General features: G+C 47.3%; 2 protein-coding genes across 4 annotated transcripts; both read left to right on the top strand.

The window, feature by feature from the left end:
• The first annotated feature begins 34,890 nt into the window (after window positions 1-34,890).
• Window positions 34,891-140,058, top strand: LOC141049015 (presenilin-2-like). Of its 3 annotated transcripts, none has more exons than XM_073545111.1 (11): window positions 34,891-35,130; window positions 36,366-36,527; window positions 51,218-51,447; window positions 60,401-60,542; window positions 62,878-62,945; window positions 72,625-72,845; window positions 74,053-74,151; window positions 109,899-109,970; window positions 112,334-112,441; window positions 139,487-139,605; window positions 139,716-140,058. In XM_073545111.1, exons 2-11 carry the CDS (start codon window positions 36,387-36,389, stop codon window positions 139,869-139,871), a joined length of 1,356 nt encoding a protein of 451 aa, XP_073401212.1. In that variant the 5' UTR covers window positions 34,891-35,130; window positions 36,366-36,386; the 3' UTR covers window positions 139,872-140,058. The 3 variants fall into 3 exon arrangements, with proteins under 3 accessions (XP_073401212.1, XP_073401211.1, XP_073401209.1); XM_073545110.1 differs by having other exon boundaries at window positions 34,892-35,095; XM_073545108.1 differs by having other exon boundaries at window positions 34,892-35,099.
• On the top strand, window positions 115,705-117,789 carry LOC141049016 (uncharacterized). Its single transcript, XM_073545112.1, has 2 exons — window positions 115,705-116,231; window positions 116,342-117,789. Exon 2 carries the CDS (start codon window positions 116,577-116,579, stop codon window positions 117,639-117,641), a length of 1,065 nt encoding a protein of 354 aa, XP_073401213.1. The 5' UTR covers window positions 115,705-116,231; window positions 116,342-116,576; the 3' UTR covers window positions 117,642-117,789.
• Window positions 140,059-144,179: the final 4,121 nt, after the last annotated feature.

Here is a 144,179-nt window from a genome sequence, read left to right as displayed (position 1 = left end):
GCTTCAGTTACGGCCGCGCTGCAGTAGCAGCAGCTTTTGGTGTTCGCGGCTGCGACGCAACACGCCGGCTGTCCTGTGCAGCTAACAGGTTCAGCCTTCACGTCTATTTCTTATTTAGACGTCTCTGTGACTCAACAGAGTCCGCCCTCAGGCTCTTGGGTGACGTTAACCCGAGCGCTGTTTCGCACTCCCAGCGTATCTGCCATTGTCCAGCAGCGGTCTTGTCATCTACCGCACGGTGGACCCCGGGCGGCGAACGCGCCTCCTATTATTTATATCTGGTGCGTTCCGCCGACCCTAACATCCCTTTTCTGTCTTTCCCTGCTGTTACCTTATTGTCATTGCCAATCTTCGTCTGCAGTGCACAAATCGTCCCCTCCTACTTCCAGTCAGGTCTGTCCGTCAAGTCACCTTCCCCACACCACCATGACACGGTAACTCTGTTCGGGATAGTCCTACACTGTCTAATATTAAAAACTTTGCCTTGTGTCAAAGTTGACCTCAATGTGTGAACAAGGACAGACAAAAGGACTGGGTCCCAAACAGTTGACACCAGTATAGGGAAGCCTTATATACAATTTCCAGCTCAGGAGAGGGAGGCCACACCCCAGCTTGCACAGAATGCAAAAATACAAAGAAAAAACACAAAAATTGAGCTTGGTTTAAGTTGATACACATGCAGCACATAAATGCATGTTGACATTGGCCATAAAACATAAAACTTACAAAAGACAAAGTGAGCAAAAACCCTGCTGTAACTAAATAAGTAAAAGCAAAAGTGCATCTAAATAATACAAAGTTTTTATTGATACTGCTTTTGATCAAAAATAGCACTTTTGCTTTTACTTATTTAGTTACAGCAGGGTTTTTGCTCACTTTGTCTTTTGTAGGTTTTATGTTTTAAGGCCAATGTCAACATGCATTTATGTGCTGCATGTGTATCAACTTAAACCAAGCTCAATTTTTGTGTTTTTTCTTTGTATTTTTGCATTCTGTGCAAGCTGGGGTGTGGCCTCCCTCTCCTGAGCTGGAAATTGTATATAAGGCTTCCCCAGACTGGTGTCTACTGTTTGGGACCCAGTCCTTTTGTCTGCCTGTTATTATTATTATGCATTTATATAGCGCCATTTATTCCATGGCGCTTTACATGTGAAAAGGGGAAATATAGACAAGTATAATAAACATGTGTAAGACAAGGGACACACAAGTACATAAGGAGAGGGGGACCCTGCCCGCGAGGGCTCACAGTCTACAGGGATGGGTGAGGATACAGTAGGAGAGGGTAGAGCAGGTCGTGCGGTGGTTCAGTAGACCGAGGATCATTGCAGGCTGTAGGATTGTCGGAACAGGTGGGTCTTCAGGTTCTTCTTGAAGGTTTCCGTTGATGGTGAGAGTCTGATGTTTTGCGGCAGAGAGTTCCAGAGTATGGGGGAAGCACGGGAGAAGTCTTGTATGCGGTTGTGGGAAGAAGAGATAAGGGGGGAGTAGAGAAGGAGATCTTGAGATGATCGAAGGTTGCGTGCGGGTAGGTACCTAGAGACCATGACACAGATGTATGGAGGAGACAGGTTGTGGATGGCTTTGTATGTCATGGTTAGGGCTTTGAATTGGAGCCTCTGGGCAATAGGAAGCCAGTGAAGGGCCTGGCATAGGGGGGAGGCTGGGGAATAGCGGGGATACACACATTGAGGTCAACTTTGACACAAGGCAAGGTTTTTAATATTAGACAGTGTAGGACTATCCCGAATAGAGTTACCGTGTCGTGGTGGGATAGCTTTTATGCTATCTTTTATCAAAAACAGTATTACTAAAAACTCTGTATTATTTAGATGCACTTTTGCTTTTACTTATTTAGTTGCAGCAGGGTTTTTGCTCACTTTGTCTTTTGTAGGTTTTATACTTATGAACACCTCTGTGGGGTTTGGCTCATCTTCCCAGGATTCTCTTATCAACCCAAGGGGTCTCCGGACTCGCCTGCCATACAGGAGCTCGAAGGGGGAGAACCCGGTCCAGGCCTGCGGAACTTCTCTGTATGTGAACAGCAGGTGTGGGTGGTACGGTCCCAGTCGCGCCCTTTGGTCTCAACCAGCATGCGGAGCATCTGTTTGAGGGTACCGTTGAAGCGTTCACACAAACAATTGGTCTGTGGGTGATACGCACTCGATACCAGGCGCTTCACCTGCATTTTCTTGCAGAGAGCCTCCATTAGGCGAGACATGAATTGGGTTCCTTGATCGGTAAGCATCTCCCTGGGAAATCCTACCCATGAAAAGATGGTCACCAGTGCATCAGCAACCTTATCAGTCCTGGCTGAAGACTGAGGTACTGCCTCTGGGTACCGGGTAGCGTAGTCTACCACAGTGAGAATGTATTGCTTTCCAGAGCTGCTGGGGACGGCCAGCAGGCCTACAATGTCCACCGCGATTCTCTGGAAAGGCTCCACTATCACTGACAAAGGGATAAGGGGAGTCTTAAGAGCAGGCCCCACCTTACGCACTCTTTGACAGGTGGTACAGGTGCGGCAGTAGGTTGTGACGTCTGTCCCCATCTTGGGCCAATAAAAGTGTTGAGACAGCCGTGCCTTAGTTTTGCTGACACCCAAGTGTCCAGTGAGTGGAATCTCATGGGCAATCCGCAACAACTCAGTTCTGAACTGATAGGGGACGACCAGCTGTCTTTCCCTCAACCACTCCTTTTGGGATTATCCGGGTACTGTCTCCCGGTACAACCTTCCTCGTTCCTAGAACACCCTCTCCTTATCAGACTCGGAGGTGGGCGTCTTGGCGAGGTCTCTCAATTTCTCCAGGCTCGCATCTGAGTTCACAAACCCACCACTGACACGGGTATGTCAGCGGACGGAGGGATGCGACACACTGCCGACACACGGCTATCACAGGCACAGTGGGGGCTTATCTAAGTTATCCCACCGCTGGCACCATGTGACAAAAAAACCCAGCAAGCTAGTCTTGCCCTAACAATTTATCACAGGGGGGTTATTTTGGATGCCCCACCACTGCTAACAACCTTCCACGAACTGCAGGGATTTATGTATATCCCACTTTCTCAGTTCCACTTTGGAACTCGCAGCTCTCCGGCGCCCCCCTTATCCTCAGGTCAGTCAGGGAACTACACCTAGGATAATTAGCCGCCGGACGGGCTGCTAATTATCCTAAGCATCAGAAGCTAAGCGTCAAGAAAACTGCAGTTATCCATGACAGTTATTCAGGGCAGGAATCAGGTAACCCACACTTTGCTTTCCCCTTTAACTGTGTGCTTTATTTCTATCCTCCTGTGCTCCCTTGCCATCCACATTCACCGCCCAATCCCTCCTCCATCACGACTCATACACATCAGCCCCTCTATACTTCCTTCCCCCATGTACAGCTCCCATGCACTTCTCACCTTCCTGAAAAACCTCAGCCCATCTTGCCCAAACACATCGCAGAAAAAAACTACTTACAATTTGTCATGTCCGTCATGTCTGCCATGTCTGTTTTGTCTCAAGAACTCCTGGAGCGATGTGCATGCGCATATCTTGTCTGCTATCCTGCATGTTCCCTAGAGCAGTGTGCACACTCACCTCATGTCTGCTGAGCTGCAAGATGCCTGCGTTTCTGCTTTGCCTTCTGTGATCTTCTCATCATGTCTAGAATCCCTGATCATGTGACGTTTCCTAGGATCCTGCACTGTCTGGTTCTGCAATCATCTCGTCATGTCTGAAACCTTGATCATGTGACGTTTCCTAAAGATCCTGCACTGTCTGGTTCGGCAATCATCTCGTCATGTCTAGAACTCTGATCATGTGACCTGTCTAGGTTTCAGCACTGGATCTGCAGTCGTCTCGTCATGTCTGGAACTCTGATCATGTGACTGCGCTCTGTTATCCTGTGGATCTGAACCCGGAAGTGCTCCCCTGGTCCTGACCTGGAAGAGGAGGTGCTAGGCCCTATATCAGGCCGCCCCTTCCTAAGCTCAGGGCCTGAGTATTGTGTTGTGTCCCTGCATGGCTGCTTGGTCTGTGGGGTGCTCCCTCTATTCTGTGCCCTTGCACTCTGCTCTGTCGTGCGTCTCTGCACACGCTCCGTGTTCGTATTCCGTCTCTAGTCTCGTGTCTTGTCTAGTGTTTGTCCTTCGTGCCATGTTTTGTCCCTGCTCTGCTTTGCCTTGTAGTCCTTGTTTGCTCTGATTCTGTTTCGTGTTTCTGTCCTTGTTTCATGTCTCGCTCTGCTTTGTGGCTTCAGGTACCATGCCTCTGTACCATGTCCCTGACGTGTCTCCTCACACGTGCAGGCCTCCGCTCTGAACCTCTCCCTGACATGTCTCCTTACATGTGCAGGCCTCCGTCTCTGTACCCTGCCCTGACGTGTTTCCCTACACGTGCAGGCCTCTGTCTCTGTCCCTGGCGTGTCTCAACACGTGCAGGCCTCGCTCTGTACCTTGTCTAGTCCCAAGGCCCTGCCTTGGCCCGGCTCTGGGCTTCGGCCTACGCTCCGCTGCTAGGCTGTCCCTCTCCCTGGCGTGTCTCTACACATGCAGGCCTCCTCTCTGAATCTCTCCCTGGCGTGTCTCTACATGTGCAGGCCTCGCTCTGTACCTTGTCTAGTCCCAAGGCCCTGCCTTGGCCCGGCTCTGGGCTTCGCCCTACGCTCCGCTGCTAGGCTGTCCCTGTCCCTGGCGTGTCTCTATGGCCTCTGCTCTGAATCTCTCCCTGGCGTGTCTCTACACGTGCAGGCCTCGCTCTGTACCTTGTCTAGTCCCAAGGCCCTGCCTTGGCCTGGCTCTGGGCTTCGGCCTACGCTCCATTGCTAGACCGTCCCTGGCATGCCCTCTGCATGCGCTGGTCTCTGCCTCGTTCTTTGTCTTGTCCCTGTTGTTTCGTGCGCTCTTGCACATTTCGTACTAGGCTTTGCCGTGCGGTATCGCACGCGTCTCTGTCCTGTACCCTTGCCTAGCCCTGCCTTGTGGCTCCGTGCCTCCGTGCACGTGCCTGTTCACCTGTGCCTGCCTGGTGTGCCTCAGCCGTGCCGCCTCTAGCCGTGCTCGCCTGTGTGCCCCAGCCGTGCCCCATCCAGTGCTATAGTGGTCTGGCTGCGTGGCCCCACAGCGGTGCCATCTCTAGTCGTGCCTGCTTGCAACTGCCATCGTCGGTACCACCTGCTGGTGCTCCCAGCCGTGGTCTCTGTGCTCCCTTGCACTCACGCTGGTTCTCGCACTGTGCCTTTTCGTGCTACTCTTGCACAAAGCCTTTGTCTCTTTTGCTCTTCTCTGACCCTAGTTTGCCTGCCGGATTCCATAACCTGCCGACCGCTGCCAGAGGTCCGGACCTAGATGACTGCGGCCTGATTTCCGGAGCTGATGTCCGTAGCCAGATACCTGGACCCTGTCGGTCGATGCCAGCATTTGGATTCCGATGCCACCGTACCTTGTGTCTCTCCCTGGCATGCCCCTTGGCATGCGCAGGCCACCGTCCTGTGCACCTGACCCGTCCCTGGCATGCCCCTTGGCATGCGCAGGCCACCGTCCTGTGAACCTGACCCGTCCCTGGCATGCCCCTTGGCATGCGCAGGCCACCGTCCTGTGAACCTGACCCGTGCATGGCATGCCCCTTGGCATGTGCAAACCTCTGTCCTGTGAACCTGATCCTGGCGTGTCCGTTGACACGCACCATGTCACTAACTCTATCTTGTTTCCTGGCATGGAACCCTGGGTGGCTTCTGGATGTCCGGATCCTGCCGATCACCCTCTGAGCTACAGACCCTGATGCCCTGGTTGGTCGTGGACTGTTGTCCGGAGTCCGAAGTCCGCGTACCATCTGCACGTTCCATGCCTGGACCTCGGCGTGCCATTGCACGCACCCTGTTCCACGAACTCTGTGTGTTCACGTTTGCTCCTGTTGCACCCTGAAGAGTTCCTCAAGTCTTGGACCTCGGTGTGCTCTTGCACGCACCTTGCCTTATGATCTGTGTGTCCACGTTTTGCACCTGTTGTACCTGAAGTCTTCCTTAATGAAGTTTCTTTGAATTAACGACTCGTCTTGCCTTGTCTTGTTTCCCTGAGACGGCCGTCTGGTCCAGCTGCCGTGGTGGCTCACCCCCTTGGTCTTGCCCCTGACACTCCCTGTAAAGGGGGTGGTTCTCATTAGGTCAGCTCGCCCTAGGTGGGTGGGTGCCACGGCCCAGAGGGTCCACTCTTTCAAAGAAGAACGACTCAGCGTAAGCTGACACTCGTCACACAATTCCAACAACTATTTGCTCTTTATCTTCCTACTCCTACTGATTTCAGGTGACATCTCCCCCAACCCTGGTCCAACATCCCCAACCTCAACCCCTACCCTACCTCATATCAAAACCATAATAATTTTTTTAATATTACTTGCACTCCCTCATCTCCATTTTTTTAATTGTGCCCTCTGGAATCCACGGTCTGTATGTAACAAGCTTCCTTTCCTGCACAACTACTTTCTGAACAACTCTTAATCTGTTGGCCCTCACTGAAACCTGGATTCAGGATTCTGGCACTGTCTCTCCTGCTGCCATTTCCTATGGTGGCTTACAATTCTCTCATTCCCCGAGACCCACAAACAGACATGTGGCGGAGTCGGCATATGTCTGTCCCCACAATGCACTTTCCAGGTCATCCCCCCAGTTCCATCACTCTCATTCCCTGCTTTTGAGGTCCTCACCATCAGGCTCTTCTGTCCCCTCTCCCTCAGAGTAGCGGTCATATACCAGCCGCCAGGCTCAGGTACCCACTTCCTTGACCACTTTTCAGCCTGGCTGCGCACTTCATGTCCTCAGAACTACCAACTCTTATCCTACAGGAACAGAAAAGCGCAATAGGGTCTTATCCAGGTTAGTATTGAAATAATAAAAGAAATCCACTCACCTATTTTAGGAGAGATTGGGCATATATGATCAGTGTCAGCTGCTGCACGTCCAATGGTCATACAAGTAACCACTGCTATATCAACTCTTACGGAATTAATTTTTGGTCTTTCTGTGCGCTGCTCGACAAAATACACGGTTCCAATCAGGATTAAAGATTTACTCCCAACGCGTTTCGAAGTGAACACCACTTCTTCCTCAGGGGATGACATGATATTTGTCATCCCCTGAGGAAGAAGTGGTGTTCACTTCGAAACGCGTTGGGAATAATATTTAATCCTGATTGGAACCGTGTATTTTGTCCAGCAGCGCACAGAAAGTCCAAAAATTAATTCCGTAAGAGTTGAACTCTTATCCTGGGAGACTTCAACATCCCCATTAACAGCCCTACTTCCACATCTGTATCCCAGCTTCTATCACTAACCACCTCTCTAGGCCTCTCACAGCTTTCAACCTCTGAGACACACAAGGGCGGGAATACCCTTGATCTGGTCTTTGTCCGGGTCTGTCCAATCTCCCACCTAAATAACTCACCGCTTCCACTCTCTGACCACAACATTCTCTCCTTCATGCTCATAGATCCTCGCCCACCCCAGCTCACTCCTACCTACCACACAGTCAGAAATCTACAAGCCATTAACCTTCAGACACTTTCAGACTCCTTACACTCATCACTGTCCTCAATCTCCTCTTTTCCCTGTCCTGATCTGGCTGTTCGTCACTACAACGACACTCTTAGAAGCACCCTTGACGAAGTAGCTCCCCTCACCCTCAGAACCTCCAAGCACAGAGTAAAACAGCCCTGGCTCACATCGCAAACTCAACTTCTCCAGTGATGCTCTAGGAGTGCTGAAAGCCTATGGAGAAAAACCCGCACACCAGAAGACTTCATCCACTTCAAATTTATGTTAAGAACCTATAACGCTGCCCTTCACCTCGCCAAACAGACCTACTTCACTACTCTGATCTCCTCACTAGCCAACAACCCCAAGAAACTTTTTGACACTTTTCACTCCCTCCTCAGGCCAAAAGCACAAGTCCCTATCACAGACATTTGTGCTGACAACCTGGCCTCCCACTTTACAGAAAAAATAGATAATATCCATCAGGAAATCGGCTCCCAACCACCAAGTGCTGCGACTCCCATGCCTTCCTGCATCTCCCCTGGCTCACTTTCCACATTTGATCCCATCACAGAAGAAGTCGTCTCCAGACTCCTCTCTTCCGACCACATGCACTACCGACCCCATTCCCTCACATCTCCTCCTGTCTTTCTCTCCAGTCGTCACAACTCACCTAACTGCAATCTTTAATCTCTCCCTCTCCTCGAGCATTTTCCCATCCTCCTTCAAACACGCCATTGTTACTCCATTACTAAAGAAACCCGCTCTCGACCCATCCTTCACAAACAACTACAGACCAGTCTCCAATCTCCCCTTCATCTCTAAACTTTTGGAGCGCCTAGTTTACTCCCGCCTTACCCATTACCTCTCCACTCACTCCCTCCTAGACCCTTCACAGTCCAGCTTCCGCCCCCTACATTTGACTGAAACTGCACTCATCAAAGTGACCAATGACCTTCTGACAGCAAAACGTAATGGTGACCACTCTCTGCTCATTCTTCTTGACATATCTGCAGCTTTTGACACTATTGACCACCATCTTCTACTCTCTAGGCTCCATTCACTAGGCATTAAGGACACTGCTCTCTCCTGGTTCTCCTCTTATCTTTCTGACCGCTCCTTCAGTGTTTTGTTCTCTGGCTCCACGTCATCTCCTCTTCCTCTCGCTGTCGGGGTACCTCAGGGCTCAGTCCTTGGCCCCCTTCTCTCTCTACACGGCCCCAATTGGACAGACCATCTGCAGATTTGGCTTTCAGTACCATCTTTATGCAGATGACACACAACTATATACGTCATTCCCTGACCTTACCCCCGCTGTACTAAAGAACGCCAGTGACTGTCTGTCCGCAGTCTCCAACATCATGTCCGCTCTCTCTCTGAAATTCAACCTCTCCAAAACTGAACTTCTTCTGCTCCCACCGTCTACTAACCTCCCTAAATCTGACATTTCCCTCTCTGTGGGTGGCACCACAATAACACCCCAGCAGCAGGCGCGCTGTCTGGGTGTTATGTTTGACACCAATCTCTCCTTCACATCCCATATACAATCTTTTGCCCGCTCTTGCCGCTTACACCTAAAGAACATCTCTAGAATCCGCCCGTTTCTCACCATGGAAACAACAAAAACCCTCACTGTAGCATTGATCCACTCCCGCCTGGATTATTGCAACACTCTATTAATTGGCCTCCCCGTTACTCGACTAACCCCTCTCCAGTCCATACTTAATGCAGCGGCCAGTGTTATGATTGAGTCACCGTAGGAGGCAAAAATAGGAATGCTAGCTAAGTCCAGAAAACCAGAGAAGTTGGCAGCTATCGGATTGCAGACCCCTGAACCTATCAACACAACTAGCAGTAGCCGTGGGGGGCTCCTACGATGCCCTAGGCCCCTCGATCACAGCCGGAGGACTACATAGCCTAAAGACAGAAAGGGAAATCTAAACTGCCCCAGAGCAGACCCCAAAGCAAAAGGCAGCCCCCCACATATAATGACGGTGAAGCAAGAAGAAAGAACAAAACACAGACAGAAAGATAGACTGAGCAAAGATGGGGCCCACGCAAGCTTAGATAGGAAAGGACAGGAAGGCTGCTGTCTGCAATCCGTGAAAAACCCTATGAAAATAAGAGCCAACCAACTGACAGTAAAAAAGGCCCTGAAGACGCTAGGCTTCAAAAAGCTATGTCAGTACTCAGGAATATTCTGAAGACAGAGCAACAGGCAAAAGGAGATTCAGCTCACCCCAGAAGGGAATGGCAGAATCCAGAAAAGCAAGGAAAACAAAACACTAATGTAAAAAGGCAAAGCAGAAATCTTAGCTTTAGATGAGCAGGAATCAGACTGGTTTCCTAGAAGTCCACAGAGAAATCACCAGCAGGCCAGAAGGGCGTCGGCAGCCTTATATCCAGTCATTAACTCCACTCAGCCAGTCATCATCATCAGCCCCAGGTGTTTGACAATCAGGCTCACTACCTTTCTTCACCAGAAGAGGGAGTTCCTTGGGCCTCAGTAGTGAAGGGGAAAATGAACTCACAACAGGCCAGGATCGTCCATCTGGCTAATCGGTACTCGGACACGTCCGCTCTTCGCCAGTCCTTACATTGGCTGCCCATTCATTATAGGATCCAATTCAAAGTATTTGTTCTCACCCACAAAACTCTCCACACCACAATGCAGCACCCCCTACATCTTCTCCCTCATTTCTGTCTATCGGCCTAACCGACCGTTGCGCTCTGCAAAGTCTGCACTAATCTGTATCTCCCACTCCAGACTCCAAGACTTCTCCCGTGCTGCGCGAATCCTCTGGAATGCTCTACCCCAAGAAATTAGGACTATCCACAATTTGCATAGTTTCAGGCGCTCCCTCAAAACACATTTGTTCAGAGCAGTCTATCACGTTCACTAATCAAAGTTATTCTATGTGTAAGTGTGCATGTCCATGTAGCCCATTCACTATCTCCATCCATCCCTCACTCCCTCAAGATGGCTGGACCATCATTGTAAATACATCATTGTACATACACACCTGTACTTTGTATCTCCCCCACCTCATTGTCGACTGTAAGCTCTCACGAGCAGGGTCATCTTATTTTGCTTTAATTATTGTATTGTTAATGTTGTTACTTCTGACATATGTTTGGAACTGTTAAACTGTAAAGCGCTGCGGAATATGTTGGCGCTATATAAATAAAGATTGTTATTATTATACTTAATTATATCGGTATACAGAGCGCAGCGATAATGCGACAAAGCAGGGAGAGATTTCCAGAACGGAGAGACACAATGACGTCATGACGTCATGCACTGGATATCAGAGTCCTGACTTCATTGCTTTGGGCTGCCCAAGACCTGCCGCTGTCTGCTGGATTCACCTAGATTAGGTAAGTATATGTTTTTTTGTTTTTTTTTTTTACAACCTTGGATGCATCCAGTACCCAGATTGGGAATGACTTCACGACCGTGGACACACAGGAGCTGTGCGTGTGCAATCGCTGCTGAGTGTTCATTAGTATCATAGCTGACACCCAAATCACACAGTTTAACCACCAAAATGCTGCAATCAATATCGATTGTAGCATTTAGAAGGCAGGGAGATGGAGGGGGCTCCCTCTGATCGGTGCGCTGGCGACGTCATTGTGGGGGCTCGATGGTTGCCATGGTGATCCGACAGCGTCGTCACAACATCCAGATCACCAGGCTTCAACAACTTGATAGACCATGCTGAGAACATGATCTAACAAGTTCGTGTGAGAGAAGACTGACACATGGTGATGCATTATAAGGCCAGGATCACACATGCGAGAAATACGGCCGAGTCTTGCATACTAATACCCGACACTGCCGCCAGCACTAGGGAGCGGAGCGTGCGGCTGTATGTATTGCTATGTGGCCGAACGCTCCGCTCCCTAGTCTCGGCGGCAGTGCCGGGTATTAACATGGCCGTATTTCTCGCATGTGTGATCCCGGCATTGCAGTGATCAGACTGCTGAAAGTGAAAGTCACATAGAGGGACTAAGTAAAAAAAAAAGTAAAAATATTTTTCAATATTAAAATATTACAGAAAAATAACATCTTTAAAATAGTTGCATGGCAGCAAACCTCAGAAATCTTTTTGTTGTACAACTATTCAGAGAACTGCTGTCAGGCAAGACATGGCCTAATAGTCTAGAAGTAATTTTTTTCAGGGAAACTTTATACGACCTACTCCTTTTTGAAGTGAATTTGAGAGGCTTATATATGATAAAATTCTCAAATATGGTAATATATTTTAAAAATTGCCCACCTGTAACATGGTGTCACTCACATATGAGTCAGGGAACTCAAGGAGTCCGAGGTCAAGAGCCAGGAGGACATGGGAAGACATACCGCATGTGCAGCCTGTGCGGCTGCACTGGGGCCTGGAGGTGGAGGGAGGGCCCCTGCAGGGTGGCTAATAATGAGGGCAATCTGGCCTGTTTATCTGGCCCCAGGGGGTCCCTGACCAGATTGCCCTCATATGCAGCGGGCAGGGAGTGATCCCTGCAGCTCCACTGCCTACAAGAGAAAATGGCAGCGGAGCAGAGCTGCAGGGATCCATCCTGCTTCCTGCCTGCGCTTCCTGTCTCTGACACAGTGCGGCTAGATGACGTCATCATTCAGCGCGGCTGTGCAAGAGAGAGGAAGCTACCAGGACAATGATGCTTCAGCTGCGGGAGAGCGTGCGGAGAGGTGAGCGGTGCTGTGTGTGTGTGTGTTTTGTTGTATGTATGTGTGTTGTGTGTGTGTGTAGAGATGAGTGGTGATGTCTGTGTGCATGCATGCATAGCGTTGTGGGGGAGTGTGCAGAGAGGTGAATGGTGCTGTGTGTGTCTGTGTAGGTGGAGGAGAGGGCAATGATGGGGATGGTGGGGGAGGAGGACAATGAGGGGTGTGGGGGATTGGGATGGGAGGAAGGGGGACTTATAATGGACTTAGGAACAGGAGGAGGTGGAGGAAGACATTATCGCTTATTATGTCTAACACAGTCCCTTAGTATATAGTGTATGTACTTATTATGTATAACACAGTCCCTTAGTATATAAGGTACTCACTAATTCTGTATAACACTATCCTTAGTTACATAGTTTCCTCTTTTATTATGTATAACATTGTCCCTTATTACGTACCATCCTCTGTAGTTATATATGGTGTCGTCCCTTATTATATAGCTTCCTCTGCTGTTATGTACATTGCTGACTCTTACATGTACAGTGTATTCTTGTTAATTTTGTTATTCACAGTGTCCTCTTTTATCACATAGTCCCCTCTCTGTTTAGATGTAAAATGATTGCTGATGGAGGAGCCGGTGACCAGGTGACCAGTCCATCAGCTCCTCCATTAGAAAAGAAGCTTTCCCATGCTCCATCAGCCATCATTGCATTATACACGTAACAAGACAGGACGGTATGTAATAAAAAGAGGGTTCCATATAATTCAATATGTATAATAGAATTATTTATATATATATATATATATATATATAAAACTTTGTCGCCATAAAAGGGGCCCAGACACATTTCTTGCACAGGGGCACCAAGCTGTCAGTGTCCACCCCTTCATGAGGGTATGTCATAAACAGAGGAAAGATACAAAGACATAGGTCACAGTCCGGGGTCAGAATTCCAAGGTCAGAGGTCATAAAAGGAAAAGGTAGTCAAAATGGAAATCCTGAGTCCAGCAGCAAGGCTCATAATGCCAGCGTTCAGAGCACAGAGAAACATACCACTGAGCTGCGTGCTATGACTGGCAGAGTCCTGGCCTGACAGCTTAGCTAAATAGCTGGGTAATCACTAGAACAGGGAACACCTGAAAAAAGATCAGCACCTCCCAGTCTCAGATTGGGTGGCTGAGCTGTCTATCAAAATACAGACAGTTCAGCACACTCCTGCACTAAATTGGACAACTGAGCTGTCACTCGCCAAACTGACAGCACGACCCTGATTCCATAGGGCAATTAAACTGTCACTCGTCCAAGATACACTGAGCGGAGGAACCGTGACAACAACTCAAAGTATTCAAAACTGCTGTCAGGAGGTTTGTTAGCCCCTCAGGTGCGTCACAGGAATTAACAGAGTAGAATTAATGGAATTTTTACACTAAAATGTTAATTTAGTATCATGTTTTCCTTAAGAAGTAATGGGAGAAAATGGATCCAATAGTTTGTTACACAATTTATCATAAGCATAGCAATTCAATACGTGTGGTTGGAAAATTACTGTTTGGGCACATGGCAAGGCTTGGAGGGGAAGGAATCTGAAAAAGAGATCTCTTCAATTAAAACTAAAAAAAGCACATGTGGGATATGCATATTTGGAAACTGATCGCTTCTGTCATTGGAAACTAAAGAGGTCATCTTTTCGGAAATAGTCCCCTTCAATAACCTCTCTATTCAGCCAATACACAATCTACTATATCCAGTGAGCAAAATAGTCGATACTCACCCAGAAGGTAAGTAAGATGGTAAGAAGAGGGGCGGAATCAGTAAGGATGGCACTCCATCTACAGCCCTATTGAAGGAAATTAATCTCTTTAATGTTTCACTTTCTGCAGATAAAATTGAGGTTCTTAGGCTGCGTTCACACGTTGCGTTTTTTCGCGGCGGTTCTTAACGCGCGATTTTGCCGCAAAAGCGCAAAAAAACAGCATCCCATGCAATCCTATGGGATTCCGCAATGCTGTGCTAATGCTGCGGATTTTCCCACGGCGGAATTGCATCGCGGAAAAATGCGCAGCATGCTCACTAATTTTGCGGAATCGCGGCGATTCCGCCCACATAGGAATGCATTGTTCTGCTTACTTTCCGCATGTGGCTATGACCACCATACGAAAAGTAAGCAGAACATTTGCGGATGGTACCCAGGGGGTGAAGGAGAGGAGACTCTCCTCCAGGCTGTGGGTACCATATCCCTGTAAAAAATAGAATTAAAATAAAAAATCGGCTTATATTCACCTTCCGAAGTCCCACGCAGCCTTACCGATGCTCCCGCCATCTCCCGTTCCCAGTAATGCCTTGCGGCAAGGACCTGTGATGACGTAGCGGTCTCGCGAGACCGCTACAGTATCGCGAGACCGCTACAGTATCGCGAGACCGCTACAGTATCGCGAGACCGCTACGTCATCAAAGGTCTCGCAAGGCATTACTGGGAACGGGAGCATCGCGATGATCGGGAACGCTGCGCAGGACGTCGGAAGGTGAGAAAAACACGATTTTTAATTTTTTTTTATTATTTTAAACTTTATATCTTTTTACTACTGATGCTGCATAGGCAGCCTCAATAGTAAAAAGTTGGTCACACTCGTCAAACAGTATGTTTGACGAGTGTGACCAACCTATCAATCAGTTCTCCAAGCGATGCTACAGATCGCTTGGGAAACGCTAGCATTCTGCAAGCTAATTATGTTTGCAAATCGCTAGTTTTTCCACGGGAAAATTGCGGGAATTTAAAATGCGGTTTTCCCGCGGAATGTTATTCCGGAATTCCCGTGGTAACTTCCGTGGGAGTTCCGCAACATGTGCACATAGCCTAAGTCTAGGATTATCTTTTTCACTAGCATGTAAATATTACTGTTTTTCTACAGTAAAAGACTTCCACCTATTTGCTCTAAAACTGGCATTTAAGATTTTTAACTGAGTCAGGATGGCCAAGAGAAATATCTCTCTAAGGGTATGTGCACACGCTGCAGATTCCGCTGCATTTCCGAAGCGTTTTTGGCCGCTGCGGACCCGCAGCAGTTTTAGCTGCGGTGTACAGTACCATTCAAATTAATGGTAAAAAAAAAACGCTGTGTAGACGTCGCGGAAAAATCCACGCGGATTTGCTGCGTTTTTGAAACCGCAGAAAGAAGTGACATGTCAATTCTTTCTGCGGAATCCGCAGCGGGTTCCTATCTCCACCATTGTGGAGATGGTGAATCCGCAGGACCAAACCGCAGTCAAAACCGCAGATAATCCGCAGATCTTTTGACCTGCGGTTTATCTGCGGTTTTTGCAAAATCCGTGCGGATTAATCCGCAGCGGATTCCGCAGCGTCTGCACACACCCTAAAGGAACAGGATGCTATTATGATCCTTTAACCCCTTAGCGACAGAGCCAGTTTGCAGCTTAATGACCAGGCCAATTTTTACAATTCTGACCACTGTCCCTTTATGAGGTTATAACTCTGGAACGCTTTAATGGATCCCGCTGATTCTAAGATTGTTTTTTCGTGACATATTGTACTTCATGTTAGTGGTAACATTTCTTCGATAAGTCTTGTGTTTATTTATGAAAAAAACAGAAATATGGCAAAAAATTTTGCAATTTTAAAACTTTAAATTTTTATGCCCTTAAATCAGAGAGATGTGTCACATAAATTTCTTAATAAATAACATTTCCCACATGTCTACTTTACATCAGCACAATTTTGGATGCAATATTTTTTTTTGTTAGGAAGTTATAAGGGTTAAAAGTTGACCAGCGATTTCTCATTTTTACAACAAAATTTACAAAGCCATTTTTTTTAGGGACCACATCATATTTAAAGTCATTTTGAGCGGTGTACATGACAGAAAATACCCAAAAGTGGCACCATTCTAAAAACTAGACCCCTCAAGGTGCTCAAAACCACATTCAAGAAGTTTATTAACCCTTTAAGTGCTTCACAGGAACGAAAGCAATGTGGATGGAAAAAATTAACATTTAACTTTTTTTTGGAAAAAAATTACTTCAGAACCAATTTTTTTTATTTTCACAAGTGTTAAAAGAGAAAATCAACCACAAAATTTGTTGTACAATTTCTCCTGAATACGCCGATACCCCATATGTGGGGGTAAACCCCTTTTTCAGCACACGGCAGAGCTCGCAAGGGATGGAGCACCGTTTGACTTTTTCAACGCAGAATTGGCTGAAATTAAGATCGGATGCCATGTTGCGTTCGGAGAGCCCTTAATGTGCCTAAACAGTGGAAAACTCCAACAAGTGACCCCATTTTGGAAACTAGACCCATTAAGGAACTTATCTAGATGTGTGGTGAGCACTTTGAACCTTCAAGTGCTTCACAGAAGTTTATAACGTAGAGCCATGAAAATAAGAAATCCATTTTTTTTTCCACAAAAATGATCTTTTCGCCCCCAAATTTTTATTTTTACAAGGGTAACAAGAGAAATCATACCCCCACAGTTATTATGCGATTTGTCCTGAGTACGCTGATACCCCATATGTGGGGAGAAACCACTGTTTGGGTGCATGGGAGAGCTTGGAAGGGAAGGAGTGCCATTTTGGAATGCAGACTTTGATGGAATGGTCTGCGAGCATCATGTTGCGTTTGCAGAGCCCCTGATGGGCCTAAACAGTGGAAACCCCCAACAAGTGACTCCATTTTGGAAACTAGACCCATGAAGGAGCTTATCTAGATGTGTGGTGAGCACTTTGAACCTTCAAGTGCTTCACAGAAGTTTATAACGTAGAGCCGTGAAAATAAGAAATCCATTTTTTTTTCCACAAAAATTATCTTTTCACCCCCATATTTTTATTTTTACAAGGGTAACAGGAGAAATCATACCCCCACAGTTATTATGCGATTTGTCCTGAGTACGCTGATACCCCATATGTGGGGAGGAACCACTGTTTGGGCGCATGGGAGAGCTCGGAAGGGAAGGAGTGCCATTTTGGAATGCAGACTTTGATGGAATGGTCTGCGGGCATCATGTTGCGTTTGCAGAGCCCCTGATGGGCCTAAACAGTGGAAACCCCCAACAAGTGACTCCATTTTGGAAACTAGACCCATGAAGGAACTTATCTAGATGTGTGGTGAGCACTTTGAACCTTCAAGTGCTTCACAGAAGTTTATAACGTAGAGCCATGAAAATAAGAAATCCATTTTTTTTCCACAAAAATGATCTTTTCGCGCCCAAATTTTTATTTTTACAAGGGTAACAGGAGAAATCATACCCCCACAGTTATTATGCGATTTGTCCTGAGTACACTGATACCCCATATGTGGGGGGGAACCACTGTTTGGGCGCATGGGAGAGCTCGGAAGGGAAGGAGTGCCATTTTGGAATGCAGACTTTGATGGAATGGTCTGCAGGTATCATGTTGCGTTTGCAGAGCCCCTGATGGGCCTAAACAGTGGAAACCCCCCACAAGTGACCCCATTTTGGAAATTAGACCCCCTAAGGAACTTATCTAGATGTGTGGTGAGCACTTTGAACCCCCAAGCGCGTCACAGAAGTTTATAAACGCAGAGCCGTGAAAATAAAAAGTCTTTTTTATTTCCACAAAAGTGATTTTTTTAGACCCCAATTTTTAGACCCCCAAAGTTGGTAAATAGTGGAAACCCCTCAATTCTTGCTCCAACCCTAACCCCAACACACCCCTAACCCTAATCCCAACCCTAATCCCTAATCCTAACCCTAATCCTAGTTCGCCCTAACCCTAGCCCAACCCTAGCCCAACCCTAGCCCTAACCCTAGCCCAACCCTAACCCTTAACCCTAGCCCAACCCTAACCCTTAACCCTAGCCCAACCCTAACCCTTAACCCTAGCCCAACCCTAACCCTAGCCCTAACCCTAGCCTAGCCCTAACCCTAGCCTAACCCTAACCCTAGCCTAACCCTAACCTAACCCTAACCCTAACCCTAGCCTAACCCTAACCCTAGCCTAACCCTAACCCTAGCCTAACCCTAACCCTAGCCTAACCCTAGCCTAACCCTAACCCTAGCCTAACCCTAACCCTAACCCTAGCCTAACCCTAACCCTAGCCTAACCCTAACCCTAGCCTAACCCTAACCCTAACCCTAGCCTAACCCTAACCCTAACACTAGCCTAACCCTAACCCTAGCCTAACCCTAACCATAACCCTAGCCTAACCCTAACCCTAACCCTTATGGAAAACTGAAAAAAAAAATATTTTTTTTATTTCATTATGTGTGCCTATATAAGGGGGTGATAAACGGGGGGGTTATGTACTATTTTTATTATTTTGTGATCAAAATAATGAATGGAATCTGCCAGCCGGAGCCAGCAGATTCCCGGCGGGCGCACTGCGCATGCGCCCGCCATTTTCAAGATGGCGGCGCCCATCGGATGACGCGGGCGGGCGCGGGACCACCGGGAGGGGACGGAGGACAAGGGAGAGGTACCGGGAGGGGACCGGGGGGATCGGGGACCCTATTTCTCTATCCTCTGATGTGCGATCACATCAGAGGAAAGAGAAATTAAATGTAAAATAGCGGCTTTTTTTTTTTTTTGCCGTCGCCGTTATAGGGTTGATAACGGCGATTGCAAAAGCGGGGGTCGGTAAAAACCGACCGATTCATGTTCTCTGGGGTCTCGGCTACCCCTGGCAGCCGAGACCCCGGAGAAAATCCGACACTGGGGGGCGCTATTCACTTAAATCACAGCGCCGTGAATTAACGGCGCTGTGGTTTAAGTACCCTTAATTACCGCCGTTAAAAGGCGTATCGGCGGTCGTTAAGGGGTTAAGAATAGTGCAAAGTCTAATGAATACTATAAATAATCCTTTATTAATAGAAAATTATAAAAGGAGGCTTAATATAGGGGAACACAAATAGGGCGATATGCTCAGCAAAATGAGTACAAGTAAAAATAGTCTTAATAAATTAGATGATGAAGGCTCGCACTAAAACAGTCATTGGGTCTGGTGCCATTCCAGTAGGAGGTGTAATTTCAAGGTAAGATAGAGCATCACTCATTGTTTGAGGACAAGTTACATGATACCAGGGACAAATCGTGATTTTCATCCCTGACATCCTATGTTTTAAAAGTCAGACCAAAGGATAATCATGGAAACTAAGATAGGTAAAAGTGGTTGTCCACTTCTAGGACAACCCCCTTTAAAAATAATTGTTCTGCCCCGATAACATAATAAAGCCTATACTCATCTCCCGTGCAAGCTACATTCCTGAGGTTTCAGCACTAGCGGTCCCGGGGCTGTGATGTTGTGGAATGACATGTGACACCCCGCAACCAATCAGCACTGACGTCGCTATCTCCGCCTTTGCATGAACTGAACATGAAGAGGAAGCCAGGGCTACAGCTGAACCCGGACTTCCTATTCATGTTCAGTTTGTCCGAAGGCCAGTGTTGATTGGTCACCGGGCGTCATGTCATTCCACCGCATCACAGCCCCGGGGCTGGAAAAGTTGCAGGCTCATTACCGGAGCCCACCTCAAACAGGGAGAGGCAACCTACGTCATAAAGGGGTTAATACGTCACTAAAACCCCTCATATAATATGATGTTACTTCATGGATTCTCGTATATGTCCTCAACAGCCACTATATCCTCCACAGCCCCTCATATATGATGACACCACAACTCCTAATATTCTATGTCCCCCCCACTGCCCCTCATATACTATGAGGTCCTCCAAAGCCCCTGGTACACTATCATGTCCCCCACAGACCCTCATGTGATGTTGTGGGGAGGTTGAGCTGGGTACGTTTCTGTCTGCAGAGGGAGACAGAGAGATTGACATTAGGTGTCATTTGGCAGTTCGCCATCAGAGGTCACTGGAGAGCACCGATGGCTATGGTTATGTAACTGTCAGATAAGGGTTACATAACTGCCAGAAGTCAAGGTGACTCTGATTGGGCGAAAGTGACTGTCAGGTGACAGAGGGTGGAGCTACCTGGACTGGCTGAATAAATACTGAGGTAAGCTTCTAGAAGCTTCAGTCAGCCATGGGAGCTCACAAGAAAGGAGGGGCTGTCACACAGAGGAGACCCGTCAGAGACTTTGGACAGTGGAAACGGTCACGGGGGGTGACCCTATAGGAAATTGGTCACAGGTAGAGACGGCCTGTGAGGACCTGGTGTACGGTGGACTTTGTAGGGTGAAACGCCGTGGTGGATTGGCCTAGGGCAGCCACGGTGGAAAGAGCCACAAAGTACGCCTGACGGAGAAAGGAAACAAGTGAAGGTACCCGGGCCTGTCTGCAGGAGGAGCACAGTGTAAAACAACTGTCTTGTATTGTGCTGGTCGTCGTAAGGGCGGCCAATAAAAGTGAACCTGTTGAATACATTTCCTGCCTCTGTCTCGTGCCTGTCGACGTCAAGAAGTGGGTCACCCCCCATTCCTGTGAGTACAGCACACCTCCGCCGCCTACCAGCCACATCTCCTAAATACCCACAGCACACTACTCTCTGCCCCAGCCTGCCACCCGGACCCCTACAATGTCCCCCACCGACCCTCATGTGAAGTCCAGCACAGCCTCTCATGTGATGTCTCCCACAGCCCATCATGAGATCTGATGTCTTCCACAGTCCCCATTCAGTGGCCAAATACTATGTTAAATAAAAAAGGCTTATACTTACCAAATCCTTGTTCACAGTAGTCGCTTTCTCCACTGATGTCTTGCAGAGCAGTAGGCGATAGATTGCGCGATTCAGTGATGTCATCACGCCAGACGTCCTCTGCGTGGCACCATACTTGTCACAATTCATTTTTGGATTCGTGGCAGCTCTGTTTCTGCTATGATGTAAATGTGGCCTATTTTCTTTTTGGGCAAGCAAGGGTTAAGGCCCCGTCACACATAGCGATCTCGCTAGCGAGATCGCTGCTGGGTCACAAGTTTTGTGACACAACAGCGATCTCACCAGCGAGATCACTGTGTGTGACAGCGATCAGCGACCGCCCCCCCTGCCGGTATCGCTGATCGCTCTTGGAAACCTCTGGACATTTCTTCCATCGCTGGTCTCCCGCTGGCCAGCACGCATCGCTGCGTGTGACAGGCGGGAGACCAGCGATCAGCTGGTAACTAACGTACACATCGGGTATCCAAGGGACGTGCGTCCCTTAGAAACCTGATGTGTACGTTAGTTACCAGCGCGCTGATGCAGGGAGCTGGTAACTAAGGTACACATCGGGTATCTAAGGGACGCACGTCCCTTAGATACCCGATGTGTACCTTAGTCACCAGCTCCCTGCATCAGCGCGCGGGTAACTAACGTACACAGCGTCGCCGCGCGCTCGGCATCGCTGTGCTGATCGCTGGTGAAGCTGTCTGTTTGACAGCTCACCAACGATCATGTAGCGACTCACCAGCGATCATGACACGTTGATATCGTTGTCGGGATCGCTGGTGAGTCCGCTATGTGTGACTCCAGCTTAACTGTCAGTTTCCTGGCTGGCAGATGCTTTGCTGCTGGTCAGCTGATGTGGGTGGTGACCACTCCCACCATCCTTTAATTAATCACATGACGCATCAGCTGACTGTTGGTAATAGAGTTTGTCTATGTAGACCATCCTAGGAGTTTGCAGCTCTCTGGTGTCAGCACTGTATCTGCTAATATCAAAAGACTGACCGTCACATCCAAACAAAAATTAGGTCTGAACAGGTGCTTACTCAGAGTAGCCAACTCATATACAAACAAATAAAGCAGCACTCTGTAGTGCTATAGCATGCAGTCTAAGAGAGGATTGGCACTAGATCCTAGCAACCAGAATCGCCTTATTGCGACTGTCGGGTACACATGAATTAGCCAATTTATGCACTAAGCATTCTCTTTTCATATTTCTAGTGCAGTAATGCAATTCAATTTTCATATATGTCATGTTTGCATGCTATAGTGCTTCTGTTACGGGGCTGACGGAACGCACCAAATAATAAAGATGAAATAATATATAAGGTGCGTTCGCAGCACAGGGACCACCGTGCAGAGGTGACCATCTGCTGCTAAACAATGAGGGAAAGGCGTGTAGGCGTAAAGCCAGACAACGATGCGTAACCACTGAGCCGGTGCTAACAGACACGTGCGCCGTTACTTCACGTAACACATGCCTGCCGGCGAACAACCGCAACCTGTTGACGTCACAGGTCACGGGGTGTGAACCACTGCTGCAATGTGTGCAGTATCCGCCGTAATGGATGCCACTAACCTGCCTAATAACCGGGCTGGAAAGCGCTACTAAAGCGCACGGCGTAGCTAGCGGAGGCTGCGATAGCAGTGGCCAAGGAGGCCTATACTGGCCGACACCCTAGGCGCTAGCGGTGGATGTGGAGCAACACTGTGGCACTATGCAGTGCTGACTCTAATCCCTCACCCTATCACATACGTAATATCAAAGGAGGGGGGAATTATAATGCGTCAGTCCCCAGGCTCATTCATGCATCATCACACATACACTAAAAGCATTTGCCTCAGAGTTTATCATAGCGCATGGCGGGGCGGCCATGCGTGCCTTTTATAGCCGTGCCCTTCCGGGACCTTCCTGATCCTCCAGATGGACCAATCGGAACTGGAGAAGGACCTGAGCATGTGACTCCCGATCCCCAATGAGAGACCGTCTCATGAGCATGCTCAGTGGAGCGAAGGGAGAACTTAGACTCTGGAGTCTTTTGCTGCTGGACAGGCTGCATTGCCATAACTGGACCAGAGGTGGTAGCAGCAACCGAACCCACGATGCTGGTGTGGGCAGAACGCCGGGATTGTGGAGTCTGCTGAGCAGGCTCCACTGCGGCCAGAGGGGAATGGGAGAACACAGATGGCAAAGCTCAGGATTCCTGCTGTGCAGCGCCCGGAACCTGATGCCTAACAGCTTCAGAGTGCTGCTTTATTTGATTGAGAACTGTATCTGTTACTTCTATGGAGTTCGGGGACCTGTTTCCGTATCCTCTGCTATGTGGAGCTTGGCAGCTGAGCCTGAAGCTAAGTTTCTTGTTTTCTTAGGTTGTCTATCTCGCGCTTGTCATTACCCCGTGTTTATACCATCATCAGTGTTGAGGCTAGCGTTATTGCCGGCCAGTGCACTAGCCAGGGCATTGCGAGGTAACAGCTAGGGACAAGGCAGGGGAAAAGGACCCGCATAGGGCGTTAGGGGAGATTAGGGATAGGCACAGGTTCTGGTTATTAGGTGCCCCATCCTCGGCTCCCTGTTTAGGCCTTCCTCTCCCTTTTTCCATCCTGTTGTGTGTGTTGCGCTGTCCACCAGTCTTATCCATCCTGAGCGTGACATTACTCCAACAGGTTGCAAGCCAGAAGTAGCCTCTGTCACTGCCATGTTGGTTTTCCTATGTAGTCCAACCACAGGCTGTGCGTCGTAGGAGGCTGATTTTTATTAAGGATCGATTAGCAGGACTCCGGTCTACTGGCCAGGTCAGTAGTTTCTGGAAGCTAAACTGGAGGCTCTCAAATTTCCTTTTTGGGATCCCTGCCTCGGCATTTGATTACTCAAGCTGGCGTGCCATCATTTGTGAGTCACATTGCAATGGTGAGCTTGCACCACCTTGGCTAATCAAAATCTCGCTGGGGATCCCAGAAGGTAAGAAATGTGCGAGCCTTCTTTCCAGTGGACAAAGACTACTGTCCTGAGAATGGACCAGATTCCCATGAATTGGTCTGACCATCCCTAATTTTTACTATATACTGCAATACTGTGATACAATACAAGTGATAAACCGATTATTTTAAGGCTATGTAATGAAAAACAAAGTGAAATGTAAAAAGAAGTTTTTAAAAGTATTAAAAAAAGCAAAAATTTCAATCCAATTTTCCAGTTAGAAATCACTGTAAGAAATTAATATAGGAAAAAAATGAAAATGCTAAAATTGCCATTTGCTAGATGAAGGTTAAACGTCATACCTCCCAACTTTTGAAGAAAGGAAATAGGGAGAAAGGTTGCGTTGCGCGCAGCAAATTTTAGGCCATGCCCAAACCACACTCATTTCACAACTAGTCACACCCATGTCCACGCCCAACCGCACCCATTTAGCACTGCTGATCACACTGACTGGTACTGAGGGCACAGTGACTGGCATTATGGGCACAGTGGCTGGTACTGTGGGCATACTGAGGAAAAGGAAGAAAGAAAACAGAGAGAGAGAGAAAAAAGAAAACAGAAAGAGAAAGAAAGGAGAGCGAGAGAGAAAGCAAGAACAGAGAGAGGAAGAACAGAGAGAGAAGAAAGCTCAGAGAGAGAGAACAGAGAGAGAGAAAGAAAGAACAGAGAGCGAAAGAAATAACAGAGAGAGAAAGAAAGGGGAAAGAAAGAACAGAGAGAAAGAAAGAGGGGATAGAAAGAAAGAACAGAGAGAGAGAAAGAGAGAGAGAAAGAAAGAAAGAGAAAGAAAGAAGAGAGAGAAAGAAAGAGGGGACATAAAAAAAAGAACAGAGAGAGAAAGAACAGAGAGAGAAAGAAAGAGGGGAAAGAAAAAAAGAACAGAGGGAGAGCGAAAGAAAGAAAGAGGGGAAACAAAGAAAGAACAGAGAGAGAAAGAAAGAGGGGAAAGAAAGAAAGAAAGAAAGAAGAAAGAGACAGAAAGAAGTAAAGAAAGAAAGAGAAAGAACAGAGAGAAAGAAAGAGGGGAAAGAAATAGAAAGAAAGAACAGAGAGAGAGAAAGAAAGAACAGAGATAGAGAAAGACAGAGAGGGAAATAAAGAACAAAGGGAAAGAAAGAAAGAACAGAGCGACAGAGAGAAAGAGGGGAAAGAAAGAACAGAGAGAAAAAGAAAGAGAAAAAAGAAAGAAAGAATAGAGAGAGAAAGAAAGAAAGAAATAAAGAAAGAGGGGAAATAAAGAAAGAACAGAGAGATAGAGCGAAAGAAAGAAAAAGAACAGAGAGAGACAGAGGAAGAACAAACAGAGAGTAAGAAAGATAGAAAGAGAAAGAAAAAGAGGGGAAAAAGAAAGAAAGAAAGAAAGAAAGAGGAGAGAGAAAGAACAGAGAGAGAAAGAAACAGAGAAGGAAACAGAGAGAGAAAGAAATAAATAAAGAAAGATTCTATAAAGATACTATAGCAGCCCGGCTCCCATTGTAATGCCCACCTGAGCCCCACGGTGCAGGACATATCATGATCCGCTCACATCCCCGATTCCAAGGCGATCCCGCTGTCCGCGCTGTCGGAGGAAGACATGGTGATGGATCTGAAGCATTCCCTGAAGTGCCTCCATGGTTCCGTCACAATCTCCTCATGAAATTGCCTCATTTCCGGTCAGCTTCCAGCACATCACTTCGGGTGGAACGTCATGTGCGAGTTTTAAAGTGCTCCTCAGGGCTCCACCGTGTACTCCTGTGTCCGCGGGAAAAGCCTGCTTTCTATGCCTCGTACACACTTGGCTCCGCTCTGTACATCCCATACACACATGGCTCCACTCCGTACACACACGACTCCGCTCCACACATCCCATACACACACAGCTCTGCTCCGCATACCCCATACACACGCAGCTCCGCTCTGTACACCAAGTACACACATGACTCCGCTGCGCACAGCTCGTACACACACGGCTCCGCTCCGTACACCTCAAACACACGTGGCTCCGTACACCTCATACACATGCGGCTCCGGTCCGTACACCTCGTACATGCGCAGCTCCACTCCATACACTTCGTACACGCGTGGCTCCGCTCCATACACCTCGTACACGCAAAAGCGAAAGACAGCAAAATGTGCCCCCTGAGGAAGGCACAATTGCCGAAACGCGCGTTGGGGTACGGCCGTGGTCCCTTTTGCTGCTCCTTCATTGTGTAAGTGTTCCCCAGATTACTGTTTTTACGCTTCTGTTTGACATTATTTTGTTAGGGACTTTTCCCTTTATTACATGGTCACGTCCATGGGTGAACACTACCTATGTCTAGATAATGAGGCACTTTACAATGATGATGTATTTTTCATGATTATTTATTTGGAGCAGCCATTGTCACCCGGCCTGTCGTTTCTTGCCAATGTCACTTTTTAGCCATGTTCTGCTTTTTTCACCCTTCAATAAAACCTATTTTGCACTTTACCATGCGATATTAGAATTCTTTCACTGCTTTTCGTTTAGTTGTTACCTCGTACACGCGCGGCTCCGTACACCTCATACACAAACGGCTCCGCTCCGTACACCTCGTACACACATGGCTCCGTACACCTCGTACATGCGCGGCCCCGTACACCTCGTACAAAAACACGGCTCTGCTCCGTACACCTCATACACACACACGGCTCTGCTCCGTACACCTCATACACACGTGGCTCCGTACACCTCGCACACGCGCGGCTCTGCTCCGTACACCTCATACACACGCATGGCTCCGCTCCGTACACCTCATACACACACGGCTCTGCTTTGTACACCTCATACACACACGGCTCCGCTCCGTACACCTCGTACACACGTGGCTTCTTTCACCTCGTACACACGTGGCTCCGTACACCTCGTACACGCGTGGCTCCGTACACCTCGTACACACTCGGCTCCGCTCCGTACACCTCGTACACACTAGGCTCTGCTCTGTACACCTCGTACACACGGCTCCACTCACCTCGTACACACACGGCTCCACTCAGTACACCTTGTACACACACACGGCTCTGCTCCGTACACCTCATACACACACGGCTCCGCTCAGTACACCTCGTACACACACACGGCTCCGCTCCGTACACCTCATATACACACGGCTCCGCTCCGTACACCTCGTACACACAGCTCTGCTCCATACACCTCATACACACGTGGCTCCTCTCCGTACACCTCGTACACACACGGCTCTGCTCCGTACACCTCGTACACACACGGCTCTGCTCCGTACACCTCGTACACACACGGCTCTGCTCCGTACACCTCGTACACACACGGCTCTGCTCCGTACACCTCGTACACATACGGCTCTGCTTCGTACACCTCGTACACACACGACTCTGCTCCGTACACCTCATACACACACGGCACTGCTACGTACACCTCATACACACAAGGCTCTGCTCCGTACACCTCATACACACAAGGCTCCGCTCCGTACACCTCATACACCTCGTAAACACACAGCTCCGCTCCATATACATCGTACGCACAGCTCTGCTCCATACACCTCATACACACGTGGCTCCTCTCCGTACACCTCGTACACACACAGCTCCATTCCGTACACCTCGTACACACATGGCTCCGCTCCGTACACCTCGTACACACACGGCTCCGCTCCGTACACCTCGTACACACAGCTCTGCTCCATACACCTCATACACACGTGGCTCCTCTCCGTACACCTCGTACACACACGGCTCCACTCTGTACACCTCGTACACACATGGCTCCACTCCGTACACCTCGTACACACATGGCTCCGCTCCGTACACCTCGTACACACACGGCTCTGCTCCGTACATCTCATACACACACGGCTCCGCTCCATATACCTCATACACCTCGTACACACATGGCTCCGCTCTGTACACCTCGTACACGCTCGGCTCCGCTCCATACACCTCGTACACACACGGCTCTGCTCCGTACACATTGTACACACATGACTCTGGTCCGTACACCTCGTACACACACAGCTCTGCAATATCCACACTGTAAACCCCTCCTGACCCCACACAGAAACTTCACTTCGAGCACCATGACAACCAGCACAGCAGAGTCCTGCAGAGTGCAGACACGGAGGCCCCTGAATATGTGACCCCTGACTCCTCCCCTGCTGTGACCTCATCCCAGGACCTGTGCGCACAGCCACAGACAGAACAGCCTAGGATGTCATTGCAGGCTGCGGTGGGTCTCTGGGAGGGCGAGGATGGGGTCAGTGCATGGGGGGGCGTGGCGGCTCAGTGCAGTGTGGAAAAAATAGAGTCCTGGGTGGGATGTGGGTGGGGGGGGTCAAAAACGGGACTGTCCCGCGAGAATCGGGATGGTTGGGAGCTAGGTTAAACTTTTGTTGTGCTTGTAGGTATCTGCATACCGTGTGTTTCCCTATGTAGAAAAGCACAGCAGACTGCTGTCTCCCATACAGGGGCCTACTGCAAGAAACGTGTACCATGCCTCCACAGTCACACTGCCTGGGCCACAGACGCAGTGTGCACAGAGACCAACACATTTTCTTTCAAAAGTTACACAAACATTTCCATCAATGTGCCTGTGGTAAAATGTTTGACTCTAGAAGACATCAAAGTGAAGTACCAGTGTAAGGCTACTTTCACATTTCCGGATTTTAAATCCAGCGGGCTGCGGCGAAAAGTTGTCAAACCTGATCCGGTAGAAGCCGCAGCCCGCCGGATCATCTGTTTTTGCCAGATACGGTGCAGGAGAGGGAGAGGGAAAGAGAGTCTTCGCGCATGCGTTCTGCAAAAAAGCGGACCGGCGCTGTCAAAAAACGTTGCATGGAACGTTTTTTTGCAGACGCCGGACAGGCATTTTTTGCCGTTTCTGGCTAAAGCCGGACACACCGCATGGCCATCAGGCGCAATGCGGCAATAATGTAAGTCTATGGGAAAAAAGCCAGATCCGGTGGCAGCAGGCGCCGGATCCGGTTTTTACATTTTTCGCCGCATCGCGCCTGATGCTTCAAAACGGAAATGTGAAAGTAGCCTTAGGGGGTGAGATAGTTACCTCCTTGCTCCCCTTCCTCTAATTGTTCTTGATGTTTACATGTGCTAATGTTTGTAATGTCTATGTTAATATTTTGTGGTACTGCTACATAGCAATATGTATTACCGCTCACATTTATGGTACTGCCGCATTCATACATGTGTTACCATTCTCTGTATTACTATGTGTTAGGCGTCAGGTTTCTGCGTCTGCTCTGCAGGAATCCAGAGCCTCACATTCTGCGGTCTCCTGCTGTCTTTCTACTGCAGAGGAGATTGCTTTGCAGCAGACCGCTCCAGAGACTAAGTCCCTCTGTGCTCCTACTGGGCATGCTCACGAGACGATCTCCCATTGGAGATCGGGAGTCATGTGCCCAAGTCCTGTTCCTGATCTCATTGGTCCATCTCGGAGATCTGGAAGGTCCCGCACGGCTATAAAAAGCGCGCATGGCCGTTCCGCCTTTCGCTAATATAGACTATACTTGCTATGTGAGAATGGTGACGGATGCATGATTCTGGTGATTGACTCATTTGAAATCCCTTGCCTCTGATAATACGCATGTGGATAGGGAATTAGTTTTGCAGTCAGCGCCAGTCAGTGGCAAGCCTTAAAAAGCCACTGTGCTCACCGCACCGCTACACTAGTGGGTCGCCCTCACACCCAGGGCAGCGGGGTACTCGGTACCGGGCCGGTGTCAGGGGGAAAGGTGTCACAGCAGCAGTGACCTGGTCCATGGCCCTGGGCGCCCAATATCAATGGCGGTGATGTTAATGGTGCAATAGTTTATTTGGATAGTTCATGACGCCACCTTTGGTGCTCGGCAAGTGTGATGTTAGGCCGACGCTGCAGGCAGATCCTATGGGACTGATGGTATGCGCAGCTTAGATGGTAAAGCTCCCCACAGGCGGAGCTGTAGTCCCAGGGCAGTGTAGATGAAGTAATGGCGGGGGAGGCGCAGTTGGTGTAGGTGCAGGTACCCAGGTGTAGCGGTGCTGGAATAACCAGAGTATGCGATTCCAAAGCTTTACTCACTGTTTGCAGTTCACACACACAGCTGCCTGCCTCCACACTGTGTTCTTCAGGTCAGGGCCCCAGCCAACCTCCAGGCAGGATAGGATTCTCCCCTCCACACTCCACCAATATGTACCTTACTGACCGACTCCTCCAATGTGCCTTTAGGTGCGAAGCACTCCAGTACTTAGTTACCCTGGAATGCCTCTCTCTAGGTGTTCCTAGTCTCTACTTGTATGACAGACAGCTGTAGCCTGCTTCGGGGACTCCTCTCTGCGTCCCGGCTCACTATTCAAGTGCTGTTGTGTCCCAAGTCTATGATGGGAGTAAGGCGTTAGTGGCTCACTACTCCTCCGGTGTCTGTTGCCGGACATAAAGAACCCATCAACCTCGGGGATCGGGCCCCGGCCTTTGCGCTCTGGACTGGAAGGGTTATCTCTCTTTCTCAACCTGCTTCCCACCGTCCTTCTAGTCTCCTTCGTTCCCATCTGTTCTATCTCTCTCTTATGGAATCTGTAGTCTCCAGTCTACGTCTCTTTCTCCTTCTCTTCCTTCCCGTGCCAGCTGGCTCAGGTCACTGAGGCAGCTGCAGCACTCCTTCCTCCATCCCTCTTCCAGGGATCCTCACTCCTGTCCGAGTGACTTCCTACTCCTCTGACCTTCTGTCAGACTGCCCCTTCTCTGGGACTCACCCCAGACTGACTTGAAATCCTACACCTTCCCTCTCTTTTATATCTAACTCCACCCGCCTCCCCAGCACCTCCCGTGTTACGAAGCCAGGGACCACAAAAGGCATCCTATGACCTTTCCAGCATAAAGCATGGGTGGGTCCCTGCTGAACTATCCTGTGTGTGGGATGCAGGTGTTGGAATGTGAAAGGGAGTTCCCACCCTACCTGGATGGTGGGGTACCACACCTTAGGAGAAGATGCAGTACCTCTGTAGCGACTGAAGCCTCAGGGGCGCCACACTAGCGTCCGACATAGCGCTTGCCTTCTGCTTTGTCGTCGAGCAGCAGTGTCCTACGCCCGCTGCAGTTGCAGCCCTCCTTGGCGTCCGCATAAGCGACGCCACACACACAGTAGGTCTAGAGGGACGCAGCTCCTCTGTCTTGGGTCCTGCTCCTGTGACCAGATACCATTTGTGCATCTACCTGAAGCCTGTGTCACTAACAGGTTCAGCGTTTTTTGTTTTTTGTTGCGGCACCTCTGTGTGTGAACAGAGGCCGCTCTGCGCACTCCGGGTGAAGTTTAACCCGTGTGCTTCATACCGCCATATTGCTTGTCTGCCACCACTTAGTAGCAGTTATACCACCTACTGCACAGTGGACCCCAAGCGGCGAACGCACTTTATTATTATTTTATTTAGTGCGTTCCGCCATTCCTAACATTATACTAGCGCCAGGGTCTGGCTAGTGATGGCAGATCAGCAGCAACTCCTTCAGTGCATTCGCCAGCTAGAGGGCCGGTTGGCTACTCTTGAGAGTGTCATCGCAGCTGCGAAGTCTTCGGAGGCTGCTGTACAGGCAATCGCCGAAGCGGTTTCCCGTATGTCCACGTCCTCCCATGCGCCGACTGTTACCCGCCTCCCGTTGCCCGATAAATTTTCTGGCGAAGGCGCCTCCTGTAGGGGTTTCGTCAGTCAGTGCTCTATCCAGCTGGAGTTACTGGCTGCGCGATTCCCTATGGAATGGGCCAAGGTGGGGTTTATTGTTTCCCTTCTGTCGGGCAAGGCGTTGGAGTGGGCTACGCCACTATGGGAGCGTGGTGACCCAGAGGATCGGACCGCTGCTCAGTTTTTAACAGCTATTAAGCAGGTCTTCCTGGGACCACGGGTCATGCACGACACCTCTCTACAGCTACTGGCTTTGACTCAGGGATCACTCTCAGTTAGTCAGCATGCCGTTCGTTTTCAGACACTGGCTTCTGAGCTGGAGTGGTCTGACAAAGCCCTCATCCCTGTGTTTTGGAGAGGTTTAGCTGAGCATGTTAAGGATGCTCTTTCTACCAGAGAGGTTCCTGCAAATCTGGAGGAGCTGATTGCCATTACCACCCGTATTGATCTCCGTTTTTCGGAGCGCGGGCTGGAGCATGCTCAATCCAGACGGAAGGTTACTCCGGCTCGCAACCTCTTTGAACCTCTGGAATCACCCGAGCCAGAGTGTTCACTACCAGAGCCCATGGAGGTGTCTCGCGCCAGTCTCGAGGCGCGTCCTACACTAAGCTCTACTTGCGGTTGCCACTGTCAGCACTCTGTTCACCAGGATAGCGGGGCCCCGCAATGGCCAAACTCTGTGCCACCGGGCAAGACCTTTGTCCCCTCTCGCCTTTGGCCGAAGGTTCTCGCGTGGGCACACGCGTCCAGGGCGGATGGTCACTGTGGCTACATGCAGACCACAAAACTCCTGGCAGGGTCGTATTGGTGGCCGCACAGGGCTCGGGACATTAAGAAATATATTCAGGCATGCGCCTCGTGTGCTCGGGTAAGCTTCCTTAAACAGAGAGTGGAGACGTCCGCCGACACACCGCGGCGTCCCACTTCAACTTATGCTCCGGGCGGTTTTGCCGGTCCTGTTGTCTCCCACGTGTCCCTTCTTAAACCTGGCAATCTTGCCACCTCTGATACCTTCCATGTGTCCCGGTTTTCCGTGTCACCTACCGGGACATCAGACTTGCCTTCGGACGAGTCTGAGGCCTATGCCTCTGATGGGCACAGGGTGGTGGATTGGAAGGCTCAGACAGGAGGGGGCCCTAGGAGGGGGGGATAATGTTAGGCGTCAGGTTTCTGTATCTGCTCTGCAGGAATCCAGAGCCTCACATTCTGCGGTCTCCTGCTGTCTTTCTACTGCAGAGGAGATTGCTTTGCAGCAGACCGCTCCAGAGACTAAGTCCCTCTGTGCTCCTACTGGGCATGCTCACGAGACGATCTCCCATTGGAGATCGGGAGTCATGTGCCCAGGTCCTGTTCCAGATCTCATTGGTCCATCTCGGAGATCTGGAAGGTCCCGCCCGGCTATAAAAAGTGCGTATGGCCGTTCCGCCATGTGCTAGTATAGACTATACTTGCTATGTGTGAATGGTGACGGATGTATGTTTCTGGTGATTGACTCATTTGAAACCCCTTCCCTCTGATATTACGCATGTGGATAGGGAATTAGTTTTGCAGTCAGCGCCAGTCAGTGGCAAGCCTTAAGCCACTGTGCTCACCGCACCGCTACGCTAGTGTCCGACATCGCGCTTGTTTTCTGCTTTGTCGCCGAGCGGCAGTGTCCTACGCCGTGCTGCAGTTGCACCCCTCCTTGGCGTCCGCAGAAGCGACACCGCACACATGGTAGGTCTAGAGGGACGCAGCTCCTCTGTCTTGGGTCCTGCTCCTGTGACCAGATACCGTGTGCATCTACCTGAAGCCTGTGTGACTAACAGGTTCAGCGTTTTTTATGTTTTTTGTTGTGGCACCTCTGTGTGTGAAAAGAGACCGCTCTGCACACTCCGGGTGAAGTTTAACCCGCGTGCTTCATACCGCCATATTGCTTGTCTGCCACCACTTAGCAGCAGTTATACCACCTACTGCACGGTGGACCCCGAGCGACGAACGCACTTTATTATTTTATTTAGTGCGTTCCGCCGTTCCTAACACTATGTATATTATGTTGTGTTCCTTTAATGTAATCTAGTAATGTGTTGTCGTGTTCTTCACTGTATATAATGTAATAATGTTTACTATGGCTCATGTACAGTTTAGGGAAAGTGAAGTGCACCCTTCGGACATTAGAGGAGGTCACCTTAGTTTTATAGTTCTCATAGATAGGGTAAGTGTAGTTTCTTTGTGGGCCACTAGATGGGGGCATACTAGTGTGCACAGTTAGAATAGGTTATAGTGTATGAAGGGTTAAGGATAGGGAAAGGAGGTTAGTTCAGACGGGGCCAGGGTGCCCGAAGTGTCCACATGGGCTATGGGCCCAGGATGGCTCGGCAGCCACGCAAAGTTAGGTAGCTGCAGCCGAGGTTATCCACGGCCACTGGGCATCATAGCAGTGGGCCAGTATAGGAGAAGGATGTGGAGACTCATCACCTGGGCGGAGGCCTTTAGGGCAAGAGTCGGTTGGAGTGAGGAGATGAAGGAAGTTGGAGCTTCGACGAGAAGGTACAGATGGGCAGGATGCTTTACCAGAGGCAACCAAACAGGGTGACTGATGATTTTGAGCCTGGGGCGAAAGAGGCAGAAGGAATTGTCTTCATGGCGAAGTCAGGCCAGGAAGGAACTGGGGAGCAGTCTAGGAAGGTCCATGTGCCGCACAGAAGCGTCAGCGAAGTAGGGAAAGATGAGGAAACAAGTGAATTTCATGATATGCCAACTGTGGGTGTAACGCGTGAAGTATTAAGTAAAGAGAATGTTCAAGTTATCCTGGATTATGTCTCCATTATTGGGGGTGGCCCAGAAAAGGGTCCATCGCCGCCTGGGAAGTGCCCTGGGGGACCTGAACCTGGAGATGCAGGTACACTGAGAAGTGAAATACAGTTTTCTGTGAGGGAAGGAGGGGGACACAGATGCTTCAGTGTCTCTGGTCTTACACCGCTCCTGATAAATGACTGTGGCCATGTATGGCGCGGACTCAGGAGCTGAGCCTGCACCATGCCAGAAATATGCTGTTTGTGTTACACACAGCTTCCTGTAGGAGAGTAATCTTTAACTAGTTAAGTGCCATTGACAACAGCTCAAGCCTTCCCACACTCACACAAAGCCAGAATTTTTGTTTGTCAAAACTTTGAAATATGTAACAAGTAGCGATCAAAATGTCGTAAAATCGCAAACCCTCAAGCATTTACGTGTACAGAAAAATGATAAAAATGACGGGGCCCTTGGATGGGGAAGAAAACAAATGAAAGGCTAAACATGGGAAACTGCTTGTCATGAAGGGGCTAATGAGGACGCCAGCTGTTGTCATGGTGACATGGCCATTGTTGCGCTCCCCATGAGGATGGCAGCAGCCGGGTGATCACGTGGGAATGGAGCATGTGACTCCGGAAGATCATGTAGCCAATCATAATTCAGCACCATAACAGCTGCTGGGAGGTCACATCAGGTCCTCGTGCACGCGCAGCGCCCAGACTCCGCCCGCAGCTCGGGACTGCTCATAGGTCACGTGGTAATGAAGACGCTCGTGAGCGAAGCATAGGGATCATGTGATACAACTCAGCAGGTCGAGGCTTGAGGCGCATAATAATACGGTGGTCGAGAGCAGTGAATGCGGAAGCGGGCCACTCCTCGTAGGTAGAAACCTTTCTCGCTGGTCTCCCAGTGTGTGAGTTGAGTTGTGGTGCGGCGGACGTGGGTTTTTGTAGTCCGTGTCTGAGCTCTCGCTGAGGAGGGTTTCCTATGTCAGGGGGCAACGAGCTTACTGTAACATTTACTGTGTTTTCTGTTTTTTTTTTTCAGCATGAAAGTGGTATTCTCTCAGGTTTGGAAGCTATCCTCTGCCCATTGGCTAGGTGACATCTTCCCGACTGCTGGGACCTCACCGGAGACCGTGTGACATTCCCATAGTCAGTCATTCACACCTGGATCGGCGGGGTCCCAGCGATCGGGAAGTTAGCCGCCATCCCAGGAATAAGCGGTGACTCCACACATGAGAATACCCCTTGACACCCGTCCCTAGGCGTGTGTTCACACTACATGTATGGTCACAGCGTGCAGCTCAAGGTCTACACACCCACATGAGTCTATGCCGCTTGGCCAATAGCCACACAGACTTCTGTGGATATAGATTACGACCAGATGTACAAGCGTCTGGCCGCACCGTCACACTACTCATGGTTCGTTTTTAGTCTGGAGCCATGGAAGCACAGGTGTACGTAGGAGCTATAGACCATGGAGAACACAGACCAAGTAGCTGCGTTGTACTTTCCTATTTTATAATTTTTCTTTAGATGCCTTGGAGCAATGAAAAATGCTGCACCAGTGTTTAGTTTTAATCACCGTGCAGTTTATAATCTGTATGATGGCCCTACTGCTGTCACAAGCTCTCAATGTAAGCCAGAGAGCCAGCTCGAGCCTCACATAGACTTGTATTGAAAAGTGACCTACGCGCTACTCCATGAAACACTGGAGCAGATTGCAGGTCACTTTTTGCCAGAGCCCGATGGGACAGATGAAAACGCCGGAAGGTGAACATCAGGATAACTAGATTTAAAGCCTCGCTCCAGAGGCTCAATACAAAACAAAAACCCTGGAGTGGTGCTTTAAATGGCGTTTCCTGCATACGTCTTTTATGCCCTAGTACATGGCTGTGGTGAGGGTGAGTTTGCATAGAGAGACATCATGTCCTCTGTCTCCTATTCAGTCTATGCGACAAACAGTGACAGCCAAGTATGGCGCGGGTGGAGAGATTTTCACACTTTCAAATCAGTGCTCTCATAAGAAATACTGATATGTGGGTATTGCTGCAATAAGGACCTTAAATCTTTGACTTTTACATGGCTTATAAAGAGTTATCACGACAAATGTAATTAAAAAATATATATTTGTTACTTTTTGTAGTAAGAATTAGGACCTGTAAATATGATTACATTCATGAACAGCTCCGACAGTGAGGAAGAGGAGGAGTGCAACGAAAGAACGTCGCTAATCGCCACTGAAAGCCCACAGCTTCCTTCTTATCACGATGGACCACAAACTACAGAAGAACCTTCCATTAAGAAGGTTAGAGGTTATGTTCACGTGTAGTAGTACATAAATGGGAATACTATTATTTGTGAGGTACAGAACAGCCCGGACACTGATCAGAATCTGAAATATTTAATTCATACTTGTCCTCACACGAACAAAAAGTGGATTTCCTACAGAAATCCATCGGTTTATAAGTGTTTTTTGGGGTTTGTGCACATGGCAACTTTTTCAGGGACCCCATAAAATGAACATAATGCACAAGAGTGTAAAAAATGAACTTCCTGTACACATGTTGCATCTTTTGACATGTCTTTTAACCGCTTCAGGGTTCTGAAACTCTGAAGTACTTAAAGGGAACCCGTCAGCCCCCCCCCCCCCGGGCATTTTTAACCAAAAGAGCCACCTTCAGCAGCACTAAGGCTGCATTCTGTGAAGGTGGCTCTTCTGTTTCTGACCCCCAGTAACACCGAAATATTAACTTTTATAAATAGCTCCTCATGCCTGTAATGTGTCCCATAGGTATGGTGTGTCCCCTCCCCGCCGTCAATCATGTCTCTACAGCGTCTAGGCCCTGCCTCCCATAGCCGTCCATCATGCCCCTGTGCTGCCGCCTGTGCCCCCTCCTCCTGGCTTGTATACCGGGCCGCGCCTGCTCTGTGAACAACTCCAGCTGCCCCCATCTCACTCCTCTTTTGTTTTCCTCCATGTCAGCGTCTGATAATCAGATCTGCCAGCTTAGTTTACTGGGAGCAGTAATTATAATTGTCAGTTTTCTCTGTTGCAGATCTAGTGGAGCTGTGTATAACCTCAACCACACCACAGCTTTCTGTGTACATTGTGTAGTGACAGCTGCTAGTCAGTGCTGTGCTGTGGTTGGGCTAGGATGCACAAGGCCAATTGTCCTGTGGTGGTGATCTCCTGTTGATAAAACACTGATTGTTGTGGAACAGCAGAACAAAGCCCAGTTAGTAACTTATTGCTGAAATCAGGATCTCTGCCTTTACATCATTGTGCTCGCAGATAACAGCAAAAACCTGCTGACAGATGCCCTTTAATAAAAATTACTTGCTCCTCAAGCTGCCCATTTCTATACCTTAAAGAATAGTGTAAAAGATGCCGGCGGCAAAGCTTCTTTTGCAGAATGAGCACTGATGTTTTCCTTTAAAGACTTCGCCTGGGTAATCTCATCGGGTGCATCGGTGTCGTAAAGATATCGTGTGCACATAGTCTCGAAGTGGTTTTGGAGAGGATCCACTCCAAAAAACTCTGTTAGGGTAAGTTCACACTAGACGTTTTTCCTGCATTCTTGATGGGTTTTTTTTGCGTCAGTTTTGGCATTCTAGATTTGTCTCTTGTGCATGCTCATAAAGTTTAGTATTTGAAAAAAGTCCTATTACAAAGGATGAGGTTTAAGCACAAAAAACACTGCAAAAAATGATACTGGAATTTTTTCACCACCAATTCAGTTCAGTGGGTGAAAAACACTGAAAGAAGTGACACGCTCTATGTCCAAAAAACATGCAAATCACAAAATCCTGATGACAAAAAAACAATGTGTGCATGAGATACTGAATTTTCATTCACCTACCTGGTAATGTAAAAATTAGCATAAAAAAAGCATCAAAACAACGAAGCAAAAAAATGCACAGCCTTCAGTTGTGCACTATTTTTGGCAGTCAAAATCGGGAAAACTTTCTTTTGGGAGTTTTTGAGTGCTTTTGGTTCCTGCTGTCTTTTTGCAGTCTTTTGATTGGACACTGCTGAGTATAGTGTGGATTCCATCATTACCCATTTTAGACTAGTGAGATGCGGTTTCTTTTTCCCACCAGGAGCTTTTCAAAATATTGAACAAATGAAAAGCAAAGTGGTTTTACAACAGAAATATATATATATATAGCAAGTCTTGCAAGCTGTCATGAAGTGGGGGGTGTTTGGTTGCCCCCAGTTCTTCAGGAGAGATTTATGTATATCCCACTTTCCAGTTCCAGTTTGGAACTTGCAGCTCTCTGGCACCTCTTACCCTCAGGTCAGTTGGGGAACTGCATCTAGGATAAGTAGTCGCCAGAAAGGCTGCGTACCGGCTATTGGACACGCTGCGGTGAGGGCCAAACGACTATTCCCGGTCCCAGGCGGGATTTACACTTAACAACCTCAGTCCGTCACTGCCAGGGTCTCCCCAATACCCCAGAACGCACTTTGCCGCCACCAGTCCCTAATTTGACTTAATATCGGGTCAGGAGCCAACCCAATCAGTAGCGTTGACTTAGTCGGAGGACGTGGCTGCAAGGAGAACAAAACTAGTAAAGTTTTATATTTTACTCCAAAAAGAATAGGCAGTGTTTACAAAAGTATAAAAAGATGTTACAAATTAAGACAATTATAGTATGTACAGACAATTACAAATAAAAAGGGATTAAAGATGAAAAACACTCAGTTATCTCAGACAATGGTAAGCCATGAGGTGGGGGAAGGGGAGACGTCCCAATGCATCAGGTCAGGCTGCACAGCCTCGGGGAGCTAACTTCCTGGGCAAAAGCTCCCCCCTGTCTGGGCCTCTGAGTTTTATACCCTTGCCCAAAACTAAGGGTCTCTTCCGCCCCCCCCCCCCCCGGATGACCTCTTGGGGTGTCCGGAGCCATGGAATGCACTCCCCATTACACAAGGACTGAAAACTTACTAAAAACTCATAACCGTCGTACCTCTGGGAGGGAAGCTCGTAGAAGGGCGACAATATTTTCCTTCTCGCTTCATTGGGGGACACAGGTTACCATGGGTGTATGCTGCTGTCGCTAGGAAGCTGACACTATGCAAATAAGAAAAAGTTAGCTCCTCCCCAGCAGTATACACCTACCGACAGGCCCAAACTACCTCAGTTTTTGCTTAGTGTCTGAAGGAGGCGGACCTGGATCTAACACCAGATCCGCAGTATTTTTTCTTTACAGGTTTTGTGTGTGTTATTAATCTTTTCACCTTTATTTTTCAGATACAGCTCGTCGGGTAACAAGGTGCAGAATGCTCACCCTATTTTCCCACATTTATGCGACCGAGAGAGCAGTGTGGTGTCACCCACGTCGCCTATTCTCGGGCCTGCTGGCAGGACTTTGTCCCCTGTCCCCCGTAAGGGTGTTTCAGGGCGACTCTCGGTGGCCAGTCCTTGCCTATTCCCCTCCTCACCCCTCTCCTTGGAGAGGGCTGAGAGGAAGACGGTGGTCACCGGTGGTGGCCTTCCCCCTTATTCTTAAGGCCTGTTTCACACTTCCGTTTTTTCAAATCCGTCAAAATCCGTTGGTTTCCGTAAAAAAAGGATCCGCCATTTTTTTGCAGGATCCGTTTTTTTTGTCCCATAGACTTCCATTAGTGGTTACCGCGGATCCGTCAAAAAAACGGATCCGTTTGCATCAGTTTCCGTCAAAAAAACGGAAACGGATCCGTTTGGCGGACACAAAAACGGAAGTGTGAAACAGGCCTAAGGGGTGACGCCGTCTTCTGTGCCGTTGGGACACGGTGCGGGAAGGAGGATTGTTATCCCAGGACCCTCTCCCCCGAGGGCTCCTGATGTCATCCTCAGCTATGAAGAGGAGCCGGATTCAAGAGACAGGTAGAAGGCCCCCCCCAACACCGCTAAGCCACTGCAGCCCCTGCTTCTCTATTCAGATTCAAATTCCGCACCTTTTTTTTTTTTTTTTTTAAACAGCGCACGCTGTCCGACATTTTTTGTTACAGCCCTCTTCCTCCGGGCTGTTCTCCGTTTAGGCCACGCCCCCTCCGGCTCTCCCACTATCAACGGCCTCTTCTCCCCTGCTTGGGCACGTCTCCTGGTCGGCGTCAGCCAACCGGCACCCTCCTTTCATTCTCCAGCACGCCCCCCTGCCTGTTCCCATGTCCCAACTCTCCCTTTACTTTCATAGCACGCTGGCCGCGCCCCCACAGGCAAGCCAGCCTATCAGGACGCCGCTTTCGATTTCTCTGGCCGGACACGCCCCCTTTTTGGCGCTCTCGGCCTGTCTGGCGAATTATTAGAGGTGCCTAGGTTGTTAACCCCGTCCTCCGGCCTGCTCTTCTCGTGGTTCAGAGTACACAGCCTCCATCTTGTGCTCCTGCAGCGTCCTTTTTCTCTGGGACCGTCAAGCCTCCTCATCTGTGTTCCGGCCGGGGACTCTGTTACCTGTGCTACTGCTGCTGCATCACTGGGTGTCTGGTAGGCTCTTCCTTCCTTACCCTGACCATCTGTTAACTCACCTCAGCAGTATCACTTTCATAGCGTTCTGCTGCAGTATTCACTTAGACTCTACCTATGCCCAATTCTTCAGGGGCCTCTGGCTATATCCCTACGGTAGTTCACGCTGTAAGAGAAAGTGGGCTTCAGGCCAGCCGTCCCCTTTCTGCTTGTCCTGCAGTCTTTCCACCATGTCGGCGCCTCAGGACTCCTCTAACGCCCGGGAGGAGAGCACTCCCCCACCTCCTGAGTGGGCCGTTGCCATGTCTCAATCGGTTTCAGACCTCACCAAAATTTCACAGTCCCTGGTACAGGTCCTGGAATGTATGCCGCATCTCTCTGCTGCCACCAGTCCTCCGAACACCTCTCATGGTGATTTGCACGCAACTGACCATGACCTTCCCAGGAACAGATTAGGAGAAGGACTAGGAAGCGGACTCTGTCTAGCTGTTCCTCAGATTTGGCAGCACCAAGGGTGCCCCTCTCTGCCCGTTCCCCCTCCTCGGAGGTGGATGTTGGGTCAGACGTAGCCTCTCTGTCAGTCTGACTCTGACGTAGATCACACCTCTAAAATGCAGGACATGGTAGATAGCCTTATTTTGGCTTTTGTGCAAACGCTTGGAATAAAAGAGGAAAATGGTACTGCTCAGGACCAATCTGTTTCTTTCAAACGGGTAAAACGTTCTTCCAAGCTTTTTTCCAATCACAATGAGTGTGACATCACTACCTCTAGACACTGGGGAAAATCCCGGAAAACGCTTCACGGGAAGAAAACATCTGGACATCCTTTCCCCCTTTAGTCCTGACCTCGTCAGCAAATGGTCAGAATCTCCTAAGGTGGACCCGCCGGTTTCACGTTTAGCATCTCAAACAGTGCTGTCCATTCCCGATGCGGCATCTCTCAAGGACGCTACGGACAGACAGATTGAGGCCTTAGCCAAATCAGCCTTTGAGGCATCAGGCACTTCCTTTTGCCCTAACTTTGCTTCCTCATGGGTGGCGAAAGCAATATCTGGCAGGGCCAAGATACTCCGTCGAGGCATTGTGGCAGCAGCTCTCACAGAGGAGCTAGCAGATTTAGGAGACCAAATTGCCCATGCTGGTAAATATTTGTTGAACGCCTACCTGGATGCCTCTGCTTGCTCAGCAATAGCTAACAGCAACATTATTGCTATTCGCCGCATCCTTTGGTTGAAGGCGTGGAACGCAGATTCGGCTTCCAAAAAATCTCTAACTGGCCTCCACCGGAGGCAAAAGTACTTCTCTGCCCCAATCCAGGCCAAGACGCACCTTCAACAGAAAGGGCCCTCAGCCTTTTCGGGCCTTTCTCTTCCTCAGGCGGATCCTCTTAACAGGACCGTCCCTCCGCTCAGGGAGAAAGAAGGAAACCTTCCTTCAAACCTGCCCCTCGCTGGAGGTCTAGGAGTCGCCCCTCTAAGCCCTGCGGTTCTCGCGGCTACAGATTTTCCTCTAAATGATGGGTCACCCCCACCTGGGAATCTTTCCAGGGTGGGAGGCAGGCTTCTTTTCAAGGAAACTTGGTTGGTGGCGGTCGACGACGCCTGGATCAGGGAGGTTGTCACATCAGGCTACAAAATAGAATATTCTTCACCCCCAAAAGGACGTTTCTTCCTTTCTCATCCACCAAAACAGCCCTCTCGTGCCCCAGGGCTTTCCCAGGCTGTCTCTTCTCTCCTAAACTCAGGAGTGATCGTACCCGTTCCTTGGTACGAACGGTTTTCCGGGTTTTACGCAAACCTGTTTGTAGTCCCAAAAAAGGTCGAAGGGAGCAGTCCTATCCTGGACCTCAAGCAGTTAAATCGTCGCCTTCGGGTTCGCCATTTTCGAATAGAGTCCTTGCGCTCGGTGATCGCCTCCATGGAACCAGGGGAATCCCTTTGCTCTGTGGACATTCAGGACGCTTACTTGCACGTTCCTGTTTGTGTGCAGCATCAGAAGTTCCTCAGATTTGCCATACAGAATTGCCATTACCAGTACACAGCTCTCCCATTAGGTCTGGCGTCCGCCCCCAGAGTCTTCACGAAGAAGATGGCGACAGTCATGGCCATCCTTCGTTCAAAGGGGATTCTTATAATCCCTTATCTCGACGAACTCCTGATCAAGGGTCCATTTCGCCGAGACTGCAATCACAGCCTCCAGATCACTCTGGACACGCTGCATCGCCTCGGCTGGATAGTCAACAAAGAGAAGTCGACCCTGATCCCAACTCAGCGTCTTGTATTTCTGGGCATGGAATTCGACACCAGCCAAGCTTGAGTCTTCCTTCCAAAGAAGAAAATTTCTTCCCTCCGACAGGAGATCAAAGCCCTAAAGTGCCCGGTCCCTTTTCCTATTCGGCACTGCATGAGAGTCCTAGGGAAGATGATTGCTTCCTTCGAAGCAGTTCCGTATGCCCAGTTTCACTCCCGCCCTCTCCAGCTGGCCCTCCTGTCTGCTTGGGACAAGACTACATTCTCCCTGGACCGCCCAGTGCTTCTGCCTCTCAAGGAGAGGCAATCCCTAACCTGGTGAACGCTTCCCACCTCGGTCCTACGCGGGAGATCCTTCCTTCCTATTCGATGGCAGGTCATCACCACCGATGCCAGTCTCCTGGGTTGGGGAGCGGTTTTTCTCCACCTCACGGTGCAGGGCTGCTGGGATGCTCAGGAAGCTCTCCTACCAATCAATCTCTTGGAGATCAGGGCAATCTTTCTTGCCCTCATCCGCTGGCAGCCCATCCTTGCCGGGAAGCCGGTCCGCATCCAGTCGGACAACGCCGTGGTGTGCATAAACCACCAAGGCGGAACTGGCAGCAAGCAGATCATGCTGGAGGTGGCAAAAATTCTGCGTTGGGCTTAAAGCCATGTTCCCACCATACCAGCAGTACACATTCCAGGAGCGGACAACTGGGAAGCCAATTTCCTGAGCCGTCAAGGGCTCGTGTCAGGCGAGTGGGCTCTCAACCCTGACGTCTTTCACCAAATTTGTCTGAGGTGGGGCGTTCCGGATGTCGACCTCATGGCATCTCGAGCAAACCACAAGGTTCCCCAGTACGTAGCCAGGTCTCGGGATCCGATGGCCATCGGTTGCAACGCTCTGGTATTCCCGTGGTCCCAGTCTTGCATACCTTATCTGTTCCCATCTCTTCCCCTGATCCCAAGAATTGTGAAAAAGATAAAGGCAGAAGGGGTTCCCGTTCTGTTAGTAGCTCCAGATTGGTCATGAAGGGCCTGGTATGCGGAGCTAGTAAACATGCTCTCGGACGTCCCCTAGAGGCTTCCAGACCGTCCGGATCTTCTATCGCAGGGGCCCTTCTTCCACCTGAATTCTCGGTCTCTGAATTTAATGGCATGGCCGTTGAGGCCGCGGTCCTGAGAGACGCAGGTTTTTCCCACAAGGTCATCCAGACCATGATTAAGGCAAGGAAGTCGGCGTCATCTTGCATCTATCACAGATGTTGGAAAGCCTTTTTTTCGGTGGTGTGAGGACAACAGTGTGTTTCTTATGACTTTTTCTCTTCCCTCCGTTCTGGGTTTTCTGCAGACGGGTCTCGACTCTGGCCTTTCCCTCAGTACCTCTAAAGGGTCAGGTGTCTGCTCTAGCTATCCGCTTCCAAAGAGATCTGGCTTCTTTTTCCCAGGTGAAGACCTTTCTTCAGGGCGTCGCTCACATAGCGCCTCCTTACCAGTCTCCTGTCGATCCATGGGATTTGAATCTTGTTTTAAGCGCTCTTCAGCGTGTGCCTTTCAAGCCGATTCAGGACATTTCTCTTTCCCTCCTCTCGTGGAAGGTCGCCTTCCTAGTCGCTATCAATTCTATTCGGAGGGTCTCGGAGTTGGCAGCATTGTCCTGCCGTTCCCCTTTCCTGGTTTTGCACCATGATAAGGTAGTGCTCACACCGGTTCCGGCCTTTCTGCCTAAGGTGGTCTCTGCTTTTCACATCAATGAGGACATCGTCCTGCCCTCTGTGTCTCTCTCCAACTCATCCCTTGGAGAGATCCCTGCACAAGTTGGACTTGGTCAGGGTAATTCGAATCTACCTTGCTAGGACTGCTCCCTTCCGTCAGTCCGACTCCCTGTTTGTCGTCTCGGAGGGTCATCGGAAAGGGTTCCCAGCCTCCAAATCCACCATTGCTCGTTGGATTCGTTCAGCGGTTCTGGAGGCATACTAAGTCCAGGACAAACAGCCTCCTCTGGGGGTGAGGGCTCACTCTACCAGGGCTGTAGGAGATTCCTGGGCCATTCGTCACCAGGCTTCGGCTTTGCAAGTTTGCAAGGCCGCTACCTGGTCGTCACTACATACTTTTGTGAGGTTCTACAAGGTAGATACTCACGCCTCTGCTGATGCAGGCTTAGGCAGGAAGATACTGCAGGCGGCGGTCTCACACCTGCCGACCTAAGTTCCCTTCTCACAGCATTTCTTTCCCACCCTGGGGACTGCTTTTGGACATCCCATGGTAACCTGTGTCCCCCAATGAAGCGAGAAAGAAAGGGGGATTTTTGGTACTTACCGTAAAATCTTTCTAGGAGCCTTCATTGGGGAACACAGCACCCTCCCTTAACATTGTACCGTGTTGGCTAATGTGCCTTGTTTGGTTGGTACATAGGTTGAGTTTCTTATAGTAGCTCCTTATACTGCTTTAGCACCAACTGAGGTAGTTTGGGCTTGGTAGGTGTATACTGCTGGGGTGGAGCTAACTTTTTCTTATTTGCATAGTGTCAGCCTCCTAGCGACAGCAGCATACACCCATGGTAACCTGTGTCTCCCAAAGACGGCTCAGAGAAAGAGATTTTACAGTAAGTACCAAAAATCCCCCTTTTCTCAGCAGGAAATTGGCATTCATTTAAATCCAAACACGACTCGGCTATGTGCCTCCGTTTAAACAGTAATACAATTCTCAGATTCTGCTGCTCCCAGAGCTTAGAAAATTCACTGGTGTGTGGGTCTACTAATTCACATTCCAAAAACGTCAGCTTCACCCCTATATCACTGCTTCGGGTCAAGTTATTTCATCTGGTATGACCTTCTCATACACAAAGAAGCACATGTTTCACAAAGGACTAGTTTCTGACAACCGACACATTCTTGAGGGAGGGGGAAGGAGTGAAGGATTACACAAGCAGGCAGAGAGAGAGAAGGAGGGGTAATAGCTGAAGCTTGGGTGCATGTCATTTGCAAACCCAAAAGATGTACCAGAGCTAGGTGTGCTAATAAAGCAATGGAAAGTTCTAGAAGGGTACTTTGAAAATGAGCATTTTCGTAATATCATTACACAAGCTTTTTACAGTTAGGTCCATATATATTTGGACAGAGACAACATTTTTCAAATTTTGGTTCTATGCAATATACTAAAGGAACAGAAAAGCACAATTGGGTCTTATCCGAGTTAAGATTAAAAGAAATTCACTCACCTATTTGTAGGAGAGATCAAGCACATAGGATTCGTAGTCAGCTGCTGCACGTCCAAAGGTCAAACCGAGTGACCACTGATGCATCAATTCTTATGGAAATAATTTATGGACTTCCATGTGCTGCTTGACAAAATATGTTGTCATCCCCTGAGGAAGTAGTAGTCCTTACTTCGAAACGCGTTGGGAATAAATGATCTTTCACTGTAAGTGGGATTCTGTATTTTGTCAAGCAGCGCATGGAAGTCATAAATTATTTCCATAAGAATTGAAATTTTGGTTCTAGACATTACCACAATGAATTTTAAACAAAACAATTCAGATGCAGTTGAAGTTCAGACTTTCAGCTTTCATTTGAGGGTATCCACATTAAAATTGGATGTAGGGTTTAGGAGTTTCAGCTCCTTAACATGTGCCACCCTGTTTTTAAAGGGACCAAAAGTAACTGGACAGATTAAATAATTGTAAATAAAATGTTCATTTCTAGTACTTGGTTGAAAACCCTTTGTTGGCCATGACTGCCTGAAGTCTTGAACTCATGGACATCACAAGACGCTGTGTTTCCTCCTTTTTGATGCTCTGCCAGGCCTTCACTGCGGTGGTTTTCAGTTGCTGTTTGTTTGTGGGCCTTTCTGTCTGAAGTTTAGTCTTTAACAAGTGAAATGCATGCTCAATTGGGTTGAGATCAGGTGACTGACTTGGCCATTCAAGAATATTCCACTTCTTTGCTTTAACCCCTTTCTGCCATGAGACGTACTATCCCGTCCATGTGCCCTGGGACTTAATTCCCAGGGACGGGATAGTACGTCATAGCGATCAGCGGCGCCCACGTGGTGAGCGCCGCCAATCGCGGCCGGGTGTCAGCTGTGATAATGTGTCGGGGGCAGTCACGGACCGCCCCCGACACGTTAATCCCTTGCACACCGTAATCAAACACTATCGCTGTGTACCGGGGGTTAAAGGGAAGCATCGGCAGGGAGGGGGCTCCCTCCGTGCTTCCCTGAGCCCCCCACGGCAGCGCAATGTGCAGCGCTGCTGCGGGGGGCTCCTTCCTTGCAGACCCCCGAATCCAAGATGGTGACGGGGGCCTTCGGGGGCCTGCAGGGAGCTGGCTTCCTCAGTGCCTGCAAAGCACAGGCACGAGGAAGCCTGCTGCACTGCCTGTGACAGATTGCTGATGTTTCACAGTGATCTGTGATGTGACAGATCAGCGATCTGTCACAGGACAGTGCTGTCTCACCTGGAACAATGTAATAAAGTTAAAGAAAAAAAATAAATCGCCAAATAAATTAGAAGAAAAAAAAATATTCCCCCAATAAATTCATTTTTTGGAAATAAAAAAACAATAGTGCACATATTTGGTATCGCCGCGTCCGTAACGACCTGCCCTATAAAACTGTCCCATTAGTTAACCCCTTTAGCGAACCCCTTAAAAAATAAAAAAACAAAGCAAAAAATGATTTATCATAACACGCGATCAAAAAGACGCATATAAATATCCATGGTACCGCTGAAAACGTCATCTTGTCCCGCAAAAAACGAGTCGCCATACAGCATCATCAGCGAAAAAATTCAAGTTATAGCTCGCAGAATAAAGCGATGCAAAAATAATTATTTTTTATATAAAATAGTTTTCATTGCATAAAACCGACAAAACATAAAAAAAGACCTAAATGAGGTATCGCTGTAACCGTACTGACCCGAAGAATAAAACCGCTTTATCAATTTTACCGCACACGGAACGGAGTAAACGCACCCCCCCCCCAAAGAAATTCATGAAACGCTGGTTTTTGTTCATTCTGCGTCCCAAAAATCAGAATAAAAAGCGATCAAAAAATTTCGCGTGCCTGAAAATGTTAACAATAAAAACGTCAACTTGTCCCGCAAAAAATAAGACCTCACATGACTCGGTGGGTCAAAATACGGAAAAATTATAGCTCTCAATATGTGGTGATGCAAAAACTATTTTTACAATAAAAAGCGTCTTTTAGCGTGCAACAGCTGCCAAACATAAAAACCGCCATAAATAGTAAATAAAACCCCCCGTTATCACCCCCTTAGTTAGGGAAAAATAATAAAATTAAAAGAAAATGTATTTATTTCCATTTTCCCGTTAGGGCTAGGGTTAGGGCTGAGATTAGGGTTAGGGGTGTGTTGGGGTTAGGGTTGGAGTTAGAATTGGGGGTTTCCACTGTTTGGGCACATCAGGTGCTTTCCAAATGCAGCATGGCGTCTGATCTCAATTCCAGCCAATTCTGAGTTGAAAAAGTCAAATGGTGCTCCTTCCCTTCCAAGCTCTGCCATGCGCCCAAACAGTGTTTTACCCCCACATATGGGGTATCAGCCTACTCAGGACAAATTGCAAAACAACTTTTGGGGTCCAATTTCTCCTGTTACCCTTAGGAAAATAAAAAATTGGGCGCAAAAATATCATTTTTGTGGAAGAAAAATGATCTTTTTATTTTCACGCCCGGGCGTTATAAACGTCTGTGAAGCCCTTGGGGGTTCAAAGTGCTCACCACACATCTAGATAAGTTCCTTAGGGGGTCTAGTTTCCAAAATGGGGTCACTTGTGGGGGGTTTCCACTGTTTAGGTACATCGGGGGTTCTCCAAATGCAACATGACACCCGCAGACCATTCCATCAAAGTCTGCATTCCAAAACGTCACTACTTCCCTTCCGAGACCCGACGTGTGCCCATACAGTAGTTTTCTTTCACATATGGGGCATCAGCGTACTCAGGACAAATTGGACAACAACTTTTGGGGTCCAATTTCTCCTGGTACCCTTGGGAAAATAAAAAAAATTGGTGATTAAAAGATCATGTTTGTGGAAAAAATACGATTTTTTTTTTTTTTTTTTTTTTTTTTCACGCCCGGGCATTATAAACTTCTGTGAAGCACTGGAGGGGTCAAAGTGCTCACCACACATCTAGATAAATTCCTTTGGGGGTCTAGTTTCCAAAATGGTGTCATTTGTGGGGGGTTTTCACTGTTTTGGTACATCAGGGGCTCTCCAAACGCGACATGGTGTCCGATCTCAATTCCAGCCAAAAACGTCAAATGGCACTGCTTCCCTTCCGAGCTCTGCCATGCGCCCAAATAGTGGTCTACCCCCACATATGGGGTATCAGCGTACTTAGGACAAATTGCACAATAACGTTTAGGGTCCTGTTACCCTTGGGAAAATAAAAATTGGGGGTGAAAAGATCATTTTTGTGGAAAAAATATGATTTTTTTTTAATTGTACCGCTGTACGTTATAAACTTCTGTGAAGCCCTTGTAGGTTCAAAGTTCTCACCACATATCTAGATAAGTTCCTTGGGTGGTCTAGCTTCCAAAATGGGGTCACTTGTGGGGGGCTTCCACTGTTTAGGTAGATCAGGGGCTCTCCAAACGTGACATGATGTCTGATCAGAATTCCAGCCAATTTTGCATTGAAAAAGTCAAACGGCGCTCCTTCCCTTCTGAGCTCAGCCATGCGCTGAAACAGTGGTTCCCCCCCACATATCAGGTATCAGCGTACTCAGGACAAATTGCACAATACATTTTGCAGTCCAATTTCTCCTGTTTCCCTTGGTAAAATAAAAAAAATTGAACCTGAATAATTTTTTTTGTGAAAAAAAAGTTAAATATTCATTTTTTTTTTTTTTATTGAATATTCAAAAAATTCCTGTGACGCACCTAAAGGGTTAATAAACTTTTTGAATGTGGTTTTGAGCACCTTAAGGGGTGCAGTTTTTAGAATGGTGTCACTTTTGGGTATTTTCTATCATATAGACCCCTCAAAGTGGTTTCAAATGTGATGTGGTCCGTAAAAATAAAATGGTGTTGCAAAAATGAGAAATCGCTGCTCAATTTTTAACCCTTATAACTTCCTAACAACAAAAACAAAAAATTTTGGTTCCAAAATTGTGCTGATGTAAAGTAAACATGTGGGAAATGTTATTTATTATGGTTTTTGTGTGCCGTATCTCTGTGATTTAAGGGCATAAAAATTCAAAGTTGGAAAATTGCGAATTTTTCGCCAAATTTCCGTTTTTTTTTTCACAAACGCAAGCTATTTGAATGAAATTTTACCACTAACATGAAGTACAATATGTCACGAGAAAACAATGTCAGAATCACCGGGATCCATGGAAGCGTTCCAGAGTTATTACCTCATAAAGGGACAGTGGTCAGAATTGTAAAAAATGGCCCGGTCATTAACGTGCAAACCACCCTTGGGGCTTAAGGGGTTATTAAACTCCTGGGTTGCTTTGGCTTTATGTTTTGGGTCATTGTCCATCTGTAGTATGAAACGACGACCAATCAGTTTGGCTGGATCTGAGCACACAGTATGGCTCTGAATATATATGGACTGAACTATAAGTAATTTTTCAGGCAACTTTTTATAAAGTGGACCTTGCTTCAAAAAAAAATATTTGTGAACATCACCTAAGGCTATGTTCACACAAAGTTGTTTTGAGGATCAGATCCTGCAGGAAAACTCTCCAAATTAGTCAATGCCAGATCAAAAAGTTTCATGAGTGTTTTAGAACAAGTTTCTCTGCTTTTTTGATTTTTTTTTTTTTTTTTTTTTTTTTTTTTTTTTTTTTTTTTCCCCCTTCTGAAGCAGTTTTGAATGAAATATTCTTTTACCCGTTTTCATACAGCAGCAGTTTTTAAAAAAGATACAAGCCTAAATAGTTTCCTAAAGAATTGCAATGAATCTGATATTTGTGAACTCGGCCTAATAGCAATAGCCTGAGTGTCGATCACACCTGTTTCTGTGCCCAGTGAGATCACCAAGAAGTGTGAGTTTTTCTAGTAAACTTTATGATAAAATGGATAGTGTCATTCAAGAAAAACAAGGACTCTTATGGCTTTTTCAACTGGAAAATAAAAGTTATGGCTCTTGGAAGAAGGAAAGGGAAAAATTAAAAGCGCAAAAAAAGAAAAAATAGTTTGAGCCTTAAGGGGTTAAAATGCACTAAAATAAAAAGAACTTATGGACCCTTTTGTTAGTCCTACTTTAAGGATGCTATGAAGCAATCCATTTTTATATATACATACTTGTCAAGCTTTCTGTTTGACTAATCTCCACACTTCTCCAACAGAGACAGTACAGCGGCAGCACAGAGGTGCTGGGAGTCGCCGCCAATGGGGAGACATCCGGAGCAGCAGCCTCTGTCCGAGAAGTTTCGGTGGAGAATGACGAAGAAGAGCTAACGCTTAAATATGGGGCGAAACATGTGATAATGCTCTTTGTGCCGGTCACTCTCTGCATGGTTGTGGTGGTTGCGACAATAAAATCCGTCGGCTTCTATACTGAGAAAAATGGACAGTTGTAAGTAGGCTTTTTTTCCAATTTTTGTTTTGCATTTTGCTGAGTTGCATTATTGGCTACAAATATTGCCCATCTCATCATGGAAACTTGTGGCAATGCGATTTTGCTGTCATATGTACATTGTCGGCCGTTGGGTAGTCACGGTGACAAACGGAGAAGTGAAACCATCTGTTGCTTATTGGTAATGACCTCTAATAACCACTCTTATACTGAGCAAGGTGGTCTTAAAGGGAATCTGTCACCCATATTTAGTGATATCATGTAAAGATATCTCTAAATTGTGCGTCCCATAAGGATTCTATTCGGGCTTTTGACTCCCCCTGACCCCCGCACCTTTGAGGCATAAATACCTTTTTTTAGCTTGTTGGTGACGCATGCAAATCGCTGCGGTCTGGTCCAATGGGCGTGGCTTAGTGGTCTCCCCCTCCACCACCTCTGCTTGCTTCACGTAATCTTCGTCTGTGAATACCACAGATGCCGTTGGTTTCCGCTTTTGCGCAATTTAAAGGCCCCCGGCGCCTGTGCAGTATGCTTTGCCCAACTGTGGGCGAAGCATAAAATCGCTACTGCGCAAGCACCGGTATTTTCCAGCACGGTATATGCCCCGGAAGTCTTCACTTGCAGGATACACTTCCGGGGCACAGACCGCGCTGGAAAATACCGGCGCTTGCGCATTAGCAATTTTATGCACCGCCCACAGTTGGGCAAAGCATACTGCACAGGCATCGGGGGCCTTTACATTGCACAAGCGCGGAAACCAACGGCGTCTGTGGTATTCACAGACGAAGATTACGTGAAGCAAGCCGAGGAGGTGGGGGGGAGAAGACCACTAAGCCACGCCCATTGGACCGGACTGCGGCGATTTGCATGCATCACCAACAAGCTAAAAAAGGTATTTATGCCTCAAAGGTGCGGGGTCAGGGGGAGTCAAAAGCCCGAATAGAATCCTTATGGGATGCACAATTTAGTGATATCTTTACATGATATCACTAAATATGGGTGACAGATTCCCTTTAAGTTTCTTCTGGCTTTTAGATGTTGTTTTGGAAATCTGTGAGGTCCTTGCTGACCCTGTCTTCCTCCTCACCTTAAGGCTGGCTACAAACATGTTCAGTGTCCCCTCTGTACACTTTTGTATGTAGACCACTGATACCCAGCGGCTTTCTTACACTTACTGTTACCAGTGTTTACTGCTACCTTCAGCTCCAGTGCTTTTAAAATGAAGAAAGGAATTTTTGAAAAACATGTTTTATATATACAGTGGGTACGGAAAGTTTTCAGACCTCTTTAAATTTTTCACTTTCATTGCAGCGATTTTGTAAATTCAAAAAAGTTCATTTTTCTTTCATTAAAGTACACTCTGCACCCCATCTTGACTGGGAAAAAAAACAGAAATGTAGAAATTTTTGCCAATTTATTAAAAAAGGAAAAACAGAAATCACATGGTCTTAAGACCCTTTTCCTCAGTATTGAGTAGTAGAAGCACCCTTTTGAGCTAGTACAATCATGAGTCGTCTTGGGAATGATGCAACAAGTTTTTCACACCTGGATTTGGGGATCCTCTGCCATTCTTCCTTGCAGATCCTATCCAGTTCCATCAGGTTGGATGGTGAACGTTGGTAGACAGCCACTTCTCGTTCGCCTTATTGGGGGACACAGAGACCATGGGTGTATGCTGCTGCCACTAGGAGGCTGACACTATGCACAAAAAAAGGTTAGCCCCTCCTCCGCCGTATACACCCCACCGACCGGCAGTAAGTTCCTCAGTTTAGCTTAGTGTCAGTAGGAGGTGGACACGGGTCTTTGATTAGACCCATATCTACCTCAATGTGCGTCGTTTCTTTTCAGGTTTTTCCGGAGGGATACAGTGTGAATAGTCACATCTGTAGTCCCACAAAGAGACTATGAGTACGGCGTGTACTGCCACCCCGTATCCTCATAAGTCTACAGCAGGACCAAGACCCCTAACATGGATGTGGCGTTCCAGATGGTCCTCGCTCCCCGTCTCCCACCCACTCGCCTACCAGAGCCGGTCGGTCGGTTGAGGCGCAGGATACTCTCCTTGAAACAGTACGCTGGATGAAACGGATCAGGAGGGTAAGTATGAGACCTGAGTCCCATTCTCCCCTGCGGGTTCCATGCCAGGCTTAGGCCCTGGCTGGTTATCGGACAGCTCTTCCCCCCCCCTCTGCCGGGTCCTCCATTCTCGGGCGGGCTTCCATCCCGCCTGCTCTAAGCCCGCCCACGGCCTTCTCCCCTCAGGTTGAGCGTCCCGGAGGCGGCGCCGTCCCTCCCACCCTACCATCTTAGCGGGCGGCACCATTTTTATCATCGGCGCCTAGCCCCGCCTACCTCCTCTGCATCTGCAGGAAAGCGCGCGCTTCCTGCTTGGCTCCTCTCTGGCTGCCGCCATTTTCGCAGCCTGTCAGCCGGACGCTGATCCCTCAGCCGTGCCCCTGCAAACCGGACGAATCGTGCATTTCCATTTATTGGAAGCTGCGATAGGACACCGGACCGTGAGTAGCTCTGCATACTGCCGACTGACACCCTCCTCTGCCTCCTGTCCCCCAACCTTCCGGCAAGGCTTCAGTGACTGTCCGTCAGTATGTCTAATTCTAAGTCTGACCGCGCTCGTCCCCCTGCCTCCTCTTGCACCTTAGTCAAGTACTTTGCGTGCTCTTCTTGCAATCGCAAACTTCCCTCAGGTCAGTCCACTCCCCTCTGCCTGGACTGTAGCAATCCAATCCAGCCCGACGCCGCTCAGGAGCCATCCATAGCCCCAGTGGTGAGTGAGCCCCCCATGCCAGGCTGGGCCTCCTCTCTATCACAGTCAGTGGCAGACCTCACCAAGGTGTCTCAGTCCCTAGTAGCCGTTCTGGACAAGTTGCCCTTGGGAGCTTCGGCGGGACCCAGCACGTCTCAGGACGTCCCATCTGAGCCAGCCAGCGGCAGTCGCAAGAGGCCCAGGCAGGACCTCCAGGCGGAGTCCTCCCCTCGTCCTACCTCACCCCATAGTCCCCAGCAGTCTCCCTCTCGGGCCTCCTCTCCCGAGTCAGGCGAAGCGCTTTCGGAATCGGAAGGGGTCTTAGAGCTGGATTCGGACCAGGATGCGAACATGAAGGTTACGGTGCAAAACCTCATTGCCGCGATTCACCATACCTTCGACATCGCTGACGCCCCTGCGAAATCCTCAGATCAGGAGGTTTCGTTCAGACGGGCGGAAACACCATCCAGGGTGTTTCCCTTCCATTCTGAGTTTGGAAAGATTTTTACAAAGGAGAGAGAAGATCCGACCAGACGCTTTCAAAGAGGAAAGCGTCTCGGTGTGCTGTACCTGTTTGCTAAAGAGCTCACGGACAACTGGGCCGCTTCTCCCTCGGTGGACCCTCCCGTGTCCAGACTTTCTAATAATACGGTCCTTCTGCTGTCAGGTGTGGCGTCTCTAAAAGATTCTAATGATAGGATCATAGAATCTCTAGCAAAATCTGCTTTCGAAGCGGCATCAGCAGCGGTATGTCCAGTCTTTGCTTCTTCTTGGGCAACAAAGGCCATATCCACTTGGGCAGACGACCTTCGGCAGGGCATTCTAGATAAGGCACGACCAGAGCATTTGGCCGATCTCGCCAATCAGATTTCCCATGCGGGGGATTATCTGCTTTCTGCCTCCTTGGATGCCGCATCTTGCGCAGTTCAGGCGTCAAGTAACATCGTGGCAATCCGACGTACAATTTGGCTCAAGGCCTGGCAGGCGGACTTGTCCTCTAAAAAGTCTCTGACCAATCTGCCTTTTCAGGGAGTGCGTCTCTTCGGATCACAATTGGATCAGATTATTAAGGACGCTACCGGAGGTACGAGTTCTCTTCTCCCCTCCAAGCCTCTCAGACCTCCTCCAAGGCGTCAGTTTCGTCCCTTTCGGACTTTCCGCCGTTTCAATACGGCGGAAAACCCTTCCAACCAGCAAAGGCCACAGGCACGTCAGGAAAGAAAGAAGGTTTCCTTCAGGCCCACTCCGTCCTGGCGGTCCCACTCTTCCCAGGGAAGACCGTCCAGATCTAGATCTGGACGGTCTACATCCGCATGACTACCATCGGTCTCCCGTGGGTCCCTTCCAATTGGGAGGTCGACTTCTTTTCTTCAGCGACGTCTGGCTCGCCTCAGTAGAGGACGCTTGGGTCAGAGAGGTTGTATCAACAGGATACAAAATAGAGTTCATTTCTCTTCCACGGGATCGTTTCTTCCAATCCCGTCCGCCGAGGGATCCGGCCTTGGTCCCGGGGTTCGGTTCGGCCATCGCCTCTCTTCTCAGTTCTGGGGTGATTGTGCCCGTTCCCAAATCGGAACGCTTCACAGGGTTTTATTCAAACCTGTTTGTGGTGCCGAAAAAGGACGGGGCAGTTCGGCCCATCTTGGATCTCAAGTTACTCAACAAGAGAGTTCGCCTTCGCCACTTCCGGATGGAGTCAGTACGCTCGGTAATTGCTTCCTTGGAGGAGCAGGAATTCATGGGTTCCATAGACATCCAAGACGCCTATCTACATGTGCCCATATTTCCCGGACATCAGAAGTTCCTGCGGTTTGCGATTCACCACGAACATTACCAGTTCGTCGCGCTTCCTTTCGGGCTCGGCACCGCTCCCAGAGTCTTCACGAAGATTATGGCGGCGTTGATGGCCTTGTTGAGGATCAGAGGTCTCGTTCTTTTTCTGTACCTCGACGATATCCTGATCAAGGCTCCCTCCTTTCAACAGGCCCACCTAAGTGTGGCGATCGTTCTAGACACCCTGTCCAGTTTTGGGTGGATTGTCAACCGGAAAAAGTCCTGTCTGGTCCCTACTCAACGCCTTGTGTTTCTGGGCCTTCTGTTCGACACTCGTCGGTCAAGGGTATTTCTCCCACAAGACAAGATCCTTTCCCTGCAGCAGGGCGTGCGATCATTACAGATCACACGATTTCCATCCCTCAGGACAGCCATGAGGGTCCTGGGGAAGATGGTGGCGGCGATAGAGGCAGTTCCCTTTGCCCAATTTCACGCCAGGCCACTCCAGCAGGCCATTTTGTCCAGGTGGAACAGGTCGGCTCTGTCTCTGGATCGTCCGGTTCGCCTTTCATGCCGGATCAAGCGGTCTCTCAACTGGTGGTTGACGTCTCCCCTCATTCTCTTGGGGCGGTCTTTTCTTCCCGTTCACTGGCAGATTGTCACTACGGACGCCAGCCTCATCGGCTGGGGTGCAGTGTTCCGCAGTCACACTGTTCAGGGTCGATGGTCGACTCAGGAATCAGCTCTGCAGATCAATGTCCTAGAGATAAGAGCGATCCATCTAGCCCTCGTCCACTGGGAAAGGCGCCTCAAGGGCCTGCCTGTCAGGATTCAGACAGACAAGGCCACAGTGGTGGCGTATATCAACCGCCAAGGGGGGACTCGGAGTGTCTCAGCTCTGGCGGAAGTGTCCAAAATTCTTCAATGGGCAGAGACCTTTGTTCCAACGATTTCCGCGGTTCACATTACCGGCGTGGACAACTGGGCCGCCGATTTCCTCAGCCGCGAGGGTCTCGCGGCAGGGGAATGGTCCCTACATCCGGAGGTGTTTCATCTGCTCTGCCGTCGGTGGGGAACTCCGGATGTAGACCTCATGGCATCTTGCCTCAACAGGAAAGTCCCACAATTCGTGTCCAGGTCTCGGGACCCTCTGGCAGTGGGCGCCGACGCTCTGGCCGTCCCTTGGTCACAGTTCGAGCTCCCCTACCTGTTCCCTCCTCTGCCTCTTCCCAAGTTGTTGAAGAAAATCAAAGCAGAGGGGATTCCAGTCATCCTCATCGCCCCGAATTGGCCCAGAAGGTCTTGGTTCGCGGACATTGTCAACCTTCTCGCGGACGCCCCCTGGAAGCTTCCCGACAGGGCAGATCTGCTGTCTCAATGCCCGATTTGCCACCCCAATTCTCGGTCGCTCAATTTAACGGCGTGGCTGTTGAGACCGAGGTTTTGAGACGGGCAGGATTCTCTGATCGGGTAATTCATACCATGATCCGCGCCAGAAAGCCGCCTTCTTCGAAGATCTATTACCGTACTTGGAAAGCCTATTTCTCCTGGTGTGAGACCAATGACATCGTGCCCTTGGTTTTTTCGCTCCCTTCTATTCTGGCGTTTCTGCAGGCAGGGCTGGATGCGGGGCTTGCTCTCCGTTCCTTGAAGGGTCAAGTTTCGGCACTGTCCATTTTATTTCAGAAAACGCTGGCCTCCCGGCCCCAGGTCAAAACCTTCCTCCAGGGTGTGGCTCACACGGTTCCTCCGTACCGAGCGCCCGTGGATCCTTGGGATCTTAATTTGGTTCTTCAGGTGCTGCAGGGTCCTCCTTTTGAACCTCTCAGGGACGTTTCCCTTTCCCTCCTTTCTTGGAAAGTGGCCTTTCTGGTGGCCATTACCTCCATCCGGCGCGTGTCGGAATTAGCAGCACTTTCTTGCCGCTCTCCTTTTTTGGTCCTTCATCAGGACAAGGTAGTTCTGCGGCCTCCGCCCTCTTTTCTTCCGAAGGTGGTATCTTCGTTTCACCTCAATGAAGACATTGTTCTGCCATCCTTCTGCCCGAGCCCAGCTCACCCTCGGGAGCGGTTCTTGAACAAGCTGGACCTAGTCAGGGCATTGAGAGTCTATCTAGCCCGGACGACTTCCTTGCGGAAGTCAGACTCTCTGTTCATCATTCCTGACGGAGCGAGGAAAGGTCACCCAGCCTCAAAGGCCACTATTGCGCGCTGGATCAGATCGGCAATTTTGGAGGCATACCGGGTCAAGCATCGAGTGGCCCCTCCAGGGGTCAGAGCGCACTCTACCCGGGCGGTGGGTGCCTCCTGGGCGGTGCGCCACAGAGCTTCCGCGCTGCAGCTTTGCAAGGCTGCAACGTGGTCATCGGTTCACACCTTTGTGAAATTCTACAGGGTCCACACCTACGCTTCGGCGGACGCCAGCCTAGGTAGAAGGATTCTGCAGGCTGCGGTGGCGAGTCCACTGGCCTGATGGAAGTTTGTTTCCCACCCCAGGGACTGCTTTGGGACGTCCCATGGTCTCTGTGTCCCCCAATAAGGCGAACGAGAAAACAGGATTTTTTGGGTTGCTTACCGTAAAATCTGTTTCTCGGAGCCTTCATTGGGGGACACAGCACCCTCCCATGTTCTACAACTCCTGTTCTTATGTTTGTCGGTTTGTTACAGTTGAGTTGTTTGTTCTATTCTCAATCTATTCTGTTACTTCTCCTACTGCTTTCTCACTAACTGAGGAACTTCCTGCCGGTCGGTGGGGTGTATACGGCGGAGGAGGGGCTAACCTTTTTTTGTGCATAGTGTCAGCCTCCTAGTGGCAGCAGCATACACCCATGGTCTCTGTGTCCCCCAATGAAGGCTCCGAGAAACAGATTTTACGGTAAGCAACCCAAAAAATCCTGTTTTTCAGGTCTCTCAAGAGATGCTCAACTGGGTTTAGGTCAGGCCTCTGGCTGGGCCAGTCAAGAATGGTCACAGAGTTTTTCTGAAGCCACTCCTTTGTTATTTTAGCTGTGTGCTTAGGGTCATTGTCTTGTTGGAAGGTGAATCTTTGGCCAAGTCTGAGGTCCAGAGCACTCTGGAAGAGGTTTTCATCCAGGATATCTCTGTACTTGGCCGCGTTCATGTTTCCTTCGATTTCAACCAGTCGTCGCTGCAGCTGAAAAACATGCCCATAGCATGATGCTGCCACCACCATGTTTCACTGTTGGGATTGTATTAGGAAGGTGATGAGCCGTGCATGGTTTTCTCCACATATACCGCTTAGAATTATCACCAAAAAGTTCTATCTTCGTCTCATCAGACGAGAGAATCTTATTTCTCATAGTCTGGGAGTTCATGTGTTTTTTATTAAACTCTGTGCATGCTTTCATATGTCTTGCCCTGAGGAGAGGCTTCTGTCGGGCCACTCTGCCATAAAGACCTGACTGGTGGAGAGCTGCAGTGAGAGTTAACTTTGGAACTTTCTCCCATCTCCCTACTGCATCTGTGGAGCTCAGTCACATTGATCTTGGGGTTCTTCTTTACTTCTCTCACCAAGGCTTTTCTCCCATGATTGCTCAGTTTGGCTTGACGGCCAGGTTTAGGAAGACTTCTGGTGGTCCCAAACTACTTCTATTTAAGGATTATGGAGGCCACTGTGCTCTTAGGAACCTTGAGTTCTGCAGAAATTTTTTTTGTAACCTTGGCCAGATCTGTGCCTTGCCACAGTTCTGTCGCTGAGCTCCTTGGCCAGTTCCTTTGACCTCATGATTCTCATTTGGTCTGACATGAACTGTGAGGTTTTATATAGACTGGTGTGTGCCTTTACAAATCAATTCCTATCAGTTTAATTAAACACAGCTGGACTCCAATGAAGGAGCAGAACCATCTCGAGGAGAATCACAAGCAAATGGACAGCATGTGACTTAAATATCAGTGTCTAAGTGAAGGGTCTGAATACTTATGACCTTGTGATATTTCAGTTTCTTTTTTTTTTTTTTTTTTAAATTTCTACATTTGTTTTTTTTCAGTCAAGATGGCATGCAGAGTGTACATTAATGATAAAAAAATGAACTTTTTTGAATTTATTAAATGGCTGCAATGAAACAGATTGAAAAATTTAAAGGGGTCTGAATACTTTCCGTACCCACTGTATGTCACACTGGGAGACCCACAGCCAATCCATGCATCGCGATCTCAGACTGATTTCTCCAGATGTGTGAATGTGCCCTTTCAGAGATCTACATGCCAATATAAGCCGTTTGTTGGGTGGAACACACTCACAGGTTCCCTTGAGTCAGTAAATCGGGCCCACAGTCACCCCCATGCTCTTATAGCACTAAGTAAAGACATCTGACCTCTATGACTTCTATGACCTAGGCTTCTCGTCAGAGATGAATTTCTTCTGTTTTATTGTGACACTGTTTATTTTGCGTTTTAGAATTTACACCCCATTTTCGGAAGACACCCCATCTGTTGGTCAACGACTTCTGAACTCTGTGTTGAATACGATTATTATGATTAGTGTTATCTTGGTGATGACTATATTTCTGGTGTTACTATACAAGTATCGCTGCTATAAGGTGAGCAGTTATCCTATTTCCCCTTGTAAGTTAATAAGTAATGGCTGTAAAACCTATATGCATTTTTCCACTTCACTTTTTTTGTTGTTGATTAAACTAGCTTGGTAAATTCTGAAACTCACCTGGCTTGTGATGAGCCTAGAAAATTAATCATCATGGACTCTATAAAAACTGCAGCTATCGTGTGCACATGAAGTAATTCCATTTTCTATGTTGTTTTCCGTGACCCTTTATTTAAAACAAACAATAAAAAAACAAAATGTAGCTTTATAACCCCTTCCCGCATCATGATGGTGCTGTTTTGTGGTGCAGGCTCAGGAGTTGAGTTTGATCGAGGTAAGTGCCAGCTGTGTTATACAGCCAGCATCTGTTTTACCTATTGAACTAAAAAAAAAAAAATATATATATATATAATATATATATATATATATATATATATATATATATATATATATATCTCATACATAGATACATACAGTTGGTCCATATATATTTCGACAGAGATAAAAAATTTTAATTCTAGACATTACCACAATGAATTTTAAACAAAACAATTCAGATGCAGTTGAAGTTCAGACTTTCAGCTTTCATTTGAGGGTATCCACATTAAAATTGGTTGAAGGGTTTAGAAGTTTCAGCTCCTTAACATGTGTCGCCCTGTTTTTAAAGGGACCAAAAGTAATTGGACAATTTACTCCAAGGCTATTTCATAGACAGGTGTGGGCAATCCCTTCGTTATGTCATTCTCAATTAAGCAGATAAAAGTACCTGGAGTTCACTTGAGGTGTGGTGCTTGCATTTGGAAGGTTTTGCACTGAAGGAAACATGCGGTCAAAGGAGCTCTCCATGCAGGTGAAACAAGCCATCCTTAAACTGCAAAAAACAGAAAAAACCCATCCAAGAAATTGCTACAACATTAGGAGTGGCAAAATCTACAGTTTGGTACATCCTGAGAAAGAAAGCACTGGTGAACTAATCAATGCAAAAAGACCTGGGCGCCCGAGGAAGACAACAGTGGTGGATGATCGCAGAATAATCTGCATGGTGAAGAGAAACCCCTTCACAATAGCCAACCAAGTGAACAACACTCTCCAGGAGGTAGGTGTATCAATATCCAAATCTACCATAAAGAGAAGACTGCATGAAAGTAAATACAGAGGGTTCACTGCATGGTGCAAGCCACTCATAAGCATCAAGAATCAAAAGGCTAGACTGGACTTTGCTAAAAAACATCTAAAAAAAGCCAGCACAGTTCTGGATGAACATTCTTTGGACAGATGAAACCAAGATCAGCCTCTACCAGAGTGATGGAAAGAGAAAAGTATGGCGAAGGCGTGGTACAGCTCATGATCCAAAGCATACCACGTCATCTGTAAAACATGGCGGAGGCAGTGTGATGGCTTGGGCATGCATGGCTGCCAGTGGCACTGGGTCACTAGTGTTTATTGATGATGAGACACAGGACAGAAGCAGCCGAATGAATTCTGAGGTATTGAGAGCCATACTGTGTGCTCAGATCCAGCCAAATGCAGCCAAACTGATTGGTCGTCGTTTCATACTACAGATGGACAATGACCCAAAACATAAAGCCAAAGCAACCCAGGAGTTTATTAAAGCAAAGAAGTGGAATATTCTTGAATGGCCAAGTCAGTCACCTGATCTCAACCCAATTGAGCATGCATTTCACTTGTTAAAGACTAAACTTCAGACAGAAAGGCCCACAAACAAACAGCAACTGAAAACCACCGCAGTGAAGGCCTGGCAGAGCATTAAAAAGGAGGAAACACAGCGTCTGGTGATGTCCATGAGTTCAAGTCTTCAGGCAGTCATTGCCAACAAAGGGTTTTCAACCAAGTACTAGAAATGAACATTCTATTTACAGTTATTTTTATCTGTCCAATTACTTTTGGTCCCTTTAAAAACAGGGTGGCACATGTTAAGGCGCTGAAACTCCTAAACCCTTCATCCAATTTTAATGTGGATACCCTCAAATTAAAGTTGAAAGTCTGAACTTCAACTGCATCTGAATTGTTTTGTTTAAAATTCATTGTGGTAATGTCTAGAACCAAAATTAGAAAAATGTTGTCTCTGTCCAAATACATATATGGACCTAACTGTGTGTGTGTGTGTATAATATACAACTGGAGAGTGTTGTTCACTTGGTTGGCTATTGTGAAAGGGTTTCTCTTCACTATATATATATATATATATATATATATATATATATATATATATATATATATATATATATAATATTCTATCCGTTGCATATTCAAAAGCCTGCGCATTGTACTGTCTAGAGTGATACTAAATTTCAATATTTTTTTTTCTTTAGTTTATCCACGGATGGCTTATTCTCTCATCTTTGATGCTGCTTTTCATGTTCACATACATGTATCTCTGGTAAGAATTTGATAGTTCAGATAGCAACAAGTATTTTATTTTCCTATTAAATGGGGCTGATCATCAATGACCGGCAAAGCAAAGGTTGCAGAGAACAGTTAGATACCAGATTGTGTGCTTTACTGCACTTTGTCAATCTTAGGCTATGTTCACAAACTGCTTTTTGGCAGCGTTTTTTTAATGCGTTTTAATGCGGTTTTTAATGTTTTTAAATGCATGTTTCGCGCTCACCAAGGGCGCTTTCGCAAGGGGAAAACGCGGGTCGGGGGTCGCCGTCCCGACCTGTTCACTTGTGCACCTCTTGGTAAGCAATCCACCTTTATCCTACATGTATCCATTATGGCCCTAGGGATCATTTCAGCGGGCATTGCTTACCGGTATCGCTGTTAGCATCTCTGTGCACTAAGGCAGGACATTCCTTTCTTTACTAGTTACGTGCATATTTTGGCCGTAAGAATTACTGTTTTTGGATAATCCTGCATGACATCCTCCAGATTAATTGCATCGTGAGTGCTTCTGTGATCTTTTGGTACGCAGACTGTTAACTTTCCCCCCCCCCCCCCCCCCTCCCTGATCAGTCCTGTCTGCGTCTTATGATTTTTTTGTACTTTTGTCTTTTTGAACTTTTACCTGTCTGCATGTGCCAAATAATAAATTTTGTACTTTTATATTTACTTTTGAATCCATTACTCCTTTTTTTTTCTCCTCTGTTTGCAAGATATATAGATGTGTGTGACAAATACAATTAATACAGTGTGTGTGCAAATTACTGGACATGTATTTAATTAATAAAAGATTATTCTCCAGTCACCTTCCACGACAGCTACATCGGAGGATGTCTTCCCCGCCCTAATAGGGGACAGGAACACAAAGAGGTTAAATACCCCTCCCCTTCCTGCATCCACCAGTGTTTTCCTGTCCCCTATGGGGCATGAAGAGGTCTACGATGGTGCTGCTGTGGCCGGCGATCGGGAGCACCCCACGTCCAGTACCAGCTCGGATACCTGTCAGATGCCGGGCTGCCGAGGTCGGGGGCCTTGCTCTCCTCCAGTGGCTGCTCCTGTCTCCGCCTGCATGGTGGGACTCGGACTCTCCCGCCTCTCCTGCGCCTCCTTCGGGGGTAAAGCGAGGCGGTGATCTGCGCGCCGGCGGCCTCCAGATAGCTTCCTCCTCCATGCTGCCGGTTCTTGGGGGCTCACGCTGGCCGGGGGTGGCCTTCCTCCACTTGGGGCGTTACTGGGCTTTCCACTGGGGCGCACGTCACTTCCGGTCTCTCCCTATGCGTTCCACGGTGGAGCGCGCTGGGGGAGCGTAAGGCTAGTTTCACATTAGCGTTTACGGCCTCAGCGTCAGGCTGCGCACCGCCGTCGCAAAGCCCCGCCCCCTGCCGCGCCTCAGCCGGTAGCTCCGCCTACGGGCGCATGACGCTGCATGCGCCCTGCGTCCCCTATCTTCATCACTGTGGACGCAGGCCGTGCGCAGTATGCGTTTGGCGGCGCATGCGTCCTTTTGACGGTGCGCCGACCAGCGCCAAACGCAACCTGTTGCAATTCGGTTGCGCTCGGCGCACCGTCAAAAGGACGCATGCGCCGCCAAACGCATACTGCGCATGGCCTGCGTCCCCAGTGGTAAAGATAGGGGACGCATGCAGCGTCATGCGCCCGTAGGCGGAGCTACCGGTGGAGGCGCGGCAGGGGCGGGGCTTAGCGGCGGCCATGCGCAGCCCGACGCTGCGGCCGTAAACGATAATGTGAAACTAGCCTTACTCCTGGGACCGGCGGTCACATTCTGGGGCGTCCTCATGTGGTTCCCCCCCCATTGGGCCAAAGGGAGGAGGAAGTGCACAAACAACGCTTGTCCCTTGATCTTTCAAGTTCCGGGTGAGGAGATCACCAGGTAAGACACCTGTCTGACACTGACTGTAGACGGCATGGACGGTGACAAGCCCTCTCTCTCTGCGTCGGTGGAGCCCAGCGTACCCCCTCCTACTGTAAGTAGCAGGCGTCGGCCCTGGCTATTCAGCATTTATTTACTAAAATAGCGTAGCATACCTCTCTCTCTCTAATATGGGGAGAAAATGTCTCTGACCCTATGAGGACCAGCCACAAGTGTAAAATGTGTGCTGCCAGACTCCCTCGACATACGGGGAAAGCTCTGCCCGTCCTGTACGGAGAAGTCTTTCGCGCTGAGCAGCCCTCTCTCCTGGATAGCATCAAATCCCTCATAATACAGGAGGTTCACTCCTCCATGGCTCCCTTCTCCCAGACCGCCTCCTTCTAGGAGGAGGAAGAAAGCTCCGATAGAATCAGACTCAGGCGAAATTCAGTCCTCTGATTCAGAGGACGCTCGGGAGATTGAGGGTTCCTCTTCCACGTCCACCCCTAAAACCAGGGAACCAAAAATATCACTTGGTTCTGAGAATATGGGTGAGCTAATCAGTATGGTTAAGAGCACCATAGGGGTGGAGGAGGAAGAAGTTAAATACACGGTACAGGACGAGATGTTGGGCTGAAGCCCAAAGAAGGTGTCCTGTACACGAGAACGTACAGAATCTGATCCTCCATAAAAGGAGGCCTCTCTAAGAAAAAAAAAAAGCCTATCCCTTTTGAGGGCTCCTCCCAGCTCAAAGATCCAGTGGATCGAGAAAAATATATATATATATATATATATATATATATATATATATATATATATATATATATATATATATATATATATATATATATATATATAATATATTTATTTTCTGCAAATCTGCTAGAAGCTATCCTTACGCACAGACTCAGGGCACCTCAGGGGAAAAGATACCTGATGCCCTACCCCTACTGCAAAAAGCAACAAGGTTCCAAGCCGATGCTTCCGCTGGCAGTCGCTAAACAACTTGAGACCAGGCCGAGACCATGGTGGAAGACCAGCCTGTTATTCGCAGGTCTCGGGTAATTCTTTAATGCATCGGCTCTTCTAGGCTGAGTGTGACTGCTCTCGCCAGGTCCGGGTAGCCGCAAAAGCGGCCTTACTTTTTAACTCCCCTAGAGGATTTTAACCAGGGCACTCCTAAGGGAGGCAACTTATCTCCAAATGGTTCGCCATCCCCTTCCAGGGCCACTGTGTTCAAGCCTGTCCTGGATAACATACTGGACAAAGCTTCGGACAAAAGGATCTCTTCTGGAACATAGAAATCCTAGGAGACGGATTTTTCGTCCCTCCCATGACCAAACCTCTGTCAACAGCTATTCTAAGCTGAATTGCATGCCCTTGTCAGATCACAGCCGCTAAGCAGCTTGAGGCTGGGCCAGTACCGGCATGAAAGACTGGCTGGGAATCCCTGGTCCTGTTGACATACTCAGGAAGAGTTTAGGGGGGCAAGGGCAGGAACATCCTTGTCCCTAACCATCAACAGACCCCAGATAAGCAATGACGCCTGGTTGGGGGTCGTCTCTCGCTCTTGTTTCACCCGCTGGCAGTTCATCTCCAAAAACCAGTGGGTCCACCGTACCATACAAGATGGACTAAAAATTGGGTTCGAGAGTCCTTCCCCCGTAATGCTTAGGGGTAACCTCCCTACAGCCTCCACACCTTCAGGGCTCCTTACCTAGAGATCTGCTCTGGTAGAAGGCGCGGGTGCCAAAGCGGGAGAAGGACATGGCCATTATGCACGTCCCTTCCTGGTGACGAAGCCATCAGAGAAAAACCGAATCATCATAAGCCTGAAGCCATTAAACAAATCGGTCCGGCACAGGCAATTCAAAATGGAGTCAATCAGGGGCAGTCCCGCTCATCGGACAGAACTGGGTAATGGCAACGGTAGATCTGGAGGGTGCATATTACCATGTGCCAATCCATCCAACATGTATCTCTCCAAGATCATGGCGGAAGCAGTGATTTTCATCTGGCACCAGGGGATAGGCGTTATCCCATATCTGGACGACTTCCTCCTCTCTATACCATCTATCTCATGTCAGAAGATGGACGTAGGAAAGACCCCGGGGATATTAAGATCCCTGGGTTGGATACTGAACCATGTCTATCCCTCCACGAGAAGGAAGCCTCTGGGAGTTCTCTCGGACTCATGGGGAAAGACATCCTTCCTACCTAAGGTTTGTCAGGTCGACCTTGTCCACAAAAGAACCTGGTTCAGGACCAGCGGGCACCAACCCTCAGAGTCAATGTATGCTCTAGGATCTCTGACCACATCCACCCAGGCGGTTTCTTGGGCTCAGGCCCACACCCAAATTCTACAAAGCTAAGTGCTTTTACATTCCAGGATCTGCCTGGCCTACGCGGTGACAAATTCCATTGTCCTGAAGGAATCCCCTCCCTGGTCAGGTTAAACCGGCCCTGAGGTGGTGGTTGAACTACCGAAATCTTCAGAAGGGAGTCAGCCGGATTCGGCTTCCTCTGAAAACACTCCGCTCAGATGCCAGCCAACGAGGCTGGGGCACAGTAGTAGAAAGATCCTATTTTCAGGGGCGAAGGCTGCCGAGCATCAGCACCAGTTCCTCAAATCTGAGAGAACTGAAGGCGGTAGGAAAAGCGCTAAAAGACATCATCATCACTAATCCAAAATTGCCACGTCTGCATCTACTCGGACAACATGACCACAGTGGCCTATCTCCAGCCAAGGGGGTACGAAGTATGCCGGCCTGAAGGCAATAGCAGCAAGGATCTTCTCCTGGTCAGTGCGTCTGAGAGGAACAGACAACACCCAGGCAGATTTCCTCAGTCGAGAAGACGTTCATCCGGAGGAGTGGCGCCTGGACCAGACTGTATTCGTGTCCTTAGCCTCAAGATGGGGCGGAGGTGGACCTAGTCGCCAACAGGCAAAATACGAAGACAGGGGTATTAGTCTCCCTCAACCGCATGGACAGAGTGCAAGGAATAGATGCCCTTCACCCAATGGTGGGATTCCAACCTCGCATATACCTTCCCACCCATACCGATGCGGGCAAAAAACATCTCAGGAAATTTCAGACGGACCGAGTTCCCACAATACTAATCGCCCCTCTGTGGCCCGGAAGAAGCTGATACAGAGCCCTACTTGCCATGGCCCAGGAAGGCCCTGGGGCTTCTACCCCAAAAAGGGCGACCTCCTTCACCAAGGTGTCCTCTGCTACACTCGGACATAGGCGATTGGAACCTGGCAGCATGGTTATTGAGGCCGAATTCCTAAGAGCCAAATGGCTCTCGTATAGGGAAAGCCAAAAACCAATAACCAAGGCCATCTATGCCAAGGTATGAGAAAAGGTTTACGCCCTGGTGCTCTCCAGGCACCCCGATCCCTTCCATCCCAGTGCAGCACAGACCCTAGACGTTTGCAAAAGGTCTATAACAGGGCCTTATCCCCAGCACACTAAAGGTATAAATATCAGCTCTTAGCACCTTTTTTTGATCTTGACCTGGCCAGCCACCGCTGGATCAAACGATTTTATGGCTTCGGCAGCCAGGATTCGTCCTAAACTCTGCAGTCATGGACCTCCTTGGGATCTCAACACCGTGCACAACACCCTAACCCAAGATCCATTTGAGCCTCTAGATTCCATGACCATGAACCTAACCCTTTAACCGTCCTCTTAGTCGCAATTACTGTGGCTAGACGTATAAGAGAATTGCAGGCCCTGTCAATTCAAGAAGCTTACCTTGCAATCATTACAGATGATAATATCTTGAGATTAGATCACGCCTTTCTACTAAAACTTTCATAGGGATCAGGACATTGTACTATCCTCATTCGGCCCAAGCTCTTCCAACCCTAAGGAAGAGACCTTCCACACTCTCGACATTTGCAGAGTGGTCCTGTCTACCGACAATAGAGTGAAGCCTAGCGGATTCACCAGAATTTATTCATCCAGTTCTCAGGACGAAATAAGGGCAAGAAGCCGTCAAAGAACACGATCACGAATTGGATCACACAATCTATCTGCCTGACCTACGCATCACAGAAGCTGGCTCCACCCGCCTCACTGAGGGCACATTTTACCCGTGCGATAGCAACATCATGGGCAAAAAAGGGGAATGCTTCGTCAGCGGATATGCAGAACCGCCACCTGGTCGCCAATCCATACATTCACCAGGCGTTACAGGCTTAATTTCAATAGGGATTTAACATTTAGCAGACGAGTGCTGCAGGCCGTGATTCCCCCCCCCCCCCACTAGAGAAACTAGCTGTTGGTATTACTCCGATGTAGCTGTCGTGGAAGGTGACTGGAGAAAATAGAATTAGACTTACCGGTAATTCGGTTCCTAGGAACCTTCCATGACAGCACTAATTTCCCTCCCTATCTGATATTCTTGTTGGATGATTCCTGCACTTTGGTGGTAACTATTCATACTGGTGTCCAGGAAACCACTGGTGGTTGCAGGAAGGGTATTGGTATTTAACCTCTTTGTGTTCCTGCCTTCTATTAGGGCGGGCAAGACATCCTCCAATGTCCAATGTAGCTGTCATGGAAGGTTCCTAGAAACCGAATTACCGGTAAGTCTAATGCTATTTTTTTTTTTTTTCTGAAAAAAATAGCGTGGGCTCCGCGTAATTTTCTTAACAAGCTTCTGGCAAACTGTTTAAAGGGGAGGTCTAAATATGTATCCTTACACCCTAACCATTCTTGTCATTTTGCTTTTTTACACAATACCCTACTCTTTTTCATATCTCGCTAATCCCTATTTTTTTTCTTTTAATATTGTACTTCCTTATACATTTCATCTTAAACGTGATGTCACATGAGGCTAGGGCTGCACTCTCTACCTGCAGTGTCCATCGCCCCTCCTGGAACAGGACGTCACGAGGGAGTGCTGCAGTTACTAGTTTCTCTCAAGACGTCCTGGGTGCTGGCCGCTGTGGGAGAGGTCAGTGCAATGCCAGCATTCTGCTTCTAAATAGTGACGAGCACAAGTGCTTGTTCCTTGAGTTTTCCTAGGGTGCTCGGGTTTGCATCAAACATTGCTGGTGCTCAAGTGACTGGTTGAAGTCCCCACGGACGCGTATTTTGCGTCTGTTAGACAGCCGTGAAACATGCCGCTGTTGGGACTCGAACATGTCACTCAAGCACCCTCGATAATCGGTGCAAACTTGAGTAATGAGCACTTACGCTCATCACTATGTCTAACTAAAGAAGACTAAGATGGAGCTGAGATGGAATTAGTGTTGGACACTAGCGCTGCCCCTTGATGACTATTCGTTTGATAGCATTGCTAAACTCGGTGAGGCTGTGCTGGTGTCACTCAAAAAGTGCATTTTAATCAATAGATCTTGGAATAATATGGTCCTGCACGGTCCGACACAACCTGTACACAGCACATAGCAGGAACACATTTGTAAGGTTATCTCTGCACAGGAACAATTTTTTTTACTTTTATTCCAAGATCTAGTGATTGAAATGTACTTTGTGGGAAAACTTCTTATGTGTCTGAGTCTTATATCTCATTTTTGCAGACATATGAAGCAGTTGGCGGGATAATATTGTGAGGGAAAACAGTAATAACGTGATCGCGTCCCTCCTTTTTATATAGCAGTTGAAAATAAGCCCCAATCATGATGGTTCTTATTGTAAAACCTGTATAAAGTAGCTTATTACAGACGTAGATGTAGTGGGTTCTCTGTATGCTAACAGCTCAGAAAACTTCCAATATTAATGACACTGGTCTATGGTTATATGGATTGTCCCACCCTGAGGGAGAAGATGATGGTTAAGGAGAAATATAGCAGCACAGCATTCACCACTTGCCTTTGTTGGTTCAATGGGGCCCAACAACGAAGGATGTCTACAGACGGTACGAACACCAGACTTGGTCACCGATAGAGGACAACCCCAGCAAAGAAGGGGCATGGAAGATATGGCTAAAACAGCACATTGAGGAACAGGATCGTTCCGCAACTCACCACATCCACCAGCAGCGACAGAAGATTTGGGAGAGTAGGTCCCATCCAGTGTGGTTAGAAGAGGCTAGACTGCAAATAACTGAAGGCCCAGCAGCACAATGAGCTTCCACAAGGGACACAAATTCTGGATCAAGCCACTGAGAGAATCTGGATGATGCAATAGCATGCAAGTCCAGTAATGGACGGTGAACTTGGATCTCTTCAAAATTCACTACCGTTGCCGACAGAAAAACTGAGTAAATATTGGACAACTGGGTTAGTTAGTATTCATGCTTGTGACCAGTCTAGGTCATGAAAAAAGCTAAAATGGCTGAAGATAGTGAATGCTTGTAAGCCTGATAGTAGGAGCTCAACATCACGAAACAATCACTGACCTCAGGGAGACCAGTCAAAGAAAACACTGTGGCAGCCGGCAAAGGCACTCAGTGAAATCCTAGGTGCATTGCCCCCTGGGAAATACAAATATGCAAATAAAGTCCATGGAGCCTCATTTAAGAGTCTCAAACACGGGACTAGCCAGATCTTCCTCCAGGGAAGGACCCAGCCAAGGACTGGCTCCTTTTGTAAACCACCATTACCACCATATTAAGTGGCCCTTTAAGTCAATATCCAGCTCTTTACGAGTTTACAGATATGACAAGGGAAATACCAAGGCCAGGTATCCATCCACAGACAGCTGTTTCGGGGTGTTGACCCTCATCAGTGTGGAGTAGGATTCTGGCTAGGTGGGAGCATTGCCTAGTAGACCAACATCACGAAACAATCACTGACCTCAGGGAGACCAGTCAAAGAAAACACTGCAGCAGCCGGCAAAGGCGCTCAATCAGTGAAATCCTCGGTGCATTGCTCCCTGGGAAACAGACTTTATTTGCTTATTCATATTTCCCAGGGAGCAATGCACCTAGGATTTCACTGATTGAGCGCCTTTGCCGACTGCCGCAGTGTTTTCTTTGACTGGTCTCCCTGAGGTCAGTGATTGTTTCGTGATGTTGGTCTACTAGGCATTGCTCCCACCTAGCCAGAATCCTACTCCACACTGATGAAGGGCAACACCCCGAAACAGCTGTCTGTGGATGGATACCTGGCCTTGGTATTTCCCTAGTCATATCTGTAAACTTGTAAAGAGCTGGATATTAACTTAAAGGGCCACTTAATATGGTGGTAATGGTGGTTTCCGAAAGGAGCCACTCTTGGCTGGGTCCTTCCCTGGAGGAAGATCTGGCTAGTCCCATGTTTGAGACTCTAAGGCCATGTGCACACGCTGCGGTTTTACTGCGGTTTTGGCCCTGCAGAACTGCAGCAGTTCCGCAGACATGGTACTTTACCATGTTAGCCTATGGGTTTTCAAAACCGCAGTGCTCACGCTGCGGTTTTTTACCTGCGGAAAAGCTGCAGTTTTTTTTCCGCAGCATGTCAATTGTTTCTGTGGATTCTGCTGCGGTTTGCCACCTATTCCATTGTCCAGGTGGCAAACCGCAGGCCAAACCGCAGGTCACTTTACCTGCGGTTCCGCAGGAAAAAACCCGCAGGTGAATCTGCAGTGTGTGCACATACCCTTAAATGAGGCTCCACGGACTTGATTTGATAGGAGCTTGGCATAAACACATCTGCTCAGGCAACAGCATAGCCACAACCCCCTAATTTTTGCATAATTGGAGCTGCACTGTACCTTCTTTTTGTGTTTCTTTACGTGCTCTTAAGTGTACGTTAATAGAACGTCAAAAAAGCATGTTGGCCACAAATGGAGATGTTGCTAATAACTTTCATGGTGTCAACCAAAATCCTGCCTTTCTACTTTTATAGTGAGGTTTTCAAAACGTACAATGTGGCGATGGACTACCCAACCTTGTTCATGGTCATCTGGAATTTTGGGGCAGTGGGAATGATCTGTATTCATTGGAAAGGGCCTCTTCAACTACAGCAGGCTTATCTTATCATGATCAGTGCTCTGATGGCTCTTGTTTTCATCAAGTATTTGCCAGAGTGGTCAGCTTGGGTTATTCTTGGAGCCATATCTGTTTATGGTAAGTAACTAATTTCTGTTGTTTTTAAATTGTTGCCATAATGTCTGTTTAATTATTAACAGATAATGTGATTCCAATTGTTTGGCAGGTACTGGCAATAATGCAGGTTTGTCAGTAACTTTCTTAATTTTGATCCTGTGCAACACTTGTGTGTTGACACTGACTCAGAGGTTCTCCAAAAATACAATAAATTGGACCCTGTCACTTAATTCAAACTGCAGCCTGTCCTAGTCATATGTCAAGGCTGGTTACAGTCTAAAAAAAAAACCACAGCTCGATAAGTGGGTCTAAGATGACAAAAGACAAGTATCGAAAATACACATTTCCCAACTCTCAGTGCAGAGCTGTTACATGAGAAGAAGTAAATCTTCTTGCTGACTGACAGCACACAGTGGACTGAAGCTATAAAAGAAACTTGTTTATGCTCAGTCATTATGAAGATTTATTTCTTCTCATGATACATACAGCCCTTCTCTTGCAGATCAGAAATGTGTGTTTACAATATTCTTCTGTCAGTTCAGACACACATCTCAAACAGTGTTTTAGACTGCGACCTGTTCTAACACGTAACTAGGCTGCTTGTTGAATAGTGGCGAGGGCCATTTTATTCCATTTTTGCAGAACTTCCTTAAAAAGTCTTGTTAATTTTGGGTACTGTACTTGTATGATCACCCAATAACCAGCTATTGATTGAGAGTAAGGTTGGATGGGTACTTTTCAATTGAATGATGGTCCACATGTGACTGGATATTCTGACCTGGACTGACACATGTTTGTACCATACAGTCAATTACAAGTAGAAACAGTTTCAGAAAATTCTTTTTTGGACCTCACTTCAGAGAAACATGGGCCGTGATTCACCTTACTCAGCCAAACAGACCTTGTCCTTAAGGCACATCAATGACCTAGAGCCGGAAGAAGCCCTTTATGTGGAAACTAATTGGGGGGGGGGGTGAAATCAGGCCAGTAGTGCAGCATTCAGAATTATAGTACTGGACCATTAGTTACTTTTATTATTTTACATTTTGACAACCACAAAATAACTTTTAACTACAAGGCAAGCCCTTTTTTTGTAGACCAGGATGCCAACTTCTTACAGGTGACAGATACCGCAATCAATGATGTACAAAACAAAAGTAGTTCAGCTTGATAAACTTTAATTTTTTGGTTGATTTCTGTCATGACTGTATTGTGCCTTTGCTGACAGATTTGCTAGCTGTGTTGTGCCCTAAGGGTCCATTGAGGATGCTGGTGGAAACTGCGCAGGAAAGAAATGAGCCTATATTTCCAGCACTAATCTATTCCTGTAAGTATATTCCATATTGGGGCCTCTGTGAGCACAATTCCAGACCATACAAGCTGCCATGCTAGAGCCATGACTATAAGGTTGCATTTTAACTTTTTGTGCTGCTAGCTTTTTTTTTTTTTTTTTTTTTTTTTTACAAATGTTTTTAACTATGAGCCGCTGATAGCCAGGGCAATAATTTCAATTTTGACATGTACAAATTAAATCTAAGTTCCAAAATAAAAATGTCCCATACATATATATTTTCTGAAAGTCGACACATCGCACTTTATATACACACAGGTATCCTCACTCACTTTTGTCTTCTGAGAGCACCATATTGTAGAGGCCCCGTCACACACAGCGATCTCGCTAGTGAGATCGCTGATTTTGTGATGCCACAGCGATCTCGCCAGCGAGATCGCTGTGTGTGATGGGGATCAGCGACCGCCCCCCCCCCCCCCCCCCCGGGTATCGCTGATCGTGCAGCATCATCCTGGGCCATTTTTTCATCATTGCTCTCCCGCTGGCCAGCGCGCGTCTCTGCGTGTGGCAGCGGGAGCCAACGATCAGCAGGGCTCCCAGCGCTCTAGGCAGGTGCTGGGAGCTGGTATCTAAGGTTAATATCGGGTTACTAAGCGTCACGCGTCACTTAGATACCCGATGTGTACCTTAGAAACCTGCATGCTGGCAGCTCCCGGCGCGAGCACGCAGGTTTCTAAGGTATACATCGGGTAACTTAGTGACGCGCGCCGCTTAGTAACCCGATATTTACCTTAGATACCAGCGTCTTCGCTGGTGCTTATCCCTAGTGAAGCTGCCTGTTTGGCAGCTCACCAGAGATCATGTAGCGATGCACCAGCGATCCTGACAAGGTCGTATCGTTGTCGGGATCACTGGTGCATCTTTGTGTCGGGGCCTTAGGAGCCGAGACCCTGATTACACTGACATGGCTGTGTTTTGCCATTTCAATACAATCAATGTTTTATCAGCAGGTGATTGTCACTACAGGACAACTGACCTCCGAGTACAACCACACCCCAGCACTGATTAGCCGCACTCTGTCACGATACAATGTAGGGGGCAGACAGATTGCCGTATTTCTCGTTCGAGGATCGCATTCCAATCCTCAGCCTGACCGTCGGCTCCCATGACCAGAGCATGCATAGAAATACATCCCGCTGTCGCACCCAGGTCAGGAGATGTTCCAGGCCAGTCTGTGCACTGTGATGCGATCCTTGCACAAGAAATACGGCTGTCTGTCTGCGCCCTTACACAGAAAGTTGCTAAGTGATGTTGGCGAGGGTACAACATTTTGAGCGCTGCTGAATGTGCAACAGAGAAAACAGTAATTCTGTCATAACTCCTGCACTCGTTAAACTACTGTAAGTGATATGTCGTACAATTCTGCCTTTGTCCTTACCTAATGATGCTGTCTGATGAACTGGCAAAAGGCATGCTGATCGATTCCCTTAACTCCTTAGTGACACAGCCGATTTTGTGCTTAATGACCAAGCCAATTTTTACAATTATGATTAGAGATGAGCGAATTTATTTGAATTCAGTTCCGAATACGATCGGAATCGAATATTGTTTTTGCAATTTAATAAATTTTATTTCTAGAGCGCCGACATATTCCGCAGCACTTTACATTTCAGAGGGGATTTGTACAGACAATAGACATTACAGCATAACAATAATCACATAGATCATAACAGATACCAAGAGGAATAAGGGCCCTCCTCGCAAGCTTACAGTCTGAGGAAAGAGGTAGACACGAAAGGTGGGTGGTAACAGTTGCCCTGATTGTATGGACCAGCCATAATGTTAAGTTTGTAACAGTACAGACACAGAGGGCTAATGTATGCATAAAGCATGTGGGAACATGATGCGGGGAACCTGGTTATGGTAAAACTTTTGGCTGTGCCACACAGGGATACTTGGGTTAATGTGTTGAAGCGATAGGCTTGTCTGAATAAATGCGTTTTCAGGGCACGCTTAAAACTGTGGGGATTGGGGACTAATCGTATTGACCTGGGAAGTGCATTCCAAAGAATTGGTGCAGCACGTGTAAAGTCTTGGAGATGGGAGTGGGAGGTTCTGATTATTGAGGATGCTAACCTCCGGTCATCAGCAGAACGGAGGGCGCGGGTAGGGTGGTATACTGAAACAAGGGAGGAGATGTAGGGTGGTGCTGAGCCATGGAGGGCTTTGTGGGTGAGGGTAATAAGTTTATACTGAATTCTGGAGTGGATGGGTAGCCAGTGTAATGACTGGCACAAGGTAGAGGCATCGATGTAACGATTGGTGAGGAATATGATCCTAGCTGCAGTATTCAAGACAGATTGGAGAGGGGAGAGTTTAAGAGGGAGACCGATTAGAAGAGAGTTACAATAGTCGAGATGAGAATGAATAAGAGAAACAGTAAGAGTTTTTGCAGAGTCAAAAGTAAGAAAAGGTCGAATTCTAGAAATGTTTTTGAGGTGCAGATGACAAGAGCGAGCCTTTGATCGAATGTGGGGGGCAAAGGAAAGCTCGGAGTCGAGTATGACCCCAAGGCATGTTGCTGGGGAGTAATAGTGGAACCACACACAGAAATGGCAATGTCGGGTATAGGTACATTAGTAGAGGGAGGAAACACAAGGGGTTCAGTCTCTGACAGGTTCAGTTTCAGATATAGTGAGGACATGATGTTAGACACAGCGTTTAGACAATCGGCGGTGTGTTCTAGAAAGGCTGGTGTGATGTCAGGAGAAGAAGCGTATAATTGGGTGTCATCATAGAGATGGTACTGGAAACCAAATCTACTGATTGTTTGACCAATAGGGGCAGTGTACAAGGAGGGGGCCTAGAACCGATCCTTGAGGAACCCCAACAGTAAAGGGAAGGTGAGAGGAGGAGGAACCGGCAAAAGATACAGTAAATGAGCGGTCAGAGATAGGAGGAGAACCAGGAGAGAACGGTGTCCTTGAGGCCAATGGAACGGAGCATAGTGAGGAGGAGCTGATGATCCACAGTGTCGAATGCTGCAGAGAGATCCAAGAGAATTAGCATGGAGTAATGACCATTTGATTTAGCTGTTAGTAGATCATTAGAGACTTTAGTGAGGGCAGTTTCAGTATAGTGTAAAGAGCAGAAACCGGATTGGAGAGGGTCGAGAAGAGTTATCAAAGAGATAGCGGATAAGACGGGAGTGGACCAGGCGGTTCAGGAGTTTAGAGATGAAGGGAAGATTAGAGACAGGTCTATAGTTAGCGGCACAGTTTTGGTCAAGGGATGTTTTTTAAGTAGTGGATGTATGATGGCATGCTTAAATGAGGAAGGAAAGATATCAGAAGAGAGAGAGAGGTTAAATATTTTAGTTAGGTGAGGGGTGACAGCAGGGGAAAGGGACTGGAGGAGATGTGACGGAAATGGGTCACTGGTGCAAGTGGTTGGGCGATAAGATTCAAGGAGCCTGCTTACTTCTTCTGTGACTGGTTCAAAATCAGAGAGTGAGCTAGATGCAGTGGGGGAGGGAGGACAGTGCATGGTATGAGGTGATTGGGAGATAATTTCCTGTCGAATCTGGTCAATTTTTTCTTTGAAGTAATTGGCCAGATCGTCAGCTCGGAGCTCCGTGGTTGGGGCCTGTACTCTTTGGTTGAGTAGAGAATGAAAAGTGTCAGAGACGTTTCGGGTTATTGGACAGTGAGGTGATGAGGGTGTTGACATAGGTTTGTTTGGAGAGGTGAAGGGCAGTGTTGTATGTTCTAAGCATAAACTTATAATGGATGAAATCTTCATGTAGATTGGATTTTCTCCAGACGTTCGGCGCACCTGGAGCACCGCTGCAGGAAATGTGTTTGCAGGGTGTGCCAGGGTTGTCGCCGTCTGTGTTGTGTTCTATTTATAGGGGGTGCAAATTCATCCAGGGCACTTTGAAGTGTTTCATTGTAATGCTTCAATGCAGAATCAGGACATGAGAGGGAGGAGATAGGGGCCAATGAAGACTGCAAGTTCTTCGTAAGTTTCTGGGTGTTAATGGCCTGTATGTTTCTACAAGTATGGACAGTGGGGGTGGGGCAGTATTCGTTGAACACAGCCGAACGTCATTAGAGTCAATGGGAGTAGAAATTACCGAATATGTTCGGAATCAATCATAAGACATATACCGTATTTTGCGAATTATAAGTTGCACCCCAAATTTTGAGTGAGAAAAGTAGGGAAAAAAAAAACTTTTGGTGGCGCTTCTTATAATCCATGTGTCTTATTGCTTACCGGGGGTGGTGGCTGCGGTGAAGTGGGGTCGCAGGGTTGCTGCTGGAGGAGGCAAGAATGGAGCGTTGCTGCAGGCCACAATCTGGGATGAGGGGGTGTTCCGATTTGCACCGCTGCAGGTGTTCGGTGGTGCGGGGGCTCTGCCGACATTTTGTGAAAGCCCAGAGCCCCCGCACTTACATGGTTTACTATTTGGTGGACTCTGGGGAAAATGGTTGCCGAGGGAGGCGTATGCGCAGATGGAGATCTCTGCACCAAGATCTTGGGAGATGAGATCTCAGCGGTGGCGATACCCTGTATGTGGCGGAAAGCCACTGTTTGGGCACATGGCATGGCTCGGAAGGGAGAGAGCACCGTTTGACTTTCTGAACGCAAAATTGGCTTGAATCAATGGCGGTCGCCATGTTCGGAGACCCCCTTATGTACCAAAACAGTGGAACCCCCCCTCCCCCAATTCTAATTCCATACCTAACCCAGCCCTAACCTCAACACCACCCTAGCCCCAACTCTAGCTCTAACCCTATCCCCAGCTCTAACCCTAGCCCCAACCTAACCCTATCCCTAATAGAAATAAATACATTTTTTTTTTTATTATTTTTACCTAACTAAGGGGTTGATAAAGGGGGGTTTGATTTTACTTTTTTTTTTTTTTTTTTTATGATCACTATGATAGGATCTATCACAGTGATGAAAATGAACCAATAGGAAAAATCTGGTATTGTTGCCGAGTGCTGGCCAGCAGATCTTGGTGGGCGCACTGCGCATACACCCGCCATTATCTTCCCAGAAGAAGACGCCTGGGAACAGGTCCGGGGGATGCTGGAGGTACTGGTGGGGGGACTTGTTAGATCATATCAAAGGAGAGAGGAAATAAATGGGAAATCAGACAGCCACAACACATGCAGGGATTGCCTAACAAGGAGCTGCGAGACATGCAACTACATGAACTCAAACGTATTATTCGAGCACACTGAAGATGCTCTATTAACGAGCATGCTCACTCATCACTACTAGCTAGGAAATATCTTGTACATCTGATTGAGTCAAGAAAAGGGTTATATTAAATGCATGGTTTTACTTTCACTGAAGAGAAATAATCTTACAAGGCAGGAAATAATTACGGTACTCTGAAAAGAAAAAAATCATATAGCAAATTTCCAGTAAAAAATAAAAATTATATGAATGCTCAATAAGTGACTCCTTCATTGAGGCCATCTGGTCTCAAAGCATTAAGTATGTGCATTTACTCTGCATCTTCCTACAGAAGTTTTATTTCAATGAGATCACTACTAGAGCCCAGTTTAGGTTTACTAATGCACAGACATATGAGTTTACAGCTGTCTCTGCCATGCTGAGCTTATGGGAGTTCTTCTTTTACTATTAACAGGAGAAAACGTTCTAGACACTTGTGCTCTGAGTTCCTGTATTGTGTTCCTTACAAGATTTCGTCAAGCAATGTCAGATTATCATCACTCGACACTATAGGGGTACTGGGGATGGGGCAAGTGGACTTTTGGTACCAAATAGAATGTTGCCAATGTAAGGCTTTTGCTGTGCATTAATTTTTACTCCTCAAATATCAGACATCACTTTTTCCTTTGTCTAATAATATTTAATATTTTTGTTAACCATTTGCAGACTGCCCATAGACTTGAAACATCCTGGCGGTCTGTGTTCTACTCTGTAGTGATGATCTAAATTGTCGCTGGATACAATTTTGCAGCTCTGGGAGCAGAGAGGCGATTGTCAGACACAGCCGGACTCCTCATAGCACAGGCAGGGATGGTTTATTACTGTCTCTATTTTTGTTATCACTGTATACAAAGCGCTAAACAGTCGCTAGCAGCGCTTCCTACTCCTGACCCAGCGGTTATGTTGCTGGGTCTACGGAAGGAGCAGGAACTTTAGGACCTAGGAAATTGTCAGCTCTGCTATGTAGCTCGGAAGCTGCATTTCCACTGTAGCTGGGGATAATATATCAGGTACAGGAAAAATCATATACAATAAAAAAATATGAATGTTCAAATGTCCACAAAGGTCCTTTATGACCTTATGGGGGTAGGGATTCAACATGTGAAATAGTCTATAATAGAAATAACTAAATAAAAAGTTTATTAAAAAGCCACTGCCGATCCAAATTGCTTACTAGCCCTGCACTCTGTTGAAAAAAAAAAACTTGGATATACAGTTAGGTCCATATATATTTGGAAAGAGACAACATTTTTCTAATTTTGGTTCTAGACATTACCACAATGAATTTTAAACAAAATAATTCAGAAGCAGTTGAATGAAGTTCAGACTTTCATCTTTCATTTGAGGGTATCCACATTTAAAATTGGATGAAGGGTTTAGGAGTTTCAGCTCCTTAACATGTGCCACCCTGTTTTTAAAGGGACCAAAAGTAATTGGACATATTAAATAATTGCAAATAAAATGTCCATTTCAAGTACTTGGTTGAAAACCCTTTGTTGGCAATGACTGCCTGAAGTCTTTAACTCATGGACATCACCAGATGCTGTGTGTCCTCCTTTTTGATGCTCTGCCAGGCCTTCACTGCGGTGGTTTTCAGTTGCTGTTTGTTTGTGGGCCTTTCTGTCTGAAGTTTAGTCTTTAACAAGTGAAATGCATGCTCAATTGGGTTGAGATCAGGTGACTGACTTGGCCATTCAAGAATATTCCACTTCTAAGCTTTAATAAACTCCTGGGTTGCTTTGGCTTTATGTTTTGGGTCATTGTCCATCTGTAGTATGAAACGACGACCAATCAGTTTGGCTGGATCTGAGCACACAGTATGGCTCTGAATGCCTCAGAATTCATTCGGCTGCTTCTGTCCTGTGTCACATCATCAATAAACACTAGTGACCCAGTGCCACTGGCAGCCATGCATGCCCAAGCCATCACACTGCCTCCGCCGTATTTTACACATGTGATATGCTTTGGATCATGAGCTGTACCACGCCTTTGCCATTCTTTTCTCTTTCCATCATTCTGGTAGAGGTTGATCTTGGTTTCATCTGTCCAAAGAATGTTCTTCCATTCAACTGTGCTGGCTTTTTTAGATGTTTTTTAGCAAAGTCCAGTCTAGCCTTTTGATTCTTGATGCTTATGAGTGGCTTGCACCATGCAGTGAACCTTCTGTATTTACTTTCATGCAGTCTTCTCTTTATGGTAGATTTGGATATTGATGTGCCTACCTCCTGGAGAGTGTTGTTCACTTGGTTGGCTATTGTGAAGGGGTTTCTCTTCACCATGGAGATTATTCTGCGATCATCCACCACTGTTGTCTTCTGTGGGCGCCCAGTTGTTTTTGCATTGATGAGTTAACCAGTGCTTGCTTTCTTTCTCAGGATGTACCAAACTGTAGATTTTGCCACTCCTAATGTTGTAGCAATTTCTCGGATGGGTTTTTTCTGTTTTTGCAGCTTAAGGATGACTTGTTTCACCTGCATGGAGAGCTCCTTTGACCGCATGTTTCCTTCACAGCAAAACCTTCCAAATGGAAGCACCACACCTCAAATCAACTCCAGGCCTTTTTTTACCCTTCGTCACGACAGCACCCACTGGAGAGAGGAATCCGCCCATAGGAACAGGAAACCTACAGAGATAAAAGAGGGCGGTCCGCCTCTCCTCCTCAGTTGGTTTCATGTTCCTGTGGGAAACGGCAGGATTCTTCTACAAACATACCTGGGCCAAGGAACTGCCTGTGCAGTCTCTGTCCGAATGGCAGGGGTTCCGGTCCAGAAGCAGCGATGGGGGAGTGCTGTAATCCGGCTCCCTCCTCGTCTAAACAGCCGCAGCAGCGATGGCAGAAACAACGGGTCCGGGTGAGGCCGCCCCGGGGTTCTCCTGCATATACACACGCCATCGGGGTCCGGAGATGGCCGTCCCGGTCTGTGTGGGAGCGCAGAACCGGAGGGAACAGATGCAGCTTCCGTTTTCCCATGGCTTCAGTGCCCAGAGGGAGGACGCACATGCAGCGCCGATAGCGGAAGTAGTAAGGGGGAACTTCCGGGTCACCGGAAAATCCCCAGCGGCAGGGCGCACGCACTGTCTCGGGAGCATCGCGAGACAGAGCATAAGCATGTAAAGTGCTCCCCGCCCCCTACCCGCAGAAGCTGCAAGAAGAAAAAAAAAAGGGACAATATTCAGCGGCGTTGGCTCGGTGGCTGTATACCAGGCCGAGCACGCGCAAATTAGCTGCACCTACCCTGAGGAGGCGCTCCCAGGGGGGGGAGATATCGGCAAAATAATGGTGGAGCACAAAAAAACACCCTGCTGCAGAGGGTTTAGCGTGCAAGGTTCCTCGGACAGAAGCCACGCCAAAAGCCCCCATCTCAGCCTCCTGATCCGGTACCTACAGCTTCTTTGGGTGAGTGGACGACTCTCTGCCTATCAAGCTGACAAATACCTTCCTCCCTCGTCGCCTCCCTCGTCTCCCACCTCGCCTCCCTCGTCTCCCACCTCGCCTCCCTCGTCTCCCACCTCGCCTCCCTCGTCTCCCACCTCGCCTCCCTCGTCTCCCACCTCGCCTCCCTCGTCTCCCACCTCGCCTCCCTCGTCTCCCACCTCGCCTCCCTCGTCTCCCACCTCGCCTCCCTCGTCTCCCACCTCGCCTCCCACCTCGCCTCCCTCTTCTCCCACCTCGCCTCCCTCTTCTCCCACCTCGTCTCCCACCTCGCCTCCCACCTCTGGCTAAAGAAAAAAAGGCTATGTAGAAAATGCATTAATGAGACTGCGAAACAGGCATCAGTGTCAGCCACAGAAGTTATCGGCCTTAACCCAGTCTAGTAGTACACCTACACATACTAAGACTAAGAAACCGACTGTGGCCAGCTCAGACTGACGAGGCTGTGGTCTCTGATAGCTCTAACGCATCCACATCGTCATCCTCCTCAGATATGGAGGGGCATTCTTGTTTCCCCTTAGAGAACATGGACAACTTAGTTAAGTCTATGAGAAACACCATGGGGTGCACAGACACAAGGGAGCCGCAAGCAAAATAATGTTTGCAGGACTAACTGATAGTAAGAGGAGAGACTTCCCAGTTATACCAGCCATAAAAGCCCTGGTTAAGAAAGAATGGGAGAAACAGGACCAGAGAGGTTACCTCCCCTCGGCCTCAAGGAGAAGGTACCCCTTCAGTGACAAGGAGTTGGTAACGTGGTCTAAGGTCCCGAAAGTGGATGCTGCGGTCGCCTCTACCTCGAAACAATCAGTCTTACCGGTAGAGGACGCAGGCGTACTAAAAGATCCACTCGACCGTAAGGCCGATGCCTCACTGAAAAGGGCATGGGAGGCAGCTACCGGCACGTTTAAGCCGTCAATAGCCAGCACTTGCACGGCCCGTTCTGTGCTGGTCTGGATTGATCAACTAGACCATCAAATAGACCAAAAGGCCTCCAGAAACAGATTACGAGCCACTGTTCTCATGATCCGTGGCGCGGCTGCGTTTATAGTGATCGCTTCTGCTGACTAGTTACGCTTGGCAGCCAGGACAGAAGGCTTACTTAATAATGCCAGGCGTAGTCTATGGCTTAAAAGCCGGAGAGGCGATACCGAATCCAAGGCAAAGCTCTTTACCATCCCTTGTGAGGGTGAGTTTCTGTTCGGGAAAACCTTAGATGAGATCCTCACCAAGGCGAAAGAAAGGAAAAAGGGCTTCTCTAACCCCTCTCTCCCATTTTATAGGAGGGCGTTTAGGAGACTGCCATTTGGCAGAGGATGGCCAACGGAAAACCAGAATCGTTGGGCCATAAAGGAGGACAAGATCCTCCCGTCGAGACAGAAACTGAAGGGCTAGTCCCTCCAGTAGGAGGAAGACTAAAAGTTTTTCCCCCGAGAATGGGAAAAAAAATCACAGCCAGTTCATGGGTCCTGGACATTGTTAGAAATGGGCTAAAGATAGAGTTCCATCATGTCCCCCATAACTCGGTTATTATAGCATCTCTCCACTCACCAATCCAACAGCAGGCCCTGGAACTTGAGATTCTAAGCTTGTTGGACAAAAAAGTATTGGTCCATGTGCCCAAAGGGCAGGAAGGGAGAGCATTTTGCTCCCCTCTTTTTCTGGTACTAAAGCCAGATGGATCTTTCAGGACAATCATCTACCTGAAAAAGCTAAATACATTTGTCAAAAATTAACAATTTAAGATGGAGTCTATTAGATCTACAATTAAACTTCTCTTCCCCAATTGTATGATAGCGGGTCTAGATCTAAAGGATGCTTATTATCATCTTCCCATCCATTACAGGTATCAGAAATACCTCAGAGTGGCGATGTCCCTCGATGGCACCATACACCATCTCCAGTTCACAGCCATGCCATTCGGCCTCTCCATTGCACCACGGGTCTTTACAAAGGTGATGCTGGAAGTAATGGCCTTCCTATGCCAGAAACACAGTTTGATAATACCCTATCTGGACAACTTCTTAATAGGGAACTCAACTCGACAATGTAATAGATGAGTTGCTGACACAATCTTATCCCTACATGCTCTAGGTTGGATAATAAACTTCAAGAAGTCCAGAGTCGAGCCACAATCCGTCCAGTCCTTCCTAGGTCTCCAACTAGACTCCATAAAGCAAAAATGTCTGCTACCACAGGTAAAGATTGCAATGATCAAAACAAAGATCACATTAGCAATGGACAAACCATGCCTGTCCTTGAGGGAAGCAATGTCCCTCTTAGGGTCCCTTACCTCCTGCATCCCAGCTGTTAAGTGGGCCCAGTTCCACACCAGGGAACTGCAACACCAGATTCTCCTAGAGGAGGCTTGTGTCCGAGGGAATTTGGCAAAGAAAATCGCCTTATCCCAAACAGTCCTAACTTCCCTAGTATGGTGGTTAGATGACAATAATCTATCGGGAGGAGTGCCATGGGTGATAACACCTTCCCGTATAGTTACTACTGATGCCAGCCCTACAGGATAGGGGGCTAATATGGGAGGGACCTTCTCCCAAGGCCAGTGGGATATAAGCGAGAGACAAGATTCCTCAAACTTAAGAGCTGAATGTGGTTAGTCATGCGTTATATCACTTCTTTCTCCCTCACCCATGACAGCACCACGGAGAGAGGGGGTCCGCCCATCAAGGACAGGAACCTACAGACAAAAGAGCGGCACCTCTCCTCCGCCCCCAGTTGGGTTCCTGTCCTTGACGGGTGAACCACGGCAGCAGGAGCGCAGCACTTACCGGGGTGAAGATCCGGGACCGTCCCGTCTGCGGTCAGACAGCGGGGAGGCCCCTGTCGCGGCGGGGTCGGTTGCCGAAGCCGCCACCGCTGCAGCTGAGGGGCTGTCCAGGGTGAGCGGGCGGGGAGGACCGGGCCGCCGCTCCGGGAGGAGTAGGGGCCGGGGGACGCCGGTATAGGGGCAGCGCCGGGTACAGAGGTGTACCAAGATGGCGCTGCCCCGGAAATAGAAGGAGGAACTTCCGGGTCCCCGCGGTCGGCGCATGCGCAGTGCGCACTCCCCGGGGAGGCAGCGGTGCAGGCCGGGAAAACAGGTGACGCCAGGGCGGCCTATTCAAATTTGGAACGCTGAAGCAGCCTCAAGGCTGGAAGCGTTCAGGCGTGATGGATAGCGACCAGCATGAGGAGCTACAGCAGCCTAAGCAGCAGCAGCAACATAGGCAGCATCACCAGCACCGCCAAAAGGATAAAGACGGACGGGAGAGCCGGTCCAGTAGTCACTCCACGCAGCAATCAACTGCAAGGAGCAAGTCACCTGCCGTGGATCGCCCAGTGAGGGATTTGGATCCACTTCCAGAACCGGTACCTGCAACCGCGCATGGGGGGGTAAGTGGATCTTCGTGAATGTTCCCCATTGTAATAGACTTCTTTTCCTTATCAGGGAAAGAAGAGAGAAAAAACCAAGAACAGGGAATGCCCCACCTGTAGGAAGCCATTACCAACTCCCTGGGAGAAAAAATTATGTGACTCCTGTATACAGGAGGTCCTCGGCAGTGAAACCCTGGACCGCAGACCTAAGGGCGGTAATCCGCGCAGAAATTCAGAGTGCCCTTTCATCCAAAAAACGGGAAAGGAAGGAAGGGGGACGTGGTAATAGAGTCCCAATCAGAGAGCTTATCGTCAGGGGAAGTCACCTCCCATACTGTAAACACCGACTCGTCATCCTCCGAAGAGGAGACGGAAGGTCGTCATTGTTTCCCCCTGGACGAAGTGGATGCCTTAGAAAAAGCGGTAAGATCCACTATGGGGGTGGAAGACCCCCGGACTGATAGATCAGTCCAGGACATTATGTTCGGAGGACTGGGTCAAAAGAAATGGAGGGTATTTCCGTTAAATAAGAATGTCCAAGGCCTCATAGATAAAGAATGGGAAAAACCGGATAGGAAAAACTCCACGGTTCCTTCCATCAAAAGAAAGTACCCATTTGATGAGGAGGCATCCACATCGTGGGATAAAGCCCCCAAACTAGATGTGGCGGTAGCCAAAGCTTCAAGAAGGTTTGCTCTCCCCTTTGAAGATATGGGTACCCTGAAAGACCCATTAGATAAAAAAGCGGATACCCTACTTAAGGGCACCTGGGAATCAGCAGGGGGAAACATCAGGCCGGCGGTAGCGGCAACCTGTACCTCCAGAGCTCTTATGGTATGCATAGACCAATTGGAGAGACAGATAAGGGAAGGGGTTCCCAGAGATAAAATCCTGGAATCCATGCCAATGATAAGAGGGGCGGCAGCCTTCCTGGCCGACTCTTCGGCTGATTCGATAAGATTGTCATCCAAAACGGCAGCCTTATCGAATGCAGCTAGAAGAGCTTTGTGGTTAAAATGTTGGCCTGGGGATCTCCAGACAAAAATGAAGTTATGCGCCATTCCCTGTGAAGGAAAATTCCTCTTCGGGGAAACTTTGGATGACATCCTCGAAAAGGCAGGCGACAAAAAGAAAGGCTTCCCAAACCTAGGACCAGTGAGCGCCGCGGGCTTTAAACGGTCCTTTCGGAACAAAAAGTTCTTTCAGAGGAGACCCCCGAGAGACGAAAAATGGGAAGACAGAAGAAGGGACAGGGGGTTCATTTTCGGTAACTTGTCCCGGGATAAAAAACCCGCCAAGTGACTGTGGGCCCAGGGTGGGAGGGAGACTAAGTTTTTTCCTCCCAGCCTGGGAGAAAATATCCAACAATCCCTGGCTGATAAATCTTATAAGATCAGGATTAAGGATAAGCTTTTATTCTCTCCCGCCGCAAAAATATATAATTACCCCGATAAGGTCGTCAAAAAACGAACAAGACGCCCTCGAAAAGGAGGTCCTGAGTATGTTGGACAAAAAAGTCCTACAGGAGGTTCCCCCACAGGAGAGAGGCAGGGGGTTCTACTCGCCTCTCTTCCTAGTAACCAAACCAGACGGCACCTTCCACACCATCATAAATTTAAAAAGACTGAATTGCTATATCAAGAACGAAAAATTCAAGATGGAGTCGATCAAATCGACCATCAAAATTCTCTTTCCGCAATGCTTTATGGTGGTCTTAGACCTCAGCGATGCCTACTACCATGTCCCCATTCACAAAGAATCCAGGCAATACCTCAGGCTAGCGGTCTCGATAGCAGGAGAAATAAGAGAATTCCAATACAGGGCCCTGCCATTTTGGGATCTCAGTGGCTCCACGGGTCTTTACGAAATTGGTGGCAGAGATGATGGCTCACATAAGAGAACAGGATGTTCTGATAGTGCCATATTTGGACGACTTTTTAATAGCGAGCAATTCAGGCCAGAAATGCACAGAACAGAGGGACAGAGTGATGAGCACTCTAAAAAACCTCGGGTGGCTTCTGAACCTGAAAAAGTCAAGGCTGGAACCAAGGAGAGTCCAGGAGTTCCTAGGCCTGACACTGGATTCAAACATCCAAGTGTGTTACTTGCCAAATCACAAAAGGGACAGAATCATTCATATGGTACAAAAAGCGAGGCAAAACCCTTCTATGACACTAAGACGAGCAATGTCTCTGTTAGGGTCCCTCTCTGCATGCTTGCCGGCGGTCCAGTGGGCACAAATACACATGAGGGATCTGCAGTGGGATGTCCTGACCAACCAGTGGGCTTTAGGAGACCACTTGGAACATCATATTACGCTAGATTCAAAAACTATTCCTTCCCTAGCCTGGTGGGAGGACAAAAACAACTTGTCCAAAGGGATTCCCTGGGAGGCCAAGATCACACATGTAATTACCACCGACGCCAGTCCTGTGGGATGGGGAGCACATTGGGCATCAGTGGGGCTCAAGGAGGTCAAGAACTAAAAGCCTCCTCGAATCAAAAAGAACTGCTAGCAGTAAATTATGCCTTGAGTCACTTTTTGCCAGCATTAAAGGGCCATCATGTCCGGATATTCTCGGACAACCTAACAGTGGCCTATATAAACCACCAGGGGGGAACCAGGTCCAGAACGCTAATGGAGGCATCCTCCGAGATATTCAGGTTAGCCGAGGGAAACTTACTGTCCCTATCGGCGCTACACATACGGGGAGTAGAGAACCAGACAGCAGACTTTCTGAGCCGTACCCAACTACATCAAGGGGAGTGGGCTCTAAATCAGTCCGTTTTTCAGAAGATTGTGGAAATGTGGGGAACCCCAGACATAGACTTATTTGCAGACCACAAAAACAAAAAAGTGGAAGCATTCTGTTCTCTAAATCCCAAAGGGAATCCTCGGACCCTGGACGCATTTATGCTCCCATGGACACGGGGACTACTGTATGCCTTCCCACCGACCATTCTCCTCCCGGCGGTGATAAGGAAAGTCAGGGAAGAGGGGGCTCGGGTAATACTTATAGCCCCTTTCTGGCCAAAAAGAACATGGTTTTCATGGCTCAGAATAATGTCAGTAACCGACCCCTGGGTTCTACCAGATCTCCCCGACCTTCTATCGCAGGGTCCTGTGCTACACCCCCAAGCAGTGAACCTCCATTTAACAGCATGGAATTTGAAAGGTCACTGCTGAGGGGGAAAGGATTTTCAGAAAATCTAATTTCCACGTTGCAAAAAAGTAGAAAACCAATTACAACCAGAGCCTATGGTAGAACCTGGAGGAAATTCCTATCCAGTTCGGGGGCAAAGGTTCAGGATGGAATACAAATGAATAAAATCCTGGAATTCCTCCAAAGGGGGTTAGAACAGGGACTAGCGACTAACACACTGAGGGTACAGGTAGCGGCCCTAGGCGCCCTCTATAATCAGGAGGTGGCGAGCGACCCTTGGGTATCACGGTTTATGAGGGCCGCAGCCAGGTCTAGACCAATAACTACCCAGAAAGTACCATCATGGGATCTGAACTTAGTGTTGTCAGCCCTAACAGGACCCCCATTCGAGCCTATCCAGTCAGCTCCACTAAAGACACTATCATTAAAAACGATACTGCTAGTGGCCCTAACATCTGCTGGGAGAGTGACATTCAAGCCTTATCGGCAATTCATTAAAATTATGGAGGATAGAATTACATTGAAACCTGACCCTGCATATTTGCCTAAGGTAGCAACACACTTCCATAGATCACAGGAGGTAGTCCTTCCTTCCTTCTGCCCAAACCCTACGAATAGAGGAGAGGAGAAATTTCACACATTAGATGTGAAGAGGTGCTTAGTGCACTACCTAGAGGCCACCAAGGGATGTAGGAAGGAAGGATCTCTCTTTGTGTGTTTCCAGGGACCTCGGAAGGGGCTCGGGGCGTCCAAAAGTACCCTGGCAAGATGGATAAGGGATGCGATTGCCCTGGCATACTCATGCAGTGGGAATACCATCCCGGAGGGTCTAAAAGCCCACTCTACGAGAGCAATGGCGACCTCATGGGCAGAAAGATCAGAGGTATCAATAGAGCAGATCTGTAAGGCGGCCACCTGGTCAACACCTTCTACCTTTTTCAAACACTATCGCCTAGATCTAGCCTCTGCGTCTGACCTGACCTTCGGGAGAAGGGTCCTTCAGGCGGTGGTCCCTCCCTAAGCTACCAATCTCTGAAATTCTCTCCGTGGTGCTGTCATGGGTGAGGGAGAATAGCTTCGTTACTCACCGATAACGGTGTTTCTCGGAACCCATGACAGCACCCGCTTAATTCCCCCCCTTTTTCACGTGTGCGGTGAGCACGATTTAATGTGTGTAGAGTGTGTTCTTAGACACGAGGCTTCTCTATAAGTATACAAATTATAATGTTATGTATATACTTTTGTTGTTAACTAACCGGGAGACCCTCTGATGCTCTGTAACCAACTGGGGGCGGAGGAGAGGTGCCGCTCTTTTGTCTGTAGGTTCCTGTCCTTGATGGGCGGACCCTCTCTCCGTGGTGCTGTCATGGGTTCCGAGAAACACCGTTATCGGTGAGTAACTAAGCTATTCCACAGCTACAAGGGGAACACGTGAGAATCCTTTCAGACAACACCACAGTGGTAGCATATCTGAACAGGCAAGGCGGAACTCGATCGAACAGCCTAATGTCTTCCGCAAGAAAAATCTTGTTCTCAGCCGAGAACATAAGAGGAAGAGACAATTCAGAAGCAGACTTCCTAAGTCGCCATATGTTACGGCAAGGAGAATGGTGCCTGAGCTGACAAATATTCAAACACGTCGTGTCACTGTGGGGACTTTCCCAGACAGAACTCTTCGCCACCAAACAAAACAGACAGGGGCGAAGGTTCGCCTCCCTGAACGTGACAGACTGTCTTGACATTCTGGATGCCCTCCAAGCCCCGTGGCAGTTCAGATTGGCATATGCCTTTCCCCCAATCATACTACTGCAGGTTATCAGGAAGATCGAGGCAGAAAAGGTGAGAATTATCTTAATAGCGCCATTTCCAGGTCCCCACCTGACAGCACGATGGAGGACGTCCTTCTTATCCACAGTGGGACAGGAAACCACGAGAGTTCAAAAGGACCCTCCCCTCGCCATCCTTCAGTGTTGTTCCTGTCCCACTGCGGATAGGAACGACGGGAGCCGACCGTTCTGAGCAGATGGAGAGGATCGGGGGGCCCAGCCTTTCCCTTCCCGCCTCAAGAATTCTGCAGGCTGACACCCACCTGAGGGTCCCTCAGCAGACCCAGTGTAGCGCTGCTCCTGGGGGCCGGAGTCGCTTCCCCTGAGGGGGCTCTCGACTTCAGGCGTCGCCTTCGATGTCCCTCTGCCGGGCCGCCTCTACAGAGCCGCATCTGGTAAGCGGTCCCGACGCCACGTCACCGCCGCAGGGCATCTTTGCAGACCACCGGGAGGTGAGGAGGCCGGCTTGGGGGAGGACCGTGCCGCTCCGAGCGGCGGCGTCACAGGCCCTGGCGCCACTTGCGGGTCGCGGGGCCCACGTCACTTCCGGTCTCTCCGGCCTGGGGCCGCGTCACTTGCGGGGGGACGGGCCCGGGGCGTCTGCAATACTTCTGGGTGGCGGTTCAGTCAGGGCAATGAAACTGAACCGCGCGCCCGGAGCTGAAAGCCGCAGGCGACGCCCCTCCAGGAGGATTCAGAGCAGGTCGGACATCGCGACCAAATCAGGCCTAGCGGCAGGTGGGCCCACACAGCCGTTCCTGCACAGAGATGGAGGATCAGGCGAGGACCGAGACGGGGCCGGATGGCCAGGGTCACGTGAGTACCTCTGCAAAGGTTACTGCAGGACCCTGACTAGGCAGACCCCACAGCACACATATTCTGTGTATTTTAGGGGACCCCAGCAGAGAAGGAGTCTAAGAAAAAGGAGAAAAAGTGCCCAATTTGTGCCAAAAAACTAAAGGACACATGGCATAAGCCCTTATGTGACGCATGCACCAAACGCATAGTGGGGGATGAGCAAGCCACTGTCATGGCTAACATGAGATCCATTATAAGGGAAGAGGTACAGGCTTCAGTATTAGGCCTGAGATGCCCCCAGACTCCGCAGCCGACTCCCCAGGTATCCGGTAAAAGGCCAAGGGAATCGGACTCCTCGTCGGAGGGGGACCCGTCCGAATCAGGACTAGAGGAGGAGGAGATGAGAGAACCCACAGAGAAGGGGAAGAGATACCTTTTTTCGTCCGGGGATACGGACGAACTGCTGGGTGCAGTAAGACACACTATGCAGATTGAGGAACCCCCAGAAACTCTATCGGTACAGGACGAGATGTTTGGTGGGCTGCGATCGCAAACCTCGATGGTGTTCCCAGTAAATTCGCATATACGAGCGATGATTCTGGAGGAATGGGAAGAGGCGGAAAAGAGACTCACTGTCCCTAGAGACTTTAAACTGCGCCTTCCATTCGACCCAGAGGAGGTCAAGGTCTGGGAGGAAATCCCAAAAATAGATATCCCAGTTGCAAAGGTGTCTAAGAAGACAGTCATTCCCTTTGAGGACTCTTCCAATCTGAAAGAGCCCATGGACCGGAAGGCAGACAGTCTTAAAGAGAGCCTGGGAAAGTTCGGCCGCGGTCATACGGGCTAATATTGCAGCAACGTCTGTAGCGCGTTCAATGCACCTGTGGATAGACAACTTAGAAGAGCACCTTACAGATAGAACCCCAAGGGAGGCTATTCTAAAATCTCTTCCTCTGTTAAAATTAGCCACCGGGTTTCTAGCTGATGCCTCAGCAGAGACCGTCAGGTTTACGGCCAGGAATCAATCCCTGACTAACGCGGCCAGGAGAGCCATCTGGCTAAAAAGCTGGTCAGGGGATGTACAATCCAAAAATAAGCTATGCTCAATCCCGTTTTCAGGAGGCAGGGTATTCGGGCCTGTGCTCGATGATATTTTAGAAAAAGCCTCTGACGAGAAAAAAGGTTTCCCGGAAGAGAAACGGAAAAAATATCAGCCCTTTCGTAGGCCCCGTTTTAACCAAAGAACGGACTACAGAGGGAAGGGGAAAACTGGAAGATGGAGCTACCCCAAAGGGGGAGAGAGCAGGGGCAGAAATAGAGACTCCATCTTCTCCGGGTCAAACTCCCGGAGGAAATGACGCCACCAGAGTAGGGGGCCGATTGCTCGGGTTCCTAGGAGAGTGGTAGCGAATTTCCAGCAGCCCCTGGGTGCTACAGGTGATCTCGCAGGGGTACAGGATAGAGTTCAACTCCCTTCCTCCAGGCCAATTTCTGATAACCAGTACCCACCTCCATTCGGCCTCCCCCATGTGGCGGGACATTCAGGACCTCCTGACAACGGCTGCAGTCATCCCAGTACCCGCGCGAGAGGAAGGCAGAGGGCACTACTCGAGCCTTTTTTTCAATAAAAAAGCCGTCAGGAGAGTCCAGAACTATAATAAATCTCCAACCCCTAAACAGGTGGCTAAGATACAAAAGATTCAAGATGGAATCAATAAAATCTACAATTCCCCTCCTGGGGAAGGGGGTGGTAATGTGTACTCTAGATTTAAAAAGTGCGTATTACCATGTCCCCATCCATCCAGACCATCAAAAGTATCTCAGGTTTGCAGTGAGGAAAGGGGGCAAGATCTACCATTATCAGTTCCGCTGCCTCCCCTTCGGCCTAGCATCGGCCCCAAGGGTCTTTACAAAACTGATGGCGGAGGTAGTGGCCTACCTAAGAATCAGGGATATCACGGTGGTCCCTTACCTAGACGATTTCCTCATCATAGCAGACTCAGTGGCCGGGCTCAGGCTCGACTGTCAGTCTTTGATTTCCACGCTGCAGAGCTTGGGCTGGATTATAAACTGGCAAAAATCAGATCTAATGCCCAAACCAAGAATAAAGTTCCTGGGAGTAATATTAGACTCAGAAGAAAGAATGTCTTACCTCCCAGAGGAAAAACAGACCAGCTTGAAGGAAAGGATTCGCCAATTCACAAAACAACGGGTCTCTATCAGGGAGGCCATGAAGATTCTAGGCCTGATGACATCCTGTATTCCCTGCGTCAGGTGGAGCCAGTTCCACTCTCGACATCTACAACGGGCAGTTCTATCTTCCTGGGACAGAAGACAAAGCTCGTTGGACAGGAAGATGCGATTGTCTCACCGGGTCAGAAGTTCCCTTTTCTGGTGGACTGTTCCGAAGAATCTACACACCGGTGTCTCATGGGTCCAGTTCCCGGAGGTCATAGTTACCACAGACGCAAGCCAGCAGGGCTGGGGCGGACATGTCCAAGGAAGATACTACCAGGGACGTTGGGGTCGAGAGGACAGCATGCAGTCCTCCAACTTCAGGGAGCTTCATGCGGAATGGAAAGTATTATCGTCGGCCCAGTCACTGATGAGGAACAGGCATGTCAAAGTACTATCAGACAATACCACGACAGTAGCTTTCCTCCGTCACCAAGGCGGTCCAAGACACCCAGGACTGCAGCGCCTAGCCGAACAGATTTTCAGATGGGCAGAAAAGAACACCCTCTCGATCTCAGCAGTGCACCTAGAGGGCGACAAAAAACAGGTGGCAGACTTTCTCAGCAGGAGAAGAGTAGTCGCAACGGAATGGGAGCTGAACAGCGAGGTATTCGTCAGCCTATGCAGCCGGTGGGGGACGCCGGAGATAGACCTGTTCGCAGTCAAGCAGAACACAAAGGTCAGGAATTTCTACTCTCTGAACCCTCAAGGGAACCCGGCAGGAATCGACGCTCTGTCCCAATCATGGAGCGGGGGCCTGTTATACGCCTTCCCGCCTCTCGCTCTCATACCACGGACTCTCAGGAAGATCATCGAAGACTAAGCCAGAGTCATACTAGTAGTGCCATTCTGGCCAAAGAGGAGTTGGTTCCCCTTGCTCAGGAAGATGGCGGAAGAAGAACCCATTCTTCTTCCAGAAAGAAGGGACCTCCTCCGCCAGGGCCCGGTTTGGCACCAGAAGCCAGAGACACTTCAGTTGTCGGCCTGGATCCTGAGCGGCAGGTCTTAAGATCAAGAGGCCTATCAGACGACGTCATCTCTACCCTGCAGGCGAGCAGAAAACCAGTAACTGCCGCAATATACAACAAGATCTGGAAAAGATTCTGCAGCTTCTGTGGGGAGACGACAGTTGACACTGACCACCCCAATATCCCAAAAATTCTGGACTTCTTGCAGGCAGGGTTCAAGAAGGGTCTTAGACCCAGTACACTAAGAGTTCAGATCGCAGCCCTTAGCGTGTTCTATGACTGCGCCCTATCAGCAACACCCCTGGGTAGCCCGTTTCTCCAGAGCGGTTCAGAGGCTGAAGCCCTTAATAAGGAAGTCTGTTCCCCCCTGGGACCTTAACCTAGTCCTCAATGCGTTATGTAAGCACCCATTCCAGCTAGGGGCAGACATTGGGATTGGTAATCTCTCGATCAGAACAGCATTTCTGGTAGCGATCACGTCAGCAAAGAGACTAGGAGAACTTCAGGCCCTGTCTATCCAGGACCCGTATCTTCAGGTGTTCGACGATAGATTAGTCTTAAGACTTGACCCGGCTTTCCTTCCCAAAGTGGTCTCAAATTCAAACATGAACCAAGAGGTAGTACTCCCTTCATTCTGTCAGTTCCCTAAGAATAAAAAGGAGAGCGCATACCATAACCTAGACGTCAGGGAGTCGGTTCTCAGGTACCTAGACGCAACCAGGCCTTGGAGAAGGGATAATAATCTCTTCATTCAGTACAGCGGTCCGAATAAAGGGAGGAAAGCGGCTAAATCCACAGTCGCAAGATGGATTAAGTCCACAATTAATCTAGCCTATAGCACACAGGGGCAGAATCCCCCAGGTAACCTTAGAGCCCACTCAACCAGGGCCATGGCCACGTCATGGGCAGAGAGGGGGGGAGCCTCGGCGGAACAAATCTGTAGGGCCGCATCCTGGTCCAGTCTGAGTATCTTCTCTAGACACTATAAGTTAGATGTGGTATCTGCACAATTGGCATTTGGCAGAAAGGTACTTCACGCAGTAGTCCCACCCTAGGATCAGTCTCCTTTGGTACTACTCCATCGTGCTGTCAGGTGGTGACCTGGAAAACGGTAATTAGACCTACCGGTAATTGTGTTTCCAGGAATCCATCCTAACAGCACTGTTAGTTCCCTCCCTAAGATATTCATCCGTACTATTGTGATGTAACATGTGTATGTGGAAATTTGTTGAATAAAAACCTTCTTGCATCCATCCAGATGTGTTACTTTGAGAAATCACTGAAGGATGGCGAGGGGAGGGTCCTTTTGAACTCTCGTGGTTTCCTGTCCCACTGTGGATAAGAAGGACGTCCTCCATCGTGCTGTCAGGATGGATTCCTGGAAACACAATTACTGGTAGGTCTAATTACCGTTTTTGGTCCAGGAGGCCATGGTTTTCGTGCCTACAAGCAATGTAAGAGACAAACCCTTGGGTGCTCCCTCAACCCACAAGCTCCTCTCTCAGGGGCCATTCTTCCATCCTCAAGTGGACAATCTCCACTTGACGGCTGGAACTTGAAAGGGAAATGTTGAGAGCAAGAGGGTTCACGGAGGGACTAGTCAATAACCTCCTACAGAGTCGAAAATTGGCTACTTCAAAGATTTATACCAGGGTATGGAGGAAGTTCCTAGAGTTCCACACAGCTCCCGACTCTATCTAGAGAAATCCCGATAACATCCATTATAGAATTTCTACAAAAAGGGAAAGATCTAGGGCTATCCGTCAACACACTAAAAGTTCAAGTGTCTGCTTTTAGGGGCCTTCTATAGTTATAACGTGGCAGGCAATAGATGGATAGCCAGATTCATCTCTGCCTGTGAACAGAGCGAACCAGTACACATACCCAGAGTGCCTCCCTGGGACTTGAATCTGGTACTAGATGCCCTAACGCGCTCCCCCTTTGAACCGTTAGACTCAATATCCCTTAAGCACTTATCTCTTAAGACGGTACTGCTAGTGGCACTAACTTCAGCCAGAAGGGTCAACGACATACAGGCACTTTCAATAGAACCTCCGTTCCTGTTAACATTCCAGGATCAGTTGATATTAAATCCAGACCCCTCATATCTGCCAGAAGAAGCCGGGAAATTTCATAGGTCACAAGAGATCCACCTCCCTTCATTTTATAGTAACCCTTCTACTCCAGAAGAGGAAAAATTCCATACACTAGACGTTAGAAGAGCAGTATTACAATACATCGAGAAGTCTAGCAGCTGGAGGAAGAGTAGGGCTCTGTTTATTTCCTTCCAGGGCCAAAGAAGGGATATGAAGTCACAAGGGGTACCCTGTCTCGGTGGATCAGGGACGTGATCTGTCTGGCAAACTCCGCGAGAAATAAAGATCCTCCGGAGGGTATCGGGGCACATTCCGCCAGAGCTATGGCATCCTCGTGGGCGCAGAGGGGAGACGTCGCAATCGAGTCGGTATGTGAGGCCGCAACTTGGTAGACGCCCACTACCTTTTATAACCACTATAGGCTTGATTTATCATGCTCATCTGACCTAGCCTTTGGTAGAGCGGTCCTCAGCACGGTGGTCCCTCCCAGGTGAAGGTCTCTGAAAGTCTCTCCAGTGGGTGCTGTCGTGGCGAAGGGTAAAAAGCCGGATTACTTACCGGTAATGCTCTTTTAATGAGTCCACGACAGCACCTGCTCACTACCCTCCCTAGAAGTTAACATAATGTATATACACCTTCTTAGATATAAAATTGATAAATTAAAATATTGAATAATATAATGGCCGAATAATTGGCGGTCCTCCGGGTACTCTGAAATCCAACTGAGTAGGAAAGGCGGACCGCCCTCTTTTATCTCTGTAGGTTTCCTGTTCCTATGAACGGATCCCTCTCTCCAGTGGGTGCTGTCGTGGACTCATTAAAAGAGCGTTACCGGTAAGTAATCCGGCTTATCTGCTTAATTGAGAATGACATAACGAAAGGATTGCCCACACTTGTACATGAAATAGCCTTGGAGTCAATTGTCCAATTACTTTTGGACCCTTTAAATACAGAGTGGCCCATGTTAAGGAGCTGAAACTCCTAAACCCTTCATCCAGTTTTAATGTGGATACCCTCAAATGAAAGCTGAAAGTCTGAACTTCAACTGCATCTGACTTGTTTTGTTTAAAATTCATTGTGGTAATGTCTAGAACCAAAATTAGAAAAATGTTGTCTCTGTCCAAATATATATGGACCTAACTGTATAAAAATAATAGAAATGTGAAAAACAGACATTTACTTTTTTATTTTCCCAATATATCGGCAAAAAAAGAGAAATTCAAGCACCACTCCACTTTTTTTTTCCAGCGATGGAGTGGTGCTATTAATCTAAGTTCCGTGGCTCTAGTCTTATGCTTGCAAGCCGCTTTTTTCAGCTGTTCCCAGAATGAATGTAGACTTGTCGTTTTATAACAAACAACCCCTTTAAGAGAGGACATTTTCACTCAGGATTTAAATCCATGAACAAAGCAGGCTTTCAAACTATAATGTAGGTAGTGGATTCTGAAGATTCCCACCATAGCATTGTACACTTATGTGCAGCATTGTACTCTTATGGAAATCTGCAATATTATTTGTAGATACATTGTTACAGAAGTCTAACAATGTAGGCAAGTTTTTTCCACTTTGAGCCTGTTGACAGATTCCCTTTAAAATAAAAACCTTCCTAAGGCGTCAGGGTAAGCGGGTCATGTGAAGCTGAATAACATGATCCCTTCATGGCTGCGATCCCATGTCTTATTACAAAGAAATCCACACTTTCATGATTTTCATTTTTAGGCTATGGGCTGGCCACTGATCTGTGTAGGAATCTACCTCCGGAGCGTATGTTAAATAAAAGGGGGTGTTACCTGTGTGGGATTGCCTTTTAACCAGTACTTTAGAGAAATCAGATTAATTCTTGGCTTTATTCAATAACAGTTTACAGATTTTCTGATGGGTGTAAGTTGTTAGGCAATCTTTGCTCTCACAGATATTAATATATACAGCTCTTTTCCTCTCTCATAGATAATGTTCTAGAGTACGGTAATTTATTTCATGAAGTCTGTGCCAACAAGCATGTTTTGCTCCCTTTTATCTAAGACTGTCCCTTTAAAGCACTGTCCAGCTCAAAAAATGTCTTTAGATCTTTTTGAAATAGAAATATTCAGTTGTGTGAAAGTGTTTTCCCCCTACCCAATTTCCTAATATTTTGCATGTTTATTGCAGAGTTTAAGATCTGATTTTTTTTTTTGTTGCTAATACTGTGCTCCTACCACACTATCTGATCAACATGACTGGGAAAAAGGGAGGCCATGGTGGAAGGGGAATTAGGCTTGGTGTTCAAGGTGTATGTGGGGTAGGTGGTAATGTTTATGAAAGCACTAGTGAACCAACAACGTCACGTCCTATGCAAAGACAACTGACAGCTTTTGTTACTGGACAGGCTACTCCACTTCTTTTCTTTGGCAGACACCCAGCGGTATGCCTCGTCGATGAGGCCCAGAAACAGCATGCGCTCGAGTGGATGGCATGCGCAGCTTCAAGTGGCCTCTCCTCCTCTTCCTCCACCTCAACATCACACTCAGTACAGTCTGCAAAGATGGCAACCAAATTCCCCTTGCTTCCCCCCCGCGTCCCAACTCTCCAACCGTACAACTGACTGTACGGAACCACAGATGGGTGAGACTGAAGAGCTGTTCATACATTCTATGCCATGTTCATCAGAAGTGTGCTCAAAAGCTTCGCAGAGTCAAGAGGAGGAAATCTGCACTGAAGCAAACAATGTTTTTTAGCTGGATCCAGGGCAGGATGAAGTACTGTACGAACAGCATCCTGACTCTCATCATCAGACACTAACCCCCGGGGGGAGGTGATCCTGATGACTGATATCTGTGTTATCAGGGCAGGAAGAGGAGGGCGACTGCAAGGGCGAGGAATGTGATAGCACAGAGGATAATGATGAGGTGTTAGATACCAGTTGGCGTGAACATAGAGGCACACAGTTGAGTAGGTTATCTGAGGTTATGATATGCCATACGTCACAGACACGTAGTGATGCAGCCACGACTAGCAATGCATCTTCAGCCACAACTGTGGCTGTGACCATCAGCGTCCGCAGGTCTGCAGCTCGCAGCGGTGGCAAGGGTTGCCTAGCCTGGGCCTTTTTTGACACTGCAAAGGATGAGCTTACGTAATCTACCAACTTTGCAAAAAAAAACAAAAAAACTGAGTAGAGGTAAAAAGTCCAATAATTTGACTACTACATGTATGAACCTTGACATATGCAATCAACATGAGTTACTCTGGGAATCCCACTGTGCTAAAATGCGGATTAGTGGACCCTCAACAACCATCAGCCACCCCATCAATTGCATCTGCTGCTTCTTCATCCTCACCTGTTACTGTGCCATCCATTGAGACGCAGGTCTTCGACCACACAACCTCAGGTTCTTTACCCACTCCAGTCACACTGACTGAGAGCCTGCCGTCAGCTGTAACGGAAGCGGACATGCCTGCTGTTTTTGACTGATCTCAGAATGAGCACACCACAACTTTCTCAATCCACCGTAACATCTCCGCCTGCACCTCTCTCACGGTCCAGCAGTTTTCCGGTCCACTGTACTCCGCCCTCTCTCAGCACTGCAGCCAGCCCACGGTATCGCAGTTGTGGTTCCGTAAAAAATTGTTTACTCCTATGCATGACAAAGCTAAGAGGTTAAACTCCACCATCTGCAATCTGTTGGCCATGGGAATGCTGCCTTTTTTCCACCTGTTAGATACAGACGGTTTTTGAAAGCTGATGGTTGTCACAGTCCCCCAGTACCAATTGCTCAGTCGCCATTACTTTCCTAAGAAAGCTGTGCCTGCGCTATACTAGCATGTCGCAGACAACATCACCCACTAAATCTATGTCTGCCAGGGTGCATTTCACCACAGACACTTGGACGAGTAATCATGGCCTAGGGATTACATCTCGCTGATTGGGCACTGGGTGACTGTGGGGGCAGACGCTGCTCTACAAGTCTTGGAATCCCCGAGGCTTGCTGGACAATCTACATTTAACACTTCCTCCACTGCTTCTGCCTCCTCTATCTTCTCTAGGGCCTCTACCTGTGCCCTCAACCTCTGCATTAATGAGACACGAGTTCCAACAGGGCAGAGCGAATCCCCACCACCTCCGTACTGCGCAGCCAGGGCTTACCGCAATCAGGCCGTATTAAAATTTGATATGACTTGGAGATCGCAGTCATACAGCTGAAGAGTTGTGGACCGCTCTCCAGGCTGTTTGATCAATGGTTATCTCCGCTGGACCTACATCCAAGGAAGGCTGTGTCCAATAACGGTGTGAACCTGGTGGTAGCCTTACGGCGAGGCAAGCTCACACGTGCCTTGCATGGCTCACGTCCTCAGCCTGGTGGTACAGCGTTTTCTCTGCCACTATCCTGGCCTGGGTGAGCTGCTGCAGAAAGCACATAAGGCTAGTTTCACATTTGCGTCTTTGGCGCAGCGCATCATGCGCAAGTAGAAACGCATGCAAAGGGGCGGGGCCTAGCTCTTGATGTGAGCAGTCGGGTGGCTGTGCTTCTCTGCCGCCATTAGCCTCAATTATCCTGCACAGAGCCCGAACTAGCTAATTCCTTTACCAGGATCGGATGTCTGAAGGTCCCGGGAGTCAGGGGCGAGCTTCTGCCAGACTCGGAGAGACAGACATGGGCCGCAAAAGGCAGAAAGATGCCGGAGCCTGCAGCAGTGTCCCAGTCCAAGATGGCGCTGAGAGAGAGGAGGAGGCGGGAAGAAGAAACACAGCCTATGCACAGAAGCTGGAAGTCTCAGCCCGGCTGAACAGGTATGTGAGGGGCATGGAGACAGATGAAGAAGGAAATGGAGGGAGTGAGAAGCACCGAGATGAGGAGGAAGACTATGAGGAGATGGCTGTGCTGAATGCAGAGCTGGAGCAGCAGGAAGAGGGGGATGGTGACACTGTGCAGGCAGCTGAAAGTGCAGATGTAGCAGAGCCCACTCTGCGGGATGTATTCCAAGCTGTCTTATACTGCAAGACTGCCTTAACTGCTCTGACAAAGCAGGTGAATTGCCTGAAAGAGGAAATGGGAGGCATAAAAACATCTATGCAGAAAGTTACAACCAGATTAACTGAGGTGGAGGACAGAGTTGGTGTAACAGAAGATCACTTATCCTCAGTGCAAAAGATACAACAACAGCACACTCAGAGGATCACGGTAGTAGCCAATAAAAATGATGACCTGGAAAACTGGTCACGTAGGAACAATTTGCGCATTGTGGGCATCCCTGAGAGAGCTGAGGGTGCTGACCCCACAGCCTTTATTGAAACCTGGCTGCTGGACAAGTTTGGTGCTGATAACTTGTCGAGAGTGTTTGCGGTGGAGCGTGCCCATCGCCTACCCATGAGACCCCCAGTGCCGGGAGATGGACCTCGCACGATGCTAGCCAGAATCCTGAATTGCAGAGACAGGGACACTATCTTAAGAAAGGCTGGAAAGTTGACAGATCTTAACCTGGAGGGCAAACGAATCGAAATATACCCGGATTACTCAGCCGAGTTGCAAAAGTTACGACTGCGGTATGGCGAAGTGAAGAAACAGCTCCGCTCTTTGCATTTGAAATACTCTACAATTTATCCTGCTAAATTAAGAGTGGAAGCTTTTGGAAAGGTCATTTTTTTCCCGTCACCGGTTGAGGCTGCTTCGTGGTTGGAGTGCAACCGAAGCAAATTGAGAGAAGATAATGGCAATATGACCACATGACCCTGCTAGACTGATCACTGGACAGGGTTGTGGCGCTGCTTTATTCTGTGAAATAGGAGCGCAGAGGAGGGGGAGAACTCCCCACTGGGATCTATGTATTATGGTTGTTTGACTAATGGTTCGGGTCTATGCATACTGTTGACAATATGGCGGAGAGGCTGCCAATGATGGAGGAGGACACGACGCATGTTGAAGTGTGGAATTCTGAGACGTTGCTCAGGTTCTTTGAGTTCCCACTCTCACGTTGGGGAGAGAGTGACAACTGCAAAAGGGGAAGGGTGGGGGGAGGGGAAGCGGAGAGGGATGGGGGGAGGTGGGTGGGGCGGATTTGTAGGGAGATGGGGGTTTTCATGCTGTTTGACCGGGTATGATTGGGACCACAATGTAATGATGTTACTTGATGATGATGGATTGTTCTTTCTAATGCACAATGAGTAACCGACACATCTCACTGGAGACACTATGCACTGGTTGTCAAGAGCCTGGATGCTAAAGACATATCATTCTACTTATTCCTCGTACTCCAGGGGGGTGTCAGTCCTAATACACAAAAACACACATTATGAAGAGCTGGAAGTGCATGTAGACAGTGAAGGGCAGTATGTATGGATTGCTTGCAGATTGTTCGGACACAAAATGATTTTAGTGACTTTATATATCCCTCCACCTTACTCTAAAAAGAAACTACAAGCAGTACTGGAACTGACGGGCAGATGGGGGGGAGACTCCATTGTTGATTATGGGAGATGTTAACAACACTATGAATGATTATTGGGATAAAGTACGACCGGCAGGTACGGAAGCTGGACAGGACAGGATGACTGCCTTTGGCACGTATGTAGGGGAACTTAGGCTGGTAGATCTGTGGAGAGTACAAAATGAGGGTAAGAGAACTTTTTCATGTCATTCGGCAACACATGGAACACTGTCGAGGATAGACCTGGCTTTGGGGGATACCGCTATAGACGGGATGGTGGGGGAGGTGGAATACCTACAGAGGACTCTCTCGGATCATGGTCCTGTGGTGGTCACGCTTCTGGTGAGATCTGCTCAGGGTCAGAGGGGAGGTTGGCGTCTTCACCCAACGTGGCTTAAAGTGGTGGATATGGGTGGCATAACCAAAGAGCTAGAGCGCTTCTTCTAAATGAACGAAGGGAGTACTGAGGCCACAACGGTATGGGATGCCATGAAGGCGTTTACGAGGGGACTTTTTATAAGTGAGATTGCGAGGTGTAAGACCAAAACTAAATTGGCAGATCAACAAATAAAGGATGACCTGACAAGAGCGGAGGCAGACATGATTTTGGCGCCAACGAGTGAAGCTCACAATAGACTAAAATTGGCTCAGGAGGCAGTTAATAAATTGCACATGATGCAAGCTGAGAGGAAAAGGGCATTTCAGAAAGCCCAATTCTTTGAAGGAGAGGGAGTGGGTCACTTGTTGGCGGTGATATCTGCGGCACAGAGGGAGTCTTCCAGGGTGTATAAACTGAGAGATCAAACAGGGGCGACTCTGACAGACACAAAGGACATACTGGAGGTCTTCAAGGCATATTACATGGCACTGTACACTTCGAGAGCACTGGACACAGAGGGGGATGTGGAGAATTTTTTGGAAGGCATTTCACTACCTAAATTGTCTGAGGAAGATAGGTTGAGGTTGGAAGAACCTGTTAGTGTGAAGGAGGTGGAATGTGCAATACTGTCTATGCCCAATAACAAATCACCGGGAGCTGATGGTCTACCTGGGGAGGTGTACAGGGAGTTAGTGGAACTGCTGGCTCCGAAATTGAAATCTGTTTTTGATGAGGCTTTAGTGACGGGGGCACTGCCAAGATCAATGGAGGAAGCGGTGATAGTAGTTCTGCCGAATGAGGGAAAAGATCCCAGGGATGCGGAGTCGTACAGGCCCAGTTCGTTGTTGACAACCGATGTCAAAATACTCGCTAAGATCCTGGCCACCCGGCTCACCGGGGTTGCGCATACCATTATACACGAGGACCAGTCGGGCTTTATGCCTAACCGCTCCACGGCTGTTAACTTAAGAAGATTATTTCTTAATATGCAACTGCCTGCTGATAATGGTGGCAGGAGAATAGTGATGTCATTGGACGCTAGAAAAGCATTTGATAGCGTGGAATGGCAATACTTATGGAAAATCATGGAGCTGATGGGATTCGGCCCCGCGTTCATGGCCTGGGTGAAGTTATTGTACTCATCCCCAAAGGCGGTAGTTAAGGTGAATGGAGAACAGTCCGGGATGTTTGACTTGCATAGGGGCACAAGGCAGGGGTGTCCGCTGTCCCCGCTATTGTTCGCGGTGGCAGTGGAGCCCCTGGCGGCCAAGATCAGAGCTGAGAGGAGAGTGGTCGGATTTAAATTTGGGAAGCTGGAAGAAAAAATATCATTGTATGCCGACGACATCCTGTTTTTGGAAAGTGCAGGAGAGACACTGGGGTGCACGATGGATGTAATTAAACAATTTGGAAGTATTTCTGGACTGGAGATAAATTGGCACAAGTCTTATGTCATGGCTGTGGATAGAGCAATAGAAGCGGAGGAGATAGATAAAAGGGGGAAACAACTCCAGCTGGTTTCACAGTTTAGATACTTAGGGATATGGGTAGCTCTTCCACTGTCCCAATTCACGGATCTGAATTTGGTTCCTCTGCTAGAGAAATTTAAAGGGAAAATAGGTGCATGGTGCAAATTGGCTTTAACGGTAACGGGTAGAACTAACCTGATTAAGATGGTCCTTATGCCACAACTAATGTACGTTTTGCACAATTCGCCGATATGGCTACCAAAAAAACGGTTTCGGGGCATTGATTCTATCTTCAGATCCTTGATATGGGGCAAGAAGCAGGCACGGATTAATTTGGAACTCTGCAAAAAGGAAAGGAAGAGGGAGGACTGGCCGCACCAAATCCATGGGTCTATTTCTTGGCAGTACAGGGCCAGCATGTCAGGGGATGGAGAGAGCTCGATTGTGGAGGAGCAGCTCACCGGGTGCTGGTACATGTGACGGGGAGACGCCCACTTATCCAGGGTCTAGAGGATGGTACCTTTAAGAAACTGGGAGCACCATATCCTACCATAGGCATGATTCAGAAGGTATGGGACACCATTAAAAGGATCAGAGGGGTGGATGAGCTGACTAGGTACTCACCGGTGTGGGACAATGAGCATCTGCCGGAACTTAATAAGCTGCGTCAAATGGGCAATTGGAAGGCAAAAGGAGTGAGATATGTGTGCCAGCTGCAGAGTGGAACGGACCTGAAGACCTTTGAGACATTGAGAGAGGAATTTGATTTGCCTCTGGTATGGGGGTTTCAATACTATATGCTTCGACATGCTTGGAGGGCACAGTGTAGATTGGGACGGTTCAGGGCGACATTGTACTAGACTTTGTGTGTATGAAGGGAGGGACGAGGGGAGTTATATCGAGCATATATCATGATCTACTACACTCTTATCTGGGGGACAATCACCTTACTGCAAAGAGTAAATGGGAAAGGGAGGTGGGTACCCTCACAACAGAACAATGGGAGGCTATTCTTGAATATGTCCCGAAGATCTCTCTAAGCGAGCAGGCACGGCTCTCCCAATTATATGTAATAAATAGAACATACAAAACACTGCTGGTCCTATTCAAGGCGGGCTTGAGGGGAGACTCTAGCTGCCCTAGATGTGGCACAGACCAGGCCGGACTGTTACATATGTTGTGGTCGTGTCCGCGGCTGGTGGCATACTGGCTGGCCGTTATCAACAAAATTGAGAGAGCTTATGCATGTACGCTCGACGGGAATCCGGTGCTGTGTGGGGGAGGTGGATGGGATACCAGTCTCAGAACATTACAAGGTGGCAATAGCGAGGTTGCTGTATGTGGCACGCAAACTAATAGCACGAAAATGGAAGGATTCGGAACCCCCCACTAGGAGGGAATTTATTGCTCAGACACGTACGGTAATGCATTTAGAGGAAAGCATTTACAGGAGAAGGCATGGTGAAAGAACTTTCGAAAAAATATGGTCTGCCTGGATGGCGGTGATATGATTGCTAAGACTCTCAAGTATACCCGGCATAAGGAGTATTGGGGGGGGGGGATGGCTTTGATTGTATCATTACAAGATGTGAATTATTACATGTATATTGATATCCACTGTTTATTGTTCAAAATCTTTTGAAACCAAAATAAAAATAACTGGTTTAAAAAAAAAAAAAACGCATGCAAAAACGCACATGCGTTTTTGCATGCGTTTTAACCAGTTTCTAGCCATGTTTACTCTTAAAACGCATGCGTACGCATGTCCATGCGCGCGCCTGCGTTCCCGTAGACTGTAATGCGTTGTTTTGACGCATTCCGTGTGCAAGAGTACGGATGCTTTTTTTTTTTTCACGCCTTTGGGCGGACCCAAAAATGCAACAGGTTGCGTCTGGCGCGTCTAGACGCACATCTTGAAAAAACACATGCGATCGAAAACGTATGCAAACGCAAGACCATGCGTATGCCATGTTAAACATAGGTACGCATGAAGGAGGCGCACAATGTGCTGCGCAAAAAAAACGCTAATGTGAAACCAGCCTAAGCTGTGAGCTCATTTCCACCGTTCACACTCCTCAGGTCATCGACTTGCATCGATACAGAGGTCTTTGTCCATGCCAGTCCACAGGTTGATATGTGATGTGCCGACACGGTGGAATTCCACTGTGCAGATGTTGCAGCGACTGTGGCAGCAGCAGTGAACCTTTACGCAGTATGGCATGTCGTATAGCCTGGGCCAAAGCCATATGGACGTGGCGCATATCACGTTTACGGAGTGGACAGAGATTAAGGACCTCTGCGACCTTTTGCACAGTTTCGAAATGACACAGTTTGAATAGCCTGCGGGAGGAGATGGTGGTCCCAGAAGAAGAGGAGGATGCAGAAGGGATAACATTGTCTCTAAGTTCCAGACTGTCGGCACACAGGCAGGTGCCAAGGGAGGATGGATTACTGCGATCGAGGGGGGCTGGTGATAACAGACAAACTGTTAGTGAAGGTGCAAGATCCATGGAAGAGGTGATGGGTGAGCAACTGTCAGAAGATGAAGAGGATAATCCTCCCCTCTCCTCTGTTTGTGGATGGCAGGAGGAGACGCAGGAAACAAGCATCAGTGTTACCCAACCACCAACACAGCATGGGCATGGACCTCATGGTAGAGCCTCACACATGAATGCCTTCTTGCTGCGTTAGCTGCAACATGATGCCTGTATAGTTATGATTAGAAATAATGCTGACTTCTTGGTTGCCACTCTTGTTAGATCAACGTTATAAAACCAAATTTTGCCAGTTACTTCCTGCCCTGGAAAGTGACTCGCGAATGCTGTAGTATCGAAACACAGTTTTACACAACCTTGGGGTACTATCACACATAGCGATTCACCAGCGATCCCGACAACGATATTAACGTGTCAGGATCGGTGAGTCACTATGTGATCGCTGGTGAGCTGTCAAACAGACAGCTTCACCAGCGAGCGCCCGGCGTCGCTGTGTACTTTAGTTACCAGCACGCTGATGCAGGGAGCTGGTAACTAAGGTACACATCAGGTTTCTAAGGGACGTGCGTCACTTAGAAACCCGATGTGTACCTTAGTTACCAGCTCCCTGCATCAGCGCGCTGGTAACTAAGGTGCACAGAGGGTTTTAAGCACCGCACGGTGCTTAGAAACCCTGCGTTTACCTTAGTTACCAGCTGATGGCTGGTCTCCTGCTTGTCACACGCAGCGATCAAAGAAATGTCCAGGGCTTTCCTAGAGCGATCAGCGATACCGGCAGGTGGCCGGTCGCTGATCGCTGTCACACACAAAACTTGTGACTCCGCAGCGATCTCGCTAGCGAGATTGCTATGTGTGACGGGGCCAAAACATTAGCGGCAGCAGTAATGTAAGTGGAAAAAGCAATTTCTGTGAGACCTTTTTGGCAATTTTTTTTTTTTTTTTTTTTTTAAACCAGCTCCTGCACCAACACAACAGAATTCAAGTCTTGCACATGGTGAACGAATGGAAAGGATGGTGTAGTATGACACTACTAATGGCAAAGCTGTTGCAGGACAGCGATGCGTGTGGGGTTCTCCCCACCACCCTGATCCTCGCACTCCTTTTGCTCATTATGGTATTTTCCTGTGGCTTAGAGCGCTTACGGAGCACATGAGGTAGTATTGACTACAAGGCTCTCTATATCTATTGTTATGCATGCAAGTGCAGCACTATTTGATTTGCTTCTATAATTTAGCCTTCTTTGTGGTTTTCCTTCAAATCATATATACAGCACGTTACCCGGTTTATGTGTGACCTCTTTACCATGCATGATTATTCGTTCCATTCATTCCAAAAATCAATAATGAGTGATCAAAAGATCGTATACACAACCATATGGTATCATTAAAAAACGTCAGCTCGTTGCACAAAGAATAAGCCCTCACCCAGCCTCAGATCCTGAAAAATGGAGACCCTACGGGTTTTTTCACCACTTACAGTACATCAAAAAGAACCTAGACATGTTTGTTTATGAACTCGAAATGACCTGGAGCATTATGATGACAGGTCACTTTTAGCATTTGGTGAACATGGTAAAAAAAAAAATTCCAAAAAACTGTTGTGGAATTGCACTTGTTTTGCAATTTCACTGCACTTGGAATTTTTTTTCCCCTTTTTGCGTGCACAATATAGTAAAGCCAATGGTGTCGTTCAAAAGTACTACTTGTCCCGCAAAAAACAAACCCTCAGATGGCCATATTGACAGAAAAATAAAAAAGTTGCGTCTCTGGGAAGAAGGGGAGCAAAAATCTAAAACGCAAAAATGAAAAAGGGCTCTGTTATGAAGGGGTTAATGCATTATATTCTGGACAGTCTTTAAAGAGAAATTCTATTTTGATTTCTTGTTTTCATTTGTTAAAGCTGCCATGGTCTGGAATGTGGGTATGGCGGATTCTGAAAATACAAACCGAAGAGTAAATCAGAATTCAGAGGGTAAGTGTTATGTACGTAACAAACTGATAGTAGCCATTAGGTTTGATTTATGCACATTGCTTAGGTGTGTATTTGGCAGAATTTTTTTTTTTTTTTTTTTTTTAAAGGTGTTCGCCAAGTGTAATTTTCTGCCATCAGATATCTGCGGTGTAGAGAAACACAACTACCTCTATACACATGGTATTTTTGTTTGTAGTTTTGTTGCCAGTGGAGTTAGGTTTTTTTTTTTAACAAAAACATGCTTTAAAGAACTGTGTGGTGTGGGTTTTTTTTTTTTTTTTTTTTTCTAAATCACTAGGATTTGTAATATACCTTAAGGGTATGTGCACACGGCGTTTTTTTTGGACCTGCGGATTTTGTAGTAAAATCCGCAGATACATCTGCAGTTTTGCCCTGTGGTTTTACACCTCATAATGGATGAGGTGTGAAAACGCAGCGGTTCTGCATAAAAGAATTGACATGCTGCGGATTGTAAACCGCAGCAAAACCGCGCGGAACAATCTGCAGCATGTGCACAGCGTTTTCCAGTTTACCATTGAAAACAATGGTACTGTACAATGCAGCAGAAACTGCAGCGGACCCGCAGGGCCAAAACCGCTGCGGATCCGCAGCAGAATCCGCATCGTGTGCACATACCCAAAAGGGAGCCTGTCATGTAAAAAAATGCTATTAATCTGTAGATACGGGGTTAATAATGTTCTAAAGTTGTGCTATTATTCTCCAGCTTTCATTCACCGCTCGGCTGTAACCACACCCAGGCACTGAGTGACAGCCGGCTGAATGCCACAGGCAACATGTATCATGCTATGACTGTATGATCTTAGCCAGGTATGGTTGACTCTGAAATGCTGCAGCGTTTCGCAGAAAAACATACGTTAAAAATCGCCCGGGTCTGAGCAGCACCAGAGCCTAGTTGCACAGGTGGGTCTCCAGCAGGTCCTTTTCACCTGCTCCATTGGAGTGATAGGTCTCTCTCTATGCGCGCACACAGGAAGAGATCTGTTAATCCAGCATCGCAAGCAGGGAGAAGCTGCCGGGGACCGGCTTGTCTGATTAGTCTCTCGTGTTGCTTGTTCCCCTGTGGCTTTTAAAGTATATTTTTCACCGAAATGCTGCAGCAGGGTCAAGAGTCAAACGTACCTGGCTGAGATCATACAGCCACTGTCAGATGCATGCTGTCCGTGGATCGCTCCGCATGTATCTGCTGTCGGGTTTGCTTAAGCTTAAAAGTCTCACTTTAAGGTCGGTCATAGGCTTCAGCGCTCACATGAGTAGTCATTAAAAAAAAAAAAGGGCAATGTAATAAAGTATTAAAAAAAAAAAACTACATGCATCCATTAAACCTGCTGCCGCTCTTGTTCGCCCCACTGTGAACCACTTGCTCAAGGAATAAAAGGGCAGTTTGCCGTTTTTTAGACCGGAATTCCCTTTTAACACATGCGCAGTGTGTAATGTACCGAATACAAAGGGACGAAGACATGATTTTTGGGAATGTTGCTATGAAGGGGATCTGTCGGGTCCACGGACTGTCACTATAGTGTTATATGTGCTGACTACTGTGTTCTAATAAAGTCTTTTAGTCTGCAAACAAATTCTGTTATTTTATTCTGCTCGGCACATGCTAATGAAGCAGTACTATTCCATCAGAAGTCTCTTCCTCCACACTAGTTCTGCTTTGTATCCTGTAATTTCTCCTCACTGGGTGTGATGGACAGCCTCCATACAATCCCCTTAATGATAGGGCTGCTGAAAATCTGTGCTTTCTGACTGTGGTCCTACCGTGCCTAGGATTGGGTGGAAGAGGTCAATCTCGCCAAGGGGAGCGTGGTTTAAAGGATCCATGACCGGTCTAGTCAGGAGCGTTTGTCCCCCTGTCTGACTAGTCATGCTTCATTAGCCTATGATAAGCAGCAGGTTAAAAGATGGCATAATTTGTGTTCAAAATAAATGACTCTCATAGAACACAGTAGTTGACACATGTATAACAATATAGTGATAATTTGGAACAGTTGGGGGACCTACAGGTTTCCCTCAGTTTCTTGACAAATCATGATTGGATTTACTGAATATTCCACTACGTGGAGTTGCCCTTTATCGGTGTGCAGTAAGCTCCCTCCTAAGTGCCAGTGCACATTATCTCTTCTGAACTGTAATAAGAATAAAAAATAACAATCTTTCAATTTTCCTACAAATATATATTGGAATAGTTTCTAACATGACTGTTGTAGTGCTATCTATTAGTCTTTGCTCTGAGTGTTTCTAAATCATCTGCACTCTATTTTTGCTAATCATTGGTATAGATTACATTGACCTTATGTTTAACATTCTTAATACTCAAACGTTTTTGTTTTTTTTTCATGTAGAAGCATCAGAAAATGTTAACCACATAGCACAAGTGGACTCAGAAACTCCAGAGTCTCAAATTCTGACACCTAATAGGACTGCAGTGTCAGATGATGGAGACGAGGAAAGTAAGTGTGAATTATGTTTGGTCTACAGAATTCCAGAGGTTTATTTGAAAAAGACAACATATGTAACACAATGACTGTTATCGTTATGAAGCTCAACTATAAAAGTGAAGAAATCCATAATTCATGAGCAAGGTGACATATATATTTTTTCCCTGTGTATTACTGGTGAACTAATGGGGCAGAGGTCAGAGTAAACCTACTAAGAGGTGGCATAAGGAAAATTGGTTCAAGTGAACCTGACAGCTGATACATTCTGCCTGATCCACAGGCAGTATGGCTAGCTGGTGACTAGTCGAAAAGACGGTCCCCAGCGGTTCTCAAAGCCCAAGTCCCTGGATTGGCATGTCTATGCCTACATATATGTAATAGACAGAGACCTGCCAATCCTGGGCCGTGGGCAGGGAGAAGCCACTATGGCCCCTCCTATATGACTAGTTTCCAGTGCGGCTCAGTCCCCAGCGGCTTTAAAACTATGTATTTCTCTGAAATGCTGCAACGTTTGGTCAGTCCGTCAGTGCTCCTTCCCTTGAGAAAGCAGTACGCGAAACGTGCATTGGGCAGTTGTGGTGGGCTCATCTAATCCTTCTTACCTGTGGGTAAGCAGGACTTTAGTTACTTAATAGCATTAGTCACTTTATAACATGCCATTCCATCATCTTTTTTAGGTCACACTACATTTATTACTATATAGATTGGACTTGCCTCACACAGTATATTCCTTTCCGATGTTGTTTGGTATATGTCTCTACTCTGGATTATGATGCAGTCCAATTTTTTTCTCCCCCTTATACCTACATTTCTGTCTTTATTGGTGATGAATTATCCTATTATTAATAAAGAGTGCTTTTATTATACATTCTTGTTTGGTGGTTTTTGGTTACTCCAATTTCTTTGCTCTTTTGTCAGTTTCATGTCATGGGAGTACTCCACCTCATATTTTGAACGCTGTATTTGGGGGGGATTTTATACTTCTGGTCCCCAACCTTCAGTTATACAATGTGGTTTTTTTTAATTATATCCTTTGATAGAGTGCGTTTTTTTTTTTTTTTCCTTTTTTTTTTTTTCTCATTGGAGCAGTATGAATACTTATTCTCATTTACCCAAGTTCTGGCTTTTCGAGTAATCATTATCGGTCGAACAGTGGGCTCCTCACTGTCTCGTGCAGGTGAAAGTGTTGGGCGCCACAGCCTTTGTGGGTCAGACGTTCTCTCTGCAGGGACATGGTGAATTTTCCTGGCTGGAGTTCAACTGATGACACATGTGCACGTAAAGATGCCAAAAGAAGTACACTCCTTGATGACATCACCACTGTCACCTGAAGTGGCCCCTCTATGGATACGATTTTCTTGCCGGAAACTAGAAGGTTATCCATGGTTAAATGAACAGTGTTTTCAAAGACGACAGTAAGACACTTCTGATTGTTACACAAGAACATCATAGGAAGTTTTTTTTTTTTTTTTTGTTTCCCGTGTCTGATACTCCGTATTTGGAAAAATTTGAGTCTTATCGCTTTATAAGTGTTTATATAATAGGGCTCTCCGCTTGTGTTACATTCATGTAGAAGATGTATTATAAGGCAACCCATGTGCATGTAATTCCGTAATAGATTATTGCCACCCTTTCCATGAAATGGGGTTTGTCTGTCAATCGTAATGCAATTGTGTTAAAGCGTCACTATGATGGCTAGTAAACCTTGAAATATCTCTTAATTACCTCGCTATAAATGAATAGCTCTACCATTTCCTGTTACCTGTGGGAGGTTTTGCATATACCCAGTTTTAGTGTGTATGTACCATCTGTACCAGTGGCTTCTATTGTTGTTCCCGGTGTCTGAAAGCATCAACGGGTCTAAGGCTGGTTTCACATTTGTGTTTTTTTGCGCTTGAAAAAAAACGCATACGTGCGCATGCGTTTTCCCCCCTATATTTAACATGGGTGCGCATACCTGCGCGCTGGCATGCGCACGTATGCGATTTTCATGCGCTGCGTTTTTTTGGGGTGTGCGTTTGTATTTTACAGACGCTGCATGTTGCATTTTTTGGTCCTGCAAAAAAGCGCATGCGCACGTTTTGCGCTAAAAATGGCCATTATAGCCTATGGATGCGCATACGTGCGCACTGGCATGCGCATGTATGCGTTTTTTTAGCGCTGCGTTTTTTTGGTGGTGTCCACTTGTTGTACTAGTTATAAACTTCTAAAGTCAAAAAAAAAAGTCTATATAAAGGAGGTGCCTGCCAAAACTCTGCCACTACTACACTGACAGATTGGAGAGCAGACAGTCACCAAGGAACCCATCTTCTATCAGCGTCAAGAATGTGAGTATATTACATTATATGCCTGTCCTTTTAAATTATGTATGTACTAATGATTTTTATTATTTTTACATGCAGTATGTCTTCAGAATCCGAATATTCCCCATCGCGGCAGGAATTGGCGCAAGCAGACCGTGAGGTGATTATTTTCGTGCATCTGGTAAGTATATCTGCTGCTACTCCAAATCTCTTACGTTTTTTTTCAACTTTTTTAAGACATCATCATCATCATCTTCTGCGGACGGGACTACGGGCGAAGAGCAGGAGCAGCGAAGCCAAGTCCCGGTGGTGATACGGAATGTATGTATCAAATGATTTGTAATGTTCTTTATTTTTTATCTTCTATTTTTACTCTTTTTTTATGTTTCTTTTTTTTGTAACTTTTTATTCAATTTAAATTTGATTATTCTAATGAATGTGTTTTGGCTAGGTTCCACAACGGGATGAAGACGTCTACCTGGATAATGAGCAGCTCATCAGCCTGGTCCAGGAGCGTGCGCCATTGTGGGACAGCCGTGACCGGCTGTACAAGGACAATGTGGTGACCCGGCGGCTATGGAATGAGGTGGCCGCAGCGTTGATGGATGGCTGGGACAGTGCCACAGCATCCTCCAAAAAGGCGTTTAGTGAGTATTGCCCTGCTCTGTATTGTGCCGCAGTGACTGTTGTCCTTGACGGCACTGTTGGGTTTCGTGCTAGGTATATTCTAGCAGGAAACCCAACAGTGTCATCGGGCTCTACAGTGACTGCTTTTGAGTATTGTATTGCTATATTGTGCCGCAGTGACTGTTGTCCTTGACGGCACTGTTGGGTTTCGTGCTAGGTATATTCTAGCAGGAAACCCAACAGTGTCATCGGGCTCTACAGTGACTGCTTTGAGTATTGTATTGCTATATTGTGCCGCAGTGACTGTTGTCCTTGACGGCACTGTTGGGTTTCGTGCTAGGTATATTCTAGCAGGAAACCCAACAGTGTCATCGGGCTCTACAGTGACTGCTTTGAGTATTGTATTGCTATATTGTGCCGCAGTGACTGTTGTCCTTGACGGCACTGTTGGGTTTCGTGCTAGGTATATTCTAGCAGGAAACCCAACAGTGTCATCGGGCTCTACAGTGACTGCTTTGAGTATTGTATTGCTATATTGTGCCGCAGTGACTGTTGTCCTTGACGGCACTGTTGGGTTTCGTGCTAGGTATATTCTAGCAGGAAACCCAACAGTGTCATCGGGCTCTACAGTGACTTCTTTGAGTATTGTATTGCTATATTGTGCCGCAGTGACTGTTGTCCTTGACGGCACTGTTTTTTTTTTTCCCAACAGTGGACAAAGTCCGAACACGTTGGCGTTCGATCAAGGACCGCTTCAACAGTGATGTTCGTGCTGAGGGCCAGGTTCGCAGTGGATCTGCGTCAAGGACCAGAACTAGATACCGTCACTATCACGCGTTGCAGTTCCTAAGACCGGTCCTTGCCACGAGATCGTAAGTATTATAAATTTTGGGTTTTTATTTTTATTAATCTGTGTTTTTCTAATCCACAGCTGATGCTTCTTGTAAAAGCATGGTAGTAATGATTTTCCTTTCTTCCACAGCACCTGGAGCAGCACCCTGCAACCTTGCCTTGGAGCGGTCCTTCCTCCGACGTCCTCTGACCCGTCCCAGCCATCCGACAGCCAGGAAGCACCTTGCAGGTCAGCCACACACACAGCTGGTGACCAGGAAGCTGGGCCATCAGGTGTTCCCCTGTCACAGGTCTCTGCCACTGGTTATGCGGGCACTACCCGCCAGCGGCAGAGGGCCTTGGACAGGAATGTCTTGCCCGAGTTTATGCATTTGAGCGAGGCCTTTAATTCCAGCCTCAAGTCGCTGTCCGACAGAGTTGAAAGCGGTTTTGCACTCATGGAACGTGGTTTTAACCACTTTGAACACCGCTTCAATTCTGTAGAACAGCGCCTTGACCGTCTGGAGGCCGACCTAAACAGACCAGCACACCATTTTTTTAGTAAGATTGAAAAGGGCATGGCGGAACACCTTAGTCCTGAGCAACAGCTGAATGTGCTGCAGGCCTGCAACAATGCTTTCTTGCAGGCTATGCAGCATAATCGGTACGGTCAGCAGTCAGTGGTGTCATTTCCACCTGTGCCACCATTGACTCGCTTCACCTCACTACCGACTTGTGCTGCATACCATTGCACGGACACCTCTATTCAAAGCCAGGACACCCACCGTTACACCACCACAAGTCTGAGTGCAGCTGGTCACTTCACCGACACCACCATGGCAAGCGCTGCTCCTGTCTGGAGCACCACCGCCACTCCCATGCATGCGTGGAGCTCAGCCACCACTAGGCAAACATGGAACAGCCCTGCCGCTACAACAACATGTAGTAGCCCTGCCACCACCACTCCGCAAACCTGGACCATCACTGCCGCCACCAGTCCTCCTGCAAGGACGAGCACTGCCAACCAAGAGCAGCAGCAGCCACCTCAGCAGCAGCCACCTCAGCAGCAGCAGCAGCCACCTCAGCAGCAGCCACCTCAGCAGCAGCCACCTCAGCAGCAGCAGCAGCCACCTCAGCAGCAGCCACCCCAGCAGACGGGGGACCTACACTCAATATTTGCCCCAAGTTCAAGGCGAAATCAATCAAGGCGGGCATTGGGCCAAAGTCGGTCCAGGCACACAAGCCTACGGCGACATGCCATTACAACAAATGTACCTGAACAGATTTCCTCTCCTCCAAGTGTTCCTAGTTTAATTCCCTTAACTGGACTACCTTCCCCCACAAGTTTTGTTGCCCCTTCCCCTCAAACACCGTCTTCAACTGCAAGTGTTGCATATTCCCTGCACACCCCCAAATTGAAACCATCTGCCTCCAAACGCCGGAAAAAATAATTTTTTGGTTTATTTTTGTGATTAAAAATAAATTTTTACATTTGTGGTTCACCATTACAAAGTTTCATTAATGTTGTTTGCGCCGCTCACACACACTGATGGGTAAATACATGTTAAAAACCAACCCAAGGCCTAGTATAGTCATATGTGAAATAACACGGACTAGTATAGTCATACCAAGGCCTAGTGTAATAACTCGAGTTTTACCAACTTGGATCTGGTTTCATGAAAAACAAACTGTTGAAACTTGTCTAAAAAATAAGTTTCTTTCTTAAAGTTTCACCAGTTTGTTTTTTGTGAAACAAGATGCTAGTTGGTAAAAATCGAGTTATTACAGTAGGCCTTGGTATGACTATACTAGGCCGTGGTATTTCACATATGACTATACTAGTAGGCCCAAGGCCTACTATACTCATATTTGAAATACCACGGCCTAGTATAGTCATTCCAAGGCCTAGTGTAATAACTCTAGTTTTACCAACTAGAATCTGGTTTCATGAAAAGTCTTAGTTACTCACCGGTTAACTGTATTTTTCGGAGTCCATGACAGCACCACCTGAGAGAGGGGATCCACCCCTTAGGAACAGGAAACCTACAGATACAAAAAGGGTGGCACCTCTCCCACGCATCAGTTGGATTACAGAGCACAAGAGGACTTCCAAGGTTAATGCATGATTTATGTACAGTATTCTTTACAATTATAAACTTTTATCACCAGTGAGCATATACAAGAAATAGACGTGCACACCCCAATCAAACTATAAGGGAGGGAATATACGGGTGCTGTCATGGACTCCGAAAAATTCCGTTAACCGGTGAGTAACTAAGACTTTATTCGGTCGTCCATGACAGCACCACCTGAGAGATTTACAGAGAGTAATATCAGCTTTAGGGAGGGACTACAGCCTGCAGTACCCTTATACCAAAAGAGAGGTCTGTGGAAGCACCCAGGTCTAGCCTATAATGACTATAAAAGGTGCTCGGAGAGGACCAAGTAGCCGCCTTACAAATCTGGTCAATGGAGACTTCTGATCTTTCGGCCCATGAGGTTGCCATGGCTCTGGTGGAATGCGCCCTCAGCTTCCCGGGTGGCGACCTGCCCTTTGAGGTGTATGCTATTGAAATCGCCTCTCTAATCCATCTGGCTAGTCTTCTCCTAGAAGGTTCTCTTTGAGGTAAGACTTTCATTTCTGCCCTGATCATCTCTCTCAGGTTCGACGTGAAGTCAGGTGTCTCTTCCGCTACCTGCATAAACGGGGGAGAGTATAAGGGCCTGACAATCTACCCCTGGACTCCCTGTCTTTAATAACCCCTACCGTTTGCCGAATGCATGGTTGGCATAATTTTTTAGGGTGGCCATCTGGTAGGGGGGAACTACAGAGGGCACATTCCCTGTGCTTCTGTTTTCCCGTAGCCGCCTTCCCCTGAAAAAAAACAAGGGAACACTGCATCAGGGTACATTCACGGAGATCTCTTACCCATGCAGATGAAGCAGGTACCGGATCACGGAGGGAGGCAGGGGGGTCCTTTGGAGGAACTTTCGCGGCTCTGGTCGCTAGTTCGTCTCTGTTTTTTCTGCTGGCCACTCGCATGCGGTTTTGTCGTGGCCTGTTTTTGCGGGCGCTCCTGCGCCTCGTCCTGCTGGTCCAAGGGGGCTTCCGTTGTATCCATTGCTGGGGCCTTCAGAAGCACCCCAGCAGCATCCCCATCTGCCTTATATGGCCTCCTGGTGTCCGGGTCAGCAGGTATCCTGCCATAGCACCACCCACCCGGCTTTCCGCACTCCCTCCCCCATGCTCCGGCCCCCCTCGCCTTACCCGGGTCGCCGTGCGACCCCCGGACGGGCATGCACCCGCGGCGCGCGCCGGAGGACGGCCGGCACCCGACTTCCGGTATCGGCGCTATCGCTCCGCCCCTTCCGCCGCGTCACTTCCGCCGCTCATCAGAGCCCTGCGGGAGCGCGCGCGAAGGAGCCGCGCAGCGCCTCCTGCCCGGAATGCCCCACTGCCCCTCTGCGCATGCCGCCATGAGCCCGCCAGGGGCCAGCACTGACCGGGCGGACCGGGCCTGGGGAAGCGCAGCAGGACCGGGGCATACATACCAGGTGCTGGCGTTTTTGGAGACGGCATCCACCGGACCCCTGCTCCACCTGCTCCGTCCACTGCCGTGGTGACCTACCCGGCCCCACCGTGGCGCCTCCAGGGACCCCGCACTGACCGAGGTAGGAGACCCCCTCGCTACCTGAGTCGGTCAGCCGGCCTGGGTACTCAACGACGACTCCATGACGGACGATCTGTAGAGAGTCCTGTCCTCTAGGAACAGGAAACCAACTGATGCGTGGGAGAGGTGCCACCCTTTTTGTATCTGTAGGTTTCCTGTTCCTAAGGGGTGGATCCCCTCTCTCAGGTGGTGCTGTCATGGACGACCGAATAAAAACAAACTGGTGAAACTTGTCAAGTTTCACCAGTTTGTTTTTCGTGAAACAAGATCCTAGTTGGTAAAAATCGAGTTATTACAGTAGGCCGTGGTATTTCACATATGACTCTACTAGTAGGCCCAAGGCCTACTATACTCATATTTGAAATACCACGGCCTAGTATAGTCATTCCAAGGCCTAGTGTAATAACTCTAGTAACTTGTAAGTTGGAATTGAGCTGATTACATTCATCCACTCAATGCTGACTTGTATTCCCCATGGACTTTCATTGGGGTTGGGTTTTGAGGTTTGGGTTTTGAGAAAATCACATACTTTTTTTTCAACTAGTTGGACAATTTTCTCTTGAAAAAAATTGGTTTCCTGATTCATGGCCTGCAGCTTTGCTCGTTCCAATATATTTCACGCAGACTAGCAATGCTGCATTTTAACTCATATGTGTATTTACCTGCCCAGGTGTGTCAACATCAAAAAATTCAGTTATACATGGGAAGTTTTTTATTTAATTGGAGTTTAAAAAATATAGTGCACTCAGTAATGGTATCAAATAAGGTTTTTTATTACCATAAACAAACAAAAACATTACACCATTTCATCTTGCCAGTGCACCCGTCCTACATCAGAAATAAAGTAGGCCGCAAATTGGTCCCTCATTTGGCCAACTTCAACGGATGACCTGAGAGTGTGCTGAGTGAATTCAGGCAATGGGTTAGGAGCATCATCGTCCAGTTCAAAGGTCGGGTGCTCTTTAGCCATCACAAAGTTATGTAGAACCACACAGGCCTTCACCACCTCATCGACTGTTTCAAGTTTAAGATTAATGGCCGTGCCCAGAATTCGCCATCTGGAGACAAGAATCCCAAAAGCACACTCGACAGTTCTTCTGGCCCTGGTCAGCCTGTAATTAAATATTTTTTTGGTGTGGTCCAAGTCCCGGCTGGAGTAGGGTTTCAGTAAGTTTCCGCACATTTGAAAAGCCTCATCGCCAACCATTACAAAGGGCAGTGGCGGAGCTTCGGTGTGAGGAAGAGGCCGTGGCATAGGGAAATTAAATTGGTTGACATACAACCTCCGGCCCATGTCTGAGTTTTTAAAAGCCTGTGAGTCAGTACCACGGCCAAATGCTCCAATGTCCACTGCTACAAACATACATCCGGCATCCGCAATGGCCATGAGTACTATTGAAAAGTACTTTTTGTAATTATAGTACTCAGATCCCGTTCTTTTGGGTTTGATGATCCGTATGTGTTTACCATCAACAGCTCCCAAACAGTTGGGAAAATTGCATACTGTCCAGAATTTGTCAGCAATTTCCATCCACTTTTCAGCGGTGGGCAGGGGCATAAATTCTGGACAAAGAACACTCCAGAGAGCCCGGCAGGTGTCAGCAACAATTCCAGACAAGGTAGAGATTCCAATACGGTACTGGAAGTGTAGTGAAGATAGGGTTTCTCCAGTCGCCAGGAATCTGTGAACAGACAAAGAAGTAAAATTAATATTTATGTATATTATTTTAAAAAACTATAAAATAAAATATTAGTACATTCACGAAAACTAATTACCCAAGGTTTTGAATACTAAATTTAAAAAAAAAACATCAGACCGCACCCCTTGGTTTTTAAATATTACATACCGTAATGTCACCAGTAGCCGTTCCTCAGGAGGAATCGCACGACGGAGCTGTGTGTCCTGTCTCCGGATGGATTGTTGGACACGAGCAAGCAAATCCCTGAAACGTTCGTGGGACATCCGGATATAATCTGTAAATTTCTCCGGGTTTGCCTGGAGCTCGCTGTAGAGGGTGTGGTATGCCCCACGGCTCTCCCGGAGTTCAACAATCGGATGTATCCACATACGCCGCCGCTGCCGTCTTCGCTGCCTCACTCTCTTCCTTTGTTCATGGCAAGCAACTGCATACACCTGAGCCATCGCGATGTCCAAATCCAAGTTGAAGTGAAAACTCTTCCAGCGCAGATCCATGGTCACGAGAAGAATCAAGCAAATGTGAAGAATACTGTAGACAGGGTCTATATATTAACATACCACACCTACAATGAAGTCCCATTGGTCTTGTGTGTTGTTGAATGGTTTTTTTTTCTTTTTTGGGGGGTTTTTCCAAAATCTGTAAAAAAAAAACGCAAACGCACAAAAAACGCATACAAACGCACAAAAACGCTGCGTTTTTTTCCTGCATGCGCATAAAAATGCTTGAAAAAAACGCAGCGTTTGTATGCATTTGTATGCGTTTTTTCAATGCGTTTTTTTGCGGGAAAAACGCGCTGCAAAAAAAAAGCAAGTGTGAAACCAGCCTAACCTTGGCAGCACGGACAGTTTTAGACAAAGTGGGGCAAAAGGTTAAAGTGGGGCACCAAATACTAACATATTGCATCATCACACAATTTGGCTGTATTTACATGCACTGAGTTTAGACCATTAAACGAGCGTGGATAACAGAATTGAAGTTGTTTGAAGCTTGTTTCACGGCCTCTTTACACTGGCTGGGGAACAGTGATGGGGACACAACGATCACTAGTAAATCAATCTGTCCTCATACAGTATTATGTTATCAGCAGCATATCTGCAGTATTCACCGGGCGATGTGCTGTCGAGAACAATGATTTTTGTTCCGTCATAAACAATCCAATCACCTGATGAATAGGTAGCATTATGCTCATTTTGTATAATGCACATTCCATAGTCCTCCATACTGTACAATGCACACCCCCATAGTCCTCTATATAGTACAATGCACACCCCCATAGTCCTCTATATCAGGGTTCCCCCAACTCCATTCCTCAAAGCCCACCAACAGGTCATGTTTTCAGGATTTCCTTAGTATTGCCCAGGTGATAATTGGATCACCTGTACAATACAATACAAAACGCCCCCTGAAGAAGGAGCATTGAGCTCCGAAACGCGCGTCGGGGAGACGCTTGTACTCTGACCGCTTCTACCTCTTCTCTCCTGCAGCCTGCTCTTGTAATAAGTGGATACCGTAGGTATGTTTATCTCATTGATTATTCATCTTCTATGCTAATGAGTGCCTGTTGTTTTAGGCACATACACTATGGTACATGATATGTTAAGAGACTCAGGAGAGATTACCTTGCTTCCATATGCAAAGCAATTAGGCTTTTACTGGTCTTATATTGGGGTATTGGTGTGATGAGTCAGTGTCATTAGTTTTGTAAGCTATAATCACGCTGTGGTGTTTTAGCCTTTTCCATGTTCCCATTATAATAAAGAACTTTTTTTAAGAATTTTTCACATCAATTGCTGGACTTTTGGATCGTTCTTTTTGTCTTGTGTATATCTGAATAGGACATAGCATATATAATACACATTTTATTAAACACCACAAACAGCAAAAATTCTTAAAAACATTAAAAATGGTCACAAATGTGACATACACAAATAATACAATGCTCATAATAGAGCACCTGCTACCAACTATCACCCTCACTGAGAATGCCTATATCCATAGGTCCATGTAAACAGGATTCTCAATAGGAGAATTAGTAAGCCCACACATAGGTAATATAGCGCATATGAGTCAGAAACACCAATAATATACAAATACAATGAAAAAATGATGCAATTCCAACCCAATAATTACAGAAAACAGTACAAGGGATAATGTAAACCCAAAAAGATGCTGATCACTATGAGGTGTACAAAAAAGATAGAAATGCACACTAAATAGACCTCATATATGCATAGAGGTACCCCAGCCCAAGATCATGCATAGGGAACATCAAGGACCAGATCAGCCAGACCATTAGGGGCTAGAGAGGGTCTAAGTGGACAGAGAAAATCTCCATAACCACACATACAAATCAGCACAATACAAAACCCATGAGAAGTGAAGTGGGGCAGGTAGAGCCAGAGACCCGACACGTGTTGCCACTCTAGGTGGCTTCGTCAGGGGTACAGATTGCCAGTCAGCTGTGTCAATATATATGGTTGCAAAATTAGTAGATAGGGAGCAGCTGCGCCGCTGCTTACCATGACAAGGTTAACATCCAATATACCTGAGAGTCAGCGGTTAGTCACTGATCCATAGCTATGGCTGACAGCTCACAGCAGTGGCATGTGACGTCACAGAATGCCAACTGCACAAGCGTCGGCGTCCGGGAGACAAGGCACACATCCTGAATACAGGAAGTGAGAGAGAGCTCAATATTGCTACTGCGCGGGCGCTTGCAGTAGCCTACTGCGCAGGCGTCGGCGCATAGTAAACCAAGCGCGTGTCACGAATAAATGAAAGACCAATCAAGGGGACGCTTGCGGTCATGTGACCGATTAACCCTCAAAGATATACAGCTCACTTGCTGTGATGATTATCTGCGCAAGCGTCGGCGTATAATAAACCGCGCGTCACAAATAGTCACAAATGCTGTTCATGCAGCATTATGTGAATACCCTATTTATTATACTGATGGCTGGACCATATAATACAAGCTCTTTTTTACCATTTACCTTTCATGAACCCCCTATTTCCTCATAGATTGTAAGCTTGTGAGACGGGACCTCACTCCTTTTTGGTGTCTGAATTATGTTTATTCTGTAATGTCTTTATTGTTTCTACAAGCCCCCTCTATGAATGTAAAGTGCTGTGGAATATGTTGGTGCTATAGAAATAAAAATTATTGCAATCGGATATTGTTCTTGTAGATAGGGAAAAGTCTGGTCTTTTAAGGTCTCTAAAATGACCAAATTCTGTTGATTTTTAGTATGTTGATCTTATTGGGTTTATTGCTTCTGTCGTCAATGGGTCCCTCCTTGGATCTTTAATCAGGGCTTTTTATGCATCAGTCTGCTTGTAGTTTGTGTGCTACCCTTCATGTTTTCTCCCTTTTTACTTAACTGCGAATCATAGTCCGTACTCCTGGTGGTTGTGTATTAAAACTAACCCTGTAATATCTCAGTTAATTCTACAGATTAGAGTTCTAAAATGGTAAAATGTGTTGAAAGCATCAAACCAGTGAAATCTCAGTTAAAGGGACCCAGTCATATTCCCATAATGGTAATAACCTGCAGATATAGGGTTAATTTCCAAGTTATTGGTGTTCTAAAGATGCCCATCCACTGCATTGAAAGCTTGGCTACTAAGCGGAAATTAATTTTATTCCTCCCAGCAACCTCTATCTTTCTTAGAGCATGTCGTTGCGGCTTCAGTCACCGCTCAGTACATAGCGAGCAGTGACTGTAAGCTGCACTATGTAGTGAGCACACTCGCTATATACTGAGCGGTGACGTAAGCTGGGCTGGCAAGAGGAATACAGTTTTTCACCTTGGTAGCCATTCTTTCAGCGTGGCATTCTGGCAGTTTTAGAACACTGATAACCTGCAAATTAACCCATTATCTGCAGGTTAATAGCATTTGGGGACATGACTGTATCCCTTTTTAGCATTTTTAGATCGATTTGTATAATGGTAAAACCCAGTACAGTCTCCATTTATATTACTAATTGGAGTTGTATGTTGGCCAGAGCAGTGATCTCATTTAATGTTCGTAATTAGTATTCCTAGTTGGAGTTGCATGATTTTAAAACTAATAAAATCTCAGTAAAACGGCTGATTGGAGTTGTATGATGGTGAAACCAGTAAAACTCTAGTAGTCCAATTGCAATTAATGGGAATCTCAGTAGTGTCAACTCTCCTAAACCATCTATATGGGCATGCAGGTTCTAGAAAGTTGAATAAATGATACCTTTGATATCTGCAGTCTGATATTTTACTCCAGAGAAATGAACATTTTTTTTGTAAACAAGCTGATAAGATATTTTGGGCTGGAGACAGATCTGCATGAGAATCCATCTCCAGAACTTTATTTTAAATAAAAGGTGATGTTACCATTGTGCACCAAATAACTGACACTTTATATTCCCAATGGCACACAGCTCTGCCATGAGAGCAGAGCTAACACAGAATAGCAAAGCTAGCATAGTACAGCAGTAATGAACTTTGTCTCATTACAAGCATTTACAGCGGCATCTGTTACTCACATAATGCTGTCAGTTCTTCTGCAGAGGTTTGCCTGATTACAACCAACACAGTACAGCAGAGTTAAACCTTGTGTCATTTCAAACACAATAAGCACATTTGTAATGCCTGCACACAGAGCTTTTAGCTCTGCAGTATTGCCCTTCCCCCATAATAGCAGCCTGTGAGATGTTAGCTGTAGTGCAGAGGACAACTGCAGCTACATATGTAATTGCAATTACACAAACGTCAGTTTTGCTGTTTTGTGTTTTGCTCTGATAATCACACACCGCTCTGCATGGAGATCAGAGCTATGTGTCATTTTAAATAAAAGGTGACATTACGAGTATCATACAATAACTAAGCTCTGGAGGTGGATTCTGTGGGAGATTGATCGCTTGCTCAAAAATCTTAACAGCTTATTTACATATAAGAAATGTGAATTTTTCTGGAGTAAGACATCAGATTGCAAATATCCAAGGTATCATTTTTTATTCAACTTGGTATGACCTGCTTACCCATATAGACAGCTTAGCAGGGTTCATCCTAATGACAGTTTTCCTTTTTATATCTGGTAAAATGAGAAGCATTCCAATCAATGATCCTAGGCAGAGTAGTAAATTGCCAGGTTGGGTTGGATTTTTTTTTTTATATTGCTTAAGGCAACTCCAAGGGGTTTGGGTTCTGGTGATTTTGTTTCTGCTTTTTCGTTGCAAGAAAGAAATGTTGCTTTCTCAAAATATCTGATGTCTTATATGCCACTGTACATTTATGCTTTATAAAAGTGTGGGCACCCCTGGTCAGAATTTCTGTTATTGTGAACAGTTTAACTTTAGGTCTTTTAGAGATCTTAAACCAGTTGCAGATGAAATGTCACATTTCCTTTTGTAGTTTAGGAAAAAATATATATACCATGGGTACGGAAAGTATTCAGTCAGACCCCTTTAATTTTTCACTTTGTTTCATTGTAGTCATTTGGTTAATTCAAAATGTTCTTTTTTTTTTTTTTTTTTCTCATCAATGTACACTCTGCACCCAATTTTGCCTGAAAAAAAACAAATGTAGAAATTTTTGCAAATCGCATGAAGGACTAACAGAGTATGAGAAATAAGATTCTCTGGTCTGATGAGATGAAGATAGAACTTTTTGGTGATAATTCTAAGCGGTATGTGTGAAGAAAACCAGGCACTTCTCATCACCTGCCCAATACAATCCTAACAGTAAAACATTGGTGGTGGCAGCATCATGCTGTGGGGGTGTTTTTCAGTTGCAGGGACAGGACGACTGGTTGCAATTGAAGGAAACATGAATGCGGCCAAGTACAGAGATCTCTTGGATGAAAACGTCTTCCAGAGTGCTATGGACCACAGGCTTGGCCGAAGGTTCACCTTCCAACAAGACTGACCTAAAGCACACAGCTAAAATACCAAAGGAGTGGCTTCTGAACAACTCTGTGACCATTCTTGACTGGCCCAGCCAGAGCCTTGACCTAAACCTAATTGAGCATCTCTGGAGAGATCTGTAAATGGCTGTCCACCAACGTTAACCATCTAACCTCACAGAACTGGAGAAGATCTGCAAGGAAGAATGGCAGAGGAGCCCCAAATCCAGGTGTGAATACTTATGACCATGTGATATTTCAGTTTTTCTTTTTTAATAAATTTGTAAACCTTTCTACTTTTTTTTTTTTTTTTTCTTTCCTGTCAAGATGGGGTGCAGAGTGTACATTAATGAGGAACTTTTCACTGAAACAGTGGAAAATTTAAAGGGTTCTGAATACTTTCCGTAATAAAAAATATATATATATATTCGTCTTATCTATTCTGTCCTGTAACCGAAATCCCGCGTTGCTGATTGGCCGCGACCAATCAGCGACAGACGCAGTCGGACGCAGCAATTAATCTGTAAAAAAAAAATAATAAAATTAAAATTAAAAAAAAGGCTATTCTCACCTTCCGACGGCCTCCGATCTCCTTTCCACGCGCCCGGCATCGCGGTCCCAGTAATGCTTAGCGCAAAGGACCGGAGAAGACGTCACTCTCGCGAGAGCGTGACGTCATCAGCAGTCTAATGTGTAAACCTTTACTGGGACCGCAATGCCGGGCGCGTGGAAATACGTAAAAAGATGGATTTTTGGTTCTTACCGTAAAATCTTTCTTGGAGCCTTCATTGGGGGACACAGAATACCATGGGTGTATGCTGCTGCTGCTAGGAGGCTGACACTATGCAAAACAAGAAAATTAGCTCCTCCCCGGCAGTATACACCCACCGACAGGCACTAGGCACCTTAGTTGGTGAAAAAGCAGTAGGAGAAGCAACGAAACCACTCTAAACATATGTACCAACCCAACAAGGGACTCAAAGACCCAACACGGTACAATTTAAACAGGGAGGGTACTGTGTCCCCCAATGAAGGCTCCAAGAAAGAGATTTTACGGTAAGAACCAAAAATCCATCTTTCTTTATCGCCTTATTGGGGGGACACAGAATACCATGGGACGTTCCAAAGCAGTCCCAAGGGCGGGAACAGCAATAAGGAACGAAAGAACAGGAAGGGCTTAGGTCGGCCGGTGCGCCACCGCCGCCTGCAGAACCTTCCTACCAACAACTGCATAAGACGAGGCCTGGGTATGAACCCTGTAGAACCTTGCAAAGGCGTGCAAGGACGACCAGGTAGCGGCCCTGCAAATTTGTAAGGCCGAGGCCTGGTGACGAACGGACCACGACACTGCCACGGCTCGGGTGGCGTGAGCTCTCACTCCCGGAGGGGGCCGTTTTTCCTGTAGCCGGTACGCTTCCAGAATGGTAGAACGAATCCAGCGAGCGATCGTGGATTTGAATGCCGGAAGCCCTTTCCGGCGACCTTCATAGATGACCAGCAAAGAATCGGACTGACGAAATGAAGAGGTCCTGGCGAGATAGACACGCCAAGGCTCTAACTACGTCCAGTTTGTGGAGACGTCTCAAGAGGGTGAGAAGGAGGAGGACAAAAAGATGGAAGAACGATATCCTCGTCGATGTGGAAAGAGGACACCACCTTCGGAAGAAAGGCAGGAACGGGCCTGAGGACGACCTTATCTTGATGGAGGACCAGGTAAGGGGAACGACATGACAATGCCGCCAGCTCAGAAACTCTTCTGATGGACGTAATGGCAATCAAGAAGGTTACCTTCCATGAGGGAAGGGACAACAGAATGTCCTGGATAGGCTCGAACGGCGCCTTTTGAAGAGCGCTAAGGACGAGATTGAGATCCCACGGGTCTATCGGTGAATGATGAGGAGGAGCCACATGGGCGACCCCTTGGAGAAAGGTCTTAACCTGCGACAAGGAAGCGAGCTCTCTTTGGAAGAGGATAGACAAAGCAGAAACCTGGCCCTTGAGGGTACTGAGAGAGAGACCCGAATCTAAGCCAGACTGGAGAAAACCCAGTATGGACGGAATGGAAAAGGACATTGGAAAGACTTTCTTATCGTTGCACCAACTGAAAAAAAAGCCTTCCAGTACCTGTGGTAGATGCAGGAAGATGCTGGCTTTCTTGCCCTGATCATAGTCTGAATAACCTGGCTGGACAGACCTGATCCTTTCAGGATCGTGGCCTCAACGGCCATGCCGTTAAACTTAGAGACTGAGAATTCTCGTGGTAAAGGGGGCCTTGCGAGAGAAGGTCTGGAAGCCTCCAGGGAACGTCTGCGAGCATGTTCAACAGCTCCACGTACCAAGGACGTCTTGGCCAGTCTGGCACCACTAGAATCACTGGTTCGCCTACCGATTTTATCTTTTTGACCACTCGTGGGTTCAAGGCAAGAGGCGGAAACAGATAAGGAAGTTGGAACTGGGACCACGGAATCACTAGGGCGTCGCAAGCTACGGCTAGCGGGTCCCTGGACCTGGCCACGAAGCGCGGAACTTTTGTGGTTAATCCGAGATGCCATGAGATCGACATCCGGAGAGCCCCAGCGCTGGCATATCTGATCGAAGACTGTGGGATGAAGAGCCCATTCGCCTGATGCTAGGCCTTGACGACTCAAAGTCGGCTGCCCAGTTTTCCACCCCTGGAATGTGAACGGCGGAGATTGCCGGAACGTAAAGTTCTGCCCAGCGCAGTATCTTGGCCATTTCTGACATAACTTGCTAGCGTTTATGTACGCCACAGCCATGGCGTTGTCCGACTGAATGCGGATCGGCTTGCCGACGAGGAGAGGCTGCCATTGAAGAAGGGCCAGGGGGATTGCTCTGATCTTCAGAAGATTGATAGGAAGATGAGCCTCCTGTGGACTCCTGCGTCTTTGGGCCGTTTTCTGATGGAACATCGCTCCCCATTCGAGAAGGCTGGCATCGGTGGTGATGACTTGCCACTGGAAAGGGAGAAAAGACCTCCCTTGTAGAACTGACGCTGGCATTGCCCACCAAGTCAGGGATTGCCTCACTCTGAGAGGGAGGAGAATGGGACGGTCCAAAGACAGCGTGGTCTTGTCCCAGGCTGAAACAAGGGACCGAAAGCGCGCTCAGAAGGAGGAGGGAGCGCGCTGAGAGCGGTGAAAGTGAAACTGACGTCGCCGCAGCCCAATGCCTGATAACTCAGGACAATAAAAAATGCCGCTATTAAGGTATCTATGCCCGCAGATTTCTCGAAATCCCTGCCCAGGCTGTGTGCTGTGCCCCCCTGAATATAGAAAGGGAGGCGCGCGCTGATGAGAGCGGTGTGCGGCAGGCAGGGGAGAGAGGTGGGAGATTCAAATGCCGATGGGTTCTCTGTAACACTGCGGGGGTTGGAGGGATCGTACAGGCACTTACCTGACGTCCCTGAAGAGGATGATCACGGGCCCACGAGCATAAGGCAAGCCGCTGGGAAATGTCCTCTGTACCCGCATCCTGCAGAAGACGGCATTAACCTCTTGTTGGCGAGGAGAATCTTGCGATCGCCGTCTTCCTCTCAGCCCTGTCCTGAGAGAGGGGTGAGGAGGGGGATTTGGCAAGGACCAGCCACCTGTCCACATCCCATAGCACCAGAAGGTGATAGGGAAAAAGTCCTGCCAGCGGTACTGAGAGTTGCGATGTGGGATCAGCCACACTGCTCGCTCAGCCGCCTGATATGGGAAAGCAGGGTGAAACTTACACCCTGTTTCCCGACTTGAATCTGAAAAACAAAGACAAAGAATTTAAAATGTTCTACTAGAAAACCTAAGGGAAAAAAGTTAACTGCGGATCTGGGGAGATCCCGGTCCGCCTCCTACAGACACTAAGCACAAACTGAGGTGCCTAGTGCCTGTCGGTGGGTGTATACTGCCGGGGTGGAGCTAATTTTCTTGTTTTGCATAGTGTCAGCCTCCTAGCAGCAGCAGCATACACCCATGGTATTCTGTGTCCCCCAATAAGACGATAAAGAAAATAGAATTAAAACAAAAAAGTTATATACTCACCTTCCGACGGCCCGCGATCTCCACTCCACACTCCATACGCCCGGCACCTTCCGGTCCCAGGAATGCTTTGCGCGAAGGGCCGGAGATTACATCACTCTCGCGAAAGCGCGATGTCATCAGCGGTGTTTCGCGCAAAGCATTACTGGGACCGGAAGATGCCGGGCGCTTGGAGTGGAGATCGCGGGCCGTCGGAAGGTGAGTATATAACTTATTTATTTTAACAGAGACCATGCATACCAGGAAAGGGGGGAGTGACGGGACCATGCATACCAGGAAAGGGGGGGGTGAGGGGGACCACGCATACCAGGAAAGGGGGGCGAGGGTGACCATACATACCAGCAAAGGGGGGGTGAGGGGGACCATGCATACCAGGAAAGGGGGGTGAGGGGAACTATGCATACCAGGAAAGGGGGGTGAGGGGGACCATACATACCAGCAAAGGGGGGGTGAGGGGGACCATGCATGCCGGGGTGAGGGTGACCATGCATACCAGGATTGGAGGGTGAGGGGACCATGCTTACCAGGATTGGAGGGTGAGGGGTACCATGCGTATCAGGATTGGGGGGTGAGAGGACCATGCATACCAGGATAGGGGGGAGGGGTACCATGAATATCAGGATTGAGAGGTGAGAGGACCATGCATATCAGGATTGGGGGGTGCACTTTTGCATTATTATTAAAAGTTCACAAACTACATACATATTCTAGAATACCCAATGCGTTAGAATCGGGCCACCATCTAGTATATGTGTATATATGTGTGTGTGTGTGTGTATATATATATTTTGGCCTAAAAGTCCCCCTCTCGGCTTATACGTGAGTCATATACCAGGGGTCGGAGAGTGAGTGGGGGTGTCAGATCATACTGACCCCCCCCCCGCTTCTCCCACGGTCTCAGGCACCCTCCTTCAGCGGTCACGTGGTACCACTCATTAAAGTCATGAATATGACCATTCAACCTAGCAAAAAGCCAAACAAATAACAAATGTGGGATTGCACTTTCTTTGCAATTTCACCGTACTAGGAATTTTTTTCTAGTACACACCATTGGTTTTACCATGTCGTTGTTCAAAAGTACAACTCATCTCACAAAAAACAAGCCCTCACAAGGCCATATTGACAGAAAAATAAAAAAGTTATGGCTCTGGGAAGAAGGGGAGCAAAAAACGAAAACGCAAAACTGAAAAAAGCTCCGGTCATGAAGGGGTTAAGGTTGTGTCGCAGAAATTGTACACACAACTTTTCAGGGGTAGAGGGAATATATCCAAGAAGTATCATTTCTCCTTGCAAAGATTGACATGCTAAGCATGCCGATATGCAGAGACTTAAAGCCGCAATGCTCCTCTGGGAAAGATGCAAATTGTCGCTTCAGAGAAGAAGAGGACTAGAGCTCTAGTGCCACCTATTGGAAGCATTTCTAAAAGTCAATGTCAACCCTTTAATGAGCCTTGTTACATGACTTAGGATCAAAGCCAAACCAGAATCTCAATTTGCAGAAACTGTGTTTCGGGGTACTGCCCCTCGTCAGTGCAAAGTGTGAGATCTGGTTTGGCTGTGTGAGAGACGTTTTGACCAATATCCAAGGGTAGAATGGATTCAATGAAATTTCAACAAATTATTGATGCAAATATAACACCATCTCTAAAAAACAAAAAAGCTGAAGTTGAAAAGAGGATGGCTTTTCTTAATGGATAATGATCCTAAACAAATGTCAAGATCCAAAATAGACTACCTCAAAAATAGCAATCTGACGATTTTACAGTTTGCCTGATCTGAACATCATTGAAAATTTGTGGCTAGACCTTAGAGTCGCAATGCATGCAAGATGACCCAGGAATCTCACAGAACTGGAAGCATTTTCAAAGTAAGAATGGTTTAAAATCCCTCAAACAAGAATTGAAAGAGTCTTGTCTTGCTACACAAAGCATTTACAAGCTGTCATACTTTCAAAAGGGGGTGTTACTAGGTACTGAAAATGCGGCATGCCCATTTTCAAATGTAAAAGATGAAAATATATATAATTTTTTGGAATAAAAATACAAAGTAAATGTATCACCTTTAAGTTTAGCATCACGAAACAATCACTGACCTCAGGGAAATCAGTCAAAGATAACACTGCGGCAGCCGGCAAAGGCGCTCAATCAGTGAAATCATAGGTGCAATGCTCCCTGGGAAATACAAATATGCAAATAAAGTCAATGGAGCCTCATTTAAGAGTCTCAAACACTGGACTAGCCAGATCTTCCTCCAGGGAAGGACCCAGCCAAGGGGTGGCTCGTTTCGGAAACCACCATTACCACCATATTAAGTGGCCCTTTAAGTCAAATGGTGGTTTCCGAAACGAGCCACCCCTTGGCTGGGTCCTTCCCTGGAGGAAGAACTGGCTAGTCCCGTGTTCGTGACTTTATTTGCACCTTTTAAGTTTAGGTCTTTTAGAGATCGTTTCATCTTCAACCTGCTTACCTGTTCACAAAAACCTATTCACTCCTTGAGAAAGCGACATTGGCGAAACGTACATTGGAGTGCTTGGAGCCAAATATCACTGACTATTGGTTTGTACTTTTAATCCCTTCAGTATTCTATGCACTTGATTTCAGACTTTATATTTTTGGGTCTATCGAATATTTGCACTTTATAATTATTATGGTTGGTATATCATCGTGATTATGTTTTAAGTCAGTGATCCCAATTATGTATCTCCTGATATTATGGTATCTTATATGTCTATTTTTGTCAGTTTCCCCTTATTTTTATATTGTGATTATTAAAAACTTTTTAAATTACTACATTTTGGACTGTTTTTGATATATTCACTTTTTGAGTAGGTTTTCATATTTGTTCTAGTGAATATTTATACTTATTTCTGTTTCATTTGTTAGTGAGTTTCTTCTCACTTGTTATCTGTAATTTTGACCCGGTTGCCCAAACTTTTACATGCCACAGTATGTGTATGTATAATTCTCTCATCAAGTTAAGAAGCTGTATTTTTATTGTTAGAGGGATGTTAGATGCCTTTTGCACTAGTTTATGCTGTATTTCCTATATAAGGTTCTTCCACATAGTATTGAATGTTACCTTCCATTGGGACTTTGTTTTAAGAAAGAACTTTTATCTTTTTTTAGTTTGCTGTTCTAGTCTTCCCCTCTGTTTTTTTTTTTTTTTTTCATAAACATCGTGGAATGGTCTTAATTTTTTCAAAAGAGAGAACTGCTCACGAACCGTGGTCCCTCCTTATGGGTGCGTTACTCTATTAATCTCACATTGGTGCTGTTATGGGAGATGGGAAAAGGAGTCATTATTTGTAAATAATGTTGTTTTCTAGAACCAATGACTGCACCCTTACAAATCCCTCTCTTTTGCTTGTAGTTTGTGTGGGGTTTCTTAACCTATTTTCTTTAAATATGTTGAAAACATTTACAATAGTTGCAAATTTTGAATACCTTTTTTAATCCACTGAAGGAGTCAGTACCATAGGTGTCCGTCTGTCTGCTCTAGGTTTATTCAGTTGTAAGGGAAGATCGCTCTGCCATAGGTTCTGGAACATGGCATTACCACTAACTAATGACCTGTTTTGTGACATTTCTTCTTGCCCTCAGAAGTCAACAGTGGCACATAAAACATGCTAAAAACCTTACATTTTTGTTGGGCATTTTTCATTATTTTGGTGGGGAGTTTTCCCCAAAATGCAGGCTTTCAAAACACCAGAAAAACGGAATGTTATGAATATGCATAACGTAAAAAAACTAATTGTAATATACTTTTTTTTCTAAGTATTTTTGAAGTTCAAAGATGAAAAAATTATGCAAGAACGGTCTTATTGCTGTTCTCCTAACAGCATGTCATACTTTAAAGGTAACCTGTTAGGTTGAACATGCCGACCTGACTTTCAGCAGCATGCTATAGAGGAAGAAAAGCTAAACTGATTAAAGAGGAAAACAGTTCTTGGAAAACATGACTACTCCTTCCTCATGATTCGTCTTAAGAGTACAGAAAGGCAGGGTGCTCCACAGTGCAGAAATCTATATATATATATATATATATATATATATATATATATATATATATATATATATATATAATATTTGAGTGTGTGTCTATGTATCAAGCCACGCCCACTCCACAGAGCCCCATCCACTCCACATAGCCACAGGGAAAGAGCCCCTGGTCCAGGAACACCTGACAACAGTTGTGACAAACAGCTTTCACATTGCATACATAGCTTTGCTGCAGGGACCCTCTGATCCCATGTATACGGTCCATGTATATGATCCCATGTATTCCCCCCCAGTGATATGATACAAGACCCTGCTCTGTGACACAAGCTGACACTTTTGCACAAGCACAGCCCTGCATCTGACTCCTCCTCCCAAGCACGTGACTGGTCACATGGTTGTAACATCATCAGAGGTCCTTTAGCTGCCCAGGATCTTGCATCTACCGAGAGTTAATACACAGGGGTCTCACACTGCAAGGGAAGGGGTGCTCACAATACACAGGAGGTTTCACACTGCAAGTGGAGGGGGCCTCACAATATACAGGGAGGTCTCACAATACACAGGGGGTCTCAAAATATACAGGTACACAGGGGGATCTCACTGCAAGGGAAGGGGAGCTCACCATACACAGGGGGTCTCACTGCAAGGGGAGGGACGCTCACAATACACGGGATCTCTCACTGCGCAGGGGGTCTGCCCAGTCAACGCTGGGCTCTTCAGCTAGTCCTTAATAAAGTGGAGGTGGTGATGGCTGACTGTTCATATAGCAGTACTTTACTCTTGCAGGGATGTGCAAATACCGAGCACAACCCTGTTTCGACGCCAGACATGGAATGAATCAGCTGCTGCTTGCCTATTTTAGCCTTTGGAGTCTGAGTGGTCTTAACCAAACGGATTTTTAGGTATGACTATACATACACAGATTACTTCCAGTCACTGAGTAAGACCTCCCCTTTTGCATGATAAATAAAATACATTCCTGAATAATTTTTGTCATTCTGAATCTTTTCCTCAAAAAAACAGAAACTACACTGTAGTGTGGGTGGTCAGGAGCCGGAATCTTCAGGAGTGGACCCTCTGGACCGTGGCACCGAGTGGCCCCGGGCGAGCTGCCAGGTGGAACCGACTCCTATACAGGGAGCATTAGGAGCAGGCCCAGGGGTTCAAGTACCACGGTAGCCGTTACCGAGAGGGGCGGCTCGGAATGGACTGGAGTAGGAGTGCGGAACTGAAGCATAGACTGTAAGGCTGGAATATGGAGAGATGGCTGGAGCGGAACACGGGAGACAGGACAGGAGTAGGACTTTAGGAGTGCAAATAGCTGGATGGAGCAGGAACACCGGAGGCAGGACTGGAGTAGGATGGAACAGGAACGCAGGAACAGGACTGGAGTAGGATGGAACCGGAACGCAGGAACAGGACTGGAGTAGGATGGAACTGGAACACAGGAACAGGACTGGAGTAGGAAGGAACAGGAACACTGGAGCAGGACTGGAGTAGAACGGCAAATACTGCAGGGAACATGGGAGACAGGGCTGCGAGGCTGCTGCAGGAAACACTGCGGACGGAACCGAGAGGCTGCAGAGAGCACAGGAGGGAGCAGGACCTAGTGTGCAAGGTAACACAACGATCAGGCGCCTCCCTCAGGGGGAAGCGGCCTGATATAGCCCCGTCTGGTCTGCCATTGGTCCGAAGGTGCTTCCGGGTCAGGGCACAGCCGGAGCACAAGAAGCAGCAGGGAGACGCAGCCTATGGCGCATGCACATTGCATGCAGGGATGGTGTCGGCCGCGAGCCCTACAGAGGTGACCACTGTTGCCGTCGGGTGGAGAGAGGCTGCGGCGTGGGAGCGGAGGCCGGGTGAGTATGACGGAGGGGTGTAGCATACATATCAAGAAATATTTTCAGAATATAACAGTACTTTCACCCATCACAATACTAATCTGCAGTGTGACTCTACAGCATAAATTGAATAGATGTTCTGGATCAGCTCTGTTCAGTGTTTAATTCCAGTTTGGGCTAAAAAAAATGCAGATTGTTGGGGATACCAGGTATCTGACCACACCGATCTGTTATTGATGACCTTCCCTAAGGATAAGGTAAACTACACCATAAAGCCAGATGTAAATATAATTGTAAAATCTATAAGCCATTTCATAGTTGATAGTGAATATTGAAGGTAGGCTATGACCCCACCCCCAAAGTGACCCTTAACTGCAGCTGAGACATCTAACTGTCCCCTCCTACAAACGGGTAGTAATAGTTTGTCATCTGAAAGATCACAGATGCAAATATTTTCTTTGTCAGCTTTCAGAGGTGGCAGATTTATGGCCCTTGCCTTCCTGTGTCACAGACCTGGCATGCATACTACTTTTAAGCTGCTTTGTTCTGCTTTGCAAATTTAAGACTATTGAGGTGTTTTATGAACAGCATAGACATGACCGATATGGGTCATATTTTCGTAGTTATAACGAAGCGGCAAAAATAATGCTTTGTCTTGCGTCACTGGGCGGTTGCAGTAACACTTTTCAAATTAATATCAGTCAGACTAATGCTATGCATGCCAAGTTTTCTATCTATAGAAAGGTAAAATTATGATAGAAGATATGACAGCAATATCTCCTTCCTGGGACCTCCAGGGGTGAAGATATCGTAGAAGTTGGGGATCTTATAATTTTCCAAAAAGGACTAGCTGCATCCCATGACCTGCCCTGTTAGGAGTCACAGGAGGTGAGATGTGGGCATGATTTGTGTTCTTAAAGGCAAAAACCAAACTATGTTCAGTGTCGGTCCTGGGAGACACAATGTGCTGTGATTCTCTACCATTACCTCTCCCTTCCAAATAAAAACAGAGCTCCCCTTCATAAGAAACAGAGTAAACTCTGTGGCATCAGGTTTAGTCCATTTTCTTCTGTCTATCCATTTTATGTGATGTAGTTGTTTATACTGTATTGTCCTTTTTGTAACATCTTGTACATTTTTATAAACCCTACCTTTTGGATTAAATATATAAATGGTGGCAACGTAATTGTCCTGATGACTGAAGGCAGCTGAGTGGTGTTCCCTGACATATTGGTGTTCTCCTTGAGAAATTGGTGGTATCTGTGTGACTTCTTTGCTGTGATCCCTGATACCAAACATACTTTTTAAGCATTTATCTCTACTATGAAGAAAATCGACACAGAATTATGGCCCAAAATAATAAATCTTTATATTATGCATGTGATGGGGAAAATGTCAGAGAAAATAATTTAAATATCCAGCTGGGGACCATAGTCGGAGAGAAGACTAATCTAGCACTGCCAGCACTAATAAATCCAGTGACCAGCTCCTTTTTAACTTGGTACAACAGGGAAGAATAACTGCCTTCCAACAAGAGATAAGCGGTGCCAGAAGAGTATGGAAATTAGGCTACTTTCACACACCAGTTTTTTGCCGTCAGGCAGGATACGGCTATTTTTAGAAAAAACGGATCCGGCGTAAATTTTGGAGAACTGTAGAAACGGATCCGTTTTTCTGCCGGATCCGTCTAGCAGGTTATATCTGTTTCCTGGGGGCTGGCCAATTGGATATGAGCATGCGCAGACTTAAAAAAATGGATCCGGTGGCCGGATCCGGCGCATTCCAGCGCCCATAAACTTTCATTGTGGCAAAAAGCCAGAAGCGTCGGATCCGGTGCTTCCGGCTTTTTCGCCGGAGACAAAGTTACAGTAGCCGTTTTTTCCAGACGCCGGAATGAGACAAATAGCCGGATCCGGCAAAAAAACGGACGAACCGCAATGCCATCTGGCGCTAATACAAGTCAATGGGGAAAAACCGTATCCGGCATTGCATTTCGCCGGATCCAGTTTTACAAAAAAAAAGCCGGATCTCGCCTGATGGCGCAAAACGGATGTGTGAAAGAGGCCTTAAAACGATTGGACCTGGAGCTAAAAAGCTTTTATTTAGAAAATGGTTACTGATTATTCATAAGATACATTATATCTTTTTTTTTTTTTTTTCTGTTCACAGGAGGAGTAAAACTGGGTCTTGGAGACTTCATATTTTACAGCGTGCTTGTAGGAAAAGCAGCAGCAACAGCAAGTGGGGACTGGAACACCACATTAGCCTGTTTTGTTGCCATTTTAATCGTAAGTAACCCCCCCACCCATAAAATTGTAGTCTCAAAGTAACCAATATACAAAAATTTTTGTAAACTTTTTATTAGAATTGACCTTCATATTTTTTTATTATTTTGCAGGGATTATGCCTTACTCTATTACTCCTTGCAGTTTTCAAAAAAGCCCTACCAGCTCTCCCTATCTCCATCACATTTGGCCTGGTGTTCTACTTTTCTACAGATAATGTTGTACGACCTTTCATGGATACTCTAGCCTCACACCAGATGTACATTTGATGGGGCACTAACATGGATTCCTGAGGACTAGGCAAACCTTTAACCTCCTACTTATTGCTGTATATTTTAAGGCAGGGATGTACTCACCATTTGGTAACTATTGAAATGAAGTTTTAGAAGAAAATGAAGTGTTTTTATGTAATAAGCAGCAATCTATGGAAATAGTAAATTAGGAAATATGATGAAATATATGTGCAGTGTTTTTAGTTCTGGCTTATGAATTTAATCCAAAGTAACAAATCATGTTTTTTTTTGGTTTTTTTTTTGTTTCTAAACACATCACACTGGTGATACTGGATCTCTTCTTATACTGCATATTTTATTATTAAAAATGGAGAGTTTTAAAAAAAATGGTGGTAAATCTGCAGTAACCATGTGGATTTTCCCACAGATTTGTTTTGAATTTTGCAGCGATTTTACAGTTGTGTTTTCCATTCTGAATTGACATCCCATCTGGACTGGTGGGAGATGTAGCCAAACACTAAACCCGCTAGCTAATCCAGATATGAAAAAAAGAAACTGATCCTTCATTATAGAGCAGCTTTTTAGAGGATGAGAGGATACATTCTTTCTGACCCACTCCTGGCAAGTGGTAATATTCCTGGATAAATATTCAGTGGTACCAATATTATGTGTTTTATTCCGAAAGCAAAGTATCCAACACTTTCAACCAATATATGTGTGAGTATTAAAATATGTAGCATTTTGTGATTAAATACATTGTATAAACTGCAAAGGATTGCTTCAAGATCCACAAATGGAACAAAACAACATTTACATGTAGTACCTGACACACTTGGTCTTGCAATGTTTCTTTTTGTTCTTATTAGAATGTGCACATTGTAGATTCAGACAGAATACATACAGTAAAACCACACATATATCTGAAACTAGGAGTAAAGAAACATGTGAAACAAACCAGGATATACATTAAACCTTAGATTCCTCACACTCCCCGGGCCCTTTTACTCTGATGACTACTTTACATGCTCTTGGCATTTTCTCAAGCAGCTTCATCAGGTACTCACATTGAATGGCTTTCCAACAGTCTAAGGCTAGGTTCAGATTTGCGTATGGAGGAGCTGCGGCTGTCTGCGGACTTCTTCCGTGACATCCACATACATCCACACGACCTGCGTATCCAATGTTAAAGATGTGGTATGCAGGCCACATGCAGAAGTATGTGGACGTAGGCGGAGCTAACCGGAGGAGGTACGGCCATGGGCGGAGCTTCAAGGAGGAAGGCCGCAGCTCCTCCATACGCAAATGTGAAGCCAGCCTATGGGGAGTTCCCAGAGGTACTCTGCAATTATTGGCTGCTTTACCTTTGCTCTGCTGTACAACACATCCAAAGTCCAGATCCAAAATCAACTAAGGTTGAGGTTGGGTGATTATTGAGTCCATGTCATCAGACACAGGATTCCGTCCCTTGCCATCAAATTGACCTGCAACACACCTCCAGGCTTTGTCCTGTTGCTAAACATCCCATGAAGCACAAACCAGATGGTATAGCATGTTATTGCAGCCATGCTGTGAGTTAGGGTTAAATTGGCAAAAATGTTACCAGAAAAATACCCCACACCTTCAAACCTCCTCCTGCATGCTTCACTTTAGGTACAACATATGTAGAAACCATTTGCTAACCTTTTCTGTCTCACACCCACATTGCAGTTGTTACCAAAAATCTCAAATTTTGACTACTCAGACCACAATACTAAAGGCCCCGTCTCGCATAGCGAGATCGTTAGCGAGATTGCTGAAGTGTCACCGCTTTTGCTGATCGTGTTTGAACATGCTCGAATGTCCTGGGCCATTTTTTGATCGCTGTTGTCCCACTGGCCAACGCGCATCGCTGTTTGACATCGACGAGCGACCTCGTTAGCGACTCAGAAATCATGGACGCCGGCGGGAGTCATCAGAATCGCTGCTGTGTGACAAGGTCCCAACGACCGCCGAGGTCGTTGCACGGATCACTGGATCGTTGCTGCGTCGTTTGGTAAATCTGCCTGTTTGACAGCTTACTAGCGACCATTTAGCTATCCTTACTAGCTATCCTTACCAGGTTGTATCGTTGTCAGGATCGCTGGTGAGTCGCTAAGTGTAACGGTACCCTTAGTCCTTGTGTTGTTTGGCCCAAACAAGTCTCCTCTTCTTGTTTGCACTCCTCAGTTGCTTTTTTGGAGCAATTTGACCATAAAGACCTGCTTCACGCAGTCTCCTGCACAGTTGATGTTGAGATGTTTCTGGTATTGGATGTCGGTGCATCGCTTGAGGGCTTTCAATTTGTGATTTCTGAGGTTAAATCTGAGAAACTTGTTCTCATGAAAGATAGTGTCATCATAACAATTTTTTTTTTCATAAAAGCACTTGAGGATACCTTTACAGGTTCTAGCAGTTTTTCAGGTTGATTGATCTTCATATCTTAAAGCAATGATGGCCGCTCATTCCTCTTTACTTAGATGAGTGATTATTTCCTTATTTTGTCTTAGAATCTGGCTCTGCACTATATAAAACTGTAGCAGCAACATTGCCTCTGCAAAACACACCTGATGGTCGCATACTTTCTGAACACCGGTGATTCCACAAATGAACTTTTGACTTCATCATTGGAAGCCATTCAAGGTAGATTACTTGATGAAGCTGCTTGAGATAATGCCAAGGGTGTATAAAGCGGTCATCAGATTAAGACCACGTTCTCACTTCCAATATTTTACCTCAGTATTTGGTGAATGTTTTTCCCAACAATATTTAGAATTGAGAGTCCTGAGTGGTTAATACCTTTTAATGGCTAACTGAAAAGATGGTAACACATTGCAAGCTTTCGAGACTACTCAGGTCTCTTCATAAGGCTAGACTAATACAACATCTGAAGAATCACATGTTTATACACAAAACAGCACAGAAATAATAGCAATAGATAAGACAAGTGATGTGAAGCGGAATAGTCATTATGGGAGAGGGGTAAGCATAAATATTGGAGCAGTTCATAGATAAGCAGTGTGAAGGTTTTATTGCCCTCTGATTGCGGTCTGGTTCTGTGTTGTGATGACCCCAGGTCTGAAGAGCAAATTCCTTGATTGATTTTAAAAAGACATAAATCCATGCGACACATTCATTCCTGCACTGAATGTTTGGAAAGTTTTCATAAATTTGTACTCCGAGATTCTTGTCTCTCTCTGAGACTTGAAGTTACCTTTTAATACAAGTAATTTAATGTCCATCATGCTATGACCAGGGATACAAAAATGTTTTGCCACAGGTAGATCCATTCTTTTTTCTCTTATTGCGTGGCGATGAGAATTCATCCTTGACTCAGTTTTTACCTAGTCTCCCCCACATACAGACCCCCAGTTGGACATTTAGTACAAATAATTAAGTACACCACATTAGATGTGATGCAGCTGAAAGTACCTGGGATCTTGTCCTGATGTGAGTTGGGGATCTTTATCTTGTCCGTGGTCGTTATAAATGGACAGGTTTTACATTTAAATTTGTTTGAAATATTTTTATATATATTTTTTCATTTTTTTTATGTGAAAATTTTTTATGTCAAACTTTTTGTATAACATTCATTTGGTATATGTGTTTTGTTAGATTCCTCAGAGTTCAAAATCCTGCATATCTGAGTATGTGGGTGTGTCTGAAAAACAGACCTTTCAGCCCCCATCCAAAACCACATGCAGGGAGATTGTGATGTCACGAGTGACTGGATAGTCCGCCTCCAGCAGGGTGAATTTCTATGGCACCCGTGACCCTGGATATACCGCCTCCAGCAGGGCGAATTTAAACATTGAAACGTGCAGCCGGATACACCGCCTCCAGCAGACAAATTTCAATAGTTACACATGTATCTGGATACACCGCCTCCAGCAGGGCGAATTTACAGAGATAAGGGAAACCAATACACTGGAGGGCCCTGCAATAGGGAACGGGGAAGTGGAGACCTCCTGCACTCCTCTGAGTCAGTGTCTCTACACTCCTGACGGTCCCTAGGCAGGTTCCGCACCTGGCGACGAGCAGGATACCTAAAAACCCTAGCTCGCCCTGCACCTATCCCTTTCTAATGAATTGGACGGTGCAGAAACTAATCCCACCACTGCACTAAAACACACATAAGGAAAGTTACAAACAGGGAAAAACCACTTAGCTTTGCTCTGTTGCTATTGCTCCCAGCAACAGAGTCCAGCACCTGAGTGCAGCTTTCCTCCTGAATAGCTGCTACTTCACCAAAGCTCTGTCAGAGCTGCAAGGAACTCCTCACTGTTGCTCCTTCCACACCAGGACTCTGACTGAACTGCAAGGAACTCT

Source organism: Dendrobates tinctorius, unplaced genomic scaffold, assembly GCF_039654945.1.
Source record: "Dendrobates tinctorius isolate UK_male_01 unplaced genomic scaffold, ASM3965494v1 ptg000140l, whole genome shotgun sequence".
In the NCBI taxonomy this organism is placed as follows: domain Eukaryota; kingdom Metazoa; phylum Chordata; class Amphibia; order Anura; family Dendrobatidae; genus Dendrobates; species Dendrobates tinctorius.
The sequence above is the reverse complement of the archived record's forward strand: the minus strand, read 5'-3'. Positions and strand labels throughout refer to the sequence as shown.

Excerpts from the sequence above, each read along its gene's own strand:
- LOC141049015 (XM_073545111.1), top strand. The coding sequence starts at position 36,387 with ATGATTACATTCATGAACAGCTCCGACAGTGAGGAAGAGGAGGAGTGC. Across the intron at positions 62,946-72,624 it reads TTCACATACATGTATCTCTG|TGAGGTTTTCAAAACGTACA; the intron begins GTAAGAATTTGA and ends CTACTTTTATAG. Across the intron at positions 72,846-74,052 it reads TGGAGCCATATCTGTTTATG|ATTTGCTAGCTGTGTTGTGC; the intron begins GTAAGTAACTAA and ends CTTTGCTGACAG.
- LOC141049016 (XM_073545112.1), top strand. The coding sequence starts at position 116,577 with ATGCATTTGAGCGAGGCCTTTAATTCCAGCCTCAAGTCGCTGTCCGAC.